Genomic DNA, 144,179 nt, shown 5'->3' on the forward strand with positions numbered 1-144,179 from the left:
GTCATATCCACAAGTATTACATTTAAGAGCTGGAACAAATCTCTTAGGACCACTGTTTAGTCCACTATATCAACTGGGTGTCTTTGAGCAGGTTTCTGACTTTACATCTCAATTCTCTTTTGTATAAAGTGATTAGAATAATATTCATTGAATAACGATCAAGATTAAAGTAAATATAAAAAGTACTGGGTATGCACTTGGTGATAGTCAATGATTGTTAACTGCTGATGTTGTCAGTAGGTTCATCATTTCATTGTTAAAAACCTAAATGGTCTAGAGATTAGAACACATACATTCTGCCCTACCCCCAGTATTTATACCCTAAAAACAGAATGGATACCCAGTGATTCAGAACCTGACTAAATTTGTAACTCACAGAATACTGTATATTACTAAGATCATCTTTTGTTCTTTTTCTCTTCTTCCTTCTCATGTTTTTACTGGCATATAACAATTATACATGATAATGGGTTCGTTATGACATTTTAATTCATGTATACATTATATTTTGATTGGATTCACAAAATCCTGACTATCATTAAAGGACATATTTTCTGAGCCCTATGACATTATAGGGGACAGACTACAAGTTTGTTATTGAAATGGTGACATGAATACTGACTTCTTTTCAGATGAGGAAATAACACAAGATGCTGCTGCTCTCAAAGGATGCCCATACTCAAGCCATCCATGCTGACAAATGAGGCATCATTTTAATTCCTGGTATGACTTGAAAAGGATGTAGACTTGATAGGGAGAGGGAAGGGCAAGAGAGAGTGGGATGATGAGTGTGACAGAATGTATTTTATGCATGTATGAAATAGTAAAATTATATATCAATTAAAAAGAAATCTCGGCTTTGGGGGCCACCCTATGAGACTCTCCTGAGGCAAAACCATTTTCCTAGTCTTCCCCATTGGCTCTTGTTTCCCTACATTGACACACTGATATACAAACCAAAGACAATATGCAGGATCCTTTCACCTCATAATGCTTGCTACTACCAGTGGAAGTCAGCAGTTGTCACTAAATGAGCCTGATTCTCCAAAGAATCAAATACCTGGACCTGCCCCTTTCAGTATTAATGTCCACTAGAGTGATGTGTTAGCACTCTGAAAAGAAAACACCATAATAAAAACTGAACATAGCAATATCCCTTGCCAGTGTCTTGCTTCTGCTTCTTAGTCATAGAAATAAAAATCTGTAACTCCTCTCAGTTGAATTCCTGGCTAGTCCTTCATCTGCATATTTATCTATAGTTCTCCACGCCTAGAAGAAAAGCAAGAATTTCACAGAGTCAATTATATTAGACATACATCTCCGAATAACTTTCTTTCCATTTACAAGTCATTTCGTGTATTTAGTCAAAACAATCAGCTTGTATAGAGAAGCGACTTTCAATATACTTAAGTATCTGATTAATTTTACCCCAAATTGTGAAAGACAAATTTAAATGATATAGAATTAAAAATAGTAATAATAGTCACAAGCTTAATACAAATAAGTTTTTTATGCCGAGTAGATGTTTGCTTTTAATTTTTTCCTTTTTTATTTTTTGATTACATCTTACATTACAACCATAGTTCTCCCTCCCACCTCTCCTCCCACCCTCCTCATTTCCCCCCCAGTCCACTCCTCCTTATGGGTAAGGGCTCCCATGAGGAGTCAACATAGTCTGGCACAATAGGTTGAGGCAGGTCCAGGACCCTCTCTGATGCATTAAGACTGAGCATGGCACCCCACCATAGGGAATGGGCTTCAATAAGCTAGCTCATATACTGGAATTATATCATGGCCCTACTGCCACTGAGCATGGCATCTCACCTTAAGGAATGGTCTCCAACAAGCTAGTTCATGTACCAGATTTGTATCATGGTCCTACTGCCAGGGGCCCCTGTGTGAGTCCCAATGTTAAAAATATTAATAGAGAGAGCCACTATGGACTTAAGGAGAAACCTGGTGCTAGGGTGACTCTCAAGAATCCACAAGGAGAACCCCAACTAAGACTCCTAGCAATAGTAGAGAGGATGCCTGAACTGGCCTTCCCCTGTATTTAGATTGATGAATACCCCCAACTATCATCATAGAACCCTCATTCAGTAATTGATGGAACCAGATGCAGAGATCCACAACCAAGAACCAGGCCAAGCTCCAGGAGTCCAGGCAAAGAGGCGGAGGAGGAAACATATGAACAAGTGAGGTCAAGATCATGATGGAGACATCTACCAAGACAGATGAACCAAACTTGTAGAAACTCATGAACTCTAGACCTACAACTGTGGAGACTCCAGGGGAACCTAACTAGACAGTTGTGAGGCTTTTAATTCTTAAACAAACAAAAAGAAACACACAAGAAAACGACTTGGAATTCGAAAATTGAAAGCGAAATATTTTTGGAAGTGTTTATGGAGAAATGAAAAGAAGATTTAAATGCCAATGTCATAAGTCAAGAGATGGAAAGATAAGAGAAGATGTAAGTTATTTCTTTGTTTAGATTAAATATACATAAAATCCAGGTCTATTTAGGGCTAATGGGTGACCAAGTTCAAGAGTCTAGTGTTTCATGATTGTATAAAATGCAGGTGGCAAGATAAGTCACTCCCCTTGTGTCTCACTTTGATCACCCCTGTATTCTCTGAAGAAAAGGATCACTCCCTCCAATGCTGTGACCACACTATTTGTTGAATTCTCCTAAAATTGGAGAACATCTTATTGATAAGTTGAGAGTAATGAGATCAAACAAATGACTTTGTAATTTCTTCAGAGGAGAAAATAAAATAATACTGAAGTTCAAATAAGCCCATTTATGGAAAGTGAAGTCTAAGCTGGTAACAGTGTGAGCAGTGACACCATGAAATATAAGGGAAATAGATTTCCAACACAAATCACAGCCAGAAGTGGGCTGGTCATGGCTGACTTGTATGAGGCAGAACTTTACATTATGTTCCTTTCCTGAAAGTTATTCTAGCTCTGTTGTCCAGTACTAATCATCTAGAAAATGAAGTGAGAAACCTAGCTACCACTACAGCACTCTATTTTTTATATTCAGTCTCACTGAAGTCTTGTGACATTTTCCTCACTGCCACTAATATGTGTAGTATGTGGACAATTGTTCCTTGAAGTTGGAGGAGAATAATTAAAAGTGACTTGGTATTGGAAAGTGTCCTCACATAAAATGCTTCACAACCAAAGATTTTAAACTTTGCAGTGCTCAGTAAAATCCCCCGCCCCAAAAAACATAAACCCCAGGGTATTTGACAACTCCACATTGGAAATGTGACGACAACTTGCATCTTTGTTCACATGGGGCACATGCATTTCAGTTTCAAGGACTTTTCAGAAGACAAGGGTGACACCAAATACAACATGGATAAGGAATGGAAATTGCTTTAGACATTGCCCTTTGAACAAGCAAGCTAGAAGATGCCAGAGTCTGACACTCCCTGTTTCTTTGATGTAAGTCTTCCAAACATAATCCATGTACTTACTGGCAAATTTCCTAATGTCCCTGGTAAGATTCAAAGTAAATCACTGGTTGGCCCCAATATTTCTGTACTGGCTTTGGCTTTCCACCATCAGGTTTTTGAAAGAATGGGGGTAGGAGAGGGAGATTGGGGGAGAGGAAAGGAGAGGAGAGGACAGAAGAGGAGATGGGAGAGGAGGGGAGGGGAGGGCAGGAGAGGGGAGGGCAGGAGAAGAGAGGAGAGGAGAAGAGAGAGACAGAGAGAGAAGGAGAATATCCATTGGGCTCTTAAATACATTGTCCCTTAGTTATTTGGTCTGAAAATAAAAGAAGAACGAAGAATTAAAGTGTTTGGGATTGGGGTGAACAATCTGACTCCTGTGAGCCTTTCATATGTAGCTCATTTAATTCTGGAACATCTGCATGACAGCTGCTGCCTAGGTTCACAGTAACCTTTCATTACACAGCACCACAGAATGAGAAACAGATACCCTTGGGAGTATGGTGTGCATGTGCATGTGTGTAATTTGTAGGAAATCTAATTGACAAAGCTTACATAGAAACCAACGGCAAATGAGTTGAACCCATTAAAGCAATATGGTTATGAATAGTCACCAGGGATACATTGGGAAACCATCGGATTAATGAGTCAGAAGATGATTTTTGTCATATAGTTTGGGAATAGAAATTCCATCAACCATCTTCAAAGACAGACAAAATAAGTGATATGATTGGAATATGAAGCTAAGTTGGAGAGGCCTCAGCTTTTGCTGCTCCTTAGTCTGGCGAAGATTTACCTCTTATGTCATGTTTTCACCACTAGGTTTCAAATGCGTTATGTAAAGGATGTCTATGCTTTTAGGAAAATCAGAACCATGCTTTAATCATCCCCTATGACATTTTCTATGAGTTTTTATTTTATATCCAATGCTAACAGATTCCCACAACTCAATAAATATGAGAAATACCAAATCACATAGAGTTCCTATGTATAAAACCTATCAGAGCCTTGAATTCACCAATGTGTATTACTGTTCTAAAAGGGTTAGGTTTGCTCTGGTTGGGACTTCCACAAGCTTAGGACAATTGTTTTAACTAATAAAATGGAATTATCCAATATGTATTACTTTTCCCTACCACTCAAAATATTTGACAAGTTCGAACCAGTCCTCAGAAGTAATAGGCCAACAAACCGTAGTGACTTCCGCAAAGTGTCCTTTCTCTTCAATCTACAGCACACTTAGAGTAAGATGAGAAGAAAACTTGCATTCTCTTTTGAGGAATCTGATGTATTAATACCCAGGTTATTGCTGCCAGTTGGGAACTCATTGCTATTTTATTACTGTGGGTATGGCTTTGAAATTATTTTACTTAACTTTTATTGAACTGTTTCTACTTGGTGCTATTTAAGTCAGAGAATACCTTTATTATCAGTTGTGTTACAAAGACCAGAGCATTTCTAAGCAATGTCACCAAAATGAAAAGGAAAGACGCAAATCTTCTACCACATACCTAGACTATGAGTCAATTGGCTGCACAGTGTCCCGACCAGGAGGAGGTAGAAATGACTGAAACAAAGGGCAGTCAGACTATGGACAGGAACTTTGGGCAGAAAAGAAATATTTTAAGTCGAAAGTTTTATACTTTTATTTAGCAGGTGTGAAGTTACACATACGTGAGGGTGACTAGGACTGTTACCATTAGTGAGGCATGGGTTTGGATGTAAGGTCTTGGATGCTAAAAAACAAAAGAAGTTGAGGATAAATGTAGAAAAATAAATGGAAAGCAGAGATTACATTCAGGCAGAAAAAATTTTAAAAAATGAAAACAACCTAAAAGATCCGAAGGACTATAAAAGGATTAATTTATAACTGTAGAACATGCCTAAGGCATGCATAACTTCATTACTGTGCAGGATGTTGTCCAATACCCAATATTCCTTATGTGTCCTAATAAATGTACCCAAAGATAGCATTTTAAGCTACATAGAAAATACTGAAGCCCAGACATATGTCAATGCCAGGGCCTGGGCAGGCCAACCCTAAGGCAAGATATTCTGGAACACCTTGTTGGCTGGCAAACATTCTTTGACGGCAGTGGTTTGGAACCCAATAGGCATTTATTTCAGTCTCTCTGGAGCTTTTACACAGTAAAGGAGCAATCAAATAATACTGGCTTCATTTCTTGAAGCATTGGTTTTGATCCACCTAAAAGGAAACAGTTGAGGGGAGAAAGATGGATGAGAGAAGTGAGTAGGGATAATGTGTTTCACAGCTTAAAATCAAATGTCATTGGAAAAATGTCCAGAAAGCAATTCAGAGTGAAAATATTTGCCTTCTGGCTAAATAGGCAGTACCCTTTTATTGCAAAATGGAAATAAACAGTCCATCTCATTTATACCATAAAAGGGCAATCTGCAAATAACCCAAATCCCAAAATAAAGGCATTGCCCAACATACTAAGACATGACTCAACAAGGTCTTGACTTTAAAGTTTCATCAATGGTCATGGCAATAGAGATGGCAGGGGTTATGATTCATTAAAAAGTCTCAAGTACTCTAGCGCCAACACCCGAGAACATGTATAGTGAATGCACTGTTCATCTTTTACTCTGTTTATTTAGCCATTGTCCTGAGATACTAAAACCCGCATCCAGACCTGATGTCTTGGCAAAAAAAAAATGCTATTAGCAACAGGCAGTAATTTATCAAAGAGAAAAATAAATCCAAAATGAACAGTGATTACAGTAAGTAGATGAAGAGTTGGCAGAAGGGAAGAAATGATCAAGGTGTCTATCTGTCCACTGATTCACTAATGCATTGCGCACCTACTACACTGGGCACTATGCATATAGAAAGGAATGAAAAATGATCACCTAGAAAAGAAGCAACAGATGCATTGCCGTAGATGTTTCTGTGAAAACTGTGGTGTTTTACATCTCAGTATCCAAGTCCTCTCAATCACTCTGTATCACTTAACCCCAAAACATAGATGAGGTAGACAGCTTGGGAAAACACAAAGTTGTAAAGGTTGAGTTTGGTTAAAGCCTTTTCCTAGAAAGGGTGAGAGTGATGAACATTTGTTAGATGACTTCTTCCACCACTCTCTATATATTGAATAAAGTAAAGGGCATTGATAAGAAGTGTTTCCATGGTTTCTTAACCTCCAAACATCTGTATCTATATCCTACGATGCATAAGAAGACTCCTTGTAAGCTAAGCCAGGGTGATCAGGATGCTTACTACCTTAGATGTACATCAACAGGGGGCATCATCAGAGTAAACAGCCCTGCATCCTTCACTGTTCTCATCAGCATGCCAGCATACTAAACCTAAGGGAGGACAGATTCCTTTCAATTTATGGTTTCAGAGAGACTTTGGTCCATCATGGCAGGGAAGACAGAGTGCACGGTGCTGTTCTCAAGCGATACTTCTCACATGATTGCACATCAGGAAGCAAGGAGTAGCTGGGACTGGAGGCCAAGTCGCATCTTCAACAACTACTTCCACCAGCTGAGTCTTTTAGAGACTTCCTGGACTCCAAAATACTATCAGCCACTGGGAAAAAAAAAAGCGTTCAAACCATGACCCAGTGGGGGGCTTTTCAAATTCGACCCACAAAAAAAAATCATGCTTCGTAGGCACAGCCATAGCTATTGAAATTTCAGGAAAAAAGACGTGTAAATCCACTATTTATATTTAATAAGCATCTACTGTGTTTCAGAAGTCTTTCTGGCATAAGATCTCCACATGTGATGAAGATCGCTTCATGCTCTACTCACATGAGGAGAAAATGATCAAGGAAAGCAAATTGACATTTGCTTTTTGCTAACTGACATTTCTACAAGCTCTTGACAGAACAGTAAACTGAGGCAATAGGATGGAGAGAGACTAGGGCCTTAGATCACGTGGTCAGCGAAGGCCTGAGGGTAAGGGACAACTTCACTGAGAAATGAGGCTTCCAGGATAGGGAGATTTGAGGCAGAGTTCTTTAGCAAGGAAGAGAGGGGTATTAAGGGCAGAGGCTAGGGGTGTAACACATAGATTATGCTGAAATGAAAGCAGTCCTGTCCAGAAAGGTTCGAAACCTCCTGTAGCTAAAATAAAATAAAAAATTGGGGAACAAAGTAAGATTTTTAGGACTAAGTGCTATGGAATCGAGGGGAAGGTTTCAGTTAAGAAATTAGAGTCATTTCATTTCAGAAAATGACTCATGAAGCAGTTCTCAGAGGTGCAAAGACAGAAAAAGCAGTTCTCTAGAAGACAGTGAGTAGAAATGAGGTGTATACATAACATGTCAAATAAAGGTGAACGCAAAGACTTCCTATTTCCCCGTAGAACTAAGAACAAAAGATCTTTGGCAACCATGAGGCCAGAGTGTGAGGATGGGCAACCTCCAGGTTCAGCCTGGTATCTCTCGCAGACAGTTACAGATATAAGTTAGTGACCCAGCAGGAACACAAGGTAACCCTCCATGTTGTCTCCTGGAAACAGACTCAGAGATCTGATCTTTTTCTCCATTTCTAATAGCTGCTCTCAATGGCCAGGGATGGCGTAAATTAAACTGCTCAAGCATGTCTTCCATGTATTGAGGGTGAAATAGCAAGCTTAAAGCATTTTTTTTAAACATGAAGTATATTCTGTAGAGTCATCAACTATCTCATTTATTCAGTTCATCATTTGGAAATGTTAAACAGTTTTACATGTATTGGATTATATTTGAGATAGAGGACTATTCAGCCTTATCTCCCATTCAGTAACAATGGGCACAAGTTTTATTTACTTGGTTATCTATTTACTTACTTACTTTTATGTAAATGTGTGTTTTGTCTGCATATAAGTCTGTGAACCACATGCATGCAGTGCCTGTAGGGGGTCAGAAGAGGGTACCTGGTGTCCTGGGACTGGAGTTACAGGTTGTGAGTCACCATGTGGTTGCTGGGAAGTGAACCAGGCTCCTCTGGAAGAGCAGCCAGTGCTCTCACGCACTGACCCACCTCTCTAGCCCCATCACATGGTTTGAGAACCTTTAATGTTACTGATATATAACATCATGCCACTGGGCATTCCTTCCTCAGAGTACAATACATTGCAATTATCATTGCATTAGTCCTGGGAGGGGCATCAACAGTCACTCTCCACACTTTCTGCTAATAAGGAAGGAGATTCCCTGAGGCAAGATGGTGCAGCTACTTAAGGGCAGACTCTTGGATGAATCCCTCGTTCAACTTGAACTGAGCAGGTTATCTGCCCCATCCACCCTAGACCAATATACAAATCAAGAACAAATAAACAACCCAATGGCAACCTTGGGCTTTGCAAATCTACAGTCACTTGGGCCACTGCCACTAGGAGCTGCTTACTGTACTTTTGGGGTTTTTGTTTTGTTTTTTGTTCTGATTTTTTATTTAAATTAGAAACAAGCTTTTTTGACATGTCAATCCTAGTTCCTTCTCCCTCCCTTCCTCCCCTGGCCCCCACTGACTCCTTATCCTGTCCCCTTTCTGCTCCCCGGGAGGGTGAGGCCTTCCATGGGGGATCTTCAAAGTGTGTCTAGGCTGAGAGAGTATCCCTCTGTGTGGAGTGGGCTCCCAAAGTCCATCTGTATACTTCAGATAAATACTGATCCACTAACAGGCTCCATCGATTTCCCAGACTTCCAAATTGACATCCACATTCAAGAGGTCTGTAACAGTCCAATGCTGGCTTCCCAGCTATCATTCTTGGGTCCATGAGCTCCCCCCTTGTTCAGGTCAGCTGTTTCTGTAGGTTTCTCCAGCCTGGTATTGACCCCTTTGCTCATCACTCCTTCCTCTCTGAAACTGGATTCCAGGAGTTCAGCTCAGTGTTTAGCTGCGTCTGCTTCTGCTTCTATCAGCTACTGGATGAAGGCTCTAGGATGGCATAAAAGGTAGTCATCAATCTCGTTATCAGAGAAGGACATTTAAGATAGCCTGTCCACTATTGCTTAGATTGTTAGTTGGGGTCATCCTTGTAGATCTCTGGACATTTCCCTAATGCCAGATTTCACTTTAAACCTATAATGGCTCCCTCTATTATGGTATCTCTTTTCTTGCTCTCTTCTATTCTTCCCCTGATTCGGTCTTACTGTTCCCTCACGTCCTCCTCTCCCTTCCTCTTCTTCCCTTCTCTTTCTCCTAACTCCCTCTCCCCTCCCCCCATGCTCCTAATTTCCTCTTCTCCAGGGACTCTCTTAGAGTCCTCTTTGTTTCCTAGCTTCTCTGGTGGTGTGGATTACAGGCTGGTAATCCTTTGCTTTGTGTTTAAAATCCATATATGAGTGAGTACATACCATGTTTGTCTTTTTGTGACTGGGTTACCTCAGTCAGGATGGTTTCTTCTAGTTCCATCTATTTGCCTGTGAATTTCAAGATTCCATTGTTTTTTTTTTTCCTCTTAGTAGTATTCCATTGTGTAAATGTACCACATTTTCTTTATCCATTCTTCAGTTGAGGGACATCTAGGTTGTTTCCAGGTTCTGGCTATTACAAATAATGCTGCTATGAACATAGTTGAACAGATGTCCTTGTTGTATGAATGCACATCATTTGACTATATGCCTAAGAGTGGAGTTGCTAGATCTTGTGGTAGACTGATTCCCATTTTCCTGAAGAATCTCCATACTTATTCCCAAAGTGGCTGTATGAGTTTGCACTCCCACCAGCAGTGAAGGGATGTTCCTCTTTCTTATAAATCCAGTCAAACTGAACCTCTTAGAAGAGAAAGTATGAGGTACCCTCGAACAAATTGGTACAGGAGACCACTTAAGGTATTTTGTAAGGTTCTAATCTCTTGAGATCTGAGTTCTGTTTTCCAACCACATTCACAAACAGTGGGAACAGTCACAGAGATGCTCACTTCAGAGTTGTGGCCTCTTTTCAGCATTTTTGTGGTTGCCTTGGACTTTCATCCATCTCTAAATGGACCAGGTTCATTGATTTACCCTAAGTATCTGTTTTTAAGTTATTAAAATAGCCATCTTAATTGGGAAATAGTTCATGAGTTGGGTTATTTTAATTTTCTGTTTTAAATAAATTCTACATTAGCTAAATAATTAATGTCTATGATATTTCTCATCCCACTTAACCAACAAGACCCATGACAAAAATATTCATTTTGTCAAAGAGAACAAAAGCCTTATCCATAGTCCCCAAAACATCTTAAATTATTTATTTATTTGTTTGTTTCAGTTAAACTTTTAAATTGTGAATATTTATGGTGGACAATGATTTAAAATATGTGCATATTATAAAGTGACTGCCTAAAGCCAATTAGCATTATTTCACATGGCTATTATTTTTTGTTTGTTTTGGGAGCATTTAAAGTCTATTTTTGTGATTTTCAACCACAGATTATTGTAGACAGAGGTTTTCTGTTCCAATCACCTGTTCTCAAATAGCTAGCTCAGAGGCTGAATATGAATTTAAATGTCCACCAATTGCTCAAGCTTATTACTAACTAGCTCTTACATTTACTTTAACCCATTTCTATTAATCTATGTATTGCCATGTGGCTCATAGCTTTACCTGCCCTCTAGCATGTCTTGCTTCCTGGGCAGCTGGCTTGAGTTTCTCTGACTCTGCTCTTCCCCTCCGCCCCCAGCATTGTTAGTTTGACTTTCCAGCCTACCCTTAATTTTCCTTGCTATAAGCCAATTAACCTTTTTATTAACCAATGAGAGTAATACATATTCACATCATACAGAAGGATAATTCCACAGCAGGTTATTCAACAGATTTCTTGCTCTTATCCTCTCAATTGCAATTCTATAACCTTTGACTCTATATTTCTCATCAAACTTCAGCCTTGACAATCATCATTCTAGTCCCTGCTTCTATTAGTTTAAATTTTAATTTCCATGTAAGTGTAAGATCACACAGTATTTATTTTTGCCTGATTTGTTTCACTTAACACAATGTCCCTCTGGTTTAGTCCCATTGTAAATAAGTCTATTCTTTTAATGATAAATAGTATTCTGTAATATTATGCATTTATACCACATTTCTTTGTCTATTATTCACCCACTGTTGGACATATACCTACTGTATATAGTGCTACAATTAACACAGGAATGCAAATATCTCATATGCTGGTTTTATTTCCTTGGTTTATGTCTTAGTTAGCATGAATTATCATTTTGAAAATCCTAGAATCATCTGAAAAGAAAGGCTTAATTAAGGAGTTGCCTAGACCACATTGGCCTGTGCAAATGTTTGTGGTGAATCATCTTAATTATTAACTGATGCAGGAGGAGGACCCAGCCCACTATGGGAAGCAGCATCTCTAGGCAGATGGTACTGAGCTACCTAAGAAACCTATATAAGCATGAGCCTGAAAAGAAGCCAGAAATCCAACTAGAAAGTAGAGCTCCTCCATGGCCTCTGTTTCAATAGCTGCATCCAGGTTCCAGCCTTGAGTTTCTGCCATGATTTCCTTCATTTACACATTGTGACGTGGAAGTGTAAATCAAGTTGCTTTTGGTCAGAGTGTTCTGTTACAGAACCAAAATGAAACTAGTCCAGAATATATATGCTGCTTAGGAGGATTCATGGATAACACAATAATCTAATTTTCAAGCTTTTGAGGAGCATCCTCTGACTTTATAATCCCATCAGTGAAGAACAATAGTTCTTCTGTCTTGACAATGTTGTCAACACTCGCATCATTCATCTTTTTGGTAAGATCCATTCTAACATGTTTGAGGTGCCAATTTGTGACTATAATTTGCATTTCCCTGATGATTATGAATGTTACATAATTTTCATCTATCTTTGGCCCTCTGTCTCCTTTTAAGAAATATCTCTATTTTTTGCATCATTATTTGCTTTTTGTTATGAGTTGGGTTCCTGATATGCTTTCTAAATTAACCCATTTCCAGTTGTCTGGTTTGCAAGTATTTTCTCCCAATCTCTGTTTGCTTCTTCACTCTGTTGATGGTATCCTTCACTGTGCAGCTTTGTAATAATCTCATTTCCACATTTGTTGTTATGTGACTAAGGTCCAGGTGCATTCTGCACATGAACACCCAATTCACTCAGCATCATTATAGAATAACTGGCCCTTTCTTCCATCATATGTTCTTGACATCTTTTACCAAAAAAACACAATCTAAACATTTATATAAAGTTCTTGGTATTCATTTAATTGCATTGGTCAACACCATAACCTTGCTGTTTTGATCACTGCAAATTTGTAGCATGCTTTGAAATCAGGTAGCATGTTCTTTTGTTCCATATTGCTTTGTCTATTTAGAGTCATCTGTGGTTCCAAACAAAATTTAGGAGTTTTTTTATTACTGTGTCCACAAAGAATGACATTGAGCTGGGCAGTGGTGGCACACACCTTTAATCCCAGCACTTGAGAGGCAGAAGCAGGTGAGTCTCTGTGAGACTGAGGCCAGCCTGGTCTATAGAGCAAGTTCCATGACAGCCAAGGCTGCTACACAGAGAAACCCTGTTTCAAAGAAAATAAAAGGAAAAAAAGAATGTCATTGGAATTCTGATACAGAATATATTGAGTCTATTTATAATTTTGAGTAATATGGATGTTTTTAAAATATGAATTTTTCAAATCCATGAAATAGAATATATTTCCACTTAGTATATCCTCTTCAGTATCTTTCATAAATATTTTAGAAGTTTGAATATTCCAGTCTTTTACTCCTTTGCCTAACTTTACCCGTAAATATTTCTCTTTTTTGTAGTTTTTACAAGTTGTTTTCTAAATTTCTTCTTAAATTTTGTTCTTTTCTAGTGTATATGATACTGATGGTTTTGTGAAATTATTCTGTAATTTGAAACTTGACTGAATTAATTGACAAGTTCCAACAAATTTTTGGTAGAGGTTTAAAGGTTTCCTATATGTTTAGATAAGGAGAGTAGAGACTTCTTTCTTTTCAAATTCAAAGGAACCTTTTAACCTAGAGAGAATTACTACAAGTTCAATAATTTTTTTCTAAGACAGTGGTTCTCATCCTTCCTACTACCCTTTAATACAGTTCCTCATGTGGTGATCACACCCACCTTGTTGCTACTTCATAAGTGTGATTTTGCTACTATTATGAATTGTAAATGTAATCTAATATTAGGATATCTGATATATGACCCCTGAGAGGGTCGTGATCCCCAGGTTGAGAACTGATGTTCTAAGAAGTCACTACAATACTATGATAAATAAAGCAAGCAGTCAACACGAAGGAAGTATGAGAAAACCAATCCAATAGAGACCACTCTGATAATAGACAGCTGTAATTGTATGTGATTTTCCTTAGAATGTTCAATCATTTGATTCAGTAAACTAATAAAGTTTGTACTTCTACATGATGCAATGGATCAAAACCAAGGTCTTGCACATGCTAGGCAACTGCTCAGCCCCTTGAGTTGCAGCCCCAGATCCTCGATGCCTTTTCTTTTCCTCTCTTGACTAATTTCTCTGACTACAACTTCTAATTCTATGATGAACAGAAATAGCAAGAGTGGACATGTTTGTTTTGTTCCTGGCTTTAAAGGGAAACCTTTAAAATTTTCCATCATTGACTTGGATGTTAGCCCTGGGCTTGTACTATGTAGCCTTTATCATTGCTAATTTACTGAGGTGTTTTAATCATAAGATGAAAGAATGTTGAAATTTGTCCAGTGCTCTGCCTGTAATTCCTGATATAACTGAATGTTTTGGTCCTTCATTTTGCTGATGCAGCCTCTTATGTTCATTAAATTTCATGTGTTGAATCTTACTCATATCCCAGGGAATAAATCCCACTTGACAGTGAGGGATAATGTTTATTATATGCTATCCAATTTTATTTGCTAATTTTTTAGTTAGTACTTTTGTATCCATGTTCAGTGACAATGTTGACTTGCAGATTTCTTTTATTTTTTTCCTTTTGGTTTTGTTATAAAGGTAATGCTGGTCTCAAATAATGCATTTGGAAGTAGCTCCTGCTCTTCATACCTTGGAAGGGTTTTGGAAGAATTGTTGTTCTTAAATATTTGATGATACTGAGCAGTGAAGCCATTAGGTCATGGCCTATTCTAACTGGTATTTATCTTTAAGATATTGTTCATTGAGTTACAAAAAAACCACTCAACGTAGTGCTTTAAATACTATGCAGAGATTCCCTAAACCATCTGTGTGAACACTGATGTTCAAACATATTAGGAGTATTCTTAAATTAAAGAGGTAGTGAATAAGCCGGGCGGTGGTGGCGCACGCCTTTAATCCCAGCACTCGGGAGGCAGAGGCAGGCGGATCTCTGTGAGTTCGAGGCCAGGCTGGACCGACAGCCTCCAAAACAATACAGAGAAACCATGTCTCGTATAGTGAATAGAATCAAAGTGATCTTGACAAAATATGTAAAAAAATTGATTGTTCAATTCGATCTTATACCAAGTTGAGTTTATGAGCCCCAAAACAACCAGTTATCCATCATGTTCTTAAAATCCTGAGTGTCCATGGTCAACCTGTGTGGACCTTCTCAGAAGTCTCCTCAGGGAGTTAAGTTGGAACGAGGGACAGGGTTTACTTGATCTTTCATATTCTTCTACTTTCCACAGAATATTAATAGATTCTCAGGAGTTCTGAGTGCTGATCATGGTTATATTCAAACCTAGTTTATTTATCAGACAGGAGAGAGTTCCTAAAACTATACTCACCACATCCCTGACACATACAGATTTTCAAAAAGTGACCAAAATCGCTTATTCAAAATGTAAAATGAGTCTTAAAGTGTGAACATTTGTAAAAAGAAAACCTATAATTAAAAAGCAAAGTAAATTGTAAGTATCTGTTGTCAGATATAATGAAAGACAGGGTAAAAGAAACTGAGGTTCAGATCTAAATTGTTCCATTTTCCACTGCCAAAATATCCAGGAAATCTGGGCACCATGAAAAGACCAAACCTAAGAATAATAGGGATAGAAAAAGGTGGAGTCCAGGTCAAAGGTACAGAAAACATAGTCAACAAAATCAGAGAAAACTTTCTCTAACTAAAAGAGAACATGCCTATGAAAGGACAAGAAGCATTGAGAACACCAAATATACTGGACCAAAAGAAAGTCCACTTGCTACACAATAATCAAAACACTAAACATACAGAATAAAAAGAGACTGTTCAGAGCTGCAAAGGGAAAAGGCCAAGTAACATATAAAGGCGTATCTATTATAATTACATCTGATTTCTCAATGGAAACTCTGAAAGCCAGATGGTGCTGGATAGATGTTCTGCAGACACTAAGAGACCACGGATTCCAACCCTGATTAATATACCTAGCAAAGCTTTCAACTACCATAGACAGGGAAAACACAATATTCTATGACAAAATCATATTTAAACAATACCTATCAACAAATCCAGTCCTACAGAAAATACTAGAAGGAAAACTTCTACCCAAGGAAATTAGCTACACCCACAAAAACATAGGCAATAGATAATCCCACACCAGCAATTCCAAAAGAAGGAAAACACACACACATACACAATACCAACAACAACAACACAACCAAAAATATCAGGAACTATCAATTACTGGTCATTAATATCTCTAATTATTAACCATCTCGATTCACTTATAAAAATACACAGGCTAAAAGAATGGATATGAAAACAGGATACATCCTTCTGCTGCATACAAGAAACACATCTCAACCTGAAAGACAGACATTACCTCAGAGTTAAGGTTTGGGAAAAGATTTTTCAATGAAACAGACCTAAGAATCAAGTTGGTGTAGTTATCCTAACAACTAATATAATAGACTTCAAACTAAAGTTAATCAAAAGAGATAAAGAATGACATTTCATATTTGTCACAGGAAAAATCCATCAAGATGAAGTCTCAATTCTGAACAACTATGCCCCAAATACAAGGGCACCCACGTTTATAAGAGAAACATTAAAGCTTAAATCACGCATCAAACCCCGCACACTAGTAGTGGGAGACTACAACATCCCACTCTCAGCATTAGACAGGACTGCAAGACAGAAACTTAACAGAGAAATAAAGGAATTAACAAATGCTATTACTCAAATGAACTTAACAAACATCTATAGAACATTACACCCAAACAAAAAAAGATATACTTTCTTTTCAGCACCGCATGGAACCTCCCTCATTCTTAAAATACTTTCTTCTAGAACTCTTGGATATCACATTTATTGGATTTTTGCATTCCTATTTTAAGTAGAATGTCTGGGTTTTCTTTGCCACTTCCTCTTTATTTTCATGGCATCTTATTCCATGGAGGAAGGGATGCATAGAATAAAATGCTTAAAAGTCAAATTTCTCAATCATTCAAACCCCAGAGCATCGAGGTCAGTTTTCAGATAAAGAGCTAGGAATCACATGGGGGAAACTACCCTCTGCTCATGGATAGTTATATGCCATGTTCTGAGAGTTGATGGAGTAGAATTTGACCACATAGTAGGGATGTCTCAAACAATCCTCACTTCAGTATGACTGTATCAATGCATGTCTTTGCACCAGTCCAGGGGCATGACCTACTAAGGCATTAAGAGAGTCTAGAAAAGACAGACACAGAGACAGAAAAATACTGGGAAATCAGGTGGACAGGGTGCTTTGCTAGAGAAACCACAACACCCTGGAAGCTTGCTGTGCCTATTATATGGAGTTGAACAAGGAGATGGGGAATTGCCTTTAGCTGAATGAGACACTGTCAATATCTGCACATGGACCAGAAAGGAAGGCTTTGCCATTTCCCTCTGGGTCTGAGACCAGAATCCTTGACGTGGCCATGTTTGTGTCAATAGTACACGTTCAGTCAGGGCTTCTTCCACATCAAGTACGTTAGATGTGACATACCTGAGGAACATTTTTACACTGTCAAAATCCAGCTTGGAACCAGCAATTTAATCTCAAAGATATCTATTAACAAATAGATTTATGCTAGATTTTTTGTTTTCTATTTTTTAATGAATTTTAACTTCAAATTCAAATTAGAGTAGGATTGTTGAAAAAAGTAAAACAATTCAATTTGAGAGCATCTAAATAAACATGTCTTAGGGGCGTGGGGCAGAAAAGGGGAAGACACAAGTAAGTATGCGCTAAGGAACAGAAGCAGAGTAAGTCAATCACCAGTTTAAACCCTTGGGTTCTAAATGAGGCATGTTTTTTCTTCAGAATGATGTACTTTTGCCAGATAACCACACAAGAACTAGTACTCTTGAAGGCCATTGAGGATAGACCTCTTCCATGGTTGGATTTGGACGCCACTTTTTTCTGTTTCTCTGATAATGCTAAAAAGGAAAATACCACAACTTCCCTTTATTTATATATCCTAGTCAAAAGAAAGGGATGCCTCTAACCTTTCATGCTTTGAAGATTAGAACATTATTATATACTCTTGTCTTTTTCCATAAGGGTCAATCTGAGGCACTTGAGAAAGTGCTCAACATCCTTAGCCATCAGGGAAATGCAAATCAAAACAACTCTGAGATACCATCTCACTCCTGTCAGAATGGCTAAAATCAAAAACACCAACGACAAGACAATTTATGCTGGAGAGGATGTGGTGAAAGGGGAACACTCCTCCATTGCTGGTGGGAGTGCCAACTTGTTCAGCCACTTTGGAAATCAGTATGGAGATTCCTCAGAAAAATAGGAATAAACTTACCACAAGACCCAGCAACTCCACTCTTAGGCATATATCCAAAAGATGCCCATTCATACAACAAGGATGTCTGTTCCACTATGTTCATAACAGCATTATTTGTAATAGCCAGAACTTGGAAGCAACCTAGATGTCCCTCAACTGAAGAGTGGATAGAGAAAATGTGGTACATTTACACAACGGAGTACTATTCAGCAGAAAAAAAAAAAAACAATGGAATCCTGAGATTTGCAGGCAAATGGATGGCACTAGAAGAAACCATCCTGAGTGAGGTAACGCAGTCACAAAAAGAGAAACCTGGCATGTACTCTCTCATATATGGATTTTAGACATAGATCTAGGGAGGGCAAGCCTACAATCCCATGGCCAGAGAGTCTGGGAAACAGAAACTTTACTCAGTGGCTGATGGAAGAAGAGGCAGACTCCCACGGCTAAGCACTGAGCTGAACTCAAGAAATCCAGTGACAGAGACTGAGGACTGATGACCAAAGGGATTAAGACTGGGCCGGTTTAACCCCCAGAAACAGCTGGCCTGACAAGGGTTAGCTCTTGAATCCCAGGCTAATGCTTGGGAATCCAGCATGGGACTGATCAAGACCCCCTGAATGTGGGTGTCAGTGAGGAGGCCTAGGTAATCTATTGAGCCTTGGGTAGTAGATCAGTATTTATCCCGGGTATATAAATGGACTTTGGACTCCCATCCAACAATGAGAGATGCATTCTCACCCTGAACTCTTGGGGGGAGGGTCTAGGCCCTGCCCTGGATGAAATGACAGACTATGGACACCCACATGGAGGGCCTCACCCTCCCTGGGGAAATGAGGGGATATTGGGGGGGGGCTGGTGGGAGGGCGCGGGAAGAGGAGAGGGAAACGGAGAGGGACCTGGAATTGACATGTGAAGCAACCTTGTTTGTAATTTAAATTTAAATTTAAAAATAAAAAAATTAAAATAAAGAGTCAATCCTTTTGGGCCTATCAATCACGTGGTTTCTTCCTTCTGTATTTTCCTGTTTCAGATACTGACCTTTTCTTGGCAGTTTTCAAGAGTATAGCTTGCCTATATTACTCACTTCCTCTAAACTTTCCTTTGTCCATTTCTAAATTATTTTATTAATGAAACTAGGAACCCGGAAGAGAACCCCAGTTTCTCTGGTAACATTTTACCCCATCTTCCAGGAAGAATTCAGCTTTATTAAATACTAAATTTTCTGGGTAGAACTGTCTCCATTTTAAAATCTGGGACACATGGAGTCTAAGAGGATACTAAATAGTGACAAGGAACCAGATATTCATTACACACTTACCTTCTTCCCAGCTCTGGTGTGTGTGATTCGCACAGGTAATATCACTAGATATATAGACAATATAGGGACATTAATATGACCAAATTTTACAGGTAAAAAAATTGAGGCTTCAACGATGATTTAATCCACCAAGATTGGCCAGCAAGCAAGGAGTCGAGATTAAAAGTGCGGCTTGAGTCCGTGGCCTCTCTGCTCCTGGGCCCAGGTGCTCTAGGCCTCACCTACCTGCTGGCTGAGGTGCAGCTGCAATATGACTCCTGACAGCAATGATGATTTGTGTCTCTTGTTCAAATATGTACGAACACTGGGAAGGAACAACTGTGTCATTATGTTCAATGCACGTCTGTTAAGACACAGTAATTCACCACTTCAGTAGTTTCCTTGCCACAAATCATACAATAATTATTTCCAAGCTGATCAAGCCCAAACCTATTATTGACAGAAAGTTCTTGTGTTTCCTCAGTAAAGTGCATTTTGTCACTTGCTCTAGGGCTGGATTTAACATCTGTTGCTGGGAAGGAACACTCTGAAAACTTTCCTTAAATCTCATAAGACTGTAATCACATAAAAGAACAGCCCAATTAAGAGGTACAGGCAGTGCTGGATACTCATTGGCCATATGTCTCAGTTAGGGTTTCTATTGCTGTGGCAAAACACCAAGACCAAAAAACAAGTTGGCTTACACTTGAATATCACTGTTCATCGATGAAGGAAGTCAGGACAGGAACTCAAATATGATAGTAATCTGGAGACAGGCACTGAAGCAGAGGCCATGAGGGAGTGCTGCTTACTGGCTTGCTCTCATGGCTTGCTTAGCCTGCTTTCTTACAGAATCCGGGACCACCAGCCCAGATATGGCATCACCCACAATGAACTGGGCCCTCTCTCATCAATCACTAATTAAGAAAATGCCCTATAGGCTTGCCAATGGCTCTGGTCTTATGGAGGCATTTTCTTAACTGAGTTCCCTCCCCTCGAATGACTTTAGCTTGTGTCAGTTTGACATAAAGTTATCCAGCACACCATGTGTTTGCAGGTTTCAAAGGAAAACAGCTATATACCTGTCTATTGCTAGAGGTCAAAAAGCCACACCAGCTGCTCAGCTATTCCTAGCATGATGTACCCAACATGAAAAGAGCTAGACAAAGATCCCTCACAGTCAGAGTGCAGGCAAGCAGAAAGCCTGACTGAATATCAAGAGTGCTCGGTTCATGTGGCAGCTTAGCTTTATGTCCCTGGTAACTGTGTAAAGAGGGCAGGGTTTAGCCAGCTGGGGAATGTGACTAACCTCTCCAATTGCAATATTTGGACTCTTCTCTCTCAATAGACACTACTTCCCACTAACCATCTTCTTTGTGTCACATGAATCCTCTGCTTGTCCAGTTAAGCCCCAGGTTTACACCCACAAAGTTTCTTCCATCCCTGCCTGTTGCTCTAATTGTCCCATTAGGCATCAGTCCTAGAAGAATGAAGAGTATTACTACTAACCCTTAACTTTCCCTCCATCTTTGATCACTCAAGAGCCACTAAATAGTGATCACAAATATTGAGAGTGACTGTCATCTGAACCAAGCAACAAAGTTCATCTTAGAGAGTTCAGCTTCACCCCCACTGCTCCCACAAAAGGATTGTCTCAATTGGGCTTCTTGACTGCTTACTGGAGACAGGAGCTGAGGTTAAAGTACATGGAGGGGCATTGCTCACTGGCTTGCTCCTCAAGGCTTGGTGGAAAGAGTCACAAAGCCCTCACCTGAGTATTCAGCTACTCATACTACCTACTTACCAACTCTGCCTTAATTTAACATGCCCTAGGAGGGAGGCCAGAGTATACAGTCAATGAAAGACTTGGGGCAGGGGCACTCCATCTGTGCAGTTATGGGGAAGTCGTCATCCCTGGTACAGCTTTTGGGGGAAGCAGTCACAACATTTCTGTAGGTAACCCCTTACCTACACTCTATAAGCAAGCCCAATAATTAACTGGTTCTTCAGGATGAACTTTGGTAGAACTGTGCCTTGATTTGTCATTAGGACCTTAAGAAGAGGTGTAGACACTGTTTGTGTCCCTCATGGAAAATGAATTTTAGCAACAAGAGGATTGATATGTCTGCCTGCTTCTATTGAAAAGTGAAGAAAGGACCAGCATTCTTTGTTCTTGCCTTCCCACACACTTGCATACCCTCTAGCTTTTGAGTAGTCATGCTCTCTGCTTCCCAGAACCATAACAGCAACCCATGTAGAATTGAATGGAATGCACAAAGTTCTCCATTCACATGGTCTAGTCCACCATGATGATCCCTGAGAGAACAGATAGCACTGTGGGACAGTAGGGGGCACTGTGCTTTCAATCCTGCAGCCTTGCCAATGACCACACCCACAGGAAAGAGGAAGGAAGCATTGGTCGCTCAGTCCTCTGGAGTCATCTTGTCTTCACACAGTCTTGCCTAGTCCACTTCTATTGTTGCAACCACTTCCCTCTTAGGTTTTGCTTTACTTAAGGAAGTCAAAGCTTTTTAAAAGCCAGTACCAATTATTGTGATTGAGATGAAATGGCCAACAACTTAAATATTGTTTTAAAACAACAGTCTCCAAAACAGAATTTACAGAGCAATTCTAAAGCTATGATTTTAGTTATCACAACATTTAAAGACTTTCATCCCATATTGTTGCATTAATTTTTCTTGGGATACTGGAACAGTCATCCCAGATAAGGAACAAACAACGGAATGGCAAAAACTGCCTATTCCATGGAGTCTAACTTGTTAACCAATGCGTTTGTTGGACTTATTCACAGAGCATGAATTATGGGTTACTTTCATGTTCATGGGTGACCCCATACCAACAGCTGTATTACCACAAAGCACCCCACAATCATAGCTGATAACCTCATAGAAGTCACATCATGGAGTCCCCTTTCAGTTAGCCTTCTATTTCCCACAGTTTAGAATCTCCAAAGACAATTTGTAGCCGGAGAAGACTGTATGCAATTATGACTGGACTACCATATGAGGATCCTGTGACCTTCTCCTCCCTGTTTCTACTAGAGGATATCAACAACCACAATACCACTACCATGGACCTAGATACTTTGCTTAATTAGTTGCCGTGGCTACTAGGGCAAGATTATCTCTATTTCACACTAGAGATGGAATGATCATGGTATGCCAGGAAGGGAAAAGCCATATGTATGTTAGCTCTTAATTCATCCCCACTCACTCAAGATAGGAACATAGGCCTGAACAATCATGCCCTGTTACGGGCTGAGTGACACTAAAATCCATCCAGTCATTTCTAAAAAGACCTTTTGCTCTGGGAATAGGTTGTATCTACCCAGAAGAAGAAAAGTGTTCTTCTAGAATGCTAAAAGACTGATATGGACCAATGCCAACCTGCTAACCTAGTTGATGGCAGTCACCTTATCATTTTTATATTGACCACTATGCCAGTCCTCCGTTGCTCTTATAGTTGATTTTAATTATGTATACATACACATACTCATGTACTAACAAGACCATGATCTTCACAGACTTGATTATTACATGCTTCAGAAGGACTGAAGTTGAGAAAACTGTGCTTTTCACTCCTAGGGCTTTAGACTCTCCACTAAGTCATAAGGACACAGACATATTCTCAATGGAAAACTCATCAGTGAGCTATAATTCATCAGAAAAAACAATTGCTATATGAACACAAAGTTATCTCAGTTTTTCTGTGATGGTAACCCTTTAAGAAGATCAGTAAACTACAACTTGGTGACCCAAGCCAGTGCATGCCTTATTTCTGAACTTCTGGAGTGTGAAAGGTGGTTTTTATATTGTTAAGCTCTTGTCTAAGCTTATCTAAGCTACTCCATATTATGTAAAACAGTGGTTTTTCAGAGTGTGCCTTGTCATGAGGGACTCCATTTTACATGTGTCATTTGATTCCATTTTGAAGATGAAGGCTGACTCTGCGTCTGGGTGGTTATGTGAAAGGCACCATCTGTCTAACACCATCCATGCATCACATACTGACAAATGGCTTTTCCTGAGATGAGGAAGGGTGCCACCCTATAAATTCGTCATAGTGAATTGGGACTATAGAACATGAGTATATTAAAAGTACACCAGGAAAATAAAAACAGGCCTAAGAACTTAATAGACACACCAAACCAAAGAAAGGCATAAACCCCCTCATGTGGACCCCACAATAAAAGATCACTGGGGTGGTGATGAGTCTTCTGACATGACATCTGACCCCAGGACCCAAAGAGAACTCTTGACTGTTCCAGGAACTTCAGTTCTACTCAGCCCCTACTGCTGACACATCCTAAATGACATCTTCTCATACTCCTGTTCATTTGTCTGAACACGCTGCCTGTCCATCTCCCTGTTCAGCTGTGTGGACTCACTTCTGCCCTTTGTCTAACTTCACTCTTCTGATGCAGAATCCTGCCTCTGAAGCCAGCAGCCAGCAGCTGCTCTAGCTCCTTCAGCCACTAACTAGATCAGGGTCCTTATCTCTGTAATACAGACTCTATTTGCATTTCTATTGGTCTCCCTGCTCCTTGGGACCTTTAAAACCTCTTAAGCTCTGCCATGGCCTCTTAATCCTTCATAGTCATTCTGAAACCTATACAAATACTTACGTAGAGACAGAATTGCTGTGTGATGTGTAATGTATAATCTGAAAGTTAATATTAGTAGTCAAGATTGAAATAACAAGAACCCTTTGTTTGCCTCAACCAGGGTTATTGAGCAAAGTGGGAGTATCTAGTAAATTTCTATCATTAAAATCACCATACCAGGGGCTAGAGAGATGGCTTAGTGGTTAAGAGCAGTGGCTGCTCTTCCAAAGGACCTGTTTTCAATTCTCAGCATCGATATAGCAGCTCACAAACTGTCTGCAACTCCAGTTGCAGGGGATCAGACACCATCACATAGTTGCACATGCAGGCAAAACACCAATGTACTCAAAGTGAAAATCACCATGCCTTGTGTATTAATAGTTATTAAATAAATGTTGACCTTGGAGAAAGACACAAATGTGTTTGTCGGTGTTTCTGCTGTAACATGCTGATGACATGAATATATTGCAGAAATAGTATTGAAACTCATATATCCAGCTCCTGAACTGTAAAATATATGATGAAGAATACCACTGTCAAAATTACATACAAAGAGTTCTCTATGATTTCTGCCAGTCCATTATCACGAAGCACTTAACAGAAATAAGAAGGATAGATCTGAACATCTATATTACTTTCCTGATGCTGTGATAAAGCACCGTGAACAAAAAAGCAAGCTACAAAAGGAGGAGTTAATTTGGACATGGAGTTCCAGAAGGCTACTAGTTCATCCAGAAGGCAATTAGTTACAGAAAGTCTATCATGTGTGCCCACAGAGCAAGAAGCTAAAAGCCCACATCTTGAACCACACACAAAAGAAGAAAGCAAATTGGAAGTAGGTGAAACTTCAAATTCTCAAAGCCCACCTCCAGTGATGTACTTGTTCCAGCAAAACTGTACTTCTTAAACACTCTCAAACAGCAGTACAAACTAGGGATCACATACTCAAATATTACAACTGATGGGGGATGTTTCTCATTCAAACCTCCACACACTACATGAAGGTTTTATTTTTTTTGGACCTCTATTTATTAAGGATTGGTCAACAAATGTTCATTGAAATACTTTGTGTTTGAGTTGGCAAATGTTTGAGAAGACCAATAATCTTCATGTGTTCCCATCATCTACTCTACTCAAATTCTGTTATCCATCCCTGTGATTCAATAACAGTGCTACTGAGACCCTGAACTGTGTTGCTGGTGCTCAACACTGCTGGATTGGCTCTGGTTTCTCAACTTAGATTTCAACTTAGATTTTCAAATCTTCTTCTGATGATTTAGAGCAGACGGGGAAGGCTCTCTCTGAGACTAGTCTGTTCTAATGTGACAGTGTTTCTACCATACAAAGGAGCTGGTAAATGTCCATCTTTATATGAAATTAGGTGCCCTGTCACTTGGAGAATTGGAAACTGAACACTTGGTGGCAATGCCAGACTTGGAGCACAGCCAAGTTGACTCAGTCAGAACAAACTCTTCCTTACTTTGTGTTGGTGTTTCATTCCAGTTTGAGTAATTCATTTGACAGAAGATGTGGGTTTTCTTTTCAGCCTGAAACTGAGAAAGGTCATAGTAAGTCAAGGAGATCATCACTCTCCCTGGGGGAATGAGGGGATAACGGGGGGGGGGGGTTGGGGGGAGGACATGGGAGGAGGGGAGGGAAAGGGAGAGGGACCTGGAACTGACTTGTGAAGCAACCTTGTTTCTTATCTAAATTTAAACTGGAAAATAAAATAAATAAATAAAAATTTAAAAAAGATCATATTACATTCAGGGACACTGGGAGTCTAAGGTAACATCTCTTACCAGGACCTGGGGACACCTGTGACAAGGTTTCTCAGTGTTTTATCCCAACTCATTTACTAAAGAATTATCTTTGTGTACTTTTTAAAAATTCTGTATCCCAGTACCAATACATAAGGAATAAGAATTCCTTAGAGTGGAATCCTAGGCTTACTCCTATGAATAGTAAATTTTCAGAAGCACTGACTTTAAAAGTCAATTATTATCTTTGGGGTTTTTTTATTCAGTGAAATTATTTGCACACATGTGATAACTCAAGAAAAAGGATTAATTCCAGACACAAAGCTAAATTTCCCATAGCCCCATTTTCTAGACAACTGGCAAGCCCTCATTCCCTGAGAAGCCATTCTCCCTCCTTGTCCTTGGAGTGCAGAGCTCCATGCAGATATATACACAATAGATCTCCCACAGTTACCACATCTCCCAGAAAGCAGTGTTAGTAACTGCTTACTTATCAGGGCTCCTCTGAGTGCAGCTGAATGTCCTGCTTTGTGACCTGGAGTCACTGGCATCCCATGGACAATCATCCCTGAATGGGGACCATTGGGAGCTCCTCGTGGGCCACAACTGGCCGATCAGCTTCTGATACATCTGTGGGAAGCCCAGCTGGGTGAGGACAGTGTTGGTTGCTCGGGATCTCATCTTTACTCAGGCCACATACTTTATCTCTGTTATCTTCAGCAAAACAGGATGGTTATTAACCATACAACTCTACTTACCCAACAGAGTTTATAAAAATAACAGAATTTTAGAACAAAGAGGGAGAATTTCAGGCTACTACCTTAAACCTTTATCAAGAATGACATCAAGTGTCAGAGATTCTAAGGAACCTATGTAAATTTCTTACCTTCATTTTTAAAAAAAAAATGTGACTGTCACTTACATTGTCTTATTGGACCCAAGGATACACATGCTGGCAGATTCATGAGACTACTGGCCCTTTCTCAAATGTTCCTTCTACTTAGTGAATGAGCACAATAAAAAGGACTAAATATAAAATGTCTTTGTAATGTGGAGAGCTTGCTCAGTGGGTATAAGTGAGTAATATCTTCTAATCCCTAGCCGGGTATGATTGAGCATGCCTGTATTCCCAGCATTGAGGGATGGAAACAGGCAGGCTCAGAGAGTTTGCTGGCCACCCACCCTAGTCTCAGGTTCAGTGAGAGACCCTGTCTCAAGGAATGTCCTCCTCTGGTCTCCATATGTATGCATATGAGTATAAATACCCACCCACCCACCCACTCACATGTGTGTGTCATACATATATCACACTATACATACACAAATGCAAACAGACATATAAATGAAATGCAGTAGTATGTCTGTAACCTCACCATGACTCTGAACACAGATTTCAGTTTCCAAATGGAAGCAAAGATCCACTAGCCATACAGTATAATAAATAGACTTGCCGCCGTCTGACAGGTGGCCATTTCCCTGTGGAAAGGACATGTTCCTAAGCAGCTTCCTTAATGATAACCAATTAATTCTTTCATTCATGTATCTCCAAGCAATTATCTAACCTTTTAAAACCCAAATTCTCATAACCAGGCTTTCTACCTATAAATATTGCCTCAACCTCTATGATATTTGCTTAAGGAAATACCAGACTTCCTTCCCACACTTTATGCTTTTAGACTGTCCAGAGGGTTGAAGGAGAATTGAGGCTGAGCTGGAGTATGAAATAGAAAAAAATTAAACAAACAAAATCTAATTGTACACACTCAGCAAAAACTCATTGATTAACAAGTTGATGAGCCTATATTCTTGATTAACGGTGATCTCCAAGAAGTCATGTGTTAAATCCAAACACGGCTAGGAAAGGAAAAAAACATGACTAAATCCTTGACAAGTTGCAAAACCTGAATCAATCAAAATAGGAGATCCATTCATTAGTCATGCGAGAAGCACTGAATACTTCCCTGTTACTATACCTTCCCATGAGCACTACCCACTGGTTGACTAGGAACATACACAGGAAGGAAGAAAGCACACAAATAGTAAGAGTATCATCATACACTTATATAATAAATATATAACTAATTAATAAAATAATAATAGTATAAGCTCTAGGAAATACTCAGATAGAAGACACATGATGTGTCAATAGAGAAAGTGAATATGAAAATCAAGTTGAATAGCTGAGTGTTTGAAAAGGTTTACTATATATATCCTCTACTAACAGTCTTGAAATTTTGCAATATCAAGTTGTCCCTGGTCATATTAAAAATGGTGAGCAGAACCCCTTCCCTTCCCTCTTCTTTCCCTCTCCCCAACCACTAATCTTGTTTAAAAATATGTGCTTCATTTAAAAAGAAAATAAAAAAGAGACTTGGCGGATTTATTCTTCTCCTCAGGATAATTGAGATATCGCTGAATTAGATATATCATTATGAAAACACAAAGCTGTTAAGTATTTGTGTTGAGCATAAGCTTTAAGGTCATAAATCAAGTGTAGGACTCCCTTGTCATCCAACTCTAATTCACCCTTGATTGTGTACTCATGAATTTGTATAGCAGCCCATTAACCACAGTCATAAATATTTTGTAGGGAGACTCTTGCATCCCACAATGATATTATTTCATTGGCCACCTCTTAAAAGCAGCATTAAATATCTAAGGAATATAAAATATACTGTTGGGGAAGTCCTGTGTATATGTCAATAAATTACTTCTGGCCAATAGGAATCTAGATAGGTGGGGCTAGGAGTCCAGGAGGATTCTGGGAAGGAGAAACACAGGAGAGTTCGAGATGTAACGCCATGGGGTAGGAGCCCGGAACTATTCTCTGGTAAGAGACATACTTAGATTAACAATTATGGGGTAATTACTTAAAGCAGAGCTAGCCAGTAAGAGACAAGCAAGGCCAACAGCTTTATAATTAATATAGCCTCCTGTGTGTTTATTTGGGGACTACAATGCGGCAGAGCCCAGGCAGCTGGCGGGGGATAAACCAAAGCGGCTAGCAAAGAAAAAGCTTCTCTTAACAATATACCATGGTATTTCATCTATACTTCAAATATAGAAATGTTGAAGATTCATACAAATTTAGAAACTTGTCTAACCTTACATGAGTTACCTGAGAAACCAGATCAGGGCAGTCAGCTTCAACCTGCTCTACCAAGACAAGAATATCCCATGAAGCATCTGTACAAACCAAATGTTGTGAAATATGACTTTGGCCTTTACTTTATTCAGTAGGACAATGAGTCCTTTTAGTCCCTTAATTTCTGTTGGGAATTTGCCTGCAGTAGTCTTTGTTCTCGCCCCAAATGGAGTCTCAACTTTACGTGATTAATTCAATATTAAGAATTGGAAGACTCTGTGAGTTTGAGGCCAGCCTGGTCTACCGAGTGAGTTCCAGGACAGCCTCCAAAACAATACAGAGAAACCCTGTCTCGAAAAACCAAAAAAAAAAAAAAAAGAATTGGAAGAACAGAAACAGCCAGTTAAAAGGTGACATGTTGCCTTAACTTTCTTAATCTTAATTAATGCCTTAATATTATCAAAGACAAAACAATCACCTTATTTCAAAAAATATATAAATAAAAAGAAATGTATCAAGCTTTCTCAAATGTAATCAGACTTTCTTTGTGGGACATGGAGGCTTAATGTTAATTATGAAAGCTTGGTCTTAGCTTAGGGTTTTTCCAACCAGCTCTTATAACTTAAATTAGCCTGTCTCTTTTAATCTACATTCTGCTGTGTGGCTCAATTACCTCTCTCCTGTACCATATGTCTGACTTCTTCAGAGTCCCTGGCGAAATTACATGCCTCGATTTCTTCTCCTAGCTTTTCTCTCTGCCTGGAAGCCCCACCTATCCTCTCCTGCCTAGCTATTGACCAGTTAGCTCTTTATTAAATCAATCTGAAAGCACCTTAGGCAGAGACTCATCTTTACAGTGTAAACAAATATTCTGCAACAAAGAATATAAATTAAGTTGACTCCTATGAAATAGCTTTTTTGTTTTGCTTTATTGCCCTACATTTGAGAAGTCTTCATATCCTCTCTAGAGTAGGGATGGTGAATGAAGTGTCCTCCAGTCTTTTCGACCTTGAAAGTCAGTGATATTAAGCAGTTGTAGAAACTACAGCTGTAGGCATGCCATTTCCCTGAGTAGAACCCATAGAGACCACCCACAGCTGAGAATACCAAGCTTGTACTTCTAAGTCAAGGCACGGAAATCCTGCCACCCAGCCCACAGGGATGTATTTCAGTGTCTCCTCCATCATCTCTCTAAAACCCTTTTGCTGTCAGCATCCTCTGAGTACCCAATTCCTCAGTTGGGAAACCCATGCCCTGCTGCCTGCTTTCTGTATGTCCAGGAGATCTTTCATCACATATGTACCTGTCGGGCGGGCACTGTTTATATTTAAAGTGCATATTTCGTTCTTTCTAAAGTATTCCTTCCAAAACGATCACCCCATTCCTGTTAAATCCTTCTATTCTGCGTTTTGCTCATCTGTACTCTGATTATTTATTTATTCGTGTGTCTCAGCCCACTATCCCACCTAATGTGGACTGTAATCTTTACGAAAGAGGGGTCATGGCTTATTCATTTTTAGTACTTCAAGTGCAGCAAGGAGTCTTGTTGTTTTTTCCTAAGTGCACTGAACCTAATGTTCCTTTTATTTTATGTTCAGTTCCTTCCATAACTGTTTTAAGAAGAAATACCAATGGGCTCTGTGCAATTGCAGGTTTCAATATTTTGCTATAATAAATTTGTCATTAGCAAGAGGATAATAAAATAAAAGCCAAAATAATGGAAAGTTTAAGTCCATCTGGGAAGGGCCAACTCCTGCCTCACAGAATCTCACACAGAACAGAGCATCAGTTAACTTTGGTCATCTGGGTGAAGAGTCAGGTCTTCCCAGGCCCTCTGACTACAGAGAATGATGGCAGAGACTGAAGCTCAATACGAACATCTGTGAATGAACACAATGTGTGACTACTGAAAGAGAATACTGAAGACTCTGCTATAGGTAAGTACAGTCGGATGGTTAATAGTGTTCCTGTTTTGATGAAGATAACAGAGATAAAGGGCATGGCCTGAGTAAAGATGAGATCCTCGCTCAAATGGGCTTCCCACAGATGTGTCAGAAGCTGATGGGCCAGTTGTGGCCCATGAGGAGCTCCCAATGGTCCCCATCCTGGGATGATTGTCCATGGGATGCCAGTCACTCCAGGTCACAGAGCAGGATATTCAGCTGCACCCAGAGGAGCTCTGATAAGTGAGCAGTTACTAACACTGCTTTCTGGGTGAAGTGGAACTGTGGGAGGTCTACTGTGCTTATACCTGCATGGAGCTCTGCATTCCAAGGACAAGGAAAAGATGGCTTCCCAGAATTCATCACATTCTACAAGGTGTGCAAACTATACACAAACTGTCTTCTTAATTGGAAGGCTGTAAGATATAAACAAATACAGCAACCCTGGTTTCCAGGACAACCTCTGATATTGTGTCCTCTGATGATCATGACAAAGATAAGTAAACCCTGAAGCACAGCAATTCAGCAGGGGTCTAAAGGGAACCCAAGCTCCATATGAAGCAATAAGCTACACATGCAAATGCTTTCCCTAGGCCACTTTTCCCGTGTTTTGTGATGTGCTCCCTCTGCTGATTTTTGGCCAGTGTGACAGGAACTTAGGGGAGAACCTTGAATCTCAGTGGCAGAGCAGTGAATTGGAATGTGTCTTCACAAAGACTTTCTAAGGAAGCAGATCCCCAGCAGTGGAAACACATTCTCGTTGACTCATTCATCCTAGTGTAGCACTAGGGACTTGCCATGGGCTCATAGCCCCACACTGCAGTTTAAGGACACTCCCTGATATCTTCAGGGCTTTAACCCCAAGCCCCTCTGCATGCAAAGCACTAATAATCCCCCCCTGGATATTGTCTCTCACTGCATCTGTTCCTATCTGTCCCCTTGTCTAGTCTTGTGGAAGATGCTGAAAGGAAGACATTTACATAACTGTCAAGTGAGCAGTTAAAAATCTTATTTACAAGATCTTGGGGTACATAGAAAGAGGTTAAGTGAGAGGATTCAGTCATCTAAGAAGCTCAGTCTTCTTAAATTACTAACAGTATTATAGCTAAACCTTGTCTTTGTCAATGGGCATAATCATTCCTAAATGAAGAACAAAAGAGAAAATTCTCCACCCACCCCCTTTTACCATGGATCAACTGCAAATGTCTTGTAGACCATTCAATACCACCTACATTTGTAGGGAAACGAGGCCTTTGCTTTGAAGAGCATCACTTTGGTCATAGCAATCTGTGTGTACCCCAAAGAGCATCCAGAGAGGAAAGACATGTCTTTGATGCTTCCCCTGATGTGACCCCTTTTCAGAATGAATTGGTGTGGGTATATTTAGAATTTTACTGGATTTTGATAGAAGAATTTAAAAGCTTAATAAAAAATTCAAGGAGATATTGCAAATGTATTGAGGACTCTCAGAACTGTGCCCCATACTGGTTTGACTAATTTACACTCCCATAAGCATGTAAAAGCTTCTCTATATCTTCCCAGCATCTGTTAATTTTTGTTTTTGAAAAAAAATGTTTTAACATATTCAGTCTCTTTTCCCTAGTTCCTCCTGTAACCACCCTTTCTTCCAACCTATTCCTTCCCATCCCTGAACTTCTTGAGTTTATTTTGTTTTGTTCAGCTACTCCTGAGAGTGGGTCCTGCCCTGGGATGTTGTCCACCAAACTGACTCTTTCTCTCCTAGCATCTCTCAGATGCCAATAGCTCTTCAGCTAATGGTGGAGTCTCCTGCATCATTTTTTTATCAACTGTTTTATATTTGTCCTAGGAGGATATGTAGTAACTACTATGCCTTGTTTTCCTTCCCAGTTCAGCAGACCACCTCTCTTTTCTGATCTGGCAATTTTCCATGTACTATAGTTGCTGCATATAAAACAGTTCCTTGTAATCCAAGCTGTCATTCTGCACAGACCCAAGGCTCAAGTCTAGTAACATAGAAACACGTAAGAGATGCCATAGTCACAAACAATAGGAACATGGCTATTAAAACTATTCAATTTAAGAACAAGAGTAGAGATAGACCTTGGATATGTATAGGGTAAGAGTGTACATATGTTCATGTGTCCAACAAAAGTATTTATTTTCAGTCAGTGGCCTTAGACTTGGGAGATGCCTTAGGTAGGGTTTTCTTAATAAATAATGATTTTTAATAAATAAAGGTTTAATAAATAACAATGATATCAACTATCATGAATTGTGTTAAATTAAGAGCTATTGCATAAAAAATATAGGAAACTCAGGGAGAGTTCAATTATTAGATTCTTTTGCTCTTTGCTTTAACTATTAAATCTAAAAAGTATTTCTACATAATCTGGATCTTTCCCCAAAGTATATAAGTTCAGAAACACTCCCCATGAAAACCATTCCTGGCTGCAGATTCTAATCAAGGACTCATGAAAACTAAAGTGGTCTTTGGACCATTTATTGACCAATTAGCATTACAATTACAGATTCTTGAGAAAAGGCAACCAAAGGCTGCCAATGCCTGTCCTTTAAAGGCACATTATATTCTCACCAGATTACACAAAATGGAAATATTGACTCCTTGCAGAAGGCCCTGATGCTCACAGAGTTTCAATCTCATTGCAACCCTGTGCCTTATCAAAGCACCCAGGCTTTACTGACATACTGTTTTGACTACAAATAAACAGACAAAGCACTGAAAATCCATAAAACACATTGTGTCTGCATAGATTTATTTCACTGATCATTCCTAAGCCTCTTCTTCAGCCTTATGCTGGCCCCAATGTGCAAAGAACTACCTTCACTTCAAACCTTCTTGACTCACAAATGTTACTGCGTCTGACTTGAATTTATCACAGCCCTACCCATACAGGCCTGAGTTTCCAAGTCACTGAGGACTCTTTATACTACTTTCCATAGTGGATTTACTAATTTTAATTCTTATCTAGAGCAAGTTCCTTTTTCTCTATATCTTCCTATCATCTGTGTTTAACCAGCCTGGGTTTCCATATGTGCTTACCCTCATATGTGTTCTTTTTGAAGTATGGCTTAGAAAACCACAGAGATTAAATGGCCTTATCAGAAGTGCCTGTCCATATAAGCTGCACACCTGAACTTTGTATCTGAAGTAACCTTCCTTTCACATACCATTCTTACAATAGCACAGTGAAGGGCGACCATAGTTGAGTCTTACAAACAGCATGCGAATGGTTTTAGAACTTCTTGATAGGAAATACCAATGGATGAATGCCTTTCAATCTTCTATTCCTTCCCAATGTGGCTCTTTATTCTCCCCACTCTGTCATCTGTTTAATTCTACTTATAATAATTTCACTGACCCCAGTCCAAAGATGTTATAAAATGATACTGCAGAAAACCTTTCCTAAGTAATTCTTTTCAAGGATGCTCAGTCATTGTTTTCTTTTTGGAAATCCTCCCTGTTCTCCCTCTCTCTTGTGCATTTCATAGTGTCATCCTTCAAAGGCTGCCTTATTTTCTTTGGTGAGGAGAATGCATGTGTACATGTATGTGGAGATCATAGGATGGCTGTAGGTGTCTTCTTCAATCACTTGCCCCTGTGTTTTTTGAGACAGGGTCTCTCACTGGGCCTTGAGTTTACTGAGAAGCACTTTACCCAGGCCCCAAAGTCACCTTCTTCCCAAGAGAAAAAGAAGTCTTTCTTGTCCAGAAGTCATATTAAATTTCTCTTATGATTTCTGATAACATATTAGATCAACTTTGTTGAAAAATTGTACCAAAATGCTCCTTTGAACAAATTGTTTGATGCATCTACACCCCCACACACAAATTTATTTCACTCTTTCTCAAGGTCTGTCTGTGCCCTAATGGATGTTCTTTCCAACCCATACTGTTTAAAAACATGTCATGCATTTCAAAAGGAGAGAAAAGTATGTTGGTGAATTGGTTTTTAGCCTACCACAATTCTGTGTTAATCATTCTCACTCAAACCATTTGAATCATTGAGCTATCTTTCCTATTAGACTTAGCTCATCATCCATTATGCCTGTCAGATGCCTTGATACCCAGCCCCAGGACAGCAAACTGTAATGGAAATACCTTTTCTAAGAGGTAGTGATGTACAGAAGAGTCAGAACTAGGCATACAAAGCCCTGTTCTGATGAAGTAAAGAACAGTTAGGGGTCTAGAGTTAATAGGAACAAAGTAGGTCAAGGAAGTTACATGACCGTTAAGATGAGTAAGAGGTTTGCTTTATGAAGGTGCCCACAAGTGTGACTTGTTTCTGTTATTGGAATAAGAAAGGAGATGAGAAAAAAACATTTCTGAGTTTAAATATGTGACACATCCAGGAAGGGTAAATGATGAAGAACTAGAGTGAAATACACAAGGAGAATGGTTTCTGCAGTGATAGAAGATGGCTGGAAGAGTTTTCCAAGGAAATGCACGTTCAATACAGGGACCAAAGACATCTTGCTTTTGCACTGTGATTCATTCTCTCTCATGCTCTTTCTCTCTTCATCCCCATCACTGGAGCCCATACACAATCCCTGCCCTTGATCTGAGAACTCCAATGCGCTGTTACCTGGACAACAAAGGTGTGGAAAGCTGAGTTGAAGTTCAGATAAAGGTCCAGCACAGGTTCTCATTGTTCCCTTTCTGAGTGTCCACCACAGGCACAGGGTGGTTCAGATTACAATAGATTTCCATTCTAAATGAGCCCCTAATTAAAAGTAATACCCTTTCTCCATCTGCTCATAATTCCCACAAACCTTTTATGCCTTTGGGCTCAATTTCTCAGGCTCGGTCTGTGCCCCGGAAAGTTTGAAGTGCTTTGCCAGGAGTTAGAGTGGGAGAATGAACTTTCTTCTTTTCAAATCAATCTTTGAAAGTAAATTAGGTGAAAATCACTTGAGATGTCTATCTGCATACTTTGGATGTTACTAGCTCAAAAGAACAGCTCTTTGTCCTAAGACTGAACCAAACAGGAAGGCACAAAACAGATGTTGACGCAGATGTTATCCATTAAATTTGTAATTTCAAAATAACTAGTACAACCTAAAGTGTGAAAAGGTCATTGCCCAATGGTGCAGTGCTTTTCTGCTTGTATGTGATGTGGGAAAGAAGGATGTACATGGGGCAACTCAGAAGGTGCAAGGAGTGACCACTTTTGTTTCATAATCAGTACTGACTTTCTGTGTACCTCCTTGAGATTGAAGAAACTCAACTTTGCTCAATATGATAATGACACAGCTTGGGCATGAAGAAATTTCCCCTTTTCTTCTATGCAATTTGTTAACTTTCTAAGCAATTTGCAATGTGGGGGAAAATCCCACTAATATATGAGTTCTGAGATCTCCTACTTCACTCTTGTCTCCTTCCTTACTGGCATCATCCTCCAGCAGAACAAGCCAAGACAAACATTCACAGGAAAGACAAATTTTAAAGCAACTGGACACTGGAAATGCTTGTACAGAATTACACAGATCCACTGATCTATGTGTCTCACCCCAAGTTCAACCATGTTTACATTTTCAGGTAGCCCTCAGAGGAAAGATCTATGTATTCTGAAGACCTGGAAGGCATGTTTTGAAAACATGATGCGTACAGTGAGCTCTGAGAGCAGTCTTCTTGGTAAAGGGACTGGATACAGTTCTTCTCACTCACTTGTGGAGACTGGCAGGGGCCATGGTTGTCCTTAGCATTTAATTTAGTCTTAGGATTAAGTCAACCATGTATGATGGTGTGGATGGTACCATCTCCAGGCTTCTCCACCTATGAGATACTGGATAGGCCTCTATGGCAGTGAAGCCACATTCTGCCTTTTTGGGAGCATGGTCAGGATTTGAAGACAGCAGTGACAAGTGGCACAATGGGCTAAAAATCATCTTGATCTTGGCGGAGACACTGAGAAAATCTGTCCTTCATATCTGACCACTCAGAACCACTGTTTTCTTTATTTGGTCCTGTCTCCAACATTCACAGGTAACAAATGAGTCACTGTACACTCAAAAGAAAGAGATGCTGACACACAGCACCTTTAGGAAACAAAAACACATTTATCTCCTCTTTGAATTCTCAAGTCGAAGCTTTGCTGGGAGAAGTGGGCAGTGTTACTCTGTGAAGTGCCAGCTTACTCAAACCTAGCTCAGAGACAGCGATTCTTCTAGTCCACCCCATCACAGATCTTCCCATCTTCACAAGGCGTAAAGCCTTTCTCAAACACAGTCCATGCCACCATGGGAGTTAATGCAACAAGCAGAACTCTCTATAATGTGCCTAATTTTGAAAGATAGGCACATGCAAAAGTATTTGATATTTAGAAAGCAAAGGTATAGGGTACAGATTTATGCATGTCTAAACAAAAGTAAACAGGGTATAGAATTATGAATTCATGAAAGCAGAAGACTGTCAGCCATTCCATCAGGGGATTGCATTGAAAGTTCCTTATGAAACACTTAAAACTTGTCATTGGTTAGCCTGGAATAACTCTGGATACATAGAGTTTATGTTTACCAACCTCTTGTATCAATTAAAATAAAAGACACGAGTACTATAGGCTGTAAGCACAATCTGAGACTTTATCCATCTGTCCTTTCCTTATCCAACTTTTCTATAGTCTTTCAGTTTTCTTTGTTCATATTCAGTTAACACTGACCCCACTCAGACAATAAAAACCTAGCAGCCATGTCTGGTCCTGAACTTCTGGGCTGACCATTGCACTCCAAGACTGTCCTGCAAAGTGATTGTGTACTTCATAAGCAGATTAAGCAGCAATTTTACATCTTTCTTGCTATGATATTTGCAATGATGCTGCTTATGGAGTCCAACAATGCATATGAGACTCACCCAGTAATTGGCATGTGAACTATACGAGTGTGTAACTCATTCAGCTGAAGTTAATGGACTATAGGTAAAGGCACTGATATTTTTCCTTTGCCTTTCACAGATACCTATAGCAATACAGTTGCCCTGGAGGGGAAGCAGGAGATGCTGAGTCACATTAGATGGCTAACTCCTGTTCAGAAGTGAACCAAATCTGTGACTTAATTTCTTTCTTTAGTTTCACAACTGTGAAACCTGAAATTATGACTGAGTCCCCACCAAAGGTCTGTGGAAGCATTGTTTCACTCAAGTATTTATTCCAGAAATTTTTGTTGAACACCTATAAACACCTTTAGCTAAGCACCTGCAGCTAGACACATATAGCTCAACACCTATAGGCAAACACCTATAGCATTCTTGTTTAATGCTAGGTTTCCAGAAATCTGCTCAGAAAAAGAGCCCCCCACTCAGCTCACTCTCTCTCATTTTCTGTGTTTACACTCTTTCATATTGTAATAGTCCAATAACACACATAAAAACAGATAACCCCGGGAATTACACACACACACACACACACACACACACATACACACACGCATGCACGCACGCACGCACGCGTGGGTGTGTGTGTTTCAGAACAATAGAAAGTTCTGAGTATTAATGCAAGGACCCAAGTTTCTTCCATTCTTGTGACTGTCACATTCAATGATGAACGTTTAAGGTTGATGATAGACTGCAACCTGAAACCCAAATAGACCCTTTCCTCCTCAAGTTGGTTTTTCTTAGTGCTTTCTCACAGTAACAGAAAAATGAACTAGAAAAATATGCATATGTTCATATATGCTTATGCATGCTAAAGACATAAGATCTTGCTTGCTTTACCTTGACTCACTTAGACATTTGTTTCCTTTAGGGAATTATGAATTATGCAAAAACCAAGGCTTGGAGGATTTGTTCCACAGTAGGTGCTAAGTGAAAGGCATCATGCTGAGTTTGTAACTTGAGTCACTTGAATTGGTTTACAGTAAAATAGGCCAGAGTCTGCCAACTGTTCACATGCAGAGACAGAGAAAGGAAAGATGTCAGATATAGAATAAAAAAAGAGAGAGGGGGAAATAAAAGAGAGTAACTCAAAGTATTTAAGAGGTCCTTATCTCAGACTCCCTTGCTTGTGTCCTGTTCTTAAAGTGGCCACTCTAGAAGCTGTATGTGAACAAGCTGCCCAGCATTACTCCTCTAGAGAGCTGTGCAGAGTCAATAGAGGATTCTGAAGAAACCAACCAAGCTCAGTGACACCTACTTCAAACAAGCCCTCAATGGGTCTAGTTATCACTTCCCCAAACCACACTAATCTACAGTATAGAAGTTTAGTAAGTGTGGGTTGGGTGGAATGGAACTGCAAAGCCCTAAATTAGTATTGCTGAGAGCAACTTGGGCAGCAAGGATCCTGCCCCACCTCCTCTGGAGCTGGATGCTCAGGCCCTGGCACCACTTGCTATCAAAATCAATCAAGCAACTCTCCTGATGATGATTAATCCTTGCTGAGAAGGTGCCAGGGGGTAAATGATGTATCAATGATCCTATAGTCAGCTCTAATAGGCCAGGACCAATGGGAAGATCTGGCAAATTGCTGGGACAGCCAGGCATGTCTTGATGCAACATAAAAGTGTTAACTTAGCCTAATAATGTTTTTCTTGGATAATAATGAATATCCTGATGGAGGGATCTTCTATTCCCTCTTATGCCGACACCTATTCACCTAGGTTGACAAGCAGAAGAGACTCAAAGCTGTTTACTGTTCTTCTAGAGAAAAACTAATGTTCATTTTCAAATTCTGACTCATTCTTTTATCAGATAAGACTACAGACTATAGGCTCAGGGCCAGGTGTAAAGCAAAGAGCAATAAAAATTTAGCATTTGCTCTCCTGAAATTTACTCTGTGTTTGGGAAGAAAGACAGTAATCCATGGGCATGTAAGACAACTGACTGTGGTAAGCAGTCTCTAAAGAACTCAGCAAACACTGTGGAGCCTGCTTAGTCAGGGAAAGGCTTTTGAAAAAAATCCTGCAGTCTGAGGGTAGGAAGGATCCAGCTATATAAAGAGCATCTGAAAGTATGTTCCAGGCAAAGAAAATGGATTTTGATCTTCGCAGATCTCTGTGAATCCAAGGACAGAAGTTGACCAGGGATTGAGCCCAAGAAAGATGTGCACAGAAGTGTGGCTCAGCCTGGCCTGATGCTACCTGGAAAGAAGGCAGAGTGAAGCACTGTCTTGCTTTCATATTTTAGGATTCATATGAGTTCTTCTGATATTTGGGAACTCCATATGGTGAATGACACAGCACACCCAAAGCTACAGAAGACACAGAGGCTTCTGTACTGATCAAGCAGAATCCAGAGAGCCTTGACATTCTCATCGGTTAGTCACAAGTGCTCAAACTAGAGTTAAAGGGTCCTTACCACAGTGCAAAGCAAGGGAGATTGCAGGATCCACCGGCCAGCAGAGACAAGACTACCCACAGCTGGCCTGAGGGAAAGGCCTGGGCTAGGAAATCAGCTTAGCAGCCAGGTCGTTTATCATTGGGTTATAAGTTCATGTAAGATAAATATATAGTTCCTAATAAAAACAGACATCCAGACAAGGAGGTTCTTTGACAATGAACAAGACTCATGCTTCCTTCGCTCTGGCAGGCATAATAGGCCTTGTTCCAGGCCATTTCCGTTAGAGCACAGAGATGATAAAAGGAAGGATTCATTTTCTTCACAGAGTGTCTCCTACGTAATTGCCCCCAGGCGCTGGGACCATTTTCAGTCTTGTTTTGTTACAAGTAAATAAATTCTCAGCAGATAAATTTCCTAAAGGCTAGTATGGCCTGGCCAAAGCAGCACCGGTGTGGCAACTTCAGACCAGGACGATCCAGACTGTTTAAAGACACATCTAGAAAGGCCTTCCTGAGGCAAGAATGCCATGACCAAGCCTACATCATGAGCTTGTTTAACTTGGCATTTGCTTGAACGGCACTGTTTCTTCAGGCCTAATTCAGATGTAAATCCAATGTTATTCATCTATAGCCTGAGCCTAGTCATTAAAAAACAGGCCAGAGTTTCCCACTCTTCCTGCATCAGGTTTTACTGCATGAATGAAGAAAGCTTGTTACATGATCATATCCATTCTGTTATCACAAATGTGAACCAAAGACAGCTAGAGACAAAGGGAAGCCCCTCTGTCTTCATAAGAAATACTTAATCAAGCTTGTAACTTTGCAGTGATGTGTGTTCATTAGTTATTTCTAAATTGGAATACATATTAGTAATATTTATTGACTTTTTCCTGGAAATTTTTCTTTCATTTCCATCATCTGTATGTTTGAGGATGTGTGTATGTCTGTAAATGTCAATAAGTATGTGTGTGTGTGAGTGTGTGTGTGTGTGTGTGTGTGTGCGTCCAAGCATGTGCGTGCACGCGCGTACACACACACACACACACACACACACACAGACACACACATGCTGATAAACAACACCTCCCCATACAGAAATGCATATATCTTTCATCCATCAAAAGTTTCCAAACAGAGACAGGCAGAAATCTACCACGTTTGGCTTGGGGCCCCCTGAGGTGGTGAAAACATGACTTTTTATGAACTTAAAAGCAGTGCAAAACTTTCCAGAGAGTGATAACCTAATCCTGAGCATGTTGGCATATGCAGCTCTTCAAGTCCCAACAGCTTTTTTCTGTAGCTGCAGAGGGAGCAAGAGAAAGCACCGGGCCTAGCCCTTCCAGAGAATGGCAGAATCTGAGCTTCTCTCCAGGAGTAAGCAGTGGTGGCAGCTCAGGCATTCACCCACAGCCGCATTCACTGGACCTGCTGGCTCTGTAATGATGTGGTTGTCAATTTCGGAAAGACTGGAGACCAAGGAGTGTGAGACAGAGGAGGTGGTTAGTCACCAAAATGGCCAGAAGATTGGGTTGACATTAATGTCTGAGATTTGTCTTGATAAGAACTGCTGAAGAAAGGAAAAGGTTGTTATGCACTCCCTTTTCTTCAAGAAATAGCCCTTAATTGACCCGCTGGAGGCCTTTCATTGGATCAGCAAACAGGTAGCAGAGACTGAGATGGAAGAGGACACAATGGTGAGAACAGGGAAGGGGGAAGGAATAGCATTCAACCTCTCTAATCACAACTTCTCAGACTTCATCTAACCCTGCTATTTCTCCATGTTAACTATAAGAGACCAACCTAAGAGTTGGGACATCAACCTACAGGAAGGTACAGGGCCATCTTCCCAGCCAGGCATGTTCAGTAAAAGACACCGCATGAAAGAAAGACAGGATATCATCACCATGCACAGAATTCCCAAGAGCAGCCATCCCTACCACTTTTCTACACAGCCTGCTCACAGCTCCACCCACCTGGGCTGTCTCCTGCCACTCATCTTTAGTATCCAATCCTGTTTCCAAACAGTTCTGTAGAAAGGAACATATTGTGGCACTTTTTTTTCTGGGTCAAAAGAAAAAAAAAACAGTGATTGAGACATGCTCTAGCAAGGTTTGCTTCACTATGAAAATACCGCAAACTGGGGCCCCATGAGGAAATGAGTGAGTTGCTTTTCAGGATGTTAAATGCAAACCCTACAGAGTCCAAAACAAGTCTAAGTAAAGCAGTCACTCCTTAAATGTTAGGCCACCCAGAAATATTAGCCAAACTGTGTCCCGTGTGTCCCTTGGTTTGCAGAGTCCATCTCATAAAGTCATCAAACTAACAGGACCAAGAGTAAATCTGTTACATCTTACTTGACCATACTGGAAATAAAGCAGTTCTTAGAGAAATTCCCCAGCCCCTCTGCCTTGACAAACATGGGAAGGAGGGAAAAGAAATGTCTTTAACCAGATCCTGTAATTCATAAGGCTTATCTCTACCCAATGCACACACAGCGCAGCATGACTGTGAGCTTGGAAGTTGAGAAAGATACAAATGTGAGTTGTTTTCATCCCTGTGGGAATGACTGTAGGGGAGGGAAGCAAGCTGAGACATTTCCTCATCCTTCATGACTTAAATAGGCTTGGTGGTCCTGCTCCACACACAGGGACTTTGCAGGTTCTTCTCCACGGTTCTCATTACCTCATGTGTGGCTACCTACTCCTTAAATTTGAATTTTGGTTCCTGTGAAGCAAGAACTCAGGACTTTGTTGTTATTTGGTTATGGAGCTTGGGTTTGACTTTGCTTTCTCTACTCATAGTTTAGCTTGGAGCTGAAGATGTCTGAAAGTTGTACAAGAAGCACATTGATACTCTTGGCAAGGCTTTCCCCAAAAGTAGCTGTCCACAGAGGAGACTATGCAAGTTCTCTGCGTTAAAGGAAACAATGGTTTACAAACCCCTGGGCAAAGTATCTCTGGTTCTTAGTTTCCTATCAAGACGGAGATTTCAATCAGACATCAAGCCTGGCATTCCTTAACTGTCCACTTCTATCACCCAGCCATATTCCAAAGCTCCAAGTTCCAAGCAGTTAACAAGACAACAAATGAAGACTAGTCAAAAACTATAGAGTTCATTCCACTCAGGTAATTGCTTTGAACTTTCAAACCAGAATGGTTTTCATGGGATCTGGAACCCATTTTGCTATTTTCATGTGGAAACATGGCCCATTAGTAAACAGGTTTTATTAATTACACCCAAGCTTTAGACACACAGTAGCCAGTGCGTAAGAGTTCTTCTAGCATACACATTGGTCTCAGGAATAAAAGATTTCATTCTCTGTTAGGAAAGCAAGAAAGGATTCAGGCACTATTGTGCATTCCTGTAATCTCCATACTCAGGAGCTGGAGCAGGGGGATGGTGACTTGAAAGCAGCCTGGGCCAAAGAAGAAGACCCTATCTTAAAATAATTGAACAGCTAGGAACATTACTGCTATAAAAAGTTGTGGCAAGGGCATTATTTAGTGAGGCTTTGTGTGTATACAGCTGTCTATACACACTGACTGTCTTAGCTTGCCTGGGGTTGGTGGAGAAGCCATTCCTGACATGTGGTGCTTTCCTTACTGAAGGAAGTCACCAGTAAAATGGAACTGGGCATGTGTGAACACAGACTGGCAAGTTCCAAAAGTCCATCCTCATGCCTTCCAACAGGCATACCTGCCAGCTTACCTAAGCTAGGTCTCTGTAGGCACAGTCAGTGGTCATTGGCACCTAGGAAATTCCTAGATCTCAGGTCTACTTGCTGTGGGGTTACTCATGGGAGCCCTCATTGCTCAGTTCCTCTCTAGAGTCTGTCCTTGGGCAGACAACCATCGTTTCTGTCTCCTTTCCCTTTCATTGATTTCCTCCCGAAGTCTGTAGCTCAGTCTTAACCTTCTCAGTCTTTCCTTCTGACTGTCTATTTGTTATAATCATCTTCCATTCTGCTGGCATCCTAAACCCAACACAAACTAAACCTAAGTCCGTGTTGCCCCTTTACTGTTACTTTTTCTTTGACACATGGAATTTGTGAAGATGGTCATCATCCTCTCATCTTTGCATCTAAACTTCAGGTTCCTCCTCTCAGCCTCCTTCTCCACAGTCTGCTCCCCCTCAAGGCATCATATGCTCCAGAACCGATGGTAGAGAATTCAACCACTGATCCTTCAGCCCCTTTGCCCCAAGCCATACAAATGCCTCTCCCGCCCTGCATCCCCTCACCTCCCATCCTGGACTAATTTCACTGCTGCTGTCAGAGCCCTGATCAGATTTGCTCCTCTGCTGAACCCTTATGACAAACAGCTTTTCCTCTGTTTCTATATGCCCAAGTTTCCCCAAACACTGGGAGTCCTTATGGTACCTCCAGGAAGTACTGTCTGCCCTATAGGAAATCATCTTTGTATCCGAAGTCCCCAATCTCTTGCTGCTCTACTGTTCTACTTGAGATCATACTTACTTTTTATATACTTGTATCTTCTCTTCTAGGCTACAATGTCCTCAAGGGCAAGGTTTGTATGCAATTTCTCTCTCATCTATCCTTTAAATAAATAAGAAACATCAGGTTTGGCTTGATGGTCCTTTCGATGTCTGTTTTGTTTAACTTCTGGGAGCTTCTTCCAGAGCCTCGATGTTTCCACTTACTTCTTTTCAGGTTTGCCAATCACAATAAAAGAGACCTAAGAGCTTAGGGCATCCAGTCCCCTGCCGTAGTGCATCCATATCACTCTAAAATTCCAAAATGCCATTAGGGGCCAGCAGGGCCCAGGTAAATGTGCTTTGCTCCCATGTAATTGAGAAATGGAAATTCCTTTGAGGTGTAACCTGAATTCCTTCCGTGCCCTCTGTCTTCACCTTCATAATTAGCACAGTTTTCCAGAAGAGGCCAACATCACTCTCAATCTCGCACACTATCTCTTCCATACTCACTGGGCAGATAGAAATGTGCTAAGCTGCCTCAGCACTGATCTGTTTTATACAGGAAAATAGACAGAGGGCAATAAAAGGTACAAGCAAGTTAAAAGGGACAAACACCTATGTGAAGTCTTGCCAAAGGATTTCTCCTGGGTCCTGTCAACTCACCCAGTACAGAGTGACCTGCAGAAGTTTGGGAGAGGGGGTAAAAATGATTTTGGGGAGAGTTTATTTCTCACCTCCACATTTCCCCCCAGGAACTCCAGCTTTTGGTTTAGAGCTCCAGGTCTCAAACTCCAGCCATCACAGGGACAATACATGCAATCAAGAGAAAGCCTCCTACAGATAATGCCTATATTGACCTTGATGTTCAGGACACCTACAGCCCAAGTCATAGCTGTGCTCCAAGCTGGACTCTGCTGTTTCAGATCCAAGAGAGAGGCATGTGTGTGGTCCTTTCAAGGGGCACCCACTTCATACAGTAAAGGTCCTACCATATGATAACAAAAATAGTTCCAAATGGGTAAGGCCCATCAGGGCATATTCACCAGCCAGAGTACTGGGACATGGTTCTGAAGGGCTCTACTGTGTCAAGCACAGCTCCTTTCATGTCTAAATTGTCTGTTGGGAGGCCCAAGGTTTTCAGGAGAGAGCTGGGTCAGAAACTACTCTTTATTTCAGCAAAGGCACAGTGAAGGTACTCTTTCTTAGTAAGTGGATCATTTACTAGCTACTGGCATAGCATAGTGACAGATGGAAGGAGAGCCTTGACCTCATGAGCCATAGAGTGCAGTACAGGAGATGCACAACAGCCCAATGATCGAACAGATGGAAGACTGTGGTGAGAGCTAGAATTACTAAATTCAGAACTGTGGCTATAAAGATTATCTCAAAGAGAGATGGCCTTTGCAAGCACGCAGATATTAGACTGACACACTTCCCTGGTGTGAGCAAATCTCAGACTGAAATCTGAAGAAGAATTATAATAAACAAGTCAGCCAGGGAATAGACATTCCTTTCAAAGAATCAGAAAACCAAGGATAAGCATCAGGTGGTCACAAGAACCAGAAGAGGCTGAGCAGTGGTGGTGCAGGCCTTTAATCCCAGCACTTGGGAGGCAGAGGCAGGCAGATCTCTGTGAGTTTGAGACCAGACGGGTCTACAAGAGCTAGTTCCAGGACAGCCTCCAAAATCACAGAGAAACCCTGTCTCAAACACACACACACACACACACACACACACACACACACACACACACACACACACACGACTAGAAGAAAAACATGGTTAGAAAGCAAGGACAGAGACCAGTTTGAGAGGAAAGGAAATTGCATAATGTCAGCTGATCCTCGACCTTGAGGAACTATCTACCCCAGGAACAAAACATGTTGCCTGCAAAATGCTTAAGCCTACACTAGGAGGCTGGTGGGGACACATAATCGGTCAATGCCAAGGACCACTGAAGGATTCGTGAGCCAGATGCAGTGGTGCACCCCTGTAACCTCAGCATTTAAGAGCTGGGTGATGTAAGTGAGAGGATCATGAGTTCAAGACCCTGTCTGGGTAATAAATGCAGTGCTGTGCATGTTGCATTAGATGCTCATCTGTCATCCCTGGGGAGAAGGAATCCATCCTTTAGGGCTCTGATTGCTCCCATATAAATGCAAATGATTAGGCAGAATGGGAAAGGCCATGGAGGTTAAGGATGCTGTGCTGTTAATGTTTTTCCCAGTCAACTCTGATCATCACATTCCTAAGAGTCAAGTTTGCTTCTCAGATGCTCAACAGCTTAGGGAGAAGTCACTATTATCTCTGTTTGACAGATGGGGACATGAATGGTCAGAGAAGCCATTTACTAAAGAAAGTCCAACCCAGGTTTAGGTGACAGATCTTGATGGTTCTTCCACATTTGTACCTAATCATGGTATTGCTCCGTGGTCTGTGCTGGGCATTTATATAAGATGTTATCTTGTCCACTCAGAATGAGGTGGTTGTCACACACTTACACAGGCACTTTTGCAGATAGATATAACAGAATGCAGCATGAGCTTTGGAGCTACACAATACTGCCTTTTATAGACGTTTTTTCTTCGTGAAAGAAAATATCTCTGGAATGGGCAAAGCTGTTAGCTAACTTTGATGAGTGTGTCAGGTATTGTGTTCAATTCCTTGAATATATTTAATCCTAAAAGACTTTGATTTAAAACAATTTAAAAGACATTGATTTAAAAATTCTATCTACATTTTACATACAGAAATATTGTGACTGACACTGGTCAAGGAAAAGTCTCAGGGTTGAGTGAAAACCAGATAAAGACACATAATTCACAAAGGGAAAGTAGAGTAATAGTAAAGTTTAGTAACACTCAAATGCACACACAACTCTCGCATATGCATGCACATACATACGCATGCGTGCACACGCAAACACACACACACACCAAACCATACAAACAAACAAAAACCATGGACCCTGTTTTGCAATGACCAACTACTCCTGGATATAGGCCTGCCCAAGATAAGGGAGGAGCTGAAGAAATTAAAAGAATATGATCAAAATACATTGTATAAAAATTTTTAATAAAAGAAATCAACTAATAATGTCAAGTGTGTATGAAAGCAGGGATTGGTCTGAAACGGAAAGCCGTGGGAAGACATGAGACCCTGTGGTTTAAAGCTGACCTTAAAGTATAGGACACTAACTGCAGAACAGCTCAGCATCCCAGCACTAGGCCAGATGGGCAAAGTCATTCTGCTTTCCGGAGTTGTTTTGACATTAAAATGTGAATGTTCTCAAAATAAGGAGGGGGTTAGAAACTCTGAGGAATGTTCATGCTTAGTAGCCAACAGAGCAGGCTAAATATTCATTAAGGGGCTTCCATTTCAAATGATCACTTTTCCATAGTGATGTCTGAACTGGGGAGCAACACGACGAGAAAGAAATTCTCACCTAGTCCTATTCTGAATTTGCCACAGAGAAGAGACCCCAAGACTTGCAACCTCTCCGTGTAAGGTGGGATCCAGCACAGGTTTCTCTGGCCACTTATTCATGTGTTGAGGCCAAGCTGTTTTGGTCATGAGCCAGTATTCCGCTCTCTCTAGCACACAGTTACAGATCCTATACACAGATCTTTTCCTAAAAGCAGACTCGCTCCTGGATTATAACTTCATTATCACTTTTAAATCCAAAGAACAAATGTTCAATGCCAAAATCGGTGCAAATGTCTGAAACCCAAACCAGCAAGTCTCCCTGGACCAAATGATGTCCAGCCCCATGTACAGAGCATTACTTCCATCATTTCCAGATGCTGTCTGCTGTGTGTTTGTAGGGAGCAGTGTGGGATGAATGTCCTCCTCTCTGGCTCTCCACCTACTAGCTGGCTAGTAGGAGCTGTTTTGACTCCTTGAGCTGGGGGTGGGGGAGAGGTATGGGTTGTCTGAAAGCCTTGCTGCTAGGGCGAATGTGTTCATCCCGCTGCCTTCAGAGAGAATTTTCTGCTGGTTCCAGGGGCTCTATGGCCCAACTGTTCTAACATCTATTCACTCATTTGTGTATTTAACCACAACCTCTTCAATCCTTTGACCACCCGTGTGTTAGCTACAGATGCAGACACCCAGGCCACAATACTGGATGATCAGCAGAGCCAGGCTTCAGATTTAGTCCTTCCTTCTAAGTGCACGGAGCACATTTTAGCACCTGCCTGGGTGGAGGCTTTTTTTGATAAATACAGTATTTAATCAAGCTTACTGATGTATTGGTTCCCCACACACTTAACTGGTTGACCAGTTTCACTGAAGGAGAATATTTGGAGAAAAACACGGGAGGGGAGGGCAGTGGAGGGCAACTGAGGGTAGAGAAGAGAAGGGAAGGGGAGGGGAAGGGAGGTATGAGGAAGGGAGGGGAAGGGACAGGAGGAGAGAGATAAGGCTAGATAAGACAGAGGCTCCAGCACAGAGCAGACCAGGGCACCAGGCACCAAGACAAAGTGAGTGGAGTTAGATGCAGGATCAGCTTGGGAATGCTGCCATCTGAATGGTGATATCACTCCGTCTAAGACAGAAAATAAAGAAACAAGGAATAACTGGGGTCATCTCAGGAAATACAAATTTTACAGACAAACCATATGGCGGCAGCCTTTCCCACCTCTCTATATATGTTTAAATATACAGTTACTTCTTTCCCCTGGGTCAAGGAATTGATTGAGAAGCTATGTGACTCAGTCTTGAAATTCACAAAGAATTTCCTTTCATTTACTTATTTTTAATTTCCTGTAGTAGTCAGGTTAAAGATTTGGTTTCTTTTGTTATATTTGCTCCTGAGTAATTATTCTTTGGATAAGCTTTATACTATTTCATATTCAAATTCAAGTTGTTTATTGAAGGCATATAGAAATATAATCAATTTTTATGTATTTACTTTCTAGTGAATGGCAAATGAGCCAGTTTGTTCCATTATTTATTTTAATTGTATATCTATAGAGCCATTCAGTTTTTGACATACTGCAAAATTTCTATCCATTTTTCTTGTCTTATTGCACTGGTTACTAACAGTGCAATACTGAATCAAAACAGTGATAATTGCTGCTATTGTTTCATCCCCAATGCCAGATAAGATACCTTCCAATATTTTACAACTAATGTTTTCCATACAATTATTTTGTTTGATGATTTCATGTGTGAGTATTGAATCTATATCATTTTGACGCCTTCCTCTCCCTTCTCCCTCTCAAATTCATGACATTTTCTTCTTTAATTATTGTTTACATATTACTATTTATATACACATATGTGTATATCAATACAACCCTACTGAGTCCATTTGGTGTTGTGCCATGTGTTTAGACCTTAATGCTTGGAATTAGATAACCTATTAGAGAGCTCTTTATCTTATTCTTTCTACATCCCTTAATTGCCTACAGATCTTCATCTAGGAGGGTGACCTTGTGAAGTCTGCCCCATCCACATTGGCATGTCAACTGGTGTTGTCATTGTAAAGATCCTCTCAAGCAAATTTTTAAGGTCAAAGAGCAAAATTTAATTTTATTCATGAACCAGTGTTGAAGTCTACCAAATATGCCCTGCATCTATTAACAATATCATATACTTTTCCTCCTTTATAAGGCCTATAAGTAAATTTCTTGATATAAAATGCTAAACCAACTTTGCCTTTATAATTTTATTTTAATTTGTATTTTTTTATTCTGCACATATGCACATGATTTGGCAGGGGGATCTTGTGTGCCATAGCACCTTTGTGGAGGTCAAAGGGCTATGATTTGTGGAATTTGTTCTCTGTTTCCACCTAATGTGGGTTCTAAGAATCAAATGCAGATCACACAGCAGGCTCCTTTGGCTGTAGAATTGTGAATTCTTCAACTTGACTTTTTGTAATACAAAATCATTTCAAATGGCATTAGATTCATTTTGCTAGTATTCTGGCTAGTATTTTTACATATGTGACAATGAGAGAGGTTAACCTGCAGAATTTTTGTTTCAGCACATTGTTCTAATTTTGGTAATAAAGTTTACTGCTCTCGAAAGAAACAGGAACCAGAGTTTTGCCTCTTCTGCTCTGGGAAGTTTGTGATCAGTTCTCCATTACAGTTTTTATAGATAGCACCTAATATCTGTCCAATAAACCCTTACTGAATTAACGAACAGTTTAATAATGAATAAATGGAAATTTACTAATGTCTAAGAGTAAGCAAAACCCAGTTCTTTCTCTCCAACAGTGTGAGCAAATGTGCCACAGACACAGGCAGGCTTGTCCTCAGAGTGGAATGCCTGCTGTTTTTAGGATTGAGCAGTTACAACAGAGTCCATATGGACTGCAAGCTGAAATATTTATTAGCTGATATTTTTTAGGAAAACTCTCCCAACTCCTTCTCTAAGCACACTATTCAGTAAAGTGCTGGAGAGCGGCCAGCATGTACCCAGCCAGGGAAACCTACAGGAAGGAAATAGCTTCCATCTCACCAATGAAGGAAAGGAGGGTGCTACAAAGGCGGTGCTTGGTAACACAAGCAACACTCCAATTTTTTTCATGATGACACCTGTTTAGGTCTATTATCAAGGGTCACAATGTGAAGGGACATATGTCTACAATTGACACTCTATTCGAAATCCCTATGTATTGTCCAGCTGTCCCCTTCTCCCCAGGGGCTTTGATTAAATCTTTCCCTGAATTTCGGGGCTTTCGTTGCCTCTCTTTTTGTTGTACCAATAGTAGGAATTCACTGAACTCAAACAAAACAATGAATGAGCCCATGTGGATCTTAGGATGATGGTAGCAATTCAGCAGATGCCGGGAGCCTAACAAAGGCTCACATTCAACTGTCCTGACTTCTTTCTTCTTAAAATGAAGAATTCCTAATGCTTGAGCCATTCAATGTGCAACTGAGCGGAAGGTCTTCACTGCTGGAAGATGTTTAAGGAACTCTTGCTTTCAATTTCCATTTTTCCTTCCCACCCATTAACAAGTACTTTCATTCTTTAAACAAAGATTTCTACTGTCAATATGGTTTCATAAACATAAAAAGAGTCCAAAGTAGGGTCTAAAACACCCAAAATTGCCTTTGTTGTCTTTAAATTAGTATGTCTGGAGCTTTTGTGCTATTACTCATTTTTTACCATGTACTGTGATCATGCAGGACCTCAAGATGTTATAAATCTACAAATATTTAAAAAAAATAAATATGAACACCAGAAAGATAATGTCTGTTGGCCAACAAAACATAACAAATAACTAATCACATTTTTAAGATGGTAAGAGATCACTTCAATATGATTTTGTATTATGTTAAGTGGAATAGTAATTATCTTTTATCAAAGCATTATGAAGCCCTGAAAACCAATTGTAGATAGGAGTAAAGGAATATGAAAATAATTATCCAGAAAATAACCAAGGATATCAGACAGTGTCACTAAGTGTTCAGTGCATTCTAAAAACTATATAAGGAGATTAAAAAAATACTGAAAGAAAATATGTTTTGAGCAAATATATATAATTCAGATTTGTACTAAAGATAAGAGAAAGCATTTTCTTTTCAAAATACCTTTTTCTGAAAGGGTTTCTATATTATTCTAGAGGTGCTGGATGTGAACATATATATGTGTGCACAAACACATACACAAATATCTACTTATTCCTTCAAATCATGGTACATTGTTTATTATTCTGAATAGTAATGGAGGCACAGCCTTTCACTGCAGCACTTGGGAGGCTGAGACAACAGGATTGCTAGAAGTCTGACGCCATGTTAGGCTGACAGCATAGTAAATGCAAGGGTGTGTGTGTGTGCATGTGTGCATGTGCACATGTATATTAGTGTGTATGTGTGTACATCTATATATGTATAAATCTACATATGTGTTATGTGTATACAGGAAGAGCAATTTTGCTTCATTTACTTTTGTATTCAATTTACTAAATTTGTATTTATTTTTAACTTTTCAGAATATTTTGTTCATTTAAAAAGTATGCCTTAGGATACAGTCAATTAATGAAGAATTCAAGGGAAAGAATAAGTAAATGAATTAGAAGTGTGTGTGTGTGTGTGTGTGTGTGTGTGTGTGTAACATAACTAGGGAAGTTCTTGTTCTATAAACAAAAGGGAATTATAAAAGAGGCATGGATCAGTGGGTGATGGGCAGGGAAGGGGACCCCAGAATGACCCAAGCTCACCTGGAGCTGGGCACGCAGGTTGGGGAAAACCGGGGGTATGGGAGTCAGTGAGGAGGCCTGGACAACCTATCGGACCCTGGGCAGTAGATCAGTATTTATCCCTGGCGTACAAATGGACTTTGTGTGTCCATACCACAAAGAGGGATGCTCTCTCAGCCTGGACTCTTGGGAGAGGGCCTGGACCCTGCCCTGAATGAAATGACAGACTCTGGAGGTCCCCTATGTGGAAGGGAATGGGGATGGGAGGAGGCTGGGGGGATGGTGAGGGGGTACAGGAGGAGGGGAGAGAGAGGGAGCTGGGATTGACATGTGGAGCAAGCTTTTTTCTAAAAAAAAAAGTAATAAAAAGTAATGAAAAAAAAACAGGCATGGAGAAAGAAGAATAAAAAATATCTGAGTTCCTGGTCTAGTGACCTTAAATAAATTGATGAGTTTGTGATTACCAAACTTTGGTTCAGGACAAAAGAGTCGAATAGAAAGTCTCAGCTAACATAGAAGACTCATGCAGAAAGAAAGAACAGTATGACAAGGTAAGTGAGTTTAGTTCATTGGAAGTGTCGCATACGGGCAATATTAGTGGATGATATCAACAGATACAGCAGACTGACCTGCAAAGACACTTCATTCATAGTGTTGATTGCATTTGCTATCCCTGGAGCTAAGATTGCTCTTGGAGCAACTGTCTCATATTCTGAAAGTGGAAGCGCTAGTGTCTTCTACTTGACGATAGCAACATTTATTCTTCTGGCAGCGTAAGACAGACACTTTAGTGTTGAGCTGTAAAACCTGTCAATACTGCAAAGGAGAAGGCATTGTACATTAGCAGGAACTCATGGACTATAAATGGAGAGGAATTCTATATCAATAAAGTCTTAAATTACCTCATTTCTTAATGCAGACCTTATACTTTTAGAAATGCCTTTTTATTTATACTGCCTAAGCAAACTATTTTTACTTTTTCTTGGTCAAATTAGTGAATATTAAAGTACTTAATAATTGATAAAGTTTAACAGGTCTATGGAAACAATATACATGATCACCAATGAATTCATAAATGCATATTATTTCTTAATAATTGGCTAAAAATCTCATAATTCAAACAAAGGAATGTTTCATAGTTTTCAAAAGTAATCCTGTCAGCAGGAGAACCTCTGAGATACTGAACAGGGAAAAATGTATCACTATTTTCCTTTGGATTTTGGGAAATAAATAGTGCCCTGCTATATAACCCAAACTTGCTTGGTATTTACTATGTAGCACAAGTTGGCCTTGAATGTCTTCTGAGCATGATGATTGCAGGCCTATGTCACCACACTTGTCACAGAAAATTAAACAACTCACCATTATTTGAAGGAAGAAATAGACATAGATATCTGCATCTGTGTGTGCATGCATGTGCATATCACATACAAGGCCTCAGGAGAATTGTATACATACGATGGCCCAGAAGAATTGTATAACAGATCAAGAGACTTGGCAGCAAATGAGGAAACTGAGGTATAGAATGTGAGGTTTATATGCTAAAGTTTCATGCATTTTTACCTTTAATCATAAACATTTATTTCTCAAAAATAATTGCTTGTGAGCAAAATTAGCAAATAAGCTTTCCTATTGTATTTTCATGTTACCCCCTGACCGAAGATGTCTGGAATGTTTAAAAAAACAAACTAATAATCGTACCAATAATTAATAACCTTGTTTCTTAGAAAATCTAACATAATTTTCCTTATTCCCATTTCTATTTCCATTATTTCCTTTCTGGAAAAGGGACTTTTTATTTTAAGGCAGCTAGTTTTCCAAGTTAGGTTGCCACCTCATTTGTGACAGGTATTTAGGAAATTTCAGATGATAACAGAAACAAAAATAAATAAACACAAAATTGCAGAAGTCTACCCAAGTGACCGTGCAGGGTGTGGGGGGACACCATCCAAAGGAAGTGCTAGTTCAGCTACTGAAAGCACTGTTGAAAAAGAGGGAGCGAGAGAACAGCCCAGGCCTGTTTGCGCTATCCCAGTTAAGACTCAGTCTTCTGTGCCCAGAAGTCAATGGGCAAGAGCCTTTGGTTTTCCCTTCTGACTCAGCCTGGAAAGTATGCCAGAGCTTTAGCTGGAGGTCAGTGGGGGATGACACAAGGTAAGAGCTAAGCATGGCAGAGTGCAGACACAAGTATCAGTGGGGTAAGAGGCAGAATGCAGCAAAAGTAGGATAGACAATCGAGACTCTGACTCCAGCATTTGGATCCAATCCACCTATCTGGTCATGTGTAAAGAGAAAGCGGAAATCTCTAGACTGCGGTGAAGTACACATTTATAGAAATGATATGGTGTACTCTGCCTAGGGTCCTAATCTAAATGGAAACAGAGTATCCTATGTTTATCTATGTAACTCTGGAATAGGGTCTGCCTACTAGGAAGAAAAGGCTGGAAGGCACCAGCTGGGGTTCACCTGCTTGTGGGTCCACCTGGGCTGTGAGCATCACTCAGAAGGTGGGGGTAGGGAAGACTGAGCTCAGTGAGCAGACAGACAGAGCACTCAACTCAGACACATGGGACCAAGAAGTCAAGCAGCAAGATCAAGTCCAGACCCCAGCCACTGGGAGAGGCGTGTAAGTCATCCCTAAGATGGGACACTTGCTGCTCCTTTTGGTGTCTTGCTTTCCTGTATCAGAGAACTTAATACGACAGTCCATTAAAGTTACTTGATTGGTGGCTCCATGTGAGTGTCTCCAAGCCTGCTCTGTACAGCCTCTGATACTTTTTACCGTCTCTCCATTATTCTTTTGCTTGCTTACCATACTTCCAACTGGAAGTCAGACACTTTCTCTGAAGTGATCCATCATCATTGTGAACTCAGTACCATCTTCTAAAGCCAAATGCAGCTTCTTCCCTTCCCTTCTCACACCATCATGCTGATGTAACAAAATATCTGAGGCAGGGTGCAAAAAAGGAGAATGCTTGAAACAGAATGATGTTCTCCCTAACATTCTTGAAGTGGGGTCGCCTGTTGAGTTGTTCTGTTATTTTCTTAACCATGTGCCTTCCAGCTATACCAGCAAGTCAGAAATAACCCATTTTTATCTGGTCATTCTATTTCTGGTTTAATGAAGTTTAATTTTTAAAAAGTGAAGCAAAGTTTTACAGATTTTAAGAAACTCCCTTAAATGGATTTGAGAAGAAGCCTCCTGGACACCCACTACATTTCAAGATTGGTACAGCGGTGATTTTTGACACATTTGTAACCAAAACTTAGCATTTAGAATCAGCCTAAAAAAACCGAGAATATTCTTCTAGACCCTCTAAAAGGTGCAATGGAGTAAAAGTAATTTGTTATGGAACTCCAGTGATTATAGAAGAGAATGTGAAAGTGGTATTTTGTTGCTATCCTGGAGACTGGCATTCTTCTGTTGGCATAATTGTAATAGGAAATTAAACAATATGCAGAACCATGAATGGCATTTTAGGTGGCGGCGTCTGGACTCACACTGTGCTGGAAGAATATTGAGCTTGGACTGGAGCCTGGCTTAGCCATTTCTAGCTCTGTGGCTCTGGGCAAGTAATTTGACATCTCTGCACTTTGGTTCTTTTTTCTGCAAAATAAATGTCAACTCCCTGACACAAACCTGTCTTAAGGATGTAACAGGATACTATAAGTGAAAACATCTTAGGAAACGCAAAAGCCTTATCCTAAGAGAATGTCCTAATTGTTGAACTAATTGAATCAAGGATGGACACAGTGCTAAGCCCATTAAACAATTTACCCCTCAGCTAGCATAGCTTTATTTTCTACATGGGACAGGATAATTAGGAAGATGAACTGAAGAAATAGCCTGCCTCCACCTTAGGCTTAATAGTCATCTTATAGTAAAGACAAACTGGGTTCATTACTGTTTATGATTAAACCTCTATTTCTCAAGGATTGGGCTGTGTCCTACCTGTAACCTTAACTACAAATGGTTCTGTACTGCCTGTTCCAGGAATGGAAAGCACGTCTTTTTTTTTTAAGAAAAAAACTTAATAATCATCTTGTAACCCTACCTTTGTTTCAAAATTGTTGTTACGGCTACCTTGTTATGACTTCTTGTTATTACGACCACCTTAAAATCATGTCTTTACTTCAGGAGATCACTGGATCTAACTTGTTATGCTTATGTCCTGTTCCTATAACCCCCACTATTTTGTATACAAAACTCCCCATTTAAAAGTCCCCTACCACGGAGCTATAAAAACCTTGTGTTTCTCACATCCAATGTTGACACCTCAAGCCCTGCCTTAGGAGAAGGCAGCCCTGTGTACATGAATTAAAAAGCTTGCTTTAATTATTTGACCATGGTAATATAGGTTGATGGTCTTTCTCCCCCTCCATCTTTGGGATGAACAAAACGTTTAAACCAATGTTCATCTTTAAATTATTTTGAGACTCTTCAAACCACATGATGACTGTCAAGGTGACAGGCAGCGAAACTCACAGAGTAAGTGTCCTAGTCTCCGTTAGACTTCATGATCTAACAGGGAGGTCAGTACTCTTTAATCCTGCAATATCATACTGCACTGCTGTAGTGAATTTTCCTTCCCTCTATACCCAATCCTTCTGACACAGCACCTGGGCTACACCTTTGTGAAGTTATATATTGCAGTCTGTAATGCTTCCCACACAGTGTAAGTGACCTTTATTTTATCTCATAGTGGTGCTTTGATTTCCTGCTTTTTAACTGAACTCAAAAATGATGGTTTTGTTTCTTTCTCTTGGTTTTTTTAATTACTATCTCCCAGTTCCTCATTCTCTGTCCCTCTATCTCTGTATCTGCGTCTGCCTGGCTGTCTGTCTCTGTCTCTCCCTGCCTCTCTCTCTCTCTCTTTCTCTCTCTCTCTCTCTCTCTCTCTCTCTCTCTGTCACACACACACACACACACACACGCACGCACGCACGCACGCACCCACGCACGCACGCACGCACGCACACACACACCCTGGTCCAGTCATTTAACATCCTAAGTGAGATCCCAGGCCTTTCAGCAGGGCTGTGGCATAGCCCCAGTGCAGTTCCTCCCAGGCACACCTCAGCTGAAGTCTTTGGAATTCTCTGATTGTTATGCTGTCCACCCATAGACATTTACCACAAAAGAAATTACTTATTCCAGGAAGGAGATGCCAAGCCTCTTATTTAAAAATATCAAATGAGTAATTCTCAAAGCATATTTTTGTTTTCATAAAGCCCATAACATTCTAATTACTTTTAAATAAATAAAAAATCCTGTAAATCTTACTTAAATTGTCTATGCAAAGCCACCTTTTCCTAGAAGCTGAGAGTTCCCATCTGCCTAAAGTTCTCTGACTTAACCTCCTCTGTTTACTCTACCACCCACACGGGAAGGAGCCTGCTGAACCGAGGAGATACCAGTTCTAGCTCTATGGCCTATCACTTTTCTTAGGAAGGCATCAACTGGACCCATCAGACCTCCTGATGACAGCTGTCAATTGCAATAAAGAGCAAAGAAAAGCAAAGAGCTCTGCTCCATCTACTGTGTGACTTGTTCCATGACAATAGTGTCTGATAAGCCAAACACATGCCCCATTCCTGAGGATACCAATGATAGCAGAAAAGCCAAAGGCATGAAAGCATTTCAACCCATAGCATCAGGAGCCGGGAGAACGCCTAAAACTGTGCACCCAGCCTGACTACAGATGGCAAGCTACTGATCGATGGGACTTCCAGTTACTGTAACGCCACTGACACTCAGAAGCAGGTATGTTCTGGAAGTCAATCACAGGCCTCGTGGACTGTCTACCCACCAATCAAGTAGCAGTGGGCACTTAATCTCCACACCATCACTTTTCTTCTGTGTTCCAATTCTCAATTACACAGAATTTCTCCAACCCCATCAAAATGGCCACACTAGGGTACAGTGACAAATTTAAGTTCTTCATAGTTTCAATCGTGAATGGTAAATCATTTAAAATGGTATTTATTAGATGAAATTCTATAGCCAGGTATTGCTTGACTATAATCCTAGCATCCAAGCCAATCTGGGCTACACAGTGAAAGAAAGAGAGGGTAGGGAAGAAGAGAGGGACAAAGGGAGGGAGGGGAGAAAGAGGGAGGAAGGGAGAGAGGAAGAAAGGAAGGAAGGAAGGAAGGAAGGAAGGAAGGAAGGAATAAGGAGAGGCTAGAGAGGGGTTGGATCAGTGTTTAATAGCCTTTACTGTTCTTCTAGAGGACCAGAGTTCTCTGTTTCCAGTACCCAGGTTGGCATATCACACTACCTGTAATTCCAACTCCAAGAAATCATATGCCCTCCCCTGTAATCAGATTGATGAACATCCTAATCGTCATCATAGAACCTTTATCCAGTAACTAATGGAAACAGATGCAGAGATCCACAGCTAAGCACTGGGTCAAGCCCTGGGGTCCAAGTGAAGAGATGGAGGGGAGATCATATGGGCAAAGAGATCAAGATCATGATGGAGAAACCCACAGAGACAGCTGACCTGAGATAGTGAGAGTTTACAGACTCTGGGGAACCTGTGTAGAACCTAACTAGGCCCTCTGAATGTGGGTGACAGTTCTGTGGCTTGAACAGTCCATGAGAGCCTTGGCAGTGGGACCAGGATTTATCCCTATGCATGAACTGACTTTTTGGAGCCCATTCCCTATGGAGGGATACCTTGCTCAGCCTCGACACAGGGGGAAAGGGCTTGGTCCTGCCTCAACTTGATATGCCAGACTTTGTTGGCCTTTCATGGAAGGCCTTACCCTTACTGAGGAGTGGATGAGGGGTTGGGGGGGGGCGGAAGGCGGAGGGGGGAAGCAGGAGGAGGAACTGTGGTTGGTATATAAAATGAAAAAATAAGCTTTAAATAAATAAAAAATATTAAAAAAGCATATGCCCTCTTTGGCCTCCACAGGCATCTGCACTCACCACCCCCAACACACACACACACGCACTCAAAATAAAATCTTTTATAAAAATCTGTAGAAGGTTTAAAGAAAACTAAAACAAAGTCCACTAGAGTTAGATAAACCTAGGTGAAGAATTTTCAAACATGTCACCAAATGTATCATCCACAAATAAAAAACAAGTTTACTGAACTTTACCACATTTATAGCAATTTACTAACTTATATAATGTAGCTAGTGCAACAATCCTGACTATATAACTTGGTTGTTGTAAAGTACCAAATAGCCATTGCATAAACAAATTCTAACCAACCTATCAAAGTTTATTCCAAATGAGAGAGATTCCATATAATCATTACTAAACTATACTTTTATGGTGATAATGATATAGGTTTTATTGTTAGTAACAATATTTCTGGGTGACATTCCTGCTTACAGACCACTGTAGAGTGTGTCACCCTTCACTCTCATCCTTCTCCATGTTGGAACTCAATAAGGGAAATATGTTGATGTGCCATCTCAGGTTCTACCATGGCTAAATGTTATTCAAAGTAACAGGCAGAGGTCAGAGGAGACAACTTGAAGGAGACACCACTAGCCAAATTTAGTACAGTTGAAGCACCAAAACATGCAATCATGCTAATGGATTATGACCTAAATGAATTAAAATTCATGTTTTTATAGTAGATACATAGATTAATAGTGATGCATACATACAGTTAGACAGACAAACAGACAGACAATAAGAATTTTTCATTAAGGTAAATTCCAATTCAAAAAACTACAAAATAAATGAAGAGATGAGAGAACAGAGAAAACCAGAAGCCACCACGTTAAACTCATGATCACAGTTAGCAGCATCAACAAGACACACTGATATCATGTGCCTCCTGGTATGCTGAGGAAGACATAACATGACTTTCATGGTACTTAGGCATAAAATATATAACTTGAGTCTAATCCAGACAAAATGTCAGACAAACCCAAATTGAGAGATATTTGATAAGCAACCACAACTCTGGAAATGTCAAGATGGAGAAAGACCAAGGAACTATTTCACGATAAAAGACCAAGGAGACATAACAATGGTATTTCACACAATTCTGGATGAGACCAGAAAAAAACATCAATGAAAGATGTCACTGGGACACTGACAAAATTTGAAAATGGAGGGGATACTAGATACTGAGATTGTGGCCATATTCAGTCTCCAGACACTGATATTTGTACTTTGTTCATAAGAGACAATCCTTTGTTAGGAGATAAATATTGAAGGAAAGGATTACAATGTCTCCAACTTCTTTGCAAATTCTACAAAAACAATTAGAGGACAAGAAAACTAGGAGACAAAATTTTAAAATAGATTTAACTATTCCAAATGCTTGTAGAAGAGCCAATTACATAGGAATCACTGCATATTTTATATGAATTTTCATAGAGAAAAAAGTATCTGGAACTGCTCTGTTGAAGACTCAATAATGAGGGGGTAAAGAGTTGAGAAATGCACACCCAGAGATAGGGGACAGAACAAAGAGACTGAAGAAAAAGCAAAAGCAAATGACAGCCCAGGCAAGGAAATTGCCCAGAAATTACCTTGCATTTAAGATCTACATTTCAGACACCTACAGCTAAACACTGAGCTGAACTCCTGGAACCCGGTGACAGAAAGGGAGGACTGATGAGCAAAGAAGTCAAGACTTGTTTACCCCACAGAAACAGCTGACCTGAACAAGGGGGAGCTCTTGAACTCCAGACTGATGGCTGAGAGGCCAGCATGAGACTGATTCAGACCCCCTGAATGTGGGTGTCAGTGAGGAGGCCTAGGCAATCTATGGGGCCTTTGGTAGTATATCATATTTATCCCTGTCATACAAACTGACTTTGGGTGCCCATCCCACAATGAGGGATGCTGTCTCAGCCTGGACTCTTGGGGGGGAGGGCGGAGGCCCTGCCCTGAACGAAATGACAGACTCTGGATATCCTCCATAGAGGGCCTCAACCTCCTTGAAGAACAGAGTGGGGATGGGTGGGGGGGCTGGAGGGCCTGGTGGGAAGGCATGGGAGGAGGGGAGGGAAAGGGAGCTGAGATTGACATGTGAAGCAACTTTGTTTCTAATTTAAATTTAAAAAGAAAGAAATAGATCTACATTTCTGAAATTGAAAATTTTCCAGGTTGTAGTGGCTCATGCCATTAATCCCAGCACTAAGGAGGCAGAGGCAGAGCCTGGTCTATGGAGCAAGTTCCAAGACAGCCAGGGCTACACAGAGAAGCTCTGTCTCAAAAAAAAAAAACAAGAAAACAAAAACAGAGAGAAACAGGGAAGATCCAAGCACCAGCAGAAGAAGGGATAGCAAGGAAATATCTGCATCGCCACAGAGATGATTTTTATTGTTGCCTCTGCGAAGCGAGTGGTGTGACTCTTCCTTCAATGCAGGACTTGAGGATGGTTGACTTGGATCTCTCAGTTATTCACACACACACACCTTGCTTCACAGAGGACAGAGCAGAGCACAGGCAGTATATAACAGCAGCAGTGAGAGCAAAAGCAAAACAGAAACACTGCCTAAGTATAAAAAGTAACAGAGACTATTATAAATAGCCCCTCATGGAGATCTTTGAGACACTGACAAATATTGTTAGGCATGGATCTCTGAAAGGACAGTTCAAGAGCAAAGAGATTAAAATAATCTTTCATTCATTCATCGATTTCAGTGTGCCAGGCACTGTTGGCTTTAAGCCATTTGGAACCTTTGTTTTTAGTAAACTTGCCAACTAGAAAAGAGAGGATTCTAAAATTCATCTCTCAGTGTGTTAAACTAATGTGGCCTTGTTGCAAATCACCATCCTTTATATGTTTTTCCACGTTTCTGTTATTATCACTCTATAGCTGCCTGCTAACCACCACTGACAGTCCAACACCAGGACAGGTAACAAGATGGACACTCTATGTCCATGCAACCGTGTATGTTAAGCCAGCAGACACTTCCCCACGGACCGTGAAAGAGGAGGGAGACCATGCAGATCTTGATCTCAAATTCTGGGTTCACACAGACTGTGCTGTCCCATAGCATTCCCTCACTGGATTAATTAACTCAGAATTGCCTCTTAGTGGCAATTCAGATTTCTGTTTTTAATTTCCTCCTTGCTGAAAAGTAAATAGGCCTAACCACATATTCAAGCCCCTTTGCATGGGCTTTTGTGCCATAAGCAGGCCAGGATTCCCTGGGAAACATCTGGACTACCGCCAAGGAGATATTCAGTTTCTTTGTTGTCATTCAGGATAACCTAGCTAACCGCAGTCTTTTTCCACCACCACTCTGCAGTGTACCTGAGCTAGAGCCAAGAGACCATCCTACAAAATGTACATGAGAAATGAAAAAAGAAAATAAGGAAAAGAGGAGCCAGACTGAGGAATAAAAGTTGTGAATATTTTATCTTATTTTCTCATTATACATTTTTCTCTCCCCACTTCACAAAAATATTCAGTTCTAGAATGCACTGTCATATTTGGAGATATTTCTCCTCTCTGCCCAGCCCAAGAAGATTATAGGATAATTAATATGAAGTACATTCCTGGGACCTCACTCCCTGGGGCATATGCCAGGATTTTTGGCTTTGGGAGGCGGGGGCAGGGTGGCAAATGCCTTAGGGGGCTTCTAAAGACAAGCAGATGGCTCTAACAGGCCTGTGCCAGCGGGTGGTTTGTAATTCCTGCCCTCTCGACACTGTTTCTGTACCACACCCTTTCCCATCCGCCCAAAAATTAATGAGCAGTGAATTTTTTTTTTTTTTGGTTTTTACGAGACAGGGTTTCTCTGTATTGTTTTCGAGGCTGTCGGTCCAGCCCAGCCTCGAACTCACAGCGATCTGCCTGCCTCTGCTGGGATTAAAGGCGTGCGCCACCACCGCCCAGCTGTGGAGCAGTGAATTTCTAAGTAAAGATTTGAGAGAAATGGCAGCAGCATGAGGCCAGAGCACAGGCAGCAAAGAAGCCCTCAGGGGCTCCTCGTCTTCTCTTTGGAACAGCTCTGAGTGTTCTAAAGAACTACCTTTTCATTCTGAACTCTGCCACTTTCCTCAGATACTCAGGTGGTAGGAATGGTGTAGACACACACAAACATAAGGGATACAGGCCATGTGCCCAGAAGACAGCATATGAGGAACAGTCAGCTGAAATGAGAATAGCCCAGGGTTTGGGGCCAGACACATACGGCTGGGATCATCAGGCCCAAATTCAAACTCTGCTCTTAGGGGCAAAGACTATCAGCCAGTTGGAAAGGAAAGCAGATAAAGTGGATTTTTTCTTCCTGGTGAGACACCAAAGTATACAGGGCACATTACTGACGAAAAGATAAAACTTTGAAAAGGGAACTAATTTAGAAAAATAGCTTTATCCCATCAGAAAAATGAGAAATATATGCAAATGAACAGAACAGGACTGTTTCTTCTCAGGGACCAATTCCAAGTCTGGTCCCACTAGACAGAAAAGGTTAACCAGGAAGGTCATAGGGATCTTCATCCAACGGAGAGATGCTCTTTGGATCCTGCAAAGAAAACAAACACTCTAGAGAAGTCATGTGGACTCTTTGACATGCCACTAAATGACACAATGAGAAAAACCTTCACCATTTTATCACAAACACAGATGCAAAGTCATGCGGCTGCCCAGTTCTTTCTCATGCTGACATTTAATACAAGATACAAGATCTGGTCGGTGAAGCACAATCTAAAGGAGACTGCTCGGCTTGGGGTGGATTAGTTCATACTGGCAGACTTCAGATAGTTCTTAACCATCAGGGGATTAGGAGGCTGCAAAAAGCCAGCGTAGTGAGTGAATAATAACATCTTTCTCAGGCTCTTTGGAGCAAAGACTATTAGGCAGTTGGGAAGGAACATGGATAAATTGGAGTTTTTCTTCCTGATGAGACTACCAAAGTGTAAGGACACATCACTGACTAAATAAGGTCACTGGGTTTAGACTGAGCGACGACTGTATGTAAACTGAGTACCCTCCCAGTTTACACCCTGCTGCCCCAGAATAATTGTTGTCTCTGCCTCCATTCAGTCCCAAAGTGGCACCAGTTAGGTGAAGCACTGTGTCCTCTCGTTAATTCTAAATATCTGATGTTTTCACACTGCTGCAAAAGCTTGGAAGCAGGTAAGTGGGAACGCCGTGCTCTTTAAGAAGTAGTCTTGACTATGATGAGCAGTGAAGGAAGTGGTGACGTTAAATTCCCTAGCTTCTCTTCTGTGAGACCTCAGTGCTTTGTCTTATTGTCACCCCTAGCACAGACACATTGTATCACAGGTGCATGTAATGAATGAATTCATTAGTGATTGAGATCATAGGTTAACATTTAATACATAGTGGGATAGATTATTACAAATCATCGCCTAGATCCTTCTCCTTGCCCGTTTCTTCCAAAAGCATTAAAAAGAACACAACCATCTCACAAACCCTTCCTTAGTACAACTACAAGTATCCACCAACGATGCTGACTCTCCCAAATTCAGTGCGGTCACTGAATTGAGATGCTGACTTTCAGTATATTGCAGAGATCCTGTCTAGGGTGTTGTTTCCCATCCAGTCCTCACTCTGCCAGACCAGCAATATTTCTAACATGGGATCCCCTAGTGCAGGAAATTCCACTTCGAGGACTCAGACATGAATGCCCGTCTATTATTGTTAAATTGCATGTGTTTAGAAGTAGTTTTTTCCTGTTGGAGGTAGAGAGTACGGCATGTACATTGTGGTTCCCAAAGGCGACGAAAACAAATTCTGTTCTTAGATACGAAAATGCCCCGCAAATCTAAAAACAGTCCACTTAAAATGTTTTTAATGTTTCATTTTTCATATGCTACAGAATATTACACTCAGACCTGAAGAAAACATGGTTTACCTCTTTCTGGCAACTGGCTTAAGAGGTACTCAAATTCAATTCAGTTTGCTATATGGGACTCTCTCATGAGAAACAAAATAGTGCATTTCAATCACCCTGTGACATCTTGAAACAGTCCTAACGTTATCAAGATCTTTCACCCCTTACCATTCAAGACTCTGTGACAACACAGCCGCACTCTAAGTAGGCAACAACACTGCCCTGAAAACCTTACCAGTAGTTAATATCACATCAAATTTTGTCTCATTAAAGGGCACTAGGGAGTCCTCTGGGTTGAGAAGAAAGATGCGGGACATGTGAAGGAGCACTAAAAGAGTGTCTGTGAAAACGGCACCTCATTCTTCTTATTCTGCCTTTAATGACATGCGTGAAGAAGATGCTAACAGAGGCCACACTGAATGGAAATGGGGGGTGGTCTTCCTTTTTCTTTTTTAATTAATTCTTTGAAAATTTCAAACACTATATTTTGATCATAGCCATCCCCCAATTCCTCCAAGATCCATGCCTTCTTCCCTATCTACCAACTTTGTGTCTTCATTTCTTCTTAGCCCATGGAGTCCAATCTGTGCTGCCTCTGCTGGAGCTTGCTCAACCTACTTCTTCCATTGGCCAGGCTAAGTGGGAATGTATGTTGAGTTTGGTCTCTTTCTGCTTTGCTTGCATATGTCATTTAAGATCTAGTATACATTAACCTTGCCTTTCTATCGACATTAGTGCCCAGAGTAAATAAGCTCTCACAAAAGTAGTCTTCAGGTATCATGGAAATTCTTTTAAGGTTTTTCTTTCCTTTTCTCTTTCTCAGTAGAGAAACCAACTGGGTTTGAAACAGGTAGACTATCCCCATCTCTTCTTTTCATTCTAAAATATAATTGTTGAAAGCTTAATAGAAAACATCAAAAACAAATAAGAATCCAGCTTTACCTTTACACTTTCTGGGAAGAGATTCACTTACATCTAAGATATTTTAATGGAATAAAAATAAGGAATATGAAATTACTAATTTCACTAGGAAGTATAAAGAGGACTTATAAGGTGTTGAACTTGGAGTTGGTCCTCCTGGGGGGAAGATGAGCTCACTTTTTACAGTCTCAAGTGGAGGAAAGACAATAAGCAGAATCATAAACCAAGGACAGTTGCTGCCTGCTCAGTCACCTGAATGTTCTCACACATTTGTTGGTTGGTGGGTAAGAGATATTAAAGACTCCCCCAAAACTAACATTTCTAGCTGGGATTGAAAAAAAGTAAAAATAGGGAGATGATGAATTCTCTCTTGAACAGGGGATGAAAGTAAGCCATCAGATGCCCAGCTGGCAGGTCAAGTGAGCAAGCAGAGATGCGGACCTAGAGAAATAGAACACATGCAACATAAGAGACAATAATTTGGAATTAATTACAGAATGACATCCAGTGAAGTGGTTTATGAAAAACGATAAAAATCCCACATAATGTCAACATCAAATGCCTGGAGTAAAGGATAGAGAATAAGAGAGGAAAAACAGGAAGACAGAAATAGGATGGGAGCTGGGAAGTAAACACAGAGCTGGGGGAAGATGTGCACATATTTTATGAACTGGACTCAGTTATTATGATCCAGTGTTGCACAGATGGAAGAGCCATGGGGGCGGCACTGGTCTATAGGTGCCAAGGATCCTATACAGGCTTCTTTCTCTGTTAATGTGAAAAACACCATGATCAAAAGCAGCTTGGAGAGGGAAGGGTTTATTTTAGCTTACATTTCCAGGTAACACCTTATCACTTAGAGAAGTTAGGACAGAAACTCAAGGCAGGAACCAGGAGGCAGGAATTGAAGTAGAAGAAACAAAGGAACACAAATTATTGAGTTTCTCTTCCAAGACTTGCTCAAATACTTTCTTAGACAGTTCAGAATAACCTCTCTGGGCCGCAGTGGTCTGGGCCCTCCCACAACAATTATTAATCAAGAAAATGCCCCATAGATACACCCACATGTCAAGCTCATAGATGCATCCTCAGCTGAGGTTGCCTCTTGCTGGGGTGACTCTTATTTTTATCAAGTTGACAATCACCAACTAGTGCATCAGTCTATGGGTGGCATTTGTGTTAAATCTAATCTGTGTCTAAATCATTGGATGAGATTAGTACCACAATTTTTTGAGTAACATAATCAATTTTAGATGATGTCAGAATATAGGTTTCTCTTTCCTGTCTTTAATAAATTTTCACATTTAGAACAGATGTTGAGAATTCACTCTTTAATTTAATTAAATATGGAAAATTCAGAAAGCCCACATTACTGGAATTTATATGACCAAGTGCTGCTTCATGGTGAGGGGAGGTGGAAATAGAAAGGAATTTTTCTGAGTATATGCCAGCTATCTTTCAGTGACTTCCTTGATCATATTATTTATCTGCATTAGCATTTTTGTGGTCTGGAAATTACAAACAATTTTTAATAGTCCTCCGAAAAGAATTTGAAATGTGGAACAATCTGTAGAAAACAAATTTTTGTATAATTCTGTCAGAATCTAGAGAAAATATCTTGTTGCTCTAACTCACTTCTGCTTAGGAAGTTGTCCAACAGGAGATAAAAGAGAAGTTGAGACTTAAAGAGGCTTTCCCCCTTATTCAACTGAGAATTCTCAAATATTCAATACTTTAAATCATGCTGCTTCTTCTGGTACTTCCTCACAATCAGGTCATGGGTAACAGGACAAAGGCCTGATAGCTATTGATCCCATGTTTATTTAATGCAGCTTAGATAATTTTGTTCATTTGAAAACTGCAAAATGAATCACATGGTAATTTTGTTTTCAGAGCTATAAAGCTTAACAGCAATAATAAATAACAGTAGGAAAATAATCAAAATACTACATAAAATATGATGAGTGATTAAAGAAGTTCACATTTTTAATTTTTAAAATATGATGAAATAGATACTATATAAAATATAAATACACATTATAGAAAATATAAATATCTGGGTAAAATATTCTAAATATTTCTCTAAATAATTACTAGGACACAGAGATAAAGTAGCCCATGATATAAAGCAAAATGACATGAGAATGAGATTATAGAGCAGACATGACTAGAGCTGATGTTTTCTTCATCAACATCTGTAAATCTGAGTAGGCTACAGGTTTTATTCAGGAGGCACAGCAAACTAAAATGCAGAAATGATAAAAGAAACTAGAATATAACTATACACTAAGATGGAGTATGATAGTCTGAATGGGAATGGCACCCACAGGCTAATACATTTGAAGGCTCAGTTCTCAGTGGGTAGAATTGTTTAGGAAGAATAAGGAGGTATGGCCTTGTTGGAAGAGATGTATCATTGGGGGAGGGCTTGGAAGTTTCATACACAGGTTAAATGTTGTATAGATGTTAAGATTTCATTCTTGATTAAATATGGGAAATTCAGAAAGCCCACATTACTGGAATTTATATGACCAAGCACTACTACATAGTAAGGAGAGGTGGAAATGGAAAGGAATTTTTCTAGCCATGTACAAGCTCAGATCCCCAGAAACATTCTCCTCTGTCTCTGTCTCTCCTCCCTCTCTCTTACACACACACACACACACACACACACACACACACACACCAGGAAGAAACTAGATCAGAAGAATCTATTAACCATTAAAGAAATCTACACATTCTCATAACAAATTGCTTCATATATCTGTGGGATTTTACTTACATAAGGTTTTAAAACAAAACCAACAATGCATGTTAGAGGCCAACATCATACTAATCTTTAACTCTCATTGAAGAGGAGAAACAGGGATGAGGGTCATGCCAGGGATTTCTGTACTGCTGACAATATTTTGTGTTTCTTGCTGTATATGCTGGCCAAGGAAGACTGGTTATGACAGTTCACTATAGGTTCCCAGATAGCTGTGAGTGTGACCCATTACCTCAGTAGATGACAACATCATATTTCAATGTCAAAAGGTGAGATAAGCCTACCATTTTTTGGACGCATGTTTGAATTGAGTAAAATTTGCAGAAGAGAAAGAAGTATAGAGTGTATACTATTTTAGAAAATTCTGGCAAACATTAAGAAGTAGATGGTCCAACTTAAACAAATGTTTTTAGATAATAGAGAAAGAGAGATTACACCCTGTCCCCTGGTCCCCTGCATGCACACTTTGCAAGCCAAGTCAGATTTCTGTGCCATCATAGAGCAAAACAGTACAAGGAAAGAAAAGTTCATGCTGACCTAGCACTGGAAAACACCCTGATCAAAACCTAGAAAACTGAACACTGTCTGAAAAAAAGAACTGTGATCAGATAGTAAGTATTCTAGGAATACAACATGAAAAATAAAACTAACTCATTGATTGGAATAATGGACTAAAGGAGAAAATGCTGAATGATTATCTTTACACAAAGAGAAATAACAATCAATATAATTAGTAACTACTCAAGATAGATATTTTTAGTAAATAAGGACCAGCTTAGGCTCAAGAGTAGTTTTGTAAAAATACTACAAAAAAACACAAATTTATTAGTCAAGTATGAAACATTTAAATATCAGTATCTTTAAAAGAAAAAAGAATAAGTCAAGATGTCCCTAATCCTGAATGCAACTTGATGTCCATGGAAGTCAAATACAGACATATAGATACACACATGCACACACAGACACACAGACACACACACACACAGAGAGAGAGAGAGAGAGAGAGAGAGAGAGAATTTGAGGATAAAACAATTATTTGTGAATAACATAACTGTATCAAAATGCAAAAAATCATGGAACATTACTAGAGTTAATGAAATAATTTACATATGTGGTCTTTTCCAACACTGTATTCTACATGACACAATGACAAACTTCATTTTGTAGTCAGTGCAGATGCACATCCTTGGTCAAAGTGCTGAGACAGAGAGACTAAGTAATCATCCACAAATGGGACAACTCTATTGAACTCCATCCCTCTGCCTACCCCAATTCCTACCAAAGCTTAGGGAATTTCTCAGAAGAGGAGAAAGAATGTAAGACTGAATAATGGAGAGGAGTGCTATGAAATGCTGTCCTCTGGATATTACGTGGCTATGGGATTCACTCACATGCTCTGGTGTTCAAGACCTGTACAAGATCAAGCCAGCCACATTCCACATAAATGAGAGACATTCTTTCCAGGCCCTTTCGATGTCACAGAAACTATTGACAGTTGATAGCTGATTAAAGAGGGAGAACCCACTTTTTCTTTGAGAGTGCTTAGACTAAGTTTCTCACGCTCCAGAGGACCCCATAACCATCCACATATGGGCAACACTCACTGAATTTGATGTGTTATAATAAAGATACTGAGTTTGGTGAAGGGCATGTTGGGATGAATCTGAGGGAATCTGAGGAAGGAAATGAGAGTGGATATGGTTATAACTCATTGAACACATGTGTGACATTCTCAAGAATAAAGAAAATTATTACTAGAACACTAGTAGATAAAACACTAATAATAAAATACTAAAATACTAGTATATAACAATCAATTTCATTTATATTCATACAAACCAATAGTTACAAACTACAACAAATAGATGGCCATCTTCATCAACTGAAAGCTTCAACATTCTAAGCCAAAGACTTGATATCCTTAGCTCTCAGTTCTGACAACATGGTACTTCACAGATTCACCTCAGAGACCATGGTTTAATTGATGGGAGGTAGGGTTCATCCACCAGCTTTTTTAAAAAGGCTTCCCAGGTGGTCATAATGTACATAGGATCACCTTCACAGCTCATTAAAACTCAAATCCTAGACTCTTCAGAGATTCTCACTCATAGGTTAGCAGAAACTAAGAATCTTGACTGTGAGAACCAAAGCTCCAGAGAAACCTTCATCCATCAGGAGACTTCCATTAACATGTTGCTCAGGACATACCGCAAAAACAGAAAACACCCAAATGTCCACCAGCAAAAGATAGAACACTCACATAATAACCAAGCCACCCAATACTGTGTAACAGGGAAGTTTATGCTGCTGTTCATAGCGAAGAGGAGGTTATAACTGTTCGCACCTCTATATGCTTGCTCAAGCCTCTGAAGTGGCAGACATTGTGTGTGGACTCGGGACATGTTAACTGAAAAGTAATGGGTTAAAGAATGGATAATAAACTAAACAGTAGCCTGGCTTTGTGGACATTGCCCTCAGAATGGATTCAAGGCTGCCTCTGTATTTCTCTTCTAAAGAGAAAGCTGTTTATCTTCTAAAATGAGCATGGGGAGCAGCTGAGTGGGCAGGGAGAGGAAGAGATGGTGTCCTTGTCCTTTGTCATGCAGGTTTCTTTCCCATGTTCTATTCTGTATGGCCCCTGCCATGCCAAAACACAACTGTAAAAACGCTGTCTTGAAATGTCAACGTTTTGTTATGTTCTAAATTTAACTTGGGATTTGAGAATGCTTCTAACTTCCTGTTGTCCTACAAAAATGGATGAATTGATAAGTGCTTGGCCAGGAGAGGGGGAGCTCTGAAGCTCCCATTCAGCAAGCCTTGAAAACATCTTGAAAGATGGAGGGAAATGGAGAGGGGTGCCCTGTTTGTTTATTTCATGCTTCTCATGGACAAGCTGATCTGGCACTTGCCCTCTTGCCCATGAGTTCAGGGAGTTTCCTAATCCTGAAAACACTTCAGTGACCACCATTGTGTTGATTGTTAGCAACTCGCAGTAGGGCTGCCCACTGACTGCTAGCAGCACTCGGTAGGGCTCTCCACTGACTGACAGTGGTGCTCTGTGGGGCTGCCCACTGCTGTCCTCTGCCTTAAGCTCAACTACACACCAGGCAGTGGTGGCGCATACCTTTAATCCCAGCACTCAGGAGGCAGAGGCAGGTGGATCTCTGCGAGTTTGAGACCAGCCTGTTCTACAAGAGCTAGTTGCAGGATAGCCTCCAAAGCCACAGAGAAACCCTTTCTTGACCCCTCCCCCCCAAAAGAGCTCAACTACATATACACAAAAAGTATCCATCCTCTCCGTACCTGAAAAGATACATGGTTGTGCCCTGGGGTGTTGTGAGCACTAAATGGTCTCCCAAATCTCCCATTTTTAAGTTTCAAACCCTAAACCCTAAGGACATAACTGTATTTGGAGATGGATCCTTTACAGAAATAATTAACTTAGAGCTACATCCTTAAAACGGACCTTTTTTTAGTTAGGTTTCTGCTATGAGATAAAACACTGACAAAGCCAACTTGGGGAAGAAAGACATTACTTAGTTTAGTGCCAGATTGTGGTCCAGCATTGAAGGAAGAGAGGACAGGAGCTAAAGCAGAGCAGAGGCAGTAGTCGTGGGGAATGCTGCTTCCTGGTGTGCCCTCGGCCCATGTTCAGCTGTCTTTCTTTACCTCCCAGATCCACATGCCCAGGGGTGACACCACCCACCATGGGCAGAGCCCTCCCACTTCAATACACCCCATACACTGATCTGATGGGGGAATTTCTCAATTGAAGTTCCCTCTTTCTGGGTAACTCTAGTTCTTGTAAAGTTGACGACAAAACAAAAGGAAGCATCCAACCAGCATAGGTTCGTAATCCAGTACATTTTACATCTAGCATCCTCTTACAAAGACACGCACAGACCAAAGATGGCCACGTGAGGACATAACAAGAAGATGGTCATCTGTAATCCAAGGAAAGCCCTCAGAAGAACTAAATGCAGACACCTTGATCTTGAACTCCCTCTAGAACTCCAAGGCAATATATTCCTACTAGTGTCTCGAGTCACCTCTGGTGTCTGAACAGCACAAATTCCTTGGAAAGTCCCTTCTGGCCTCAAGAGGAAAACAAAAGACCAGAAACCCTGGGAATATTGGTAATTGCTCCAAGGGCTCCAACTTCCAGTTTTTAACAAGTGTTACTCCTTTTATGTGATAAATTTCTGACTTAACCTCCAAGTGAAACATTCTGTTTACTTAGGAGAACAACAGAACATAAGATCCATACTTTTGGGCCCTCCCTCCATAATATCCCAGTTCTAGCTATGTGAAAGTGGCTATCTACACACACACACACACACACACACACACACACACACACACACACACACAAATCCCAGATAGGAATAATAATCTCAAATGGTCCTTTGAATTTTGTGTAAGGATTAGAGAAATTAATTGTAAACTTTTGTCCTCGGCAGGGAAGATGGTACCTGATGAATGGTAGAATGATAATTATTATGATGATGATTGTTTAGAACAAACATTACTGTGAGCTAAGATTCAACATGTACTAACTCTTCACCTTCCTTCAACCAGGATACCATTGAGAGTCTCAAGACCTTAACTTACCCGAGATATGAACATGACTTTTATTTATGGATAATTTCCTAGCATCTGAAAATTACAAAATTTCCCCACTTCTTAAAATTCTTACGCTTTCTCTTGTCTTTTGTTGTTTGACTTTTTGCATGAAAGCCTTGGTGTCAGAAATTTTTATTCTTATTCTGGATTTTAACAAAAATAATATTGTATTTTGCCATTTTGTATTGCATTTATTGTAGGTTATTTTGAGGTTTAGGACATTGCTTTCTCAACTATAGATGCTTATGTTGAGTGGTTTGGGGTAATTATTCAGGTGTTTTCTCTGCATTTATCAAGATGTTTATATTTTTGTTTACTTCAATCTTCAATACTGTACATGGCATTCATACATTTAAAAGTTTGAGTTAGTTGCATCTTAGAAAGCATCCAGCTTAGATAATAATAATTCATTATTTATTGCTAATTTATTGCTCGGTTCCAGTCACTTATTTTCAATTTAACATTTTTATACCTTATACCTTCCCCAATATGTAGAAATGCTATATACTATTCCATTTTATTCTCTGTGCCTGGTTGTTTTGAGCATCAAGCTTTTATTTAGTTCATGAAATGAAATGAGAATATTCCATGTTTCATTGCTACCTATCCTTTGGGTGTGTATGGAACTCACTTCTAAAATTGTTGGGGATGAGGTTTTCTCTTTTCGTCTTTTCTTCTTTTCATGTGTTTGTGTATATGGTGCTTGTTCAAGTATGTGTGCATGTCCAAATGCATATGTGTGCATGTGTGTGTGCCAGTAAGCCTCATGTATACATGGGCGCACATGTGAGCAGAGAGGCCGAGGATGGGTACTGGGAATCTTCCTCCACTTCTCTGCCTCTGTATTCTTTGAGGCGGAGTCTTACAAACAAACATGGAGCTCATAGCTTACAAAATGGCAACTCTCAGAGCCTTTGGAGACCTCCTGTCCTCAACTTCTAAGACTGGAATCACACGTGGGTCGCCATACTCAATCATCATTTTCACTGGCTCTGGTGATATGAACTCAGGCCCTATTGCTTGGCATGCATTTTAACTCTGACTGGGGGCCCAGCGCCAAAGTTTCCTTTATTGAAAGACTCTATTCCCAGGAATTGGTCTGGTTCCTTTCAAATTTATATGGTCATTCAAAGATTTTTTCCTGAGTTAGTCTTGTGTACTGTTTTCTAGCATTTCTAATTTGACAACCTACAGTTATACAAACTAAAGTCTCTTTAATAAATACAGAATCTGTTATTATTCCATTTATTCTTCCTCTTTTTGCCCTTCATGAAGAAAACCTTTGTCAATACATTAAACCTTTTGAAAAGTAGAATAATTGTCTCCTGTAATAGCAGAATCGCATTTGAGCATTGCAGTATCCACAGCACATAGAGTCCTGTCAGACATAGGATATGAGTAAGGGATGGGAGAAGAGAGGAAAAATCATAAGGAAATTTGTGATGAAAAACCAAGTTTAATTGGTGCTTTTGACAGAAGATATTATTAAATGCATGGATCTTTCCAGAAGAAAAAGGGAGTGACAGCCAGATAAACAACATAATGCTAGTTGCATAAGTACTCAATTTTTGATTCACTAGAAATTCACTAAAAATTTGCAAAGTTATAGGAATTTCCTTTCACCTTCTAGTGATTTTAATCCAAACAAACAAACAAAAAACAATGGGTGCTAGTATTAGAGTCAAGTGACACTGAATTTGCTGATTTTTCTGTATATTGGTCAATATCTGATCTCATGACACATAGTACTCCATCACTGTTGTTCTATCTTGTGTGACTGATGTGCTGAGGGTGACTTGGCCATGCAGAAGAGGAAATGCTGAAAGGGACATAGGCTTTGCTTGTGTTTTTTAACACGGTCCTTCAGATGTTTGGTTGTGAAACAGAGGCATATGAGTCACTCTTACCTTCAGAAAGAACTCTCTCTAGTGAACAACAATCCTAACCCTTACATCTCTGCTCTTACAGCAAATTAAGCAAGGAGGAACAAGAAGATAGAGTAGCAACCTACACATTCCCTTCACTTATTTCATCCATGTATTTAGTAGGAGTTCTCTGGTGCTCTTTGAGCTAGCTGAGAATGAAGTTGGTTGCATGACTCTGTCAGAGGGAAAATTAAGGTTGTGTGTTATGGTTGAAGCACATACTTTGCAAACTCTAAGCAATAATTGTGTTGGATATATTTTACGATGTTTTCCCAGGGTAAATTGTTGAGTGCTAACTGCAGGTAAATGGGTTTCAGAACAAAAGACTTTTCCTAGCAACTCAAGGGATCACAGTGAAACTGCTCAGCACCAGGACTCAGTTCAAGGGGTGGACAGAGCCCCAGCACTGATGACAAAAGAAGTCTCAATAAGGACTATCTGGCAGGAAGACCAGATCCTCCTGGAAGTCAGGCTAGGTGGATGAGATGAGAGAGACATGCAGGTTGTAGATAGTAGAAGAAGATGGACATGTTGTAGAAAGTAGATTGACTAGAAAAGAAAAAATAATTATTTTAAGTACATGAACATTGAGTGTTATTTAATTATAGTAAACTATATTTTTTAAATGTGTAAGTGGCATAAGCAAGTGTTGTGAATATGGTTTGGTAGGTATATGAGATTATCCTGAATATTTATAGTACAACTATATGCCAGTGTCTGGTACATAAAAGATGCCCAACTGGTATTTTAAGAAAGATGCATAATATAAACCATATTGACCTGGGAGTTAAAATCTTAACTTCAGATCAAATTATTAACTAGCTATGTAACTTCAGGAAAACAATTGTGCTTCTTTGGGTCTCAAGACTGCATCCTACCAAGCAGAAGAAAAATTAAATGGCCACAAGATCATCTGTAGTTCAAGAACTCTACATCTCCTTTGGTGCTATAAGAAGAGTAGGCTCCCAAGACCATATAAGAGTATTTGCTCAAGTAATCACTGAGAAGAATGCTAATGACAGAGAAGTGAATGAGTTGTTCAAGGAGTGGCAAGTGATCCCATGTGGCTGAGAACTAACTGAGCAGCAGAAAGATGACAAAGGAGATAAGAAAGAATCATCTGAAAATGGCTATTGGAGGTGTGAAAAGTGAACAGGTAAAAATGAAGACAAACTTGAGGAATCCAAGTTCATATGTTAAGACAGATGGAGAGTCAGCAAGATTACTCAGATTAAAGGCATATGCCACCAAATCCAACAAACTAAATATGATCCCCAGATCATACATGGTGGAAGGACAGACTCTCATAACTTATTCTTTGATGCCCACACACCAAAAAATGCATACCCCTTCCACACACACATCACACACAATGAGTAAATGTGGAAAGTTAAGACAAATGAAATCTAAATACTATTTAAAATCAACTTATATTTTGATATGATAATTTGATCTTTACCTGTGTTGTACATTGGAATCAGAGAAACAAAGAGTAGGAGATGGAGACAGTAGATAAATAGAAAGATGAATAATAGATGATAGATAGATAGATAGATAGATAGATAGATAGACCAACAGACAGATGGACAGAGAGAGAGGAGAGAGAGAGAGAGAGAGAGAGAGAGAGAGAGAGAGAGAGAGAAAGAGAAAGAGAGTATCTATGTATCCCAGCTTAGCTTTGAACCTGAACCATCAATAAAGAGTGACACAGTAGAAATGGGATATTCTTAGCTATACGATGAAAATCATTGCCATGGTGCTTTACAGTTTATAAACTTTTAACAAACATTTGATTCTCATAGTCAACACAGAGGAGACTCCATAGATGTACTAGAACACAAAGCACCATTTGAAATCAGCAAAATGGTCAATTTAGGCATATTGGTGTTGGTAATTCACATATTCATGATCTTACTAACCCAAGGATGTAACAAGATGATCAAAGATTTGAAGGAGGCTCCAGGAAGTTCATATACAAAGAGCTCATTTATTACCTGAGAGATGTCCTGTATTTACTCTTGCATCCTTAGAAACCAAAGCTGTACTGGAGATATTACTGTAATGAGAGTGACAGTCAGATACTCTCAGGCTTGTAGTATAGATCCTGCTTCTATGGAAAACGCAGGTACTCAAGACCTCGAAGGAATGAATAGCACAGATAAGTGAAATTCCCACATTACCCCAAACCAGTTACAAAACATGAGGATGTGGGCGATGTTCATTACCACAGGAGCCTCTGGAGCCTGGGTGACACTAGGCATGCTAGTTATTACGTGGTTAAAATGGGGAAGGAAACTAATAGTTGCATGATTCCTGGAGTAGGCCCCAGCACATTCAGTGTCCACGAGAATCCTGAGATTATAATAATCATGATAACATAATTTTCCTCTCTTTGGGTGAGTACATTGCATTTTTAGAACTTTAATAATATGCTCAATGTTCTAAGATTCACATGGTCTGACTGGGATATGTCTATCTCTAAAGCTGCTGATGTTTCTGATAGACTACCAGCAGGTAAGAAAGACTGATAGACCATCATAAGCAAACATATGATCCGAGATGCCTGTGATGTCCTGGCCTCTGTGTGTGAAGATCTGCATGTCGTGTGAATAGGAGCTTTGCTGCTCATCTCATCTCACTGTCCGTGACAACCAGCACAGTACAAGAGGGCAGGGCCCCCAATCTGGGGTACATGAGATGCTCACATTGACATGTCCCTGCTGGCGTGTCCACTGGTGTGCGGAATCGTGGCTCACTGAGTCACCCCAGCATTGCTTAACAGACATCGCGTTTTCAACAGCATAGCATGCTAAGTGATGAAAGCAAATGAATAATAAGCACAAGAATGTGATCAATCAAACCTCCAATACCTGTTGTATCAGCTAGAACTGATAGAACTGGTGCCTTTAATTTCACAGGCTGCTAAGCCCTAAGGAAACACACGGCATTACACACACTGTCAAAATACACCAAACTGAATGATACCCACTTGGTATAAAGAACTGAGTGCCAAATTGTTAGTGCCTTAGTCTTACACAGATAAATTGCCCACAAAATGTGTGGCTTTACCAGCATCACATAATCTTGACTGACAACTGGACATATATGACATCAAAGCATACTGACGCTACCATATTGCCTCCAGCTATGACTGCCACTGCAGCCTCACTCCTGCTATACCCATGTTCCCCTTTACTCCCTTTGTGAATACTCCACCACAGCCACACCATCTTCTTGGAACACAGATTTATCTGTTGAGTTCCTATACCAAGCATTCTATGGTTTCCCCATATTATTAGAAGAGTTAAAACTTTCGGCTGTGTCTAAGCACCCTTGTCAACCTCACCTTTTGTTTTCCCAGCTGTCTTAGTACACTCTCTCACACTGCAATAAAACACTGACCAAAAACAACTTGGGAAGAAAAGGACTTATCTCTTTACAGGTTACAGTTCATTATCTAGGAGAGTCAGGGCAGGAACTCAAGGCAGGGACTGATGCAGAGACCATGGCTTGCTGTCCCAGTCTTGCTCAACTACCTTTCTTTAAACCCAGGATCATCTTTCCAGACACAGTGCTGCCCAAAGTGTACTGGGCTCTTCTTCATCAGCTAACAAACAAGAAAATGCTCCCATATACATGCCCACAGGCAAATCTGATGGAAGCAATTCCTCATCCTGGGTTCCCAAGTCTGACAAGTTGACAACCAAGATTAGCCATCACAACCCATGTCTGTATGTCAGAATTTTACCACATAGCTCAGCTTTACCTGAAACATAATCTGTTCCTCACCTGCAGCCTATCACCTTAGATAATTTCAGTCATCTTGTTCCTGCTGAAATACTTGTATGAGATTGTTCTCGTATAATGCGTGCAATGAACACATGCAAGGAAATGTTTCTAACATTTATTTGGCATTGGCTGACTGAATGGATGAATGAGCATGCTCATCCATTCCCAAAAGGATTTACTTTCCATAATTCGGAGAATCTGTGGAGAATCAAATTATCAGCCACTGACAGAGAATGACTCATCACACCCTGCTCACTTAGCTACTGCCAGTCCACATCACAGCATCTGGTCTACAGATTACTCTGTCACACCAGCCCCAGTCTAGGTATAAGCATAGAAATGAGCATGTAATGATGGGCAAAACCAGCTCCATCTTCTTGGTACGTATCCTAAAAGTATATCTCACCCCTGCAAGAAATGTCAGATGCTGAAACAATGGCATAAAGGACAAGGGCAAATGCAAATACAATGAAGATAAACCCCTAAATGAGTTAAGCCAGTAACTAGGATGAGTGCATGATACCATATCCTTATGCTATTCAAGTGCTCAGTGTTCTGAAGTAGAAGCAGGTGAAAATGAAAACTTAGCAATACCCTCATCTCAGAGAGATGTGGAAGGGGAAGCAGAGAGATTATAAGAGCCAGAGGGAATGTGATATCGGAGGTTCTTCTGTATGCTGCAAATAAGTGTTTCTTTTATTGGTTGATGAATAAAGCTTTTTTGGCCAATGGACAGACAGGATTTAACTAGGTAGGAATTCTGAACAAAGAGGCAGGGAAAAGAAAGACAAAGGACAGATGCCATGTAGTTACCGGGAAGGTACGACACCCAGGTATTCCCCAGTAAGATAAGGTCACATGGAGATATACAGATTAATAGTTATGGGTTAATAATTAAGAGAGACCTAGCCAGTAAGAAGCCTAAGCCACTGGCTAAACAATTATAAATATATAGTAAGTCTCCAAGTGGTTATTTCATTTAGCAGCTGTGGGACCCAGTGGGTGTATAGAAAACAAGTCCAGTGGGACCCAGACTAGACAGGAATATATCATTTACAAGGGATGGATGACACCAAGGAAGCACTGTCTTCCAGATACAACAGGAATGATGCACATATAAGCTCTGTGAATTTACTGTGGCAGCATGAACAGTCCCTGCATATGTCTAAACCAGATGGGTCTCAGTGCTAAGAGGGGGAAGTGAACACGAATTCCCATACCTAACCAAGAAGCTATCTGCAACCGACAACTGCATACAAAGGAAAAATCAGTTCTCTCAAATGGAGTCCCACTGAGTATATTAACTATGCTTAAGAGCAGGCCCCATGCCTAGCAGTGGATGGCCAACACACGCAGACACACACACACACACACACACACACAGACACACACACACTCACACACACACACACAGACAGACACACACACACACAGACACACACACACAGACACACACACACACACTCTCACACACACACACACACACACACACACACACACGTTAAGCTCTTCCCTGCCCTCACATCACTGGGGAATGCAGATTCCTTTGGCCTATCAACACAGAAGTCATTCCTGTATCGCCAGTGCTCTACAGGTGTGGGCATTCTACAGGTGCACCTTTCCACTGATCACATCAGGTGCCAGACCCACAGAAATGGCAGTGTAGTAATACACATATATGTATACACACATGGACAAATCAGAGGACCTGAGATCTTTGCTTCTCTGTAGAATGATTTACCCAATTGTAGCTTGGAATATGCCAAAGCAAGTTGTAACTAAATACTTTATCTCCGGGTTTGTCTTCCACATAATGTGTGAGTCACACGTGGAATCAAACAACTTAGATTTTCTGTCTGTACTCCATTTACTCCTTCAGACCCACATGTCAGGAAGTCTCCTGCTCCACATCTACCTGAGTCTCTTTGCTAAGCCTCAACAACCATGAGTTTTCTTTGAAGGTCCCTCTGTAGCTCTTGTGTGCATAAAGAAAGATGGAGAAAGCAAGACGAGGGGTGGGAACTGATGTCATCATCCAGGAATATCACAGCATATCAGAGAAGAAAAGCATCTATCTTAAACTAGGTGAGGTGTGCTGCCACTCCAAGTATAAGCAGCTGGCTACTATCTAGATAATGGTGGCATTACTTGGCATTCTGTCTTCACCATTGAGGAACAACACTTTGGGGCAGTTTTTTTAATCTTAAAGAAGCCCCTGAAAGAAACATAACTTTTTTTATAGAAGGACTACAACTTAGCATTTCATTCCATTATAAGTTATTGCTTATCTGAGATCCGAAAACAGTCTTTAATGATTTAGTGAAATCAAGAAAAAAATTGTACTTACTTCCAAATTTTTGCTAGTTTGATCAAAATTATGCCACTGTTCATTATGAGACTTCAGGCAATTGCTTAATTGTACCAAGCTCAACTTGGTTTGACTTCAAAAATGGAGATTTCCATCTTTATTCAATGTCACATGTTCATAAAACTCTGATCTCTGCACACACATGAAGAGACACAGGTCAGCAGAGAAGATGCAAAGCCTCTCCCAATCTGCATGCATAATCTCTTAATCACAATTATCTCAGCTGCTGAAGACAGGGAGCCAAGTTTGTAAACCAGCCATTGCGGGAAAGTGTGTACAAAGAGTGTTTTCCAAACATAGCAAGGCAGATGCACACATGAACTCAGCGTACCTGTGACAGCATACACAAGACCTATGCAAGCACCAAACAGACAAAATTCCAGCATGGACAGGAGGCCAATGGACATATAATTCCATCTATTATTTGATTGGTAGCTGTTGGGTTATTGGTCGAAAACCACATCTTCAAAAAAAAGAAAAGAAAAACAAGGTCCACTACACACCAGGCCAGACCCCAGTATGAAGGCTAGTTAGACAACATGAACTAAACTTGATGGAGAAGGAAGAAAGAAAAGACATAATCTCAAAGTCGGCTGTGCAGGGATCAGAGTGTTGGAAGGATGGTCACAGGAGTTGAAGGTGGTGAATATGTTCAAAACATATTGTATGAAATTCCCAAAGATTACTAAAATATTTTAATACAAGGTAGGTGCTGAAGATATGGTTCAGCATTGAAGAGCACTGGCTGCTCTTCTGGAGGAACTGGGTTCAATTTCCAGCACCCACATGGTGGCTCACAACTGTCACTCCATTTGCATGGAATCCAATGTCCTCTCCTGGCCTCCTCAGGCACTGGGCATGCACATGGTACATAGACTCACATTCAGGAAAACACTTGTTCACATAAAACAATAAAATAAATTTTAATTTGTTTAAACTAACAAGGTGGGCAACACTTGGGAGGCAATACCCAAGGTTGACTTCTTTTCTCCATTTGGATGTGCATGTACACAGATATACCTGCATCCATACACACCTCTGTACACACACGGGGGTGGGAGGTCTTCATTCAAATCATGAGAGCAGAATTCTATTGGAACCAGGCTCCTTCTAATTCTTGCACACCTTCAAACACAATTGGAGAGGCAGAATTGCCAATTCTTCCTTTTACCATGATATGAAATATCATAGAATACAAAGTAAGGATGGAAAACGGGGCATAGCTTACAAGAAGAGAGGCTTGGGGAGTATTTGTAGAGCCCTGGTTGGGATAGAAGGGCTAATAACAAGCATGGAGATGAACAAATAGGGTCAAGTTGTTATTATTGTTCTGGCTACCGTGGCTATTATTGCTATATTAAAAATAATTTTCCAGGTATGTTATGCCATGCTAGAGTCACAGTAAACTCACTGTGAAGATGGAAGAACAGGATTAATTTCAGCTGTGGGTCTGAGCAGGGTTGATTTTTGTCTATTTATATAAGTTGATTGTTTTCAATGTTGGTAGCTCTGTGCAAACCTCAATACTTCATAAATGAGCGATATACAGAAAGAAACAAGAAAGAGAACCTAAGAGTACAGCAGGGGCTATTGGAAAGGAGAAAGTGTCCAAGGGAAGAAAGTAGAAGTGTAAGAAGGAGGCAAAAATAAATCAGTGGACAGGACAGTGGCAGGGTTTATACACATATCACAGCGTCATGTTAAAACCCATTCATTTGTACAATTAGCATATAATAAGAAAAATGTGTTTAAGTTTTATACAAAATGCAAATTTTTGGAATAAGAAATTAGATTGACAAAAGCAATAATTTCCACACTAAATTTTTTAAAAATACTCTTCCCTCCTCTGATAGCTGGAACCATGTTTCCTTGATTTGGAGACCTTCCTGACTTCCCTACAGTATCTGATGCTGTCACACAGAGCACAGTGACTTCCCCTGCGGTCTCTGAAGGGCAGATGTTGCACTGTTCTGCCACAGATACCACTCAAGCCATGAGCAGAGCAGGAAGCGACATTGCATCACAGAACCTATGATAGCAAGCTAGCACGCGAGGAGAGCCCTGAAGTGTAGCAATTCAGGCCTCTCAAGTGCGTCACACAGGACTGATCATCCCATGACCTTTACTTCGCACCGTCTTTTTACATGAGGACTATGCTGGTTAGTTTTTGTCAACTTGACAATAAAACCTAGACATACCTGGGGACAGGGGATCTCATCTGAGGGACTGCTTCTATCAGACTGGCCTGTGGGTGGGTCTGGGGAGCAATTTCTTGATTTATGATTGACTAGGACAGCCTACCCCGCTATGAGCAGTGCCAACCCTGAGAAAATTGTACTGGTCTGTATATAAAAGGTAATAAACCAAGAAGAGCACTCTTCTGTGGTCTGTTTCAGTTCCTGCCTCCCCGTTCCCACCTTTAGTTTCTGCCTTGGCTTCCATTAATAATGGATCGTAACCTGTAAACTAAATAAACTCTTTCCTTCTCTCATTTGCTTTTCAGTCATGATATTTATCGCAGCAATAGACCAGTCAGCTAGAACTAAACCACAGTGGAGAACCTAAGAAATCCATTCACAGAAGTTAAAGTGAAAAGTCAAAGAATTGTGTGAAAAGTACAATAAAAAATAGTCTCGTTTTAAATCTAGTGAGGATTGTTAATTACTCTAAACTTCAGTTTCTTCCCCAACAAGTAGAGCTAATATTTTTATTACTTAATAGTTAATAACATTTTCCAAAACCGAACAGAGCTTATTCTAAAAATAAGGTCATATGGGCAGGTTTTTAAAAGAGACGTCAAACATCATCACCAATACAAACATCCAAAGTTGACCATTTCAGCATGCAAAGCAGTAAGAAATACTAACCTCAGTAGGCAAAACAGTGTGTTTTCCCCTATGGCCCTTGACCCTAAGACTCTGACGAAGCCAGATGTGTTTCCACAAAGCATGGGCAGAGCTTGTCTGTAACTCCTTTTCCATTGCCAGTGTCATCAGAAACAAAGGACAAAACTTTGTCATAACCCTGTTAGAGCTGGTGATGCAGGCTTCATTTGTGGGAAGCTATGGTCCTGGGTATGAGGACCATTGTAATGGGGTCTTCAGGGGACACTAGGCTTATCTCCAATGCCTATAGAAACCATTTAGTAATCATAACCAAAGGAGATGCAGCAGACAGTGCAGATGAAATTCCCAAGAGGAAACAGCAGGGATATGACATTGTCTGGCCAAGCCAAGACCACAGGATTGATGCCAAAGGCAGCCCAGAGCCATAGGGTACAGTCATATAAAGGCAGATATTTTTGTCTAAACTTAGCAGAATTGTTATTCAGAGCAGAGGTCACAAAAACAGAAGGGGAATTCTGTCCTCTAGGAGCCTGACCAAAGGGGAGGTGTTTTGAGTAAATGAATTGTCGGTTAAACAGCTGGCATTCTTCTCTAGATGCTCTGTCTGTAACCTATCTCAGCTATCAGCTCATCCTGTATCTTATCAAGTTACTTCTCCCACAGACTTCTGTTGCTTTTACCCATGCCACGTTTCTATGAGTGAAGAAGTAAAGGCTGGGAGAGGAGGGTCATAGCTCAATCAGAGACAGAGTAGGAAGCTCTGGGAAGAACCCATGCCATGGAATAAGCCTTCCTCTGACTAGGGATGGTTCTAAATGTGCTGCCCCAGATGTGGCCTGCATAGCCCTTTGTGCTTTCATCACACGAAGAAGGCAGCACTCTAATGATGGGTAGGGCCTTCAAGGCTTAAAGAAGACATAAGAAGGATCCTAATTGCAAAAGCCTGCAATCAACTGCTGGGTCAAAGTGCCAAGAAAAGGGATATAAACTCTTCATAGTATGTAAGGGATAGCCAGTGAAGATTTGGAGGCAAAGAAGTGACAAACATTTGCATTATAGTGCTGTGTGTGTCAAGGTTTCATCTGAGATCAGGGTGTAAAATCCATCAAAATGGAGGTGTCATACAAAAGATCACAGTGTCTAGAAGCAAGATGGTGCCTGTCTCTCCACAGTGCCTTCTTTATTAGACAAGTAACTAGTAAAGACAACTCAAAAGAGATGGTCAGAAGACAGGCATACTTCAGGACACCACATGAAAAGTAGTATGTTCTAGGATCACTTCTGTTGCTGTGATAAAATCCCCTGACCAAAAAAAAAAAACAACTCAAGTAAGAGTGGGCTGGTTTTATCTCACAGTTCCAGTGTGCAGTCCTTCACTCAGGAAAGTCTAAGCAGCATGAGCTTGAAGTAGTTGGTCACACCACATTCACAGTCAAGAGAACAAATGTGTGTATATCCACTTGTGTATGCTGGGGTCGGTTTCTCCACCCGTACAGCTCAGAACACCCTGCCTATGGAATGACGTTGCCAAAGTAGCCTGTGTCTTCTCACATCAACTAACTTAAAGGAAGACAATCTGCCACAACTCCTATGGAGACAGCATGTGTTTCTCTGGGTCTGGTTGTGTTTCTTGTGCTTTTTCTTTAACACCTTTCCTGCTGTCTGTTTTATCCTATTCTGATCAACTTGGTTACATTCCCTTAGATATCTGGGTTTTTTTCTAATGAGAGACAGAAATAAGGTAAATTCAGGATAGGAGGGAAGGTATGGGGAAACTGGGAGAACTCAGGGGAGAGAGCACCATAACTCAAATATATTATAAGAAAAAATTTATTTTCAATAAAAAGACAGTTCCCCCACAGACACCCATAGAGTAACTCAATGTAGACAGTCCCTCATTGACACTCTCCTGGGTGGTTCCAGATTGTGTCAGTTGGCAATGAAAGAAAATAATCACCCAATGAAGTTTAAAGTCTAAAGTTGAATGAAATTGTGCAAATAGAACTGTAAAATAAAGCAGAGGGAAATGTGTTCCAGCTAACCTGTGAACACGGCAGAAAGGGAGCCTGAGGAAAGGAAAGAGCACAGGAGAAGATGGGGACACCAGGGGCACATACTTCAGCAGAGAATCATTTCCAGAGTAGTGAGTGAACAAGGATACAAAATACAACAGAAAAAAAGTGAGGAAGAAGAGTATTTGAAAAGGCTGACAGAAAATCTTAGTGAGAGTTTCAGGATTATCAGGAACTAAATTTGAAATCAAAATATTTGGGCTCAAGGCACATGTGAAATAATTTCTTCCCACATAATACCTTCTGCTTATATATTCTTCCTGTTCCAACCTGCTTTCAATCAACATGGCATTGTGGGATACCTTCTTCACATGAGACGTCTTTCTTTTTTAGCACTTGGCAAAATGTTTTGTGTGATTACTGTTCTCAAAGTAGGCTCATTATCATATCATAACACCCTCCAGAGGTCCTGTCACCTATAGCCATAAGACTGGGTCACACCATTTTAATTTGACTACCTGAAGTCTTTCCCATATAGAAGAGTCTACAGAAGTGGCAAGCAATGACTAAGAGGTCATCTTCAACTGGTACCTCACTTCTGTAGCTGAAGCTTCCAACAAAACTCAGTAAGCATTCTGTAATAGAATTGAACTTAATGACAAGTCTTGCTCCATCAGTTCTTAAGATTATCTTCAGCTATGTAAGGAGTTTGAGGCCAGTCTGGTCTACATGAAACCTTGTCTCAAAAATGACAAAGGAACAAAGGCATCAGGAAAAAAGAATGAACTGAAAATGAGACTTCTCAGTGTAAAATGTATAGGACAGCACGTATTTGTGGGTGACTATGTTGGCCTTTGAAGAAATTCAAGCACTATAGAAAAATATCAACCACAACACCAAATTAAAACCACTTAACTGAAATTCCCAACTCTACACAATCTGATCACAGAGTTCTTCTCCAGCATTATCTGTTTCTCTTCATCAGTGAACATTCCATCAATAGCTCACATGTAAATGTGTGACAAACAAGCTCTTACTCTATGCAGGCATCCTGCCAATCATGACACCAAGTGCACACCAGCCTATCTTCCTTTAAACATTCCTGCTTCTGATCCTTAACTGACCAGTTTCCTCTTCCCCTCAGGAAGGCCTTTGCTATGATGATTACACACACATATAAAATGTCTAGCCTAGTGTATACAGGTATTTAGAAGCGTACCAGGAATTTGGTAAGTGGTCAGTAAATGTTTAAAGTGGTAGTGCTCATCATATCTTATTATTCAGCTGAAGATGCGTGTCACAACACAACCTCATGATGACCCTGGCTCATTGGTCAGGCTTACACAGTTCTTAAAATATTTGGCATTGCTTTTGTATTATATCTAGTATATGAAATTTCCCTTATATTTAATAGTTGAAATTCTTATTTTAGTAGCCTATCATATTTTATACTTCCCAAAATATGCTTCATAGCAATAATAATAGTAATTTCTATATGAGTGTGTGTGTGTGAATTTAGTGGACCTAAGAAAATATCTATTGTGAATGGGCAGCCAGAGTCTTGTTTCATTGCCAGAAACATTAATGCCTGTGACAGCCCTAATGGAAGGTGTGCAGCTATAGAACTTTCTTCTCACAGAGCCTTGACGGTGCCTTCATTTTTTTACCAGTCTAAACTGGCTTAAATTCACTCCTATCAGAAGCTGGAGGGTCAACTTTACATTTATTATCTCACCAATTCACCAACAGAACACCTTCAGGTGACCATGTCTTTGTTTTTGCTTTGTTAACTACAGCTTAACTGGGAGCCAAGCCAAGATTTTGCCTCTGCAAACTATTAAACTGGCATAGTCTGGTATCAGCTGGGATGACTGGTGTCTGGCAATAGATGTCATTGGCTGATGTTTTGACCATGCAAAGAAGTGATCACATCTGTTTGGGAGGTAATCAACAAAGAATATCAGAGAGAAATACCGCAGGGAGAAGAAATACATCTGTCTTCTTAGATGATAGTTTCAAAAACCAAGTGACAAATGACAAGTTGGAAATAGCACACTGTAGAATCCATGACAGCACTGGGAAATAGCTTGCATATGCAAGATGGACCACATATCTACCATCCCTGACTCAGAGGAACTGGTGCCCCAAAATGATAAGTTTTCCAGTATGACTAACTTGTTGAGTGGCTATCTGACACTTTCCCCATCGTGCTGATGGGGAAAGAGGTGTCAATGTAAGAAAACATTTGGTGCACAACGTCTCTTGTTGTTCTAGGGTTTACCTCCCCTTAACAAGTCCTCTGGGCTACAAAGAGACATCATCTTCAGTTCAGGTGGCCCACTGCTTTTGTTAGTTCCTACTCCGGGGACAACAAGGATCAAATGTATGGAGACACTCCGTCAGGACACTCCTTTTGGTGACTTAGTTTGGTATGTGTGTAATGTAGGAATAATCCTTGACCCTGTGTATCAAAATGCATTCCAATTTCCAATGAAACAAGTGTAAAAGCTCCCAATTAGACATTAAAATCCCTATTTTTCCAGGATAAGTCCAAAAATACAAATGGGCTACTCTAAAAGATAATTCTGAAAAGAGCTTTTAAAAATTGCTTACACCTGAAGCATTGACCCAATTAGTATAGTGTTTGTAGTGCAACCATAAGGACTTGAGTTCAAATCCAGGAACAGATCTGAAAACCCAGGCATGGAATGTCTGCTTATAATCCCAGTATTGGGAATGGGGAGACAGATGGACACCTAGCCATCTGGGCAAGCAACAGGCCAATGGGAGACCTTATCTCAAAATAAGACGAGTGGCATTCTTGAGGAACAATAGCTAAGGTTGTCCCCTGCTTTGCCACATGCACATGTGCATTCACACGGAGACACGTGACCTACTAAAGTCTCACAAAGAACAGCAGCAGATTTAGTGAGGATGATTCAAGACCCCCACCTTCCTACAGACCTAACATGCAGTTTTACACTAAGCAAGAAGTTAATCACTAAGTCCATCAGTTGGGGTCCCTCTATTGATTCCAGATGAAGCTGCTGTGTAGGTTCCCTTTAGCTGAGTCATAACCTAAGGTATAATGAACTAATTATCCAGCAAGTGCTGACGACTTTCACTCATACTTCTCACTCATGCTTTAATTATCCATGTAATAAAAACCCCGTAGTTATGCAAACTCCTCTGCTCAGGCAGGCCCAGAAATCCACTGAGGAGTGTAAGGGGTAGGAGGAGACAGCCACCCCAAACAATGGTGCACCTCACTCAGCCTCATCACATCCACATGTGCTCCCATTTAGTGTCCTGAGCAAAATTCACCTCACTATTAGTCTTCCCAGACACCACCAGTCCTTGAGGAAGATAGGGAAGAACTCTTTTAAGTCAAGGAGATTACCAAGGTAACTCTAGCCACAATTCTTGTGGGCACTGGGTTGTCTATTCTATGAACACGCTCTGAGTTAGGTGAGTAGAGTGACAGTCCTGGCTTTGTTAAGCACCAGTTACAGTGCTTCTGGTTTTTTGCTATGTTTCATTTTGTTTTTTGTTGGGGTTTTTTTTCTGTAAAATGAAGAGGTCTCTAGAAAGCAGTGTTGTGAACTCTTGGCTACATATCTAATCACTAGGCCCTAAACAAAGAGCAACAGCATCTTCTTATTCTCCGCTGTAACTTCAACATCAAACTTCTGGAACCTGATCATTGTCAAGTGTTACTCTTTAACGGTGCATACAAAAAACAGCAGCAACAACAAACAATGACCCAGTTCAATATATGTAGTTGATTCAGGCAAATGTGCCTCTCTTTTTGTCTCAATTTCCTAGCTGCTACCCCAAGTTGCCACTTGACTGGGATTACTCAATTAATACCTTGAATCTCATTGTCCCTTTCCAGAAACCATGCACAATCTTTTAGAAAGAACATATAAATAACCAGTGTGTCAGATATATCCACCAAGGACAACATAAGTGACTATGTGGAAAACAGTCACTAGGCTGGATGACAAGGTTTGTGATTAGAGATTCAGAACATTAAATGGATTCTGGGAAGAGAAATAAAAAGAAGTCCTCACAGGTGTTGACTAAGATTAAGTTAGCATTAGCCTGCAAAAAACTTAAAAACTAAAGCGTCATTTCTGAGTTTCCAAATTCCCCTCTTCAGTCCCATTCAAAATTTCAACAAAGGAGTCATCGTTTATCATATCTACATGTTTAAGTCTTTATGCTCTTATTGTGCAATTAAAGGCAAATGCCCAAAGAATTTCTAACACTAGAAAACACATGGTGACATCTTTGGCAGAACACAGAGAAGCAGGGAGGGTTTATACTTCTAATTCTCTGTTACAATTGAAATGTCCTAAGCTAGGGGCAAGAGCGACAGCTCCATAATAAAGTGCTTGTTGCATGTGCATAAGGACCTGAGTTTGAGAGCCAGAACCCATACTAAAAAGCCCTTGCTGGAATGCACTTGTAATCCCAAAGCTGGGAAGGCAGAGACTGGTGGCACCCTGGGGCTTGCTCCTAGAAGAATTGGCAAGCTCCAGTTCCAAGTAAAAGACCCTGACCCTGAAAGAAAGAGGGGGGGCTTATGAGGAAGGACAATGGCCTCCCTATGCATGCACACACACACATACACACACACACACCAACACATACACACACATTGTCCTAAGCTGAAACTTCCTGTAGGAGCTTTTCCTGCACCCAGTAGTCCAGGTGATGGGAAGAAGTCAAAGGGTCAAGTAACTTACCTAAATGGATCAAGGGAGTGCCTGTCCTATACCTGGTCTCCCCCCATCTTCCTGCTCCTGGACACCAGGGGTTCGGGGTTCTAGGTTTCCTGAGTGAACCCTTTCTGCTTCTAAAGCTACAACTACAGAACAAGGCAATCCTAACTCCCTCACAATATGCTTTGCCTTATCCCCAGATAACTTCAGGTTCTAAGTCCTCTGGACATCTAGCTCTTCGGGCCTGGTCTCATTTTCTGAGCAGGATCCATAGATAACCTGTCATCTGAAAATAATTTAGTTTAATTTAAAGACCAAGCAAGTTATTTGAAGCGATATTACAATAGGCTGCTGGTGATGGTACAAGATAGAAAAACAAACAGCTTCGTTATTGGGTTATGTGTCTAAAAACCCAGCACTGCCCAGAGAGAAGCCAAAATCAAGGAGGAGAAGAACACTGCAACCAAGACCTGGGACCTGAGTGTGATTAAGTGATTACATAAATGTCAATGTTGGTGCAGGTGAGACAGAATACAGCAGCAGAGAAGACTGCTCCTTCTAAGAGTGGTCACTAGTACTAGGAGCTTAATAAAGAAGGAAAATAATCGGCAGCTAATACTAAGTATAGCATTGTAAATACAGGCAGTTATCTATGAACATATGAAGCAATGTCCAGCATATGCAGAAGTTATGACATCCTAATGTAATCAAATTTACTGTAAATTCTCTTAAATGACAATTTAAGCTGAGTTGCTTAGTCTTCCTAACATACCACTCCTGGCTGTCAAACTGCAGCTGTCTAAAGTAATGTAAGACAGCACTGCTGAAGAAATTTGGCATCCAATTTGTCTAATATTCACCCCATTTTCATACCCAAAATATTGTATGAAACATTTTACTTTTCTATAAACCCCTATTACTCAATGCCTTAATATTCTGCTGGTATCTGAAATAAAATAGATTTTTCCACAGGAATTTTTGAAGGCTTTACAATTTCTACAACTATGGACCATATTCATTATTGTGAGGTAACCCCTGTCTATGAAAATCGGTTAAGAAGGGTTTGAATCTGCTGCGAGTCACCATCTTACTCCAGTCCATCTCGGTTTGCTCACTTACAAATGAGTACAATGATTTCTGTGACAGCCTGTACCCCAACTAATGGTCCCCTGCAAGAGACCTCATTACTGAGAGAGATCTCTACATTATCCAGACAACATCTTGCCAGAGTTGTAGAACAACACTTCTGTAGACCCTAAAAAGTCAATGTGCCAGATGGTAATGCTAAAGGAAGGATAAACATACAACCGAGATGGCAGACATGAGAAGTTCTTAGGAGGGGTATCCCCCAGTGCTAACCAGTGTGATGCCCGGACACACAGACACAGAAACAAGGCATGATTTCTAATGCACTTCCCAGTTTGTGAAAGTGTACAGATATTTTACAGATGAGATCATAAAGTGTCATTGTCACCATGAGAGTGGAACACTACGGCTGATACAGTTTTGGCAACAAGCTCCCTACAGGACAGCACATCTTCCTGATCACTCCATGGCAAGTGACTGGCTTATGACAGCTAAGTCCAGCCTGGTATGAGTTAGAAGGTGTTTTCTGTCTTGACCTTGAAGCAAAGTCCTGCTTTCATGAGCACGTCTAGGACCGAAGGCTCCTCCAAGTTCTCAGAGCTTCACAGGATGCCAACTACAGCACATTTGTTCAATAAACAATGGCTGTGTGTTGAGGATGAGCCTAGTGCTCCACTCTGTACATGGAGGGATGACAGTAAGTAAAGACGTGGACCCCTGTCTAGCAGAAAATTCTTGGAGTCACACATAACTCATTGCCAACCTTCTCTCCAGTGCTAGAGCCAAGAAATTTCTCCAAGGCCTCACTCACAACATCCTGAAGGTGACCTATGGGTGATAGCTGCAATCCTTAGATATCTCTCTGTCACCAGTTCTCTAACCTTGACCCTTCAATGCATGTGTATGGCTACCAGTCAAGCTTCCACCTTGGTTGGATTTCTTTTTCTAAGATAATCTACCTAGATGTACAGTCCAGGACTTCCTGGAAGATTAGAGCAGGACTTGTTTTGATACATTTCTGAGGGGAAAAATGGAAAGGCAGAAACACTCAGCACACTAATTGGGTGCCTCTTCTGGGCTCCCTAGACACACCCTTGTCCCTCTTCAGCTATGGACCTGGTACTCTCATTGGTGGCTGGGGTATTTCCTCCCCGGATGCTTTATATCTCTACTTTCATATATACTTCCTAAAATAAACTAAAAGCATTAAAGCCCTATCACTCTCTTCTACCTTATTAATTATCATCACCCACAATAAAACATGTTTTCATACTGTCTGCCTTCTCCCACTAGCACGTCCAGACGAGAGCTTTGTGTACCTTCTGTTTTCTGCTCATTGCCCAAACCAGGCATTTAAGAAGCACTTAATCAGTGTATGTTGAGTTAAAACAAAACAAGACAAGATGGATGAGGCAAACCCAGTTGTTTTAAGCCAGAGATCAGTTGTCTGAGCAGGAAGACGAACATTAGTTTAAAGCTGGCTTTGCCCACTAAACCACGCAGATGTTATTTTCTTTTCATCCTGGCAGCTTGTCCTTGCTCTCTTCTCCCAGGGTATGTTTAGCCCCAGAGCCTCAAGAAGGATTTAAACAAGGTTTATTAAAGACCAAGATTTGGACGCCTGCACATACCCAGGCTCAAGATCAGACTTGTGGTAAAACCACAGACAGGCACAGAATGACTGCGGGCTCCCCCATGATCAAAGCCTGGTCATAGCATAGAAATGGAAGATCATCTACAGGACAGTGAGATACCCAAGACACTCAATTGTTTCAACCACAGATGGTTTTGTTGTTTAAAATATTACATGTATAAATACATGTGTGTGATATTTACTGAGGAAAAGCTTTTGTTGCATGTATATGTTTATTCTAATTTGCTTAATTATAAATTTGTGTTTCTATCTACAAATTATGCATTTATGTTTGTATATATGCCGATATCTCATGTAATAACTACACACATAGGAAATTTCAAATCTGTTATGGAAGAGGGTTTTGTTTTGTTTTTTTAGGAATAGTGTGTTTATAGGTTAGAGAGCTTACACCCAATAGATTTGGAAAGCTAAATGTTTCATGGCCTTTATTTCCTCACTCTCAATGACCTAAAGCTGGAACATGGGGAAAGGAAATAGTTTGCCCAATGACCCACAGCTTATCAGAAGTACCACCCTTAGAAACCACTCGTCATCCACATTTCCTGCTCGTGACCACAGTAAAGGGACAGAAGGTAAACTCATACCCCAGTGTAAGGCCTCAAGACAGAGTTAGACACAGACTCACCATAGTCATATGTGCACTAACACTCACACCCTACAAACCACCAAATGAATGGAGAGTGCTCTTCACACGTTGACCAGGAAAATGGTTACTTTTACAACCTCTTGAGAGCTTCTGGGGTGAATATACTTTCTCCTCTTCCTGAATTCCAGGGAGCCTCTGTCAGTCTTCTCATCTCTGAACACACTTTTCAGGTCTCATAGCCAGATAGCATCCCCAGGAAAGGAGTTCTCAGCAGGTTAAGTATTTTGGATTTCTCACAATTCAGATATGTATATATGTTTACCAGGTTTCCTGTCCTTCATGTCCAGTCAAAAGTGACTCTCAGAGAACTTGCTTCACTTATGAAGACATGGTAGGGTTTCCTCTTATAACACCATATAATATCTCCCCTCAAAGCGAAGTGAAACCATCAGTATTGCAGCAGCCAAGCACAGCAAACTAATGGTAGATGGGAAAGACAGCAAAGGAACTAAATTGTATCGTTTCTGTCCTTTTCTTGGTTTCACTACCTGGTTCAACACGTACTACCGTCTCCTTTCTCTAGCCTTTCCTTTGCCCTTTCAATGTATTTAAATGTCAATGTAAGAGACAATTCTGACCTTTTACCCTGTTAGTTGGGTGGAGTACCTGGGCTCTTTACAGACAGTTAAAATCAGTACTCCTTCCTATGGTCGTAGAAGATCACACAGTCTGCTCTCACTCTCTTGTGGTCCTTAAGAAGGGAGGTGTGCTATGCCCTCCAGGAACCGTGTCTGTTCCTTACCACTGGGGAAAGGCCAGTGGCATCTAAACAATAAAGACCTGCGACACTCATACACATCCTTTAGTTCACACCAACAAAGAATGACTAGAATGTAAAACTGGTGACATTGAGTACCCTGCTCCCCAGCTTTCTCCCCACTCCTTTCTTTGTAGTATATTATTTAATAGGGGATTTGCAGTCCTCTCAGCATAGCTTAGTGCTCAAACTTCCAAAGCTTGCCCAAGCCCTCCTTCCTCTGGAAGCTGTGGAATCTTACATCTTTCCGTCATCTAGAGGATCCCATCTTTAAGGCATGTCTCTTTCTTGCAAGTTTGCTGGGCGGGTGTACTTCCTGTACTTCCTAACTTTTCAAAAGGCTTCTGCCAGTCTCCATTTATGACTGTAATCTGGAGTAATACTGAAATTCTAAGAAAGGAAAAGGCTGCTTGTTCATGGCTGGCTAGTCAGTATCCAAAACCATGCTTGGACTAGAGCAGGAACTAAGGCACCTGATGATCAGATGGAGGATTATCATGCTCTATTCCAACATTTCCCCTATAAGACTGAAGTTCTCTAGAGTTGAGAGCAGCTTAACAAATGCATCATATAACTAAACAACTCAATAAATAAATTCAAAAATATAAGTATTAAGTAAAAGGCCAAGTGAAGAATATCACAATATATTAAACACACAATGATAATCATTCAGGCTGTGGAAATCATAAGCAAGAGCTCATCCATCATAAGTTTTAGCCATTGCAAAGGATCTTGTCACAAGTATGTACCAGCATTTTACATTTCCTTAACTACAAAAAAGAAACAAAGAAAACCACTAAAGTGAACATTCACATGTTAATGGCTATTCTGGAGAGCACATGAAGGAAACATACAAGGACAGGTACACTATTAGCTGGACCTGAGCTAATACACGGCCCCAAAATGCAGGCTGCAGATCCAGGGATGCAGCAACACTCCACAGAAAGACTCAGTGAAGACTATGACAAATAACTCTGGTGATTTAAAGAAAGTAGAATGAGGGAGGTAGCATTGAAAATCAAGTGTTAAAGGAAATAAAACTTTACAGCTAGCATATTTAGTGAGCTACATACATGGCCATTTTTTTCTTTTTTATATTTCTCCATAGTATGCCAGGAATGACTCCATATATTATTGGTGTGACACTTTGTAATCCCTTATCTTCTTCTCTCTGGACCCTTTGAAATAAACCTCATATTGTAATTAATGTTTCCTGTATGTCAGTCTCAAATATCCTCCTAAGCATTTTCCACTATCTCATTTAAATCTTGCAATAACCTTCAAAGATAAGTTCTATGATTACCCCATTTTCATGCTAGGAAATTCAATTCAGAAAACTTAAGGCTGTGACTGAGATCACACAGTTTAAGTGAGTCAGAGCTCTTGTCAGTTGTGAGTAGTCACACATTTCTAAAATATCTATGAATTCATTCAACATTTGAGTAAGTATTTACCAAGCACAAGTAATGACCTGGATTGTATGAAGGCTTTGGAAGGAAAGTGGAAAGCATTCAGATACTCAATTATCCTTCCCTGAAAGCTCATTTTCTATTGCACAGGGTAGACATTAATCAGAGTATCATAATCATAAACACAAATTTGCAAACTAAACTAAGCTGTCAGAGGCTCTGAGGATCTATAATGAAAACTACGGCATCCTGTGACTAGAGCCAGGAAGGAATCCTCTGAGGGTGATTTCTGATAGAACCTGAAGGACAAACAGGAGATCATTTGGAATACAGATCCGGACCAAAGAGAAACAGGAGGCATTCTAGAAAGGAAGGCCAGTGTGTGGCTGTGCTGGGAAGGAGCCATATAGTCGGTGACCTCAAAAGGACAGTGAGGGGAAAGAAAATCCAGGGAAAGAAAAGAAGCCATAAGGTGTCAGGCTTACCTTGAGGTCCCCTAGATGAGAAAAAGGCTGGGTTCAAGCCATCTAATTTAAAAGTGATTTCAGAGATCCCAATTGGGGATGAGAAAAGTGAGAGAGGGAGAGAGGATCTCAATTGTGGAAGAGTGATAACCAGGGACAGTTAGAGTCCAATCCTGCCTTCAACTCTAAGAAGCTATGAAGGGCACAGTTCAGATACCTGCGTCTGAGATGGGCAAAACGTTCATGGAGTCACCTGCCAAATGTGCTTTGGCTTTTCTAGTTTAGAACAGCCTTGTCCCAAGACACCACACCAGCCCCTTCTTTCCTATGTCGGAGTCCAGGTTCCCATTATAGGTAGTGGAGGGTATGTTCATATAATGTGGAAGAGGAGATTAGACACAGGCTGGGGCACTAGAAATTAGGAGAATGTCCAACTAAGAACCATCCAAGGAGGTGGAGTGGGAGCTACTTATGAGATGGTACATGCATGGGTTACCACTCTGTAGTCCAGTCCATCAGAGTCCACGTTCAAGACGTATACTGTAAGACAAAAATCACTAAGAAATTCAAAACAGCTCAGGCAGTGCATCAACCCCAAGTGCTCCTGTGCAGCATGTGGTTCTGTGTGTCTGCACTGGTCATAGACGCACAAAATCCTTCAGTCTAGAACAGAGAGAATTATCCCCTAGGCTAGTGTCGGGGATAAGCAGGGTCAACCATTGGAGCAAAATTTCTCGAGTAAAACTAACTCGGCACGGCAGTTGGTTAGATTTGACTTGGCCAGGTAGAATGGGGTAAACTGGTAAAAATATGGAAGAGCAAGGCTGTGTGGCAGTGGGGGTATGTGTGTGTATTTCCCTTCACAAAGAAAAGGAAAAGAAGCTTGGCATTCAGCTGCAGAAGTGGCTAGCTGAGAGTTCACTCTTAGCACCTGTGGGGCTTACATCAGTCTCCATGCCAAAGGCTCATTTTGGCTTTCCCAAAACCTTATTAGAGCCGCATGGCAGTCGGACTCTCCTGCCTGCATGTCATTGCTTCATCTCCAGCTTATTTCTCTAGGTGAAGAAGCTGTGTGTGTCCCTGGAAATAATCCTTATCCACCCTTGTTCCTTCTGTGGTCATTATTCCTGCCTTTACCTCCATCTCAGAATCTTCTTCCTGGAGTATCTGACTGACACCAGATGTCTCACACTGGCATCTACCTGGACTCATTTGGGACAGTGCAGAACAGTGAATCATTAATCAATAACATAAACCAATAAATATTACTGAGTAGTATTTTTCTTAATTAGATTCCTTTATCGTATGCATGTTTTTATGAGGGGATATATGTGCGGGTTAGAGGATAACTTTGGGAACAGGTTCTGTCTTTCCACCACGTGGGTTCCAGGTCATCAGACTGGGTAAGAAGTACCCTAATACCCACTAAGCCATCTCAGCAGCCCTGAAGTGTCTTTTTTTTTAGTTTTACAGTGTAGTATGCATATTTAATAAAGAATGGAGAGTCTCAGGCTGTCTGCAGCCTGAGCCAGAAGAATGTGGCTCAGAAACATGCAGGGTATTTTTCAAGTGAGCTTAAAAATATTTTTTACTTGAAACGAAGTCTTAATAGCCAAGGCTAGCCTTAAGTTTCTGATGCTCTTAGTCTCTGTCCCTAAGTTCTGGAACTACAGGTGGTCCTGGGGACCAAGCACAGAACTTCCTATAAAGCTGTCAACCAAGTGAGCCCCATGACTAGTCCCAAGAATTCTTTACAGGAGATAAAGTCCTCCAGATGTGGAAACAAACCACTCCCTAAAGAAGACACAGAAAGTTTCCTTACTATCCTTGATGTTGTTTCCAGGCCGTGTGTGCGTGTGCATGCACACATGCATCTGTCTGTCTGTCTGTCTTTGTCTCTCTGTGACTTTAACATCTCTGTGTGTGTCTGTCTGGCTCTGTTTGTGTGTGGGGTATTGCACATGAGCTACCAGGTGTGTGCATGCACACACAGAAAGAGGGGGGGGCTGGGAGAGAGGGGTAGAGAAAGAGGACAGAATTACAAAACTTCACATCTCTGTAAAAGTTACTCTCATATGCCCTCAAGAAACCTAGTTTGATATTCAGAAAGTCTAAAACAGACCCCAGTTTTATATTCAAGATATGATTAGATCTGGTTTTTCTTTCAACAAGTCCCCAGAGGCTGGGTATGAGCTCAGCCTTGGCGGGAGCCTGCAAAACAGGCCTTGCTCTGCTCCCTGGAGGCCCAAGTACCTTGTCCCACAAGGGCTGGCTGGCCTAATTTGGAAAGCTGTTCCCAGGACTTGCCTGTTTAATCTGAGGGTGACATCAGAGGAGTGATGCCCCATCTGCCGATTCTCACTTTTATGTTTGCTCTTTATTGCAGCCATTCACAAATAGAGGCTTATGGAATTAATAAACTCCAAAAGGGAGCATCATTAACTATATCTTTGCCAGGTGTTCTAGTGGAACAAAGAGAAGTGTGAGGTCCAATGCAGAGCTTTCCGGGACTGAGAAAGCTGAGCTACTTTGGAGAGAGGCCTCATCCCACTGCTGATGATTCCGTGACGGGTCACCATGTGCCCCTCTCTGGAGAAGTGGGATGTGCACTTGACTCTTCTGTACACAGAAGACTGAGTCAACCGCTCTCTCCTGACCCCAGAGTCTTCGCTGATGAACAATTTTACATTGGCGCAAAAGTTTTCAGATTACAGGTGGTTCTTGGAAATGGTCCCAAATGGTCAAGCTTCATTGGTGGAAGGCAGTCCTTATAAGCTTACTGTTGTAAACTAAAAGTCTTGGTGATGGAGCTTTTCCCCACCCCTCTCCCCAGGTGAGTAAGCTGAAGGAAAGCTGTCTGCCCCAGGTCTTTTTTCTTGCCTGTGCTTCCATCAAACAGAAGAAGGAAGACAGAAGGGATGCGGAGGCAGAGGTCACAGGGTGGATGACTAAGTTTGTGGAAGCCTGAAGTACAGGTGAGTCCAGATGTAAATGACTCTCAAGCACAGAGTTGAGGGCGTCTGTATCTGTGGGACTGTGACACCAAATCTCTGTTCCCTAAGCCTCACAAGACAAAGGGGTGCGTGGTTCAAAGCCCCACTTTTTTGTCTCACTGCTTGTTTTTGTTGGGGGTTTCTTTCCGTGGGGTTGTTGCTGTTGTTATCGATGCTGTGGTTGTTTGAGACAGGGTCTCTCTTTGTAGCCCTGGTTGTCCTGGAACTTACAGAGTCCAGCCTGCCTCTGCCTCCATTGTGCTGTTTCTGTGAGTAAACATGTGCTTCAGTCAATGTGACTCCTGCCAGCCCAGCTCAGTCAGAGTCTTTGGGTCAGGACTCCACATCTGGAAGATGCCAGACAGGGACATCCTGGTGACTCTTGCTAGGTGACAGCAATTCCTACTGGAAATGAAAATCAGGCAGTGAAATCCCACTTTTCACCCAATACCCCTTCTTTTAGCAAAGCCCCACATTCTCCTAACATTGACCTTGCTCAACAGATACGCAAGAAGACATTTGCTGAACAACTCTAAGTCACCAAAGCTATTCACAAGAGGTCGCCATGATGAAAAGCAAAGCTGGGATATTGAGTTGAAGATGCTAGTCTCAACAATTATGTGACAAAATATCGCCATTATTTTCAAGCAAGTGTTTTTCAGATGAATGAATTCTGGGATTCGCAAAGCCCCTAGGGGGATGGCTGAAGTCTACTGATGGGACCAGTCGCTGATGGGACCTGAGAGGAGCCACAGCAGGACATTAATGGCACAGAACTCTCAGCTGTTCCTGCCTAGTCACTCTAGGCACTCTCCAGTCACATCTACTAAATCACTCTTAACACCAAGTCTGGAACCAACTTATTCATAAAGCCTTCTCCATGTACTCTAATACTTAGGAGAGCAAAATCATACACAAATAAGAATAGACTACTCTAGCAAGAGTGGCAGAAGAGAACTCGAAACCACAAAAGCAATAGTTTTCATCTTCAGTTCAGAAAGCATTTACCAATCACCTAAAACACTTAAGCACCAAGTATGGGGGGTGGGGGGAAAGAGGGAGGGAAGGAGAGAGACATAGAGAGACACAGAGAGAGACAGAGAGGGAGGGAGGGGAGAGTGGAGGGAGGGGAAGAGAGGAGGGGAGGGGAAAGTAGGGAAGGGAGAGGAGAGGAGAGGAGAGGAGAGGAGAGGAGAGGAGAGGAGAGGAGAGGAGAGGAGAGGAGAGGAGAGGAGAGGAGAGGTTTTAAATGGATGCATATGGCTCTCACCACCTAGGGGCTAACACCTAACAGATATGGTGTGACCATTCTCTTTAATAACAGAGCCTAGTGTGGATGCTGCTCAAATTGAAGCTAACAAGGTTAATGTGACCCAGAACTCACTGATTTCTTAACACCATCCAGCCCTTAAGAGGAAGTCGACTTCAGAAAGAAACCACAGACACAAAGAAATGTGTAAAAGGCAAGGTGATTCCTGCTGTTTAGGTTTATTACTGTTTTTGTCCCTGACTGTTCTACACAGCATTCTGTTTCTTGGAGTTGTTCAGTCCTGACTACAAACAGCATCTGCCAGCCACATGCCTCTCTGAATCCTCAGCAACAAAGCTTGAGGCTGCGTGCATGTGGCTGCCAAGGCTGCCTCCGGTCCTTGGGGCTACATTTTTCTGCTTTACCCACTCTGGTTACTGCCCATGGCTGGTACCAAATGAGCCTTGTCACTTGGCAACAGGGAACCTGCATAGTTCTGACTCTTTGGATCTAAGCTAGGGACCACCCTGAATCATTGAAGGAGACACACAGGAGAGGAGGGATTGATCTCACCCCAGCTTTCCTGTGGTTAGTCAAAGTCGCAACTATGTTTAAGCAACTAAGAAAGCCTGCCACATGTGTCACCATGACTTTTAACAGTGCATTCACATTTGACAAAGACAGCGAATCCAATGCATGGTGTATAGGAAGTGAGTCCTCATGTTCTCTCTACTGATGTTTGCCCTCCAACTTGGGTTGTGTAATGAATACTTAGTTTTCAGGGCCTTTTCATAGATACTGGGGTGTCCCCTTAGCTTCTACATGCTAAGGCTCTGCGCTGAACCAACAGTGCCAGAACCGGAGCCCATCTGATTTTAGCCAAGGGTGTTCCCAACTGAAAACTAAGGAGGTACATAAAGCATTGTATCTCTGGTTCACTTTTAGGCTTTTATCAGTCTCATAACAAAAAGATGAGTATTAGTATTCAGACATCTGTACAGCCCTGTCCTTGGAGTTCAGATAGGATATGTCCTCAGCTGTAGCCACTAAGAGCACAACCTGTACACATTCACTACATTCCCTTTTAAAAGGGCCCTGCCCATTTCCCATCTCTCTCTCTCTCTCTCTCTCTCTCTCTCTCTCTCTCTCTCTCTCTCTCTTTCTCTCTCTCTCTCTCTCTGTGTGTGTGTGTGTGTGTTCTGTCTCTCCTTCTCTACCCTCTGTGTGTGTGTGTGTGTGTGTGTGTGTCTCCTCTGACTGTCTCTCCTTCTCTCCCCCACCCCTGCCTCTCTCTTCTCTTTGACTGCTCTTATCCCCAGAGGTTGGTCTCCCTTGTCCCCTCTTCCTTTTCCCATTCACTTTCCCCCAATTGAAAAAAAAAATAAAACCTCCCCACCCAAGCTCTGTAGCATGGTGTTTCTCTTGTGTGCCACTTTTTAAAATTACAACAATGAACCTTGTCTTTCCATACTGATTTCAGGTGCCAGGATCTCTGGTATATTTTCTGCCAAATCTGTGAGCTATGAGTTGTCTACTTAAAATGAGAGACAGGCCCAAGAGCTCAAACTTCCCATGTAAGCAGTTCAGGCAATGGAGGGCACCTGCAGCAGTTCAGCACAGCAACCCACTGCATTTGGGGAAACACCAGTTTAGGAATGCCAAGCTCTTTTTGTCCTCACACATATCCAGAAGACAACTGTGGTCCTCACCATACTGGCTGAGAATGTGAAGGATGCCCCTGGGATCCTAAAGGAGACCAGACCAAAGCCAGATCTCCTGCCCCACATGTCAAGCAAGTAGACACGGGTGACCCAGGGGAATTAGTGCTGCAGAACAGATCATCTTCCTCTGTGCTTTCAGACTCCCTGGTTTCCTGGGCCAGACTCCAAGAGAAGCTAAGCGTCCATAGATTGACCTGAAAGATTCACAGAAAGAACTGGCTGGTGTTGGTCCCTCCATGTCCCTACAGCATCATACCCTACTCATAAGCATCTGGGTAGGGTAACCAACAATGGGATCCCTAGGCTGCCACTTTTCCTGAGCTCCTGGTGGTTTTGACCACACACACCAAATTTTCTTGAAGCTTCCTTAATACTTCTGGAATTCTGCTTTAATACTTGGTAAATAAATAATATGAATTTGTTTACTGATTTACTTGAGAAATAAATATTCTGCATTGCACAGGGTTATTTGTAGCTCTCACATTCCAGGCACCATGCTTGATCCTGAAGGTGATGGGCTGGCATTTCTGGGGTTTACCATCTAATCTGGGAGCAAATTATAGACAAATAATTAAGTAGTCATATAATTGAACAACCCCACTGTAAGAGGTCCTATGTGCAAGGGTGTGCTTGCCAACATTTTAGTGCTGACTGAGACAGAGTGGTGGGGGCAGTTATTAACTAAGTATCCTCGGGAAAAGTCCATAAGCTAAGTGTTTCTTGCTTCACTTTGTCAATAGGAAAACTGAAGTTTATCCCACAGATGGCTGAGCTCAGTCATGAACCTGAGTCTAACTGCAACTTCTAAAAAGCAAGGGAAGCAAGAAAGCAGAAAAGAAAGACAAGATGTCAATATTTCATGCCAGAGATTTTGCTGTCTCAACTGCTCAACTTCAGCACAATTTTTCCTATTCAGGGAAATGCTTCCAGCCGCAGAAGAGGTGTTCTAAGATCATGACACTAGCTCCTGGCACAAGGAATCCAGCCTTTCAGGGCACTCCTCTATTCTATACCCCCCTGTTCTCTTTAAAGCACTCAAACCTGCTCATCCTGGACATGGAACTGGATCCCAAGGGAACCCTTCAGCTTCCCAGGTGATGGATGACAATGAGGAACTGCATTGTGATACCCAGGATACCCTCCTAGATTCTCAGTGGAAACAAACAATATGTCTTCCCACACATACACCTTCACAGACACCCACATAAACATGCACATGCACACACGTGTACACACACACACACTCAAAACCAAATACATCTCTTGGCTGCTATCTTAAACCTTACTTCTATCCCCTATTTCTAGGAAGATTATTCCTATGGTACTCCTGGTTGGAGTCTCTTATATACACTTAAATTGTAAATTTCTCCACCATGGATAACATACCACCAGGAGATGACTTTGGAGAGTAGTTTTTTTCTCTCAATGTCTACCTTCCTATATAATTTGTAACCTGTTATTTGAACTACCAGCTCTTAGTTTATATTATAGATGCTGCTTTCCAACCATCTTGGAAATAAACACACCTAATTCAAAGGGGACTTATTTATTTTTATTAATGATAACAGGAAAGATGTCTTTATTTGGCAATCTCCCTCCGTAGGTGCTGTGTAACCTAGACATTTTATCTCACTTTAAAGGGACAATGTTTTCACTGGAAAGCGAAAGGGTGACTGCTCAGAGCCTGGGTTGTCAGGAATAGAGATTAGAGGGAAAGAAAGGAAAGTGTTCTACACGAAGGCGAAGAGGAAATGAAATAACCTCCCTGCATCTTAATCCTCAGCTTTCATGAGCCTGTCTGGGGCCGAAGCCTCAGGAAACGCCAAGACTATTACTTGCCTTCACCTTTGGGTTGCGTTTTATTGCCATTCATTAAGGAGGTCTTTCTCATCAGCCTTATCTTCCCTTTCTTGGCTCTCGGTCTGGTTGAGTCAGACCTGAAACATTTACTTTCCCAAAGACTAACCAATCTTTTGTCTAGACGCATATGATTTCCACCAGAACTCTGCAGACCAGGGTCAAAGAAGCAGTTGGTAAACACACCGACTTTTATGTGGCTTACTAGTGTGGACAGAGAACTGAGGGTAGGGAAGACAAAGAAGGGGGCAGGAGAGCCAGAAATAAGTGTGTGTAGAGTACTGAACACACAGGGAACTCTCTTTGTTTGGAAAGCAGGAGAGGAGAATTTAGAGACCCTTGAAAGGGTTTTCAAATCCACACTGGAACTTGGTCTCAAAGGCCCCCAGCACCTCTGCTGATCATGTTGCCTCTGCCTGGGTGGCTTTGTACTCCTCATTTTGACTTCCTCTTCCTGTGGCCAACTTTTCTCCACTCTGAAATTGTCCTTAAGCGCACTTCCTTGGGAAAAAGTTCCCTAGCTCATAGCTCACATAGACTGCCAGTGTGCAGTCTCACCACTTTGTAGATTATCACAGCACTGTAATTAAAGGATGATGTACACATGGCTATTTGGAGAATGACTACCCAGGATTATTAGCTGCTGAGTGTTTTCTAAATTATCTTATAATGGACCTAATTGCAATTTCTAAGTGGAACTACTACAAAAGTAATGTACGTAGTTTTATTAAACAAGTAATGTTTACTCCCTGACTTGATTTTCAACCCTTTAATGGCATAGTTGTTTGGGCCTGTACATCTTTGGGTGGCCACTCCCTAACACTACACCCAACATGTAGTTGGAGATCAGAACACTACTTGTTGCATGAAAGTCATCCATGGAGCTTCTGGTTATAAGGGAAGTAATACAGTAGGAAAATTACCCAATAGTTAGATTGTAACAATTTAGGATGAGCAAGTGGCTCCCACCATCATGGCTGCCCCAAAGACTCTAAGTGAGGAACCTGTGGTCAACGCCATTGGACATCCTCAACACATAGATTCTTTTAATTCTTATTCTATTGCTGCCTTTATGGGCAAAGAAGAAAAAACTTGGAGGTCTGTTTCAAGTACATTGTTAGAAATATGTAAGTATTTCTGTGTTTTTACACAATGTTGTTTTTTTATTTTGTTTTATTTTGTGTAACAATAAATTCACAAGATAGGATCGTTTCCTTGGCAGCAATTTTCCAAACCATGCCACTTTCTTTGATAACTGGCCAAGATAAACCCAGTTTCCTTTATCCAATCTTAATTGCTAACATTGACTCTCAGATTGCACATCACACAGTCAATATATATATATATATATATATATATATATACACATATATATGCACATATGTAGGTTACACAGTAACTGCAAAGAGTTAGAGGCTGGGGCAGACTTCAAGAAGTTTCAAAGAGGCATGACGGACTAAAGCTGTGAAACTAATTGTAATTTAAAGTTAGTCTTTTTGCAGATAAATATAATGCACCCAAGCTGGAGTTCTGCTGTTGTTGCTGCTACTACTGATGATGATGATGATGATGATGATGATGATGATGTCAGGCTTCAGGCTCAGAGATAAGCTGTAGAAGCAAGAAGTGGTGAAGACTGTAGAGGCAAAGGGCAGGACCATTTTGTGAGGAATGGATGGACAAGTAGATGGAAGTTTAATAGGGCCATATTAGCAGTGTGGACCAAGCTGAGCTGCAGTTCCTAGCATAGTCTGGAGTTCTATGAGTGTTGGTACTTATACATACATTTCAGGTGACAGGTCAGTGGGGCCATCCCTATTACATTGGTGTCTTCCTCTCTCTGGGATTCAAACGAGTGACTTTCATCCTTTCCTCAGCCTGGAGAGTCCAGTAAGTTCTGAGGCCTGGTTTTCCTGACATGATCATAATAGTCCATGTGCCCCACAGCACTAGTTAACAGTAGTCAGTTTGTAGGGTGGTGCCATTCTACTCTTTAGATTAAGTTATTGGTTAGTATGTGCTGTGTATATGGTGCTCAAAAGATGGAATTTTTAGATGCCTACCCAGGTGCAGAGTCATCCTATATTCTCAAATGGAGTCAAATGTCACTTGGAAAATGAAATATCTAAAGGTAAGATACAGTCCCCTACAAAAAATCACTACTTTGCAAGATATGGAGTAACTTAAGGCAGGATGTAGCCTGATCTCAGTTTCCTGGTACTATGTATTTCTAGTCTGAAAGCAAAAATAGCCTTTGGTAATTTCAGAAAATTTTGAAATTCATATTTTAATATAAACTCACTAAAATACCAGAACTACTTTGGGGTAGTGAATCAGAGTATGGTCTAGGAGTCCGATTCATCCTGTCTATGATGAGAAGTAGTGCATTGGCCACCTGCCCAGAATGTCCCAACATTAAGCAAAGGAGGCCATGTGGGTTGCTGGGTAGATTCGAGTTCTAAGAGATAGCATAGGTTCATTGAAGATGGAGATGACCTGCACATTCCTACAAGCCTAGTGACCATCTATGGCACAAAATACTGGTAAGACTGATACATTCATCATGTCAAGGGCTCTGTTATGGTTAGAGTCTGAAATATCCCCACAAGCTCAATTTTGGGTTCTTATCCCCTGGTAGTGGTTTTTTTGGAGGCTGTAGAACCTTTGGGAAGCAGGGACTGACTGGGAGAACTTGGTCACTGGGAGTGAACCTTTGAAGGATACCTAGCCCTGGTTCCTGCTTCCCTCTTTTTGCTTCTTGGTCCTTCATGATACGAGTAGTCTTTGCATTCTTCCAGTTCTGTGATGAGTTCAGCCGTCCCTTCTCTGCTGTGATGGACTAACCTTCTAAAACCATGAGCCAAGAATTTTCCTCCATAGGTTTTTTGTGTCACATATTTCATCACAGTTATGCAAAGATAACTAGTGCAAGGTCCTAGAAAGGCCCCCACTACACCAAAACCATCTATCATTTGTTCACTTTGCACAAAAGTCTCACACAATGGTTCCAGTCTCAGAAATCTGGGAGTATCCCAGACTTTATCCTATGATGTACTCCAACTTGATATATGTCCTAACCCCTACTGCTCCTTGTATATCCCTCCTCAAGCCATCGTTCTCCCTTATTCATCTTCAAAGGAGTCACACAAAAAGTTCCTCCTCTACCTCCTCCTCCTCCTCTTCCTCCTCTTCCTCTTCCATACACTGTCTTTTACAGGTCTTCTTGGGTGACTATAGTTTCCTGGCCATTAAAAATGTCTCCAATGTCCAGCATCTTCTTGAGCAAGGCTTCATATAAAGAAAAGGGCCATTTCATGTATACATTTCCATCAGCAGACTGCTAGGGTCAGCACTCTGGGGGTCTTTTATAAACTCAATAAAGTATTTAATGACATCCTTCATCAAAAATTACTTTTCAAAATTTGTTAGTTTAATCAGTTGTCTTAGCTCATACATCAATGTTAAAGCAGTGAGCTACTCAAAAGCCTTGAGCGTGGACAGCCTCAACCAACGTGCTGCTGTTGCTGTTCTCTTTGTCTTCCCTTAATTGCAGCTTAACTTCTTTTCAACAGTCTTATTTTAACGCTGAATTCTGTGATGCTTGGCATAGTATCTAGGCTTCTCTTTATGAAAAGGCAAGCTGCATAAGCCGATGCAGGATAGGATCTACAAGCATTTGGAGCTATGGAACAAAGTTCTCAATGCAAAGAGAGAACTGTATGGAAAATCTATCCAAATGGACAAATATGAGCCAGTTCCTCTGAGTAAACTCCTAGAACACCAGTGGGCATATGGCCAAGAACTTGCTAACAAATGTCCTCCAAAAAACAAATAAAGCATTCCACCCTTTTAGAAGTCTGGTAAGAGGACCCATCTGTAAAGTGGATGGTTCTTGTCTTATTCAATACAACTCATCTTTTTGATGTCCTCTAGCCATGGTGTGCAAGGTCCATTAAATCCTGTTCTGATGGATCTATCTTGAAGAGCATCCCCAGCAATTGTTCACAGAACAGACGAACCAGGCCTCCTGCTTATAGAGGATATTGTGAGTGGTCTCACTTCCCTGACCCTTTAAGTGTGGAAGGCAGAGAGAGAGAGAGAGAGAGAGAGAGAGAGAGAGAGAGAGAGAGAGAGAGAGAGAGAGAGAGAGAGAGTAGCTAACCCTCAGCAAGCTGGCCTATGTATTACTATAGTGGTTACCATGCCACCTGAACAGGCCTTGCCCTTCACTCTTGTTCTATGTATATAGGAAGCCATGTTGCTCCTATCTTATTCATCTCAGTCTTAGTGATCCCTAGAGAGAAATGTGTGAGAAGCCCTGAGTTGCCTGGTACATAAGAATCTCGGGAGAGCTGAGTCTGCCTTCCCTTCCCTCAGTCCAGCCTTGAAGAGTTCTCTCTGCTCTGCCTCTGTTGAGCATGCAACCTCAGAGACCACATCGCAGACTTTGCCTTTGCCCTCCGCAAGCTGCTACAAGGTAGAGGGTTACCCTCACTGTGTTCTTCATATGCGTAATGATGGTTAATTTCAGGTGACAACGAAACTAGGTTGAGAGATGCCTAAAATAGGTAAAATGTATCTGTTGGTGTGTCTGTGAGGACAGCTGAAGGTTGGGTGTAGGTCATGCAATGAGTGGGATAAAATGTGGGTGGCACCATCCAAAAATTGGAGGACCCAGATGGAGTAAATGGAAAAGAAAGGGACAGTCCTAATACACTGCACAAAGGTGGGCACACTTCTAATCACAGTTGTCACCTGTGGGTAACAGATTGTAGATTATGGAGCCTTTAAATGCAATTTTCACACAGCAGTAATTCTCCAGGTTGCTCTCAGGCCTTCAGTCTTAGTCTGGAACTGCACCATTGTCTTTCTTGTTACAACCTCTTAGATAAAAAAGCTAACTACCATGTTTCCTGGCTCACCAGCCTGCAGATAGCCTTTGCAGGACTAGGCAGTTAGACCATGTAAGCCAACCTCCTAAGTCCCCCTCTTAATTACATTAATTACACATATTCTTTTTGGTCCTTTTCCTCTCTAACTGTGACTGATATCCATAAACCAGAGGGTGAAAGTCAGACATGGGGGTTGAGTTGGTGAAGGCTGAGGAAGAATTTCTTCCACACTGACACTAGACATGAACTCAGCCATTTAGTAGAAACATTACTCTCCAAAAAAAGCCAAAAGCAGGTTTTGCCTACATCTCTGCATGAAGAAACTGAGATTTTTTTAAAAATGAAGTTAACTTTCCAAGTTCACACACCTAGAATATAAGTGAGGATTTTATTTTGTGTCTTTCCAATGTCTGAGGTACGGTTTTTGTCCCTGAAATTATCTAGGGGTAAAAAAGAGAGTGGGAGAGAAAGAGACTAGGGCTGGGAAGTTTCCAACCTTGTGCCAAACTCAAAAGAGATGAAGGTGACTTTAAAATGTCAGAAGCCTGGCCTCTTGGCTCACAGCAGGAAATGGAGATAGGAGGAGTGTGTGAGTTAAGGGTAATCCAGCCATTCAGTGAGTCCTAGGCCAACCTGGGCTACAGAATGATACCTTGTGTCAAACACAAACAAACAAACACATAAATAAAATTAAAACCCTAAAATGTCAACAGCCTCATTCTTGTGGAACCCAAACACAACAGTCCTGTGTCAGTGCCTGAGAAGCAGACGCTCTGACTAGACAACAGCCATAAACACGGGTCCTTTAAAGATTGAGCTTACTTGTGTCCGCGGGAGAATAAAAACATACAATCAAACAAAAACCACGGTTTGGCAACATTTCCAGCCTTTAAGAGAACTAAATCAACAAGAGTTTGGGTCAGAGGGAAAAAAAACAGCCATTTCAGGGCTGAGGGGTCGGCAAGGCACATGTTGAGAAAGATCAGCAGGGCTTAGCTGTGAACTTACTATGGAAGCCTGGGTAAGTTCCATACGAGCTGAACTTAACACAAATTCTACCCTTCTGCTTTATGGTAAAAAGCCAACTAGCGCTGGGTAAATGTTTTGGTGGGAAGCAGGTATGCGCAAGACAACAGAGCCAGGAATATGTACACTGCCATTCCCCGAGTCCTCACGGGACACATGCCTCTGGTTAGCCTCCCATGTGCACAAGGGCAGATCCCTGCTGGGTAGGCTATCCTCCAGATGACATCAGAGAGCATCCCACCAGGGCTTGCGACTCTGGGCCACAGAGGGGCCATTGAGAACCCATCCAAAGGCAATTTGTGTTCCCTCATGGATTTGGCAAGCTCTGAAGGTCACATCTCAGCTTGCCCTAAAGACTGCAGCTTCCTCTATGAACTTTAATTCCCCTTTCCTTGACTCCCTCCCACCACAAGCTGCAAAAAGCTAGTGTAGTCTCCTACATCAAAGAATGCCTTTTGTTAAAAGAGTCAAGGCTACTCCTTCTGGTCCCTCTCCCATATATGGTTTAAGAAAGGGAAGGCGGGAAGAAAGGACCCTGAGTATTTACTGTGTTCCCTTTTAAAGCCTGCCCTGTTTGCAGAAGGCTTATCTTGTGTCCACACAGGCTATTTGCCCCAGGTCTGAAGTGGAAGTTTGATGAGGTGAGCTGAGCCTGGTTCCTTCAGGACCTCAGAGACAGTACTCAATGTCAGTACCTACTGGCAGACTTGAGACTGTGTGTGTGTGTGTGTGTGTGTGTGTGTGTGTGTGTGTGTGTGTGTGTGTGTGTGTGTGAGAGAGAGAGAGAGAGAGAGAGAGAGAGACACACACAGAGAGACACAGAGAGACAGAGACAGAGACAGAGAGACAGACAGAGGGGGGGGGCCATGGACCATGAATCCTCCAATATTAGATCTACCCCCTTTTGTCAGGATTTTCCAAATATGAAGAAAATCAAAGATGAATACCCCAATCATCTCTGGCCTACAGGGAAAATGATTTTTAAAATGGGCTGGGGAGAAGAAAAATCCTTGCATTCCCACTCTGGAAAGTGTACTACAATTTTTACAGTGAAAACACACAAATCTTTGAAACCTTTTCTGCCTTCCTTATCCTTCACACAGCTACTAGAAGTAATATTAAAAATAAAAAGTCAGATCTGGAAGGAGGGAGGGAAAGAAGGAAGAAAAGGCCTACTAGTGTCCTGTTTGGGGCCAGAGGTTAGGTTTTTGTGGATTTGATATAAGCAAGACTTACCTGGAAAAGAGGAACCCTCAACTGATAAAATACCTCCACCAGATTGGCCTGTAGGCAAGTCTGTGAAAATGATGGACATGGAAGGGCCCAGTCACTGTGGATAAAACCACCCCTGGTCAGGTGGTCCTGAGTTGTTTTACAAAGCAAAGTGAGCAAACCAGGAGTAGCCAGCCTTTAAGCAGAGATCCTCCACTGTTCCTGCCTCTAGTTGCTGCCCCGACTTCCCTCCATGACAGAACAAGCTGTAAGATCAAACAAACCCTTTCCTCCCAAGTTGCTTCGGGTTATGGTCTTTATCACAGCAAGAGAAACCAAACTAGAATAGAATCCAGGTTGGGAGTTAACAAGCTATAGTCTACAGGCCAAATGCAGTTTTCCACATTTATTTTTGTAAATAAATTTCCTTGGAGTTCGCCACAGCCTCCTATGGCAGACTGCCTATGGCCTCTTTTACTGCAAAGGCTGAATTGAGAGTTACCACCAAAGATATGCTAGCCACTTGTTAGCCATGTGAGCCTAAAACCCTAATAGTCTGCTAGTTTATGGCAAATATGCCAAGCTACTGTGGAATAAAGATGGGAAATACACAGAGTCTGGATCTTGTATGTTATTGTATTGTCTTTGAATTTTTTGACTGATGATGAAGGAGTGATAGCAGCTAAAAGACATTTTATTATGAAAACCACTAGATCAAACCGACCTACATATTTAAAAATATCGTGACTTTCAAATGCAAGACAATAAGGTATGTTGCTTTGGGGGGAGAGACTGTCATCATTATCATCATCATCATCATCATCATCATCAATACAAATGCCACTTATCTCATAATTCCTTGGTTTTATTTTGACTCTTTAAAACTTTTCTTAAGGTATAAATATTATTTCAAAATTTATAAAATTCATATATATACATATATTTTAAACTTTCTGTCATGATATTAATGGTCATATAGAGTACTAACTAATCCTAGAAAAAGGCTTCATCTAGCTTCCTATACATGGTTTTAGGTTTGAGTCTCTATCAGGTAAATAGGAATTAAAATTTTGCAATCTATATATACTTAACAAATTGTGGCTCTTTAACCTCTTTGAGATCTACTGCATACGACACTTAAAATGTTTAAGTCTTATGCAGCGAACCATGATCATTCCTAACAGCAACCTTTGAAATCCCCAAAGAGGAGGATAGGGCTTCACAATGACAATTCCATCTGAACTGTGGTAATGCCACAAAGCTAACAAATACCACCCAAAGATCAGCTTTGGACTACAAACTGCTTAGAGAAATTTAATGTGGCTAGCTGAGACGGCTCAGACTCACAGACTACTATAGCCAGGACCTGAGATAAGCCCTACACTTTCCCATTACACAGAGACTAGACAACAAATGATACAACTAGATATTCTAGGACTTGACATTATCTCAATTTTCTCCAGGGCCCTAAAGATGCCATCGTCCCCAGACAACAGGAAGTAATTTTAAGAACACAGTGCCCACATTCCCAAGAGGAGGAGTGGGAAGTTTTTGGTTGTTCAGTAGGTTATGGATATTTGCCATCATTTAGGGGGGTTACTTATAAGTGTTTATTGGTAATGGTCAGGAAAAAAATTTGAACAAAGGAGATTAGATTCTTAGATTCAGGGATCTCATTCTGAAAAGAAAATGGCAGATACAGAAATGATAGGATAGGAATCTACTTTTGAACCCAAAAAGCAACTAATAGTCTTAACTCTATTGCATTATTATAGGTTTTTGTATATTGATAAAAATTTGAGGTTATTCTTGTTATACTGTATATAATATTGATGCAAATTTAAGGTTATTTTTGATAGAAGACATTGTACATACATTTCTACTCTTGCTTAAGATGTTGTACCTATGTAGGTCATTTAACAATGTAATGTAAATTTCTAGTCCTTGAAATTTATTATTACAAACTATTTAGGATAATAAAGAATTTCAGGTTCGTAGTTAGTGACCTATTACAATCAGGTATGTTTTCAAGGTCATACACAATATAGATACATAGGTAGATAGATAGATAGATAGATAGATAGATAGATAGATAGACAGACACATGGTCTTCAAACACTTCAAAGACCTACAGAATATGGCATTTAATGTGTTTAATAGAGTAAGGATTCTCATGACAGTGAGACAGGTCTGCTCCTGACAGCACCAATTTACTTCAACAGAGGATAACGGGCATAAAGAAGCTCTATATGGAGTTCGTTTTCTGTATGATAAAAGCTAGCTAGCCCTTTGGGCAAAGAAATTGCCCTTTGCTTCAATTGCTCACAGTGTACTGTCAAAACTGGACCAGCAGAATGCAAAAAAGCAACCTCCAAACTTTGCCAAGGCAAGGTAGAACAGTTCAAGTGGGCAGCATAGACGCAGGTAGGATTCCAATGTTCTCTGGTGCTTGATGGTCATGGTATCAGGAGACAAGTAGCATTGCCTGCTACAGCAAAGAGAGATTGCCTTGGGGTGAATACATCTACCAATCATTTCTAGAAAAGTATATGAACTGGGAGTAGAAACTGATTACCCAAAGAGTAAAGACAGAACTTTTGATCCTGGGAAGATATTCAAAAAGAAAGAGGATCACCCCCAATAACAGACTTCCTCAAACTTCTGTTTGTCTCAAAATTTATATAGTCCCTCAAATGTTACAGATCAAAGGGCATGACCTCCCTACTAAACTTAAAATCTGTCTGGTGTGGGCTGCCAGCCATCATGTGATGTCCTGCAGTGAGTCTGTAGCACAGAAATGACTGCACAGAGCAGACAAACCAGGAAGTGAGCTTTCACAGCCCTCCACCCAGGGCAAAAGTATGGCTACTACCTCATCTGAAGTTCCTTGAGAGTTTTATCTAATCTGAAATGAAAACAATAAGAAATAGGTGGGCAAAGCTGGGCGATGGTGGCACCCGCCTTTAATCCCAGCACTCGGGAGGCAGAGGCAGGAGGGTCTTTGTGAGTTCGAGACCAGCCAGGTCTACAAGAGCTAGTTCCAGGACAGCCTCCAAAGCCACAGAGAAACCCTGTCTCAGAAAAAAAAAAGAAAGAAAGAGGTAGGCAAACATGCTCCCCTCAATCCCTAGACCCAAAAATATCTACCCCAGATGAAAGAAAGGACATGGAGGGTGAAGAAAGTTACAGGCTGCTCCCATGTTCTGTTTGTCCCAGGCCTCCTTCAAGATACTGTTCGTCATTTTTCAGGTTTGCTCATAAAGTTTTACACAAGCAATGCTTAGGCTATGTCAAAAAGAAGTAGAGAAGAGAGACAAATACAGAATCCAGATATGAAGGCCATCTTTGCCAAAGGGGGCTTTTGGTAAGGACACCAGTGTGGCTGGTACAATCCATATGACACAGAAAGAAATTTATTACCCAGCTTTTCCATATTTCATAACTCACGGGGAGGCTCCTTCACATTTCTTATGAAGAGATCCCTCACCAATAGGGAGAAGGAGGGTAAAAGGAGGCCATCAAGTCGCTTCTTCCAAGGTGGCATATGTACCTTGCATTGTCCCCCTGACTGTGACAAAGAAAATGGCAGTGAATGGCTCTTGATGTCCCATGGCTCTCAGCTGCACTGAGCCTAGAGAAGGTCGTCATGGAGGAAATAACTATCAATCGCTATCTGCGCTAGAGAGAGCCAGGGCCCGCCCTCGGTTAAATCCTGATGTTTGCATTTAGATGTCTCCTCATTGCCTCTCGGCACCTTTGGCCCTGTTCTTAGTCCCCTACCCCGAGGATGCCCAGTCTGCTTACCAAGCACTTCACCCACATCAGTCACCCCTATTAGTATTGTCTGAGTCTAGACGTCCCTCGTCATTCCCTGATACTAAAATGTGTACTCTGTGAATTTCATGTTACCACATAGTCATTGTTCAAAAGGAGCTGATGAGACACTTCCACAAATAGTTCTTGGGTAAAAGAGGAAACCAATTTTTCAGTTTCCAAGTTTTTAAAGAAAAAAAAGATTATGATTTGAGGGAGGAGTTCATACCAAATTTTAGAGAACAACTAGCATCTTGTGCATGTCTGAAATATTAAACCAGAACTATGAGTATCTGAAAAAATCATGAGGATTCATACTACTAACCGTAATTTAATTAACCTAAAGAAACCTATAATACATCTGTTTGTATATAATGCACATATAAAGTCTAAATGAAATTTTCCCATCTGGGCTGACAATGCTCCCTCCAACAACCAGAGACCATCCAATAAAAACCCCTACACTAAACTTGAGAAGCCCTCTTTTGAGTTGTAGGCCAGGGTTGTCCAAGAAACTCCTCAAACCTACAGGCTATTGCTATTGCCCTTTGTTACTCCCAGAGGTGGAAATCAAGTTCTTATTGCTAAATACACCATGCACTTCAGACACAGGGCCCAGAGGTCTCTGCGCTGGACCTTACCTAAAAGCCTCCTTTGAGAACTAGCACCAGAGTTTGTTGTTCTTGCAAAACACATGAGCTCAAGTCTTAGCACCACATTGCACTTCATAACCTCCTTTTGTGGGAACTGCACATATGTGCATACAGATACATGCATGCATGTATGCATGTATACATACATACACACACATACATACGCAGATACTAAAATGATTTTAAGTATGAAGAATTATGAAAAATATTAAAAGGAAGTATAATAAGCAAAGACTCACTAACATCTACAATTCAACAACTGAAGCAATGTGATGCTAATATAGTGGGAAAGATATACAGAACTGTAGCATGTGCTGTCTTTACACATGGAGAGGCCTTAAAATAAATTTCATAATGGAAAACCTTAATAAAAATGCCATGCTATTTATAATAAAAATATGAATACACACTGTTTTAGAATCATGGCAAGGGGGTTTCCACTCTCTCTTGGAGACCCCTTACCTGGTCTGTGGCTCTGGATAAGCCCCAGTGGTGGTGAGGCATGCCGTGGCTCACCAAATTGATCAGAGAGCATATGTATCGTGGTAGGAAGAGCTAAATTAAACCCCCGTGGGAACCCTTAAGGGACCTGAGATAGCATAAGAGGTGTGACCAGATTGTGAAGTGGTCACAATGCTTTGGGGACGCAGGGATTCCAGGGATTCTTCCCTGAGGAAGCACGGAATGCTTAGAACCTATATTCAAAAATGGTGAATTGCTTTGCAAGTGACATAAGGTCACAAGCAGAGCAGAAAGCCACTACTCGTAAACTGTGGGTTGCTGCTGAAGCAAAGAGGTTAGATAATGCTTGCTTTGTTTTGGAAAAGATATTGTGGCAGCCGTGTGGACATGTACTTGAAATAATGGAGTAAAATGAGCCTCAGAAAGAATGTACCAAAGGTATGTTACCCAAAGGTAACACCACAGACAGATGGCACAGTATCCCTGGCACAGGGAACTCCTCACCCCAACCCAGTACCCTTCTCCCTAGCAGACAGAAGTTCTTAATGCTAAAATCCAGGTCCAAAGTAATCAACTGTCCATCCTCCTCCTGAAACAGATCCTATCCATCTCCCACTGCAGATAATAAGGAACAAGGGCTGACTGAGTCCTTTGTGTAAGGACAAATAATGGTTGCAAGGGATTTAACATGACATGCCTACAGAACAAAATCTACACACTTACACACTTGGGTGAAGAAGCAAGGTTGTTGTTGTAACTGGAGATTTCCTACTTGTCTTCATAGAATGAAAGGGAAATGTTGGTTTGAATATCTAAATCTGGATTGCTGTTTCTTGTTCCCTGTTCAAGAAGCATGGGTCATAAGGTGTATGTGTGTGTGTGTGTGTGTGTGTGTGTGTGTGTGTGTGTGTGCATGTGAGAATGTGTGTGTGTATTTCTGTGTATGTCTGTGTGTGCATGTATATAAATGTATGTATACGTATATATGTGTATGTGTTTGTATGTATAATTATATGTGTGTGTCACAATATTGGGAACACAGTCTCATTCTACTTGTTTTTGAATTTCTTTTTTTCCTTTTCTTAATTTAAATTAGAAACAAGCTTGTTTTACATGTTTATCCCAGTTCCCTCTCCATCCCCTCCTCCCCTACCCCCTACCAACCTCCTATCCCATACCCTTTCTGCTCCCCAGGAAGGGTGAGGCCTTCCATGGGAGGATCTTCAAAGTCTGTCATATCATGTGGAGCAGGACCTAGGCCCTGCCAGGTGTGTCTAGGCTGAGAGAATATTTCTCTATGTGGAATGGGCTCCCAAAGTCCATTCATATACTAGGGATAAATATTGATCTACTGCCCAGGCCTCCTGGTCCTATGCTGGTTTCCCAGCTATCACTCTGAGGTCTATGAGCTTCCCCTTGTTCAGGTCAGCTGTTTCTGTGGGTTTCTCCAGCCAGGTCTTGACCCTTTTGTTCAACACTACTCCCTCTCTACAACTGGATTCCAGGAGTTCAGCTCAGTGTTTAGCTGTGGGTGTCTGCTTCTGCTTCCATCAGCTACTGGATGAAGTCTCTAGGATGGCATTTAAGATACTCATCAATCTTATTATCAGGGAAGGGCATTTAAGGTAGCCTCTCCACTATTGCTTAGATTGTTAGTTGAGGTCATCCTTGTTGATCTCTGGAATTTCCCTAGTGCCATATTTCTCTTTCAACCTATGATCGCTCCCTCTATTATGGTATCTCTATTCTTGCTCACCTCTATTCTTCCCCTGACTCAATCTTCCTGCTCTCTCCTGTCTTCTTCTCCCCTTCTCCTTTTCCTAACTCCCTCTCCCCTCCCTCCATGTTCTCCATTTGTTCAGGAGATTTTTGTCCCTTTCCCTTTCTCCAGGGGACCATGTATGTCTCTCTTAGGGTCCTGCTTGTTTCCTAGCTTCTCTGGTGGTATGGATTGTAGGTTGGTAATCCTTTGCTCTATGTCTAAAATCCATATATGAGTAAGTACATACCATGTTTGTCTTTTTGTAACTGGATTACCTCACTCAGGATGGTTACTTTTAGTTCCATCCATTTGCCTTCGAATTTCAAGATTCATTGTTATTTTCCCCACTGAATAGTATTCCATTGTGTAAATGTATCACATTTTCTTTATCCATTCTTCCATTGAGGGGCATTTAGGTTGCTTCCAGGTTCTGGCTATTACAAATAATGCTGCTATGAACATAGTTGAACAGTTGTCCTTGTTGTATGAATGTGCATTTTTGGGAGTATGTACAAGTTTGTACTCCAGCAGGCAACATCAAACTAAATGGAGAGAAGCGAAATGCAATTCTTCTAAAATCAGGAACAAGACAGGGCTGTCCACTCTCTCCATATATCTTCATTATTGTACTTGAAGTTCTAGTTAGAGCAATAAGACAACAAAAGGAGATCAAGGGGATACAAACTGGGAAGAAAGAAGATAGTTACATAAGTGACCCGAAAAACTCTACCAGGGAAATCCTACAGCTGATAAACACCTTTAGCAAAGTGGCAGGACACAAGATTAACTCAAAAAAATTAGTAGCCCTGCTATATACAGATGATAAAGAGGCTGAGAAAGAAATCAAAGAAACATCACCCTTTACAATAGCCACAAAGAGCTATCCCTCCGGCAGCATCAGGTAAACAGGCCGGCTTCCCGGCCTGTGTTCCAGTGCCTGCAGATCGCCTGGGAACTGCACAGAGCTCCCAATCCCGGCGGGAGCCAAGCACCCCAGACTCCAGATCTTCTCTCCCACCAACGAGACCAGGAATCGAGAGGAGGCTGGGAGTCCAGGGAAGCAGCTGTTCCTCAGGCAGCATCAGGTAAACAGGCCGGCTTCCCGGCCAGTGTTCCAGTGCCTGCAGATCGCCAGGGAACTGCACAGAGCTCCCAATCCCGGCAGGAGCCAAGCACCCCAGACTCCAGATCTTCTCTCCCACCAACGAGACCAGGAAACCAGAGGAGCCAGGGAGACCAGGGGAGTAGCTGTTCCGGATCAGGTACAACAGGACCCAGCATAGGGTCCAGGGGACCAGGTAGGAGGCTAAGCGCCCCAGATTCCTATTCTTCTTCTCCACCCACGGGACCAGCATTTGGACAAGGAATAGAAGAACCACCAGATTATTGGACTTGCTAGCACCAACCAAAAGGGAACTCTGGTCCCCAGACCAGTAAGGGGCTCTTTCTGCACCCACTAGAAGAAGAGATGGGAAAGAGACAATACAAAAACACAGTCAGCAACAGAAAAACAAATATGACACCGCCAGATTCTAGAGACTCCACACCAGCAAGACCCCAACATTCCAATGCGAAAGAAGCAGAAGAGAACGACCTTAAAAGCACTTTCATGAAAATGATAGAGGCCCTAAAAGAGGATATTGGAAAATCCCTCAAAGAAATGGAAGAAAAAACAAACCAAAAAATGCAAGAAATGGAAGAAAAGACAAACCAAAAAATGCAAGAATTGGAAGAAAAAACAAACCAAAAAAAGGCAGGAAATGGAAGAAGAAATGAAGCAAAAAATGCAAGAAATGGAAGAAAAAACAAAGCAAAAAATGCAAGAATTGGAAGAAGAAACATACCAAAAAAGGCAGGAAATGGAAGAAGAAACAAAGCAAAAAATGCAAGAAATGGTAGAAAAAACAAAGTAAAAAATGAAAAAAATGGAAGAAGAAACAAACCAAAAGAGGCAGGAAATGGAAGAAGAAACAAAGCACAAAATGCAAGAAATGGAACAAAAAGCAAACCAAAAAATGCAAGAAATGGAAGAAAGAACAAACCAAAAAATTCATAAAAGGCAACAAACGGATGAACAGATAAACAGAAAATTGCAAGAAGCAATGCAAACACTGCAAGGGTTGAAAACTGAAATAGAGACATTAAAAAAACACAATCTGAAGAAAGGCAGAAAATAGAAAAGCTGGACAAACAGTCAGGCACTACCAATACAAGCATTACCAACAGAAGAGAAGAGATGGAAGAGAGAATCTCAAGTGTTGAAGATACACTAGGAGAAATGGATTTATCAACCAAAGAAAACCTTAAATCCAACAAATCCTTAACACAAAACATCCAGGAAATATGGGACACCATGAAAAGACCAAACCTAAGAATAATAGGTATAGAAGAAGGAGAAGAAATCCACCTCAAAGGGGCAGAAGGCATATTCAACAAAATCATAGAAGAAAACTTTCCCAACCTTAAGAAAGACATGTCAATGAAGGTACAAGAAGCCTACAGAACACCAAATCGAGTGGACCACAAAAAAAAATCCCCTCGCCACATAATAATCAAGACCCCAAACATACAGAATAAAGAAAGAATATTAAGAGCAGCTAAGGAAAAAGGTCAAGTAACATATAAAGGCAGACCTATCAGAATTACACCTGATTTCTCCATGGAAACTCTGAAAGCCAGAAGGTCCTGGATAGATATTCTACCTACACTAGGAGACCATGGATGCCAGCCCAGACTACTATACCCGGCAAAGCTCTCAATCACTATAGACGGAGAAAACAAGATATTCCATGACAAAACTAGATTCAAGCAATATGTGTCCTCTAACCCAGCCCTACAGAAAATTTTGGAAGGAAAACTACAACCCAAGGAAGCTAACTACAACCAGAAAAACATAAGCATTAGAGAATCCCTCTCTACCAACAGCCAAAAGAACAAAGGGGTGAAATTCCACACATAATTCCACCAACAACAACCATCGCAAATCGAAGAAGGATGAGCAATCAATGGTCATTAATATCCCTCAATGTTAACGGCCTTAACTCACCCATAAAAAGACACAGACTAGCAGAATGGATTCGAAGACAGAACCCTTCCTTCTGCTGCATACAAGAAACACACCTCACCCTCAAAGACAGACATTACCTGAGAGTTAAAGGTTGGGAAAAAATTTTCAATCAAATGGACCCAAGAAACAAGCAGGGGTAGCAATCCTAATATCTAACAAACTAGACTTTAAAATAAAATCAATCAAGAGATGAAGGAGGTCATTACATACTCATCACAGGTGAAACCCACCAAGATGAAGTGTCTATCCTGAACATCTATGCCCCCAATACAAAGGCATCCACATTCGTTAAAGAAACATTATTAGAACTTAAATCTCATCTAAAGTCCCACACAGTTATAGTGGGAGATTTCAACACACCACTCTCACCACTAGACAGGAATACCAGACAGAAACTCAACAAAGAAGCAAAGGGTCTAATAGAAGTAATGACCCAACTGGGATTAACAGATATCTATAGAACATTTCATCCACATAAAAAAGAATATACCTTCTTCTCACCACCACATGGAACCTTCTCAAAAATCGACCACATACTTGGCAACATATCAAACCTCAGCAGCTACAAAAAAATTGGAATAACTCCATGCATCTTATCAGACCACCATGCCTTAAAATTAGAATTCAACAACAACACAAATTGCAGAAAACCTACAAACTCATGGAAATTGAATAATGCTCAACTGCACCATCCCTGGGTCAAAGAGGAAATAAAAAAGAAATTAAAGACTTCCTCGAATTCAATGAGAATGAAGACACAACATACCCAAACCTATGGGACACTTTGAAAGCAGTGCTACGGGGGAAGTTCATAGCACTAAGTGCTCACATGAAGAAACAGGAGAACAGTTATACCAGAGAATTAACATCACAGCTAAAAGCTCTAGAACACAAAGAAGCAAACTCCCCCAGGAGGAGTAGACACCAGGAAATAATCAAATTGAGGGCTGAAATCAATAAAGTAGAAACCAGGAAAACAATACAAAGAATCAATGCAACGAAGAGTTGGTTCTTTGAGAAAATCAACAAGATAGACAAACCTTTGTCCAAACTTACCAAACAGTGGAGAGTGAACACGCAAACTAACAAAATCAGAAATGAAAAGGGGGACATAACAACAGACTCTGAGGAAATCCAGAGAATCATTAGGTCATACTTTTAAAACCTGTACTCCACTATTTTCAAAAATTTAAAGGAAATGGATGACTTCCTGGACAGCTATCATTTGCCAAAACTAAATCAAGAACAGATAAGCAATTTAAATAGACCTATAACCCCTATGGAAATAGAAGCTGTCATCAAAAGTCTCCCAACCAAAAAAAGTCCAGGTCCAGATGGCCTCAGTGCAGAATTCTACCAGAAATTCAAAGAACAGCTTATACCAATCCTTCTCAAAGTGTTCCACACAATAGAAGCAGAAGGTTCTTTGCCAAACTCTTTCTATGAGGCTTCAATAACCTTGATCCCCAAGCCACACAAAGATACAACTAAGAAAGAGAACTTCAGACCAATATCCCTCATGAACATTGATGCAAAAATACTCAATAAAATACTGGCAAATCGGATCCAAGAACACATCAAAGCAATCATTCACCACGATCAAGTAGGTTTCATCCCAGGGATGCAGGGATGGTTCAACATACGAAAATCCATCAACGTAATCCACCATATAAACAAGCTGAAAAACAAAAATCACATGATCTTCTCACTAGATGCTGAAAAAGCCTTTGACAAAATCCAACACCCCTTCATGATAAAGGTCTTGGAGAGATCTGGGATAACAGGGACATACTTAAACATAATAAAAGCTATATACAGTAAACCAACAGCCAACATCAAACTAAATGGACAGAAACTCAACGCAATTCCTCTAAAATCAGGAACAAAGCAAGGCTGTCCACTCTCTCCATACCTTTTCAACATGGTACTTGAAGTTCTACCTATTGCCATACGACAACAAAGGGGGATCAAGGGGATACAAATTGGGAAGGAAGAGATCACACTTTCACTGTTTGCAGACGATATGATAGTTTACATCAATGACCCAAAGACCTCCACCAGGGAACTCTTACAGCTGATTAACACCTTCAGCAAAGTGGCAGGCTACAAGATCAACTCAAGAAAATCAGTAGCCCTACTATATACAGATGATAAAAGGGCTGAAAGAGAAATCAGAGAAACATCACCCTTTACAATTGCCACAAACAACATAAAATACCTTGGGGTAACGCTAACCAAACAAGTGAAAGACCTGTATCGTAAGAACTTTGAATCTTTAAAGAAAGAAATTAATGAAGCCCTCAGAAAATGGAAAGATCTCCCATGCTCTTGGATAGGTAGGATCAATGTAGTAAAAATGGCAATCCTGCCAAAAGCAATCTACAGATTCAATGCAATCCCCATTAAAATCCCAGCACAATTCTTCACAGACCTTGAAAGAACAATAATCAATTTTGTATGGAAAAACAAAAGACCCAGGATAGCCAAAACAACCCTGTTCAACGAGGCAACGTCCGGAGGCATCACCATACCTGACCTCAAGCTCTATTATAGAGCTATAGTCCTGAAAACAGCTTGGTATTGGCACAAAAATAGACAGGTAGACCAATGGAATCGAATTGAAAATCCGGGTATTAACCCACACACGTACGAACATCTGATCTTTGACAAAGAAGCTAAAAATATACAATGGAATAAAGAAAGAATCTTCAACAAATGGTGCTGGTATAATTGGAGACTGGCATGTAGAAGAATGCGGATCGACCCATGTTTATCGCCATACACAAAACTTAAGTCCAAATGGATCAAAGACCTCAACATAAATCCAGCCACACTGAACCTCTTAGAAGAGAAAGTGGGTGGTACCCTTGAACGAATTGGTACAGGAGACAGCTTCCTGAACATAACACCAGTAGCACAGACAGTGAGATCAACAATTAATAAATGGGACCTCCTGAAACTGAGAAGCTTCTGTAAGGCAAAGGACACAGTCAGCAAGACAAAAAGGCAGCCCACAGAATGGGAAAAAATATTCACTAACCCACATCCGACAGAGGGTTGATCTCCAAAATTTACAGAGAACTCAAGAAGCAAGTCTCCAAAACAGCAAAGGACCCAATTAAAAAGTGGGCTGCAGAACTAAATAGAGAGTTTTCAATAGAGGAGTCTAAAATGGCTGAGAGGCACTTGAGAAAGTGCTCAACATCCTTAGCCATCAGGGAAATGCAAATCAAAACAACTCTGAGATACCATCTCACTCCTGTCAGAATGGCTAAAATCAAAAACACCAATGACAATTTATGCTGGAGAGGATGTGGTGAAAGGGGAACACTCCTCCATTGCTGGTGGGAGTGCCAACTGGTTCAGCCACTTTGGAAATCAGTATGGAGATTCCTCAGAAAAAATGGGAATAAACCTACCACAAGACCCAGCAACTCCACTCTTAGGCATATATCCAAAAGATGCCCATTCATACAACAAAGATGTCTGTTCCACTATGTTCATAGCAGCTTTATTTGTAATAGACAGAACTTGGAAGCAACCTAGATGTCCCTCACCCGAAGAGTGGATAGAGAAAATGTGGTACATCTACACAATGGAGTACTATTCAGCAGAAAAAAATAATGGAATCATGAGATTCGCAGGCAAATGGATGACACTAGAAGAAACCATCCTGAGTGAGGTAACCCAGTCACAAAAAGAGAAACATGGCATGTACTCTCTCATATATGGATTTTAGACATAGATTTGGGGAGTGCCAGCCTACAATCCTATGGCCAGAGAGTCTGGGAAACAGAAACTTCATTTAGTGGCTGATCGAAGAAGAGGCAAACTCCCTTGGTTAAGTACTGAGGTGAACTCAAGAAAGCCAGTAACAGAGAGGGAGGACTGGTGATCAAAGGGATTAAGACTGGGCTGGTTTAACCCCCAGAAACAGCTGACCAGACAAAGGTTAACTCTTGAATCCCAGGCATCAGCCTGGGAATCCAGCATGGGACTGATCAATACCCCCTGAATTTGGGTGTCAGTGAGGAGGCCTAGGGAATCTATTGAGCCTTGGGCAGCAGATCAGTACCCATCCCAAGTATACACACGGACTTTGGACTCCCATAGAACAATGTGAGGTGCACTCTCACCCTGAACTCTTGGGGAAGGGTCTAGGCCCTGCCCTATATGAAATGACAGACTATGGACACCCCCATGGAGGGCCTCACCCTCCCTGGGGGAATGAGGGGATAAGGGGGGGGCGGTTGGGGGGAGGGCACGGGAGGAGGGGAGGGAATGGGAGAGGGACCTGGAACTGACTTGTGTAGCAACCTCGTTTCTTATCTAAATTTAAACTGGAAAAAAAATTAACATTTACCTAAAATTGGCCATACAATTAATAATGGAATATTAGTATATTATCAGTGGGAAGTAAACTGTAAAATAAGGGGGGAAAGCACATTGCAATAAATTATAAAGAATAAAAAAAGGAAAAAAAACAATAGCCACAAACAACCTAAAATATCTTGGGGAAATGCTAACCAAACAAGTGAAAGACCTGTATAGCAAGAACTTTGAGTCTTGCTTTTAAATTTCTAGCATACAAGTCTGGAATATTCTCCTAAAAAGAAGCAATTCCATGCTGACAACCTTGACATCACTTCCCTTGTTAAACCTAGGATTACGTCATAATAGATAAGAAGATTAACAGGAGAAAAGGGATAGAGGGAAGGACAGGGAGAAATTAAGTGAAAGGACACACTGTCTCTTTTGACCCCTCCCCTCTATCAAACAATACTTAGGAATTAAGAATTTCCCCCAAATGATATTGATGGCAACAAATAAAGCCACCGAAGCACTCTGTGTGATCCTAAATCTGGGAGCAAATTTCATCGTCAGACTTAGACTCTCATCTCAGAGTGATGGTTAAAAAGCTTACCATGAGGTTATGTGGTTAGTGCTAACACAGGTCTGGGGGGAAATGACAGACACTCCAAATACTCCTTTAATCCCCAGGACCCAGAGTCTAGACCTATAATATCATAGTCTAGTGGGCCCATATGAACTTTATAGCTCAAAAGCATAGGGTAGCAGGCTTTCTGAATTTGTGGAAGGCAAGGTCAGTTACAGTAGCATGAAAGTATGAGACAGGATCAAGCAAGGCTCACTTCCCCTGCTGCAGCTTAGTAGGAGTTCTGTTTCATTCATTTTCTTCCTTGGTGTCCTCTGAGGCCTGAAATTGACACCTATTCTTTTGTAGATGGTCTGCTGTATATGTGGTACATCCATGGTGATTTTTAGAATAGCTTATACAGATGGAGGAAGTTGAATAATGTCCTTCTTCTTTATAAATTACTTGTCATACTAACAAATTTTTCATTCTCCCTCGTATCTCATCTCAATTTGACACTCCCTTATATTGATTATATGTTCTTCAACATGGCTTTCATAATGATGCAATGCTATATACATGAGCAGAAAAAAATTGTAGATTCCATTTATGACTTCACCTATATAGAATCTAGAATAACATATGTATCCTTTATGTAGCTTTATTTCTCACTTATACAATAACAGTAACATTGTACATAAAATATGAAGCATGTTAGTATCTGGCATCTGGAAATTATATGGGAAACTGAGAATTGTGAAATTTCATCAGTGGGTTTAGAATTCTAATGGCTACAAGAATCACCTAGAATGACAGTTCTTAACCTATGGGAAACAACCCCTTTAAGAGTCACATATCTGATATCCTGCTTATTACATATTTACCATTATACTTTAAAACAGTAGTAAAATTGCAGTTATGATGTGTTAATTAAATAATTTTTTGGTTGGGGTCACTACAACATGGGGAACTGTACTAAAGGGTTGAAGCATTTGAAGGTTGAGAACCACTGACTTAGAGGTTGAGGAAATGTAGGTTCTCCAATCTCATATCCAGTTATTTAGGAAAGACAAGGGATTCGGAACTCTTCCTGTAGAATTATGGTATTCCATGGTCCAGGCTGTCTGTAAATTTCTATGACAGCCTTTCCCATGAGTTCTGCTTCCTGTACAGGCCCTTTTTGTGTTAGTTACTCTTCTGATGCTGTGATAAAATGTGAGACCCAAAAGAGACTGATGGAAGAGAGTGATTGTTTCCCATGGCAGGGATGCATAGCAACAAGCCACAGCATGGCTGCCAGAGCAGGAGGCTGAGGGCTCACATGTTCAAACACATACATAAAGCAGAGAAAGTGAACCAAAAGAAATGTAAACTCTCAAAGCCCATTCCAGGTGATGCACTTCCTCCACCAAGGCCACGCCTCCTAAGCCTCCCTAACAGCACTGCAAACTGGGGACCAATGTTCAAACACCCAAGCCTGCAGGGAACATTTCTCATTCGAATGGTCACACTTTTCCAAAGGCCTAAAATGGAAATAAGTGGGCAGGTCAGCTGCCCAAACCGGAAGCCCTCTTGACCCTTACCTATCAAGTTCAAAAAACACCCTTAAAAATCACAGGAAGTGTCAATCTCCAAGAACTTCCCTCTAAAATCATTAGTGATGGGACAGGAAAGGATGCCAATTTTATCATTGTATCTTTAATAATTTAATGAAGCTATTTTGTTCTTTTACCAGTTTCCAGGGTACATCTTAATCCCAGTTGGACTCTTATCCTGGCATTCCAGGTCTCAGAACAGGAAGTATTCACTGCTTCCCGGTAGAGAGGGTACCAAGGGCAGAGGACCACTCGGGCATCAAGACTGCAGCATCATTCTCCATGAAGACAAGTCTGCTGCTGAGGCTATGTGCATGTGCATTTCATCTCTTTAATGTGGTTTCTTCTCTAAGAATTAGAGTTTGCACAGAGAACTTTATATCTATAATACTCCTGGTTTTGAAACTCCAACCAAAATGAGACAGGAGAGAGAGATGGCCAAAGAGAAAGGACAAAAAAAATCCACTACACTAATGCAGAAAAATAGTTCCATAAACCAAGAGACAGTAGAAATGCCTGGAAATGGTGAGCCTTGCAAGTAGCTCTTTCGTATACTGAGGATCCCTGTGCTCTTCGGCTAATTGGAGAGAAGGTATTTTGGGGTCTCTGTGGACCGAATGTGAGTGATTTAAAGGATGCTGCCTTTGGCTCCTTCCTGTGATAAGAATGGCCCCAAATTGGATGTCCTGGTGAAACACTGTGTCTTTTCATATTTACTCCGTCATAGAACAACCAAAAGATCTTAAAATCTGACCCTGTGCCCCATTCAACCCAAGAGGAACTTTAAGTAGATCCCTTCATGTCCTTGTCATGTTTTGGGTAACCCATCTATAAACCAAAAATAATATTGTAGTCTTTCAGAAAAATATGTTAGGACACACATACTGTATCACACAATAAGGATAGAAATAAGGATTTTAAGATTGTCCACTTTTATTTATGTAGAAAAGATAGGCCTTTTCTCAATTAAAAAAAGTCTCTAAATTTAAAAGATCAATAATAAGTGAGTAGAGAGATAGGTCCATGGTACATTGCTTGCCCAAGGACCTGCATTCTATCTCTAGCCATGCAAAATAAAATATAATGATTTTTAAAACATCACTGTTAACAAGTAATGTTAAAAATTAAATTCATCATTGGCCAGACAGCCTAGTCTATGTGGCAGATTCCAGGTCAGAGAGAGAAATTCCATCTCAAAAATCAAGGTAGGTGGAACCTAAGGAATGCCATTCAAAGATCCAAAGTTGACCTCTAGCCTGCATGTACACACAGAGAGAGAGAGAGAGAGACAGAGACAGAGACAGAGACAGAGACAGAGACGGAGAGAGACAGAGAGAGAGAGAGAGAGAGAGAGAGAGAGAGAGAGAGAGAGAGAGAGAGAGAGAGAAATTCTGTCCTACTGGTTATGTGATTTCATTCTTTGTAGTCCCAGGATTAATCAAGCATTTTGTTTAGTTTTTAGTTGGTTTTCCTTTGGTTTGGATTTCAGTGCTGGGCATTAGGGATCCAACCTAGAGCCTTGTGCATATGTACATACTTACTAGACAAAAGCAAAACAACAACAAAAAGGATTACAAACTCTACACACTGAGCCAAATGGGGCCTTGAACTTCCTGCCTCAACTTCCCTAGAGACCTAGTACAGGTGTGAGCCTCCAAGTCCCACTTACCTGTGTATGTGGCAGGGGAGGAGGTGTCAATTGGCACTATAATTGATCCAGTGTCAGACTCTGGTCTTTATTTTTCCTATGCCAGCCACAACCTCACCAACTCTGTAATGTAATGAACTCTCCAGAGGCCCAGAGCTGGAAGCTTCAGCTCTTCTTTCTGTCCTGTCCCCAGCACCTTCACTCAGATTTCATTATGTAAATAGGAAAGCACTCACTTATGGTTTCCTGGAGCTTCGTGAGTGACCAGATCTGTGGGCCCATGTGAGTAAAAGACCCCTGGGTAACTCCATCATGTTCTCATCATCTAAAGAGTAGCCCTACTCCGCCTATCCCTGACTCTAAATCTGATAATACTTATTTCCTTTTAGAGGTAAATCCCACACACTTTCTCAGCAGTGTGTATTCTTTCCATCATCCAGTAGCCAAAAGTGGATTTCCTTTAATACCAGGACATGTGACATTACTTCTTACAGGCTCCTTTTTCGGAATGTTGGAGTCATAGAACCATAAAGTGTCTTCTTTCTGTTCTTTCTCCATATCAAGAGGCCAAGTGTGTGAGTCCCGTAGGGCACTAACTAGGTTTAGTTCTGGGATAAGAAAGTTCAAGCTCCTAGGCTAAGGAAGGACTTGATGACACTTTCTTGAACTGCTAAATACACTATCTGCTGATTCATGTGAAGCCCACAGGATGGATTCGAAAGCTTCTAAAAGGTGATCAAATTCTTGATCATGATAAGGCATCGGGGACCTCAGTTCAGACTCCTTTTGCCCCTCACACTTCATTTTGCCCCCACACTTCAGTTCCTCAGCTTGATTCTGTTTGTCTGTGGGAGGCAGAAAGCCCTACACAGAACTATCTCAAAGGATACGTGGTCTAAATATCATTATGAAAGGTCAGGGTCTGGTTCTCTGGGAAACCAGAGATCTAGCTACTTTTTCAATGGTTCATGGCCTCAGACTCACAACCCAAAACTTCTACCAAACTCTAAGTAGGAAGCTGGAGGAAACGATGATAGAGAGGCAGACGCAGAGGTCACCTCCCACTCTCCCTTAAGAAGTCTACCAGCCCCCTCTGTGTGGTGGTATTTCTGATAATAGTTAGTGACCAAAACTAGGCACAAAGGAGTTCAGAAAAGGGACTTGTCAGGCAAGGGACTATAACTCCAGAGAAAAGCTGTGGTTTTGTCACCAACAAAAAAGAGAATAGATATTATAGGATTCCCAACAGGTTACTATAGTTATATTTTCAAATCACAAAGAGCACTAGTATAGGAGACAATGATGACCAAAGGCTGACAGCAGGTTAGAGGAAATCATGAGTGATACACTGAAAACATGAGAGACTGAACAAAAATCATAATCAGAGGGGATGTGAGAGGAGAACATGAGTGAAAGAGAGAAGCTCGCAGAGAACATGACTCTTTGACCCAGCTGTTTGGGGCTTATGCCTGCCTATAATCCCAGAACTCTGGCAGCTAAAACAGGAGTACTGCAAATTCACAGTCACTCTGAGCTACACAGTGTCACAGTAGTCATAGCTATAGAGTGAGTCCCTGTCTAAACACCTTAGAACCTGCTAGACACTGAACCCTAAACCTATAGGAATTAAAAGGATCATAACAATACAGAAAAAGGTAGCCAATAGCTCAGAATAGACATCCTAAGCAGTATCAGATACATGTGTAAGGAAGGATGGGTTATCCGATACTTGGATAACAAAGGACTATTCCATTTAGGGGTGATACGGATTGAATAGCTTCTTATCCTAGATTCAGCGTTCTAGAAACAAACCCTGAAGCAAGCTTTATGTGCTCAAGTCCATCAGAAGCTTTGATTTCAGAGGAACGCAGGTGGGAGAAAAGAGAAGTCAGGTTAGGTTGGTGGAATCCAGCAGGAGGTGATGGAGGCTGGGCTAGGGCTTCAAGAGAAAACACAGTTAGAAACAATCAGACAGGGTACAGAGAGAGAGAGAGAGAGAGAGAGAGAGAGAGAGAGAGAGAGAGAGAGAGAGAGAGAGAGAGAGAGAGAGAGAGAATATGAAAGAAATGTCTCTGAGCACTTTGAAAAGGCTCACAGAAAGAGAGTTGAGATGTTGCCTGCCTTCCATTTCCTGTTCCCCCTTAATCATCATTCACACAAGGGCTACCTGTCCTACCTATCCTGTGGCCAAACCTACAACTTCTAAGGATATAGTCTTTCCTATTCTGGAGATGAATGAAGGGGCAGAGACTTGAGTTTTTGATGTGAGTCTGTCATACAACATGAATACCAGTATGACAGCCAGCCATGGTAGGAGAAGTGGTAGATTCTAGGAAAGCAGGGTTGAGTGGACCCAGGAATCCTGTGAGTTATAATCAATACACAGGAGCACATTTTAGACAGATTAGATGTATCGGTGTAAAAACAGAAAACGTGGGAGAAAAGGCCCTACATATTATTCTGTGACATAAAAAAAGGCTTTTCTGAGTGTAAAACATATTCAAAGTCATTAAAGATTAAAAGGAAAATTTTAGCAGATTTAGCTAAAATGTCTTCCTTGGAAAAGGACATAGGTGTACATGCAAATGTAAAATAAGACTCAGTAAACATAGACAGTTTTTGCTTCAGGTAAAACAAATTAAAGATAAGCAGTGGCAAGCTCTAAGGAGCCCCTGTAAATCCTAAGGGGACCTGAGTGCAAGACCAATGAACCTTGAAAGCCAAGGCTCAGTCTACCAGATAACCCTTTCTACGTGGCCAAACTCATAAAGGAAACGCAGATGAGGAGTTGCATGGGGTAGGAAGGAGACATCCCAGCAGTCTTGATTGCTTTACAGTGTGAAAATAAATTTTCCAAAGTTCCACCAAATGAACTGAAAATTACCTGTAATGTTCTCATTTCTGTAACCTCAACTCATATGAGTTGTTTTTTTTTTAAGAAATCTCAGTTTTGTGTCTATTCCTAGGATTCTGAGATGCTATATTGCATCCGTTCATATTTGAATTCTAACTCATTTACACAATAGAATTTGCCTGGACACCCCAACTTCATAAAATTCTGAGGTGTTCGTTTAAATTGTTTCCTAAACTTGTAAGAATGAGTATAAATACCTGTAACCCTAGCACTTGGGAAATGAAAAATCAGAAGTTCAATGTCAGCCTCAGCTACGTAAGACTGCATCTCAAAAAATACCAGAAAAAGACAAGGGGGAGGATGCTATTTTCTTTTAAAAAATATGATAAAACCATAAAAATAACTTATTACATTTGGAGTACATTTCTCCAGAGAATGGGAATGGAACAGGATCTCTTGAGCAGATTGGGAACAAGGAGGGAGCGGAGATGGAGCTGGGAAAAAGAGATGGGGAGAAGAGGAGGGGAGAGAACATGAGGGAGCAGCAAGGTTGAGTCGGGGAAGAATGGAGGAGAGCAGCATGAGAGATACCATAATAGAGGGAGTCATTATAGGTTTGAGGAGAGATCTGGCACTAGTGAGATTTCCAGAGATCTAAAAGGATGACACCAACTGGCAAACTAAACAATAGTGGAGAGGCTACCTTAAATGCCCTTCCCTGATAATGAGATTGAAGACTACCTTATATGCCATCCTAGAGCCTTCATCCAGGGCTGATGGAAGCAGAGGCAAATACCCACAGGTAAACACAGAACTGAACTCCTGGAACCCAGTTGCAGAGAGGGAGGAGTGATGAGCAAAGAGGTTAAGACTGGGCAGGTGAAACCCACAGAAACAGCTGACCTGAACAAGGGGGAGCTCATGAACCCCAGACTGATGACTGAGAGGCCACCGTGGAATTGATCCAGACCCCCTAAATTTGTATGTCAGTGAGGAGACCTCATCAATCTATGGGGCCTTGGGTAGTATCCTTGGCATACAAATGGACTTTGGGAGCCCATTCCACATGGAGGGATGTTCTCTCAGCTTAGACACATTGGGGAGGGCCTAGGCCCTGTCCTAGATGAAATGACAGACTTTGGAGATCAGCCATGGAGGGCCTCACCCTCCCTGGGGAGCAGAGTGGGGTTTGGGTGGGGAGTTGGGTGGGGTTGGTAGGGCAGAGGAGGAAGGGAGGGAGAGGGAGCTAAGATTGACATGTGAAGCAAGCTTGTTTCTAATTTAAATTTAAAAAGATTTAAAAAAAACATTTGGGATACGTTTTGGAGCATTTTCTTAGCCATTATTTAATAGATCATCATAAGCGCATTATGAAAACAGTGTAGTTTTACTTATATCCATTTGAAACACAGATTAGATAAAGAACAGATCTAATGCCCAAAATCCAATGACTAGAAAAACTATAGCTAAATTCAAAGAGGCTACTGGATTGTCAGACTTCATGGTTTCTCCTGAACAGTGCATAAACAATGTGAATTTGATGGGCAAGGCAAAAATTTGTTTTCAAAATATGTATCTCTCTGGAGATTCATAATGGAGTTTGACAGATTTTTTAAAAAAGTCATTTGTATCCAACTTTCCATTAAACAGCATGGTTAGTTAGTAGCCAAGTGCAGTAAGAAGAGCTAGAATTTGCAAGTAATGCCAGGAGCCCAGCCCTTTTCCTTTAACTTATGGATTTGCTCCAGGGAATAAGTCCTGGGCATTAATTTCCATTGCCATTTCCCTTCATCCCTGAATCAGGAAGGAAATCAGAGATGCTTCCAGGCAGGATCTTCTCCCCTTCTACTGAAACCTGTCTCCAGATACAGACTCCATCATCTAATGCTCACTAAGCAACAAGCATGCAGTTGTGCCTTTGCCAAGCCCCAGGCACCAGGCTGTGTTGAATCTCGTAGTAGATTCAAAATCTATCCAGGCTAGACATGTTTGTCTTCCAATTTTGGCCATGACTGATAAAAGGAAAAATAAGTGGGGAAGCCAGAAATGTGAAAAGAATTTAACACTTCTGAAAGCTTTGGATTTGATTTCTACTTGAGCCAGTAACTCAAAAACTCAAGTAAAATCTTACTTGATCTGTTTCATCTCTGTTTTACTTGTGCTGGGTCCAATAGTCTCAACTCAAAATAGCAATGATGGAGAAAGTTTCCCCCATAAGTTTCTACTCATTAAAATGGAATGTCAAAGAAGGCAGGGGTATACAACAGGTTTCTTTACTAGTTTACCTTAAGTGCCTATAAGCCTACTCAACAAATGACTTAAAAGAGACCCTGTGGCAGGATGTTTCTTTCTGTTCTCACTTAGACTCTGAGAGAATAGAAACTTATATCTAATGTACTGACATTCATAGATCCAGGTTTTTTTGGGGGGAGGGACTAGTCCCCAGAAGGCTTCTCCATTATGAGAGAAATTCATTGAATTGTGCCAAACGCCTCCAGTTTTTTGTTTTGTTTTCATATGTGTGGTGTGCATGTATTATGCATGAATGTGTGAATGTGATTTGTTGTGTGCTGCATGCATGTAAATAGGCCATGGGCATTCATGAGGAGGTCAGAGGAGGATTCCAAGTGTTTTCCTCTATCACTCGCCACCTTATTTCTTCAAATCAGAATCTCTCCTCTTTTGGGCTAAGCTGACTGACAAGCAAGCTACCAGGATCTGCCAGTATGTGCAATCATGCTCATTTTTCTACATGGGTCCTGGAGAATCTGGACTCTGGTCCTCACACTTATAAAGCAATGTTCTTACCCACTGAGCCATCTCCCCTGCCTGCCTCTGATATTTTCTTAGCCCTGTCAAGATTTAGACACATATCTCATAACTATCCTTCCTTATGAAAGCTTTATGGTTTTTTTCTTTTCTTCTTTTTTTATATTTTTATTAAGTATGGTTTTTATTTAAATTAGAAACATGCATGCTTCAAATGTCAATCCCAGTTCCCCCCCTTCTCCCTCCACCAGCCCCATCCCACCTCTCACCCCCAACCCAATCCCCACATCCTTCCCCAGGGAGGGTGAGGCCCTCCTTGGGGGATCTCCAAGATTCTGTCATGTCATCCAGGGCAGGACCTAGCCCTTCCCCATGTGTCCAGGATGAGAGAGCATCCCTCCATGTGGAATGGGCTCCCAAAGTTCATTTGTATGCCATGGTGAACACTACTACCCAAGGCACCAGAGATTTCTGAGGCCTCCTCACTGACACTACATTCATAGAGTCTGGATCAGTTCCCTTTTGGCCTCTTAGTCATCAGTCTAGGGTTTAAGAGCTCCCCCTTGTCCAGTCAGCTGACTTTGTGGGTTTCACTAGCATGGTCTTGACCACCTTGTTCATCACTCCTCCATCTCTGTCACTGGGTTCCAGGGGTTCAGTTCAGTGTTTAGCTGTGAGTATTTGTCTCTGCTTCCATCAGTCACAGGATGAAGGTTCTAGGATGTCACATAAGGTAGTCATCAACCTTATCATCAGGGCTATTAATGTAGTCTCTCCACTATTACTTAGTTTTCCAGTTGGTGTTATCCTTGTACATCTCTGGAAATCTCACTAGTGTCAGCTCTCTCCTCAAAGCTATAATGACTCCAACTATTATGGTATCTCTAATCCTGGTCTCCTCTATTCTTACCCCGACTCAACCTTCCTGCTCCCCCATGTCTTCTTCTACCCTCCTCTTATCCCCCTCTCTTTTTCCTAGTTCCCTCTCTTCTCCCGCCATGTTCCCAATCTGCTAAGGAGATCTTGCCTCTTTCCACTTCTCTGGGGTATCATGCATATCTCTTGGGAACCTCCCTGTTTCCCAGACTCACTGGCCCTGGGATTGTAGGCTGGCACTCCGCTGATCCATGTCTAAAATCCATATATGAGTGGGTACATATATGAGTGAGTTTGTCTTTTCTTGCTAAGTCTAGTGTAAGAACAAAACATTTCACAGACTACATTTCTTAAGCAACTGAAGAAACTACTTATAGAGAAGTGGGGCAAAAATTAAAAACCTCTTGGAAGACAAACAGCTTACAAACTAAAGGGAGAAATTGAAAAACGTGGCTCCAAATGTTGTGAAGCAGCAGGTCTAGGAAATAGTGAGCAGAATCGGTAGGGAAAATCGGCTGTGGTGGCCACTCTGCTCAGCACTGGGATATGTAACAGAAGGGTGAAGGAAGTGTGAAGGACCCTACTAGAGTCACACCAATCTCACAAATCATGCAGGAATGCATATTCCAAAAGAAATGGTGATTCCAAGCACATTGAACAGCTGAGAACATAAGCCCCTTATAACAACCTTCGGCAACCTAGCAACCCATAGGAGTGTACTCTACAGTTAGGAAAGCAAATCCCACCAAAAACATCCTCTTCTCAAAAGGACAGAGAGTGTGAGTCAGCCCATGAAGGTAAGCACTGCTAACAGGTCAGAAGGCAACTGCGAAAGTCTTCAGGAAGCCAAATAAATAAAAGCAATCTGTTTATGTGCAACTTATCAGAATTAGCATTGCACTGGGAACTTGTCTCCCGCCCTTGTAATGCAAAAGTCGTGGAAGTTGGAAGCAAAATGCCCTGTTTAGACACCCACAGCTGTCATCTGCAGAACACACTTGACAACAGAAGCAGATTCACTACACCCAGGCTCAAGCTTGCCCAGGCTACAAGCTTTTCCTGGCACTTAGTATTGTTGATCATTTAAAAATAGGGGGCACACCTTCTTCACACAATAGCATGGAACTAGAAAATGACTGTGTAGGCTGACCATGCAGACAGGCCTGAATAATCAGTTGGAGAAACTGCAGCAATTCCATTGCCTTAAAAAGATTTAGTGAAACATTAAAAATTCTCTAGCCGTAGGTTTTAAATGCATAGGTAGTTGAAAAATTAATTCAAACCAGTATTTGCTCAGTTCTATGTCATTTAATACGTAGAAACATTGAAATTTGAAATCTTCTGTGGCTTGAACCGGTTCCCTTTTTCTCATAGTGTATGAAATGAATGTCTTTTCTAAGCATTGACAAATGTCATTCCAAATTTGAGTCAGCTTCTAGCATTCTATCCTTTGTACTTTCAGTGTTGTGAAATATCTCCAAGAGTTCCCTTAACACAAAGGCACGTGTGTGTGTGTGTGTGTGTGTGTGTGTGTGTGTGTGTGTGTGTGTGTGTGTGTTGGCTTCACTTCCCCTGGACACTTTCAGCATCTCCATCATGACCTTTCCTCCCTTTACGTGGGTGATTGCATCTTCACTGAGTTCCCAGCTGACTTTTTGGGGTGTCTCAAAGGGCAGGGTGTGACTCTCATTTAGGTCAGTAACGGTAAATCATTTATCTCAAACCTAAAATTCAAATTCTCTTTTCTTTTTCCAGCAAGTAAAAGGCTGCTTCTCCACACAGGACTGTAACTAATAGAAATGCCTGAAGAGACTAGGCAGAGGTCCAGTCCGGTACTCCAGCACTTTATCCAGGAGGGCCAGAAATTAATTGCGGATGCTAGACAGCACCTTGTGAGTAGTGGTCATTGGAAGCTGAGGAGAAGCCCTCAAGATGGAGTGCCCAAAACCCACTTATCATCTACACTTGGACTATACTGCCTTACACTGGCTTTGACATCTGCAGCCCTCTTAATCCATGATGGATAACACATGGAGCTCCAGAGTTATAAAAAAGCATACCATTCTCAGGCTTTAGTGTATAGATCTGAGGAAAATACCTTTAAAGAGAAATTGAACAAAACATCTGTCTGGCTCCTACTTGAAGAGTACAGAATGTACTGTATGGACTAAACAAGCTTCATAGCCCAGCTGTGACCTTGTCATTTCCTAACAATATGTCTCTCCCAGAGCTGTCACTTATTAGAAATTCATCTGCAACTATTCTCTCTACTACTCAGAATAGAAAAGGAGTATCACAGAGTACATTTGACTCAGAGCATGAGAAAGCAAGAAACATATGTCCACATTCCACATTATGCCTCTCAAACACTCACATGCACAAATCTGAAACAAAAGGAAGAAAATATTTGGCTCATTGGTCAAGTTGAACACAATGTATTTGATTAAATTAAATCTTTTGTCTGCACATTCTTAGAAGCACATAACAGATTTCATCTGATGAAAGAGATTATTGTATTTTACAGAAAAAAAGAGGTAATGTAGTGGAACAATGAAATACAAAACAAAAGCAATGATCATGACCCTATGCACTTACTATGATACACAGTCTGTAAGAGAGACCAGAAAAGCTACACTAGATTCTTAAGGTTGTGCTGTCATCAGTCACCTCGTAGGCTCTATGGTATGTGTACATATGAGCATATGTATGGAGATGTAGAGATACTCCCATGCAGAGACTATATCCTCAGTAAAGGTGTGAAGATAGTGGTGTGTGGTGTATTTCAGTGAGATAGTCACCAAGACAAAAGACAGTATGACAGTAGTAGGATTTACAGCTGGGACAGGCAACTCTTTTATTGAGTAAATGTCTGACCTCAAGAATAGATTCTCAATTTCAGGGTATAGATGATGATACATGTGTCTCCCAGAGTTTGAACATCAGGTTCCATTAAAGCATTACTTATTTAAAAGCATCATTCAATAGCAATAGAGCATGCATTTGGAGTTATTTTGATGGTGATGATTGTAGTTACGGTAAGGGGTCAATGGTAGTGGTGAGTATGGTTATGCTGGTGATAGTTGTGGTAGAGTCATAGCTGTGGTAATGGAGGTCATGGTAGAGGTGGTGGTGGCTATAGTCATGCTCACAGTGGCTGTGATCATGATTATAGCTGAAATGGTCATGGTCCTAGGAGCAGTGGTGCTTGATGTTATGATGGCAGTTACACTTATGATGGTGGATGTATTTACGGCTGTGGTTGTGGTAGTATTGGTCATTGTAGTAGTGATAGTACTAAGTATGGGTGGTGGTAGTCATTGTGATGGTAGTAGTTATACTGGTCATGGTGCTGGTGGTTATAGTGTTCGTGGAGGTTGGTTGTGGTAGTCATTGGTGATAATGGTGTTTATGGTAGTAGTGAGTTGTGGTAGTAGTAGTGGTGGTTGTCATAGAGCTGATGGTGGTGGTGGTAATTGTGGTCATGGTGGTCATGATGGTAATAGTAACTAAGATTTAGCTTTGGTTTTTTTGTTGTCTTCTCTAGGTGAGGTTATGGTTCTGATAAGTTCTTGTTGGCTACAATAACCCAACCTTTTTCCAGAGTAGGAGAGGGAGTTATAGGGAAGGTAAGTAACTCCGACTGGGTCACACATCCTACTGCAACCCATGTAAGTCTAACGCTAAACCCCATGCTCTCTCTGCCATAATAAGTTTGCTCTTTACTTGTTATTTGAGAGTAAAAGAAGCCATAAGCTCTTACAAAAATGCTCAGAATCTGCTGTTATAAGGCCCGGTAGCCTCAAAGGTTGGCTTCCCTTGACAGACACAGAATTTCCTCACTGAACTACTAGCAAAGTAGAAAACTGTAGAGAACCACCCAAGCTTTGGAGGGCTTCCAGCAGCTTTTCAGATCTTCTGGCTAGGCACTGTGGGCCCTGATCTGGGCTGTGCTTCCCAAGAGAGGTCACGCCAGAACACTTGTTCCCAGCTTCATTAGGACACCGATTTGTCTGCCTCAACACAGCTGCTCTTCCCCAGGACACAGCCATTTCCAGTTTCCTGAGTCACATCTTTGGGCCTCTGTACCCTAAAAAAATGACCAGGCTCTTCCCACTTGCTTGGCTGTACCAGGGGCTTAGCCAAAGCGGGTGGAATATGCAGTAGCAAATGGAATGTCCCCTGTGGCCCTGAGCTCCATTTTTGGCTCTGTAATAAACTGGGTTCCAGTCAAAAGTGACCTTCCTTTTCTCTACTTCACTTTTTCTCTCTTTCATTTCTGCTGTGGTTTGTTTTGGTCTGGTTTGGAGAGTGTATTTTTAAACTCACACAGTAAAATTAACTCCTTTTGGTAGATAGTTCTAAGTTTGACAGATGCCTAGCCATGAAATGACCTCTGCTATCTGGATACAGGATAATTCCTTGCATCTAAAAAATTTCCTCTTGCTCACTCTCAATACCTACCAGCTACAAATGGTTCTCTGTCTCTGTAACTTGGCTTATACTCCAAGGCCATACAGATGGACTTACATGTAAGGAGTCTTTCCAGTGTGGGCCCTCTCCACTAACACACAGCAATACATGAACAATCCGTCTTTGAAGAACATTTGTATTCCCATTTTAAAGTGATTATGAACAATGTCCATGAACATTTGTGATGTGGGATAATGCTCTTGTTCACTGTAAAGATTTGTCACTCACATTGGTTTAATAAAATGCTGATTGACAAGTAGCCAGACAGGAAGTATGGGTGAGGCTACCAGAGTAAGGGAATTCTGGGAAATGGAAAGGTAAAGATGCAGTCGCCAGCTACATGCAGAGGAAGCAAGTCGAGAATGCCTTACTGAGAAAAGGTACCAAGCCACATGGCTAAACATAGATAAGAATTATGGGTTAACTTAAGTTGTAAAAGTTTGTTAGTAATAAGTCTGAGCAATAGGCCAAACAGTTTATAATTAATATAAGCCTCTGTGTGTTTATTTGAGACTGAACGTCTACAGGACAGAAACTTCCATCTACATATTTGTATACAGGTTTTCTATAAACATTTTTGGTTTTGGTTGGTCAGGATTGATAGATGCCATGCTAAGTGCATGTTTAATGTAAGAAACTTCCAAAAACGCTTATCAAAGTAACTCCAGAATTTTGCATTTCCACCAGCAGTAGGTGGGAGTCCATACTGCCCCATACCTCACTGACACCTGGCACAGTCAGGGCTTCCCCCATCTGTCTTTCTCTGAAACCAACTTCAGTTATGAAGCTGCTTATCTAAGGAACACCCTGCTAAAAGGAAAAGGGCCTGGGTAGAGTTTACACAGATCCACATGGAAACTGGAGGCTTGGAGAGCTCCTGGCAGTCATGAAGTGAGAAACATCCGAGATGTCCCTCTGTCCACCCTTGCCATCAGCCACAAACTCAGCAAATGCCTGCCTTGAGAGCTTTCCTGATGTAATGTAAGTCATCGGTGGTACCTTTTATACAACATGTAATAAACTGGACTACTGCCTAAATAAATGCCTCCATTTTGTCCTCTGGATCTTCATATGTTTCTCAGAGCTTGAGAGAAGCTCACACATAAGGTCACATAAAAGATGTTAGCAGCCACAGTGATAGTTAACAGCCCCAGGATCACTCTGTTTCCAGAAAGAGCCAAGGGAAAAGGCTAGATTATAGAACAGATTCTAAAATGATGGCTCCAAACTTTGGGGAAACTATTAACTCTCTGAAGTTGGAGTTACAGGTGGTTGTGAGCCACCTGATGTTAGCGATAGGAACTGAACTCCAATCCTTGACAACAGCAACAAGCACCCTCACTGCCTGTCATCTCTCCAGCCTTTCCCCTCTAGCAATCTTGAAGATGGTTTAGAGTCTTATTGGAAAAAGTAAAAAAAAGGCAAAAAAAATACAATTGAAGCCTACTCTTATGCCCTATGTAAGAACCATTTCATTCATTGGATGTCAGTCACTACTTCAGTTCTTGTCCAAGCATAAAAGAACTAATGCCTCTTCAAATAAGAAGCATTGAAGAGTTTATGAGCAACTTTTTTCTAAGCTGTATCATCTAACTTTACTTGTTTCTAAAGACAGGGTTTCTTTATATAACAGCCCTGGCTGTCCTAGAACTCACTTTGTAGACCAGGCTAGCCTCAAACTCACAGAGATCCACCTGCTTCTGCCTCCCAAGTACTAGGATTAAAGGTGTGTGCCACCACCACCTGGAATCATACAATCTATCTTTACCTTGAACAGCTATCTCAGTATACACAAAAGCAAAAGCATGCTGCCATATAATCGAGAGCTCAGGGACTTGATTCTACACACGTGTCTTTGGAAAAGCTTTGTCTATCTGACCCTCTATGTAGTCTTCTTCTCTAGGCTGGGAGTTTAGATGTGTTTGATTTTGTTTGTGACAGATCTGGCCTCTCTAGTGATGGGATTACAGGCATCACCACCACACCCTGTTAGGAATTTGGATTTGGAATCTGTGAAGTCCTTTTTATGACTCCCATGGTCCATGATTCTGTCCAAGTGGGGCAGGACACAGGCTGCTTTGGTCTCCCCTCTTTGGATGTACCCGCATTGCCCAGATGTGGCTTAGGTAGTCTACTCTAATAATTTCTCCTCCCATCCATCTCTTTCCTCTTCAAAACCCCCATCCACTTAGGTCTGCTCATATGAACTTCAAGTAAACAGAATCCCTGTTCATTAATGATAAACTTAACTTGCCATGATTGGATCATTAGATAATAAATGTGCATCACATGTCCCCATGAGCCACATGAAGACTACAAGGGATGGAGCTATTTATTTCCTGTCTTGTATGCCTGCCATGCTTTTGATGAGCAAGAGCCAGAGAAGCTCTCCCCACAAATAACACTGAGCTGATGGTCCACACTGAATCCTGCTTCCCTTGGGTTTCTTCCTGTTACTGGAGGAGCTGGAGCCCTGGAGGGGCTTCTTACCAGCTGCATTTCTCAAGTGAGGAAATCATCCTCCCTTAGTTGTCAATGCAAAGGGCTTAGCTTTTCATTTATCTTTCCCAAATTAAACTATAAACCTAAAATACCCCTCCCTGGTTTAGAAACAAAATGACACACGTAAATGCATGCAACCATCAAACATTTTGGACACACACACACCCCTACTGACACATCACAGAACAAGTCCTTTGATTATCCCCTGACTATGGCACCATGACTGTCCTTAGCCATCTGTTACTGGGTAGCCTCTGCCTGAGGCCATCACATCCTGATGATCTCACATCTGGAAGCTACAGAGTCAAGCATCCAGACTCAGGGGAGTGCTGCAAGAGCAGCCAGAAGCCTTAGCAGCCTCTCTCGCCTTTAGAGCCCCAGGTCCTCACTCTCTCTGCTCCAAATTAGCCTTCAATTTGAAGGCTCTCAT

At 41.0% G+C, this 144,179-nt stretch overlaps 1 long non-coding RNA gene across 1 annotated transcript; it reads right to left on the reverse strand.

Annotated features, from left to right (window-relative positions):
- Positions 1–48,750: 48,750 nt before the first annotated feature.
- LOC121140236 lies at positions 48,751–117,447 on the reverse strand. Its single transcript, XR_005877028.1, has 3 exons — positions 117,331–117,447; positions 53,290–53,476; positions 48,751–49,048 (listed from the first exon to the last, which is right to left on the reverse strand). It is a non-coding gene; the product is annotated as an uncharacterized LOC121140236 (long non-coding RNA).
- Between the last annotated feature and the right edge of the window lie 26,732 nt (positions 117,448–144,179).

The sequence above is a fragment of the Mesocricetus auratus genome, unplaced genomic scaffold, assembly GCF_017639785.1.
Source record: "Mesocricetus auratus isolate SY011 unplaced genomic scaffold, BCM_Maur_2.0 Super-Scaffold_100004, whole genome shotgun sequence".
NCBI lineage: Eukaryota > Metazoa > Chordata > Mammalia > Rodentia > Cricetidae > Mesocricetus > Mesocricetus auratus.